Below are 136,275 nucleotides of genomic sequence, written 5' to 3'. Positions count from 1 at the left end.
CTAGTGGGTTTTTCCTCCTTGAAAGAGGAGTGCCTGGAACTGAGCGTCCCGTCCCCGCTGAAGGCGTAGAGCTGGACCACAAGCAGCTGATTACACGCTTGTTAGATGTGCCTCCTGGGGAACAAGCCACGTTTCATGTTGTACCAGTAACGTCCCGCATGATTTACGGCTCCCGACCCGCCGGGCGTGTTGCGAAACAGCAGCTGGAAGCCGAGCGCGCAGCCCGCACCCCCCAGTTCTGACCACAGCTTGGGAATGCAAAGGAGGGGTTTGTTTGAGAGCGGAGGCCAGAACGCATCTTGTGCTCCGGACCTGGCTGTGTGCGACTGGCAGGAAGGCAGTGCTGTCGAACCAGCCCCCGCTGAAAGGACCCTTCCCTTCCCAGCATGGAAACGCAAGGGGATTTTTGGTGATTCAAATTATAAATCCAAAGTGCTGGGCTGCTTGTGCCAACCAAATCATTCCTTGTTTCTCACCCTGCCGGCAGTGTGTGTTAAATCTCGCCCCCCACCCCCCCCGGGTCACACATGGCAGTTGGCATGACAAGAACATAGGACGGCCACACTGGGTCAGACCAATGGTCTGTTTAGTCCAACGTCCTGTCTTCCCACAGTGGCCAATGCCAGGTGCCCCAGAAGGAATGAACAGAACAGGGCAGTTATCGAGTGATCCATCCCATCACCCAGTCCCAGCTGCTGACTGCCAGAGGTTTAGGATACCCAGAGCATGGGGTTGCATCCCTGACCATCCAGGCTAAGAGCCATTGATTGACCTGTCCTCCATGAACTTATCTAGTTCTTTTTTGTACCCAGTTATACTTTTGGCCTCCCAACATCCCCTGGCAAGGAGTTCCACAGGTTGACTGTGCATTGTGTGAAGAAATGCTTCCTTCTGTTTGTTTTAAACCGGCTGCCTATTAATTTCATTGGGTGACGCCTGGTCCGTGTGTTATATGAAGGGGTAAATAACAGTTCCCTAGTCACTGTTTCCACACCAGTCATGATTAAGGCTATGTTTTAGTCACAGGTATTTTTAGTAAAAGTTATGGACAGGTCACAGGCAGTAAACAAAAATTCATGGCCCGTGACCTGTCCATGACTTTTACTATATACCCCAAACTAAAACTTGGGCAGGGGCCATGGAAGCTCGGGGGGTGGTGGTCCAGGGGTGCCGTGGGTGCTGGGGGAGGTGGCCCGGGACTCCACTGGTGTTGGGGGGAGCCAGGCTGTGGTATGCAGGTGCTGAGGGCTGGAGGGTTGGCAGGGCTGGCAGGGGCTCCCTACCCGGCTCCGTGTCTCCCTGTAGCTCCTAGGCAGTGGAGGGGCCAGGGGGCTCTGTGCGCTGCTCCCACCACAAGCCCCGGCTGCGCGGCTGCCATTGGCCGGGAGCAGGCAGCGCGTGGAGCTCCCTGGCCCCTCCGCCATCTAGGAGCTGCAGGGCCATGCCAGTAGGAGCCAGGGAGCCCCCCACCCTGAGATTAGCACACATACGCACCCCCACACCCTCTCCAACCCCCTGCCCCTAGCCCTGAGCCCCCTCCCACACCCAAACTGCAGCCCCTGGGCCAGCACCGGCCACTGCAGAGGTCACGGAGCGTCACAGAATCCGTGGCGGTCTCGCGGCCTTAGTCCTGATTGTAGAGACCTCGGCCATCTCCCCCATGGGCGGCTCTTTTCCGAGCTGCGGTCCTTTCACTCCCTCCTCACACGGCAGCCGCTCTAGAGCCCTCAGCGTTTCTGTTCCCCTTCTCTAGACCCTTTCTGGTTCTAACGTCTCTTTCCTGAGCTGGGGCGCCCACATCTGGGCCCAGCACTCAAGCTGTGGGCGCCCCATGGGTTTGTGCAGGGGCGCTGTGGTATTTTCTGCCTTGTTCTCTGTCCCTTTCCTGTGATCCCCAACATTCAGGTCACTGGTTTAACAGCCGCTGTGCGCTGGGACATGCAGCCGATGCAGTGGGCTGTCGCTCACCAGCGCTTCTGCTCTCGTAAATTGCTCAGTCTCTAAGGTGCCACAAGTCCTCCTCTTCTTTTTGCACTTTGAGAGGATGTTTTCAGCACAGGTCTAGTTCAGTGGTCCCCAAACTTTTTTGCTCATGCTCCCCCCGCCCTTACCTGGTCTGTGCCCCCGCAGGAGCTGCGGTTGGGAGCTGGGGCCGGGAGCAGGGACGTGGTGGAGAGCTGGGGCCGGGAGCAGGGACGTGGCTGGGAACTGGGAGTGGGGCCACAGTTGGGGCTGGGGCCAGCGCTGTAGCCGCAGTAGGGGCCGGGACTGGGGCCAGGAGTGGAGCTGGGAGCAGAGCGGTGTTGGGGGCGCTCCCTCCCCAACCCCCTGTGTGGGTTGGCCCGGGCCCTGCTGTGCCCCCCTGACCATTTCTCCATGCCCCCCGAGGGGGGCGCTCCCTAGAGTTTGGGGACTGCTGGTGTAGTTTGACTTCTATATTTGGGGGGAGCTCCAATTAGGCCAATGGGGCTGAATGTGGGGGGGGGCAAATTCCACACCTGCCTGAGGCCTGCAGTTTTGTGGGCAATGCCCCCCTCTCCCGCCGCAGATTATGGCTGTAGTTTTCAGAGAACTATCCACAGTGACTCCCAGATCCCTCTCTCAAGTGGTGAGAGCTAATTCAGACCCCATCACTGTATATTTATAGCTGCGATGATGTTTTCCAATGTGCATCACTTTGCATTTATCAACACTGAATTTCATGTGTTATTTTGTAGCCCAGTCACCCAGTTTTGGGAGGTTCCTTTTGTAGCTCTTCCAGTCTGCCTGGGACTCACCTATCTTGAGTAGTTTCGTATCCTCTGCAAGTTTTGCCACCTCCCTGTTCACCCCTTTCCCAGATCGTTTATGAATATGGTGAACAGCACACGCACCAGGATGGATGGATGGATGGGTGGATGGATGGATAAGGTCTTGTTTTGTTAACAAAGCTGATCAAAAATGGACCATTCCACAGAAGTGTCCATAGGCAGGGACAGGGGGAAGCATTTTGGCCCCATTCTGACTCATAACATGTGTTTCCGTCGTGGTTCCAGTCCCCTGCAGAATGAATTTCATAAATGGGGGGTTTTAGTGATGACTTTGGAGTCGTTCACAATCAGCACATTCAAATGGGACTCAGCCAATCCAGCGAAAGTCAGACAGAAGCAAACTGCAGAGCGATACAGAAACATGACAGAGCCACCCGGCAGGTTGGAACTGTTTGTGTTTCTATCAGAAATTTGTGAAAAAAAGAGAAATTTTGACAAGAAATCTGAAATGTTTTAATGAAAAATTCTGGTTGCGGGAAAAACTATTAATTTGAAAACATCCCGGCCAGCTGTTTGGGGTAAGAAGCCCCCACGTCTGTGGAGTTGCTCCATAGGCTTCTAGAGGACTTAGGATCTAAATCAGATGCACCCAATGCAGGCTTTCCTCTGTTCCAGTGCCCATCACCTGAGCGTCTGGGCACCTCACCTGGCATACACTGCCAGGCGCTGCCGCACGGTAAAGGCCTTTTTCCCCATGAGCTGAGAAGATGTTACTTCAGAGCAGTCAGGGACACCGGAGTCCAGTTGAGGGCTGCCGTGTTGGTGACCTCTAAAGACCCCCTTTCTGGTGAGGGGGAGGGAGGAGAGATGGGAGACAAGCCGCAGTCCCATGGGGAAGGCTGCCCTTCTCCCTCTAGGGGAAGCAGCCCCACTGAGGGGCTGTGTGGGGAAGGGCTGGCCCCCGGGAGGCACCCCAGGGACGGGGCTGGGAGAGGGATTCCCTGTTTTGTTTGGCGGAAAAGTGGCACTGGGGCCTACCCTGGGGCCTGCCTTAGAAATAGGGCAGAATAAAAACCCAAAGTGAGGGACGAAAACTCTCCTGCCTGGGTCTGATTTAGCTCAACCCCCGCCCCCCACCGGAGGGGACAATGCTGTGCCCGGCGAGGCGAGGGAGATGCATTGTGGGAGGGTGCATTGTGCCCACGTGGCACGCGCGGTGGCTGGCCCCCAAAGGGGGCATAGCTCCGCAGTCCTGACGCCCGTCACTGGGTGCTAGGGGCTGGCCCAGTTTAAGGTGCCCATGGCTCCAACCTGGACAGCGTGAGCTGGTCAGCACGTAACCCAGGGCCCTCCCCATACCCGTGTGTGCATCACCCTGCTGCCTGGATGGAGAGCGAGCGTCGTCCGTGCACCGTCTAACCATGAGCCTCCCGCTCAGACCCAGAACGGCTCCCCCCAGCCACACGCTGAGGCCGGCTCAGCACATGATGCCTCGGCATCTGGAGGCCCCCCGAGGCCCCTGGTAAAAATCTACAGAATCATCATTTCAGGAGTGTCCCCCACTGCGGTGGGGCTGGGGGACTGCGTGAGTGGATGCTGAGGGGCTTGGTTCAGCTGGGTTCAGGGAGGCATGTTGTTTGTGGCCTCCTTCATGGAGCAGCCTTGACACAGGGATGCTCAGGTTTGGGGGCCTTGGTTTTCCTCGGCTCCACGGCCACCCTCAGAAGCATTCATTCGACCGCGTGTTGGCCAAACAAGTGAAAGAACATAATGTTAGAACAAGCAGTGTCGTCTGGGAGCATGTGCGGTTCGAGGGGTAAGTCAGGGACGGAAAAGTAAGGGAGGTGTCTACAGAAGCTACAGAATCGTAATTTCAAAGGAGTCTCCCGCCGCGGCGTGGCAGGAGAACCCCCGGCTCCCCTCTCCAGGTCCGCCAGGTGGTGGACATGTTGATAATACGTCGGCGATGGGTCGGGTTGGGCGTCATCCAGAAGCCCTTCCTCCCACAGACACAAGGGTACCAAGCACGACAAGCCTAGCCCAGCTCCATTCCAGAAAATGTTTAAAACTCCTGTGTTTTTTTAAATGATACATGAATCGGGGCGTGTCAGAGATGCAGCCCTCCCAGAGTGGCCCTCGACTGAGTGCGGTGTGATGGGTTAATGCTCAGCGCATGACACCGGATACATTTTTTGCATGTTACAGATCGCTCTAAATGGAAGGAGGGCTTCGGGCTGATTTGCCGTCATCGGCAAAAAAGAAGCAGTTCGGTGGGATTGATTAGCAGCTAACTAAAGAGCTGTAATGAGGCTCTAAAACTATCCGTGTGGAGCCAGACACGACTGGGATCCACCTGTAAAGTTACAGACCGTACGTGCGTTCGAAGTCATTCCCACAGGGTACAGGGCCTGCGAGACCAGTTCCACACATCGTCCCGTCTCGGTGACCTGTTACGCACGAGGGAGGGCTGCAGGACCACAGACTGGACCAAGTGATTCGATGAGGCTGAATTGGCGACAAAGCCAGCTTCCGGGCTGGTGCGGCGATCCATGGCAAGGGTGGCATTGCTGACGGCCTCTATTCGACCTGCCGGGACTGCTCATGGGCCTGTGCTCCTGGCAGCGCGGGAGGACATCATGAAACGCTTTTTGCTTTCCATTTAACCAGCTCTTGTGCGGCGGTTGCCTGGAACCTCGCTGAGCTCAGAGGGGTAGAAAAGTCCCACCCTGACGGACGGGAGGAATTTCGACAAGGAAATTGGGTTGTTCAAAGGTCACCAGTTCCCTTCTGGGCTCTTGGTTCAGACGAAGCCCAAGGCCATGAGAACAGAGCAACGAACGTCATTGTGGGGTTGGTGGGCGTAACACAGCGTCCAAATGTTCTCGCCCGGCTTCTCCTGACCCCACCCCCCAGAACTCCATCCAATTTCAAATTTAACACATGCCTGGGAGGCCTTCCCCAGAAGTAACCGAGCCCCTTCTGGACTCATTAGGACAGGGGCACCCAAACTTTTGAGGGTGCGCCCCCATTACGCCTGTCTGCACCCCATTGCCCCCATGCTGGAGCTGGGGCCAGGAGCAGGGCATGGCTCCAAGGGGGGGATGTGGTCAGGGGTAAGGGGCCAAGGCTGGGGCCGCAGCTGAAAGTGGGTCTGGGGCCAGGGGTGAGGCCATGGCCAGGGGCTGAGGCTGGGGCCGGGAGCGGAGCTGTGCCAGGGCTGGGGATGGAGCCAGGGACGGATCCAGGGATGCAGCTGAGGGTGGGACTGGAGCAGAGCTGGAGTCAGGGAGGGGCTGGGTGGCGCTCTCTCCCCGCCCCCTGTGGGGACTGGCCCGGCCCTGCCTCACCCCCCGGATGTTCCTCCATGCTCCCCTATGGGAGCGCACCCCACAGTTTGGGCACCTCTGCATGAGGGGCTGGTAAAGGCCAAGAAAGGGCAACTGTAAAGCCCTTACTCGCACACACAGGCAACCCGGTCACGTCTGACGGCCCAGAGCTCATTCGTATCATGATGAAAGCAGCCTTCGGTGATGAGCTAGCCAGAGATATCAGCTGAATGGATACTTTGCGTCATGACTTGCATGAAGCCTTCAAAACCCAAAGACTCATAGACTCACAGAACTGGAAGGGACCTCGAGAGGTCATCTAGTCTGGTCCCCTGCACTCATGGCAGGACTCAATATTATCTAGAGCAGAGGTCTTCAATCTGTGGGGTGCGCCCCCCCAGGGGGGTGTGGAGTAACGCTCGGGGGGGCGCGGCTGCTGCCCAGACTAGCCCCCACAGGGGGCGGGGAGGGACCGCTGCCCAGCTCCACTCCTGGCCCCAGCCCCAGCTGCTGGCCCCGCTGCTGGGGATCCACACCCGGAGTCCTGGCTACCTGCCCCGTACCCAGGGATCTGTCCTGCTCCTAGTCATGGCTGCCGGTCCCGCGCCTGGGGTCCCAGCTCCTGGCCCCATGCCCAGGGATTGGCTCCCGGTCACCAGCCCCGTGTCCAGGGTCCTGGCTGCCTGCCCCACCCACACCCAGGGCTCCGCTCCCGGCTGCAGCTGCAGATCTCAGCCCCCCACCAACAGTCCACTCCCACCCCCAGCTGTGGCCCCAACCTCAGCCCCCTTATGCCTGTCCGCGTCCCCACTCCCAAGGGTCATGGACATGGGGGGGAGGAGACAAGGTAAAAAGTTAGGGGACTACTGATCTAGACCATCCCTGACAGGTGTTTGTTTAACCAGCTTTTAAAAATCTCCAGTAATGGATATTCCACAACCTTTCTGGGCAATTTATTCCAGGGCTTAACCACCCTGACAGTTGGGACGTTTTTCCTAATGTCCAACTTAAACCGTCCTTGCTGCAATTTACGCCCATTGCTTCTTGTCCTGTCCTCAGAGGTTAAATGAGAACCATTTTCCTCCCTCCTCCTTGTAACAACCTTTTATGTACTTGAAAACTGTTCTCATCTCCCCGCTCCGTCTTCTCTTCTCCAGACTGAACAAACCCAGATTTTTCAATCTGCCCTCAGAGCTCATGTTTTCTAGCCCTTTCATCATTGTTGTTCTCTGGACTTTCTCCAATTTGTCCCCATATTTCCTGAAATGTGGACCCCAGAACTGGGCACAATGCTCCAGCTGAGGCCATATCAGTGCGGAGCAGAGCGGAAGAATTACTTCTCGTGTTGAAGTTAAATTTCTGCACATGCCCCTGTCAATATCTATATACTTAACTGTCCTAGGTCTGTCACCACTGTGTTTGTGGGAGAAGGGGCTTTCGAATGATACCCAACTTGACCCGTTTCCGATGCCATTGTATTATCAACATTTCTACCAATCAGGGGCCCTGGAGCTGGGAGCTGGGGGTGGGTGGGACAGTGCAGCCCCCCCCCCCACCACAATGGGTGACACTGTTGAAATGATGATTCTGTAGATTTTTATGAATCAAAGGACATGTGCCTTCCCTTTCTCTCCGTCCCTTGCCAACAGAATGAGATTTGACTACCTTATGCCCCAGACTATTTGTACTGAAACTGGAATTAGTGATTCTGCAAAACAAATGTAATTAAAACTATTCAAGTCTCTTTCCTTTTGGAGGAAACTATCAGAGTCTCTTTTGTTTAAGCAACAACCTTCCTTTGACAAAAAGGAAAGGGTGAATTTAATGTCTGTCTTAAGGTGTGATGGGTATTCATGTCTCCAGGTGGAGATCAGATTGGATGGGAAAGGTGGCGGGGACAGGGCTTTTGTTGATGTCTTGGGAACACTGGTTGGCTGGTCAGTCATGAATGGACACTTTGGCTGGCAGGTTGATTACAGCACCTGGTGCTTGGACCCTGGTTCACCTTCCCCTCGAGGACATCCTTTGGTTGGGTCTTTTCTCCATAGACGGGTCAGGGTTGTGGTCGCCGTACTGATGTAGTGCCGTGGATTTCTGGATTTGGTGAAAAGCCAAGAGAGAGAGAGAGGAGAGGAAAGACGGTGGGGTGAGGGGCGGGGCTGAAAGGTCCGCCCCCACGCAGGGGTTGAGGCCTGGATGTCAAGACGATATGATGATTATCAGTGAAAGAGAAAGTTCCTCCTGCCCAGGAAGGATGTCTTCCAGCCTGGTCAGCTCCTTCTGTCTGGGGGCCCAGGGAGGGAGAGCAGACGGGAGGAGCTGGGGTGAAAGTTGGGATGGGAGAGGAGATTCTTTTTTCAAAATCTCTTTGTAAGGGGCCCGAGAAGGGAAAACGTGGCCGGCACAGTTCAGACCTTTGTTATTTTGTCCACCAACGAAGCCACCACACCAATTTTGGTGCATTCATTTCTGGCTCCACATCTTCTGTTTTGACCGAGTGTGATTTCCCGTGTGAACCAGATCAGCGGGGCCTTTTGCGGGGGCAAAGCCAGTTTCTCTGTGTGGTTCCCTGGCACTTCTTCATAAGATTCATTGCTGAAAGTAACTTGACCTATTTCCCATGGTTCATTTTCACGCCGGAAAAAGGTCCATGGTCAGTGTGATGTTGTTGTGAACTCGCACGTCCTTTTTACACTTCGTGACCCAGGAATCCCACAGGGAGAGGAGGAGGGGTCGCCTCAGCAATGCTTCCAATACACTGTCCGCTGCAGCTTCTCTCTTCACCTGGTTTGTTCCTGGAGATGTCACTGACGACCAGTCGCAATGTCGCTGCAGCGCCTTGCGGGTCTCTGGCCCTCCGTCTGATTTCCAAGCCAAGTTCAGTGTCATTAGGAGAATCAGCTGCTGTGACATGTGGTACCAAAGGCTTTCCCAAAATCCTAATGTGACACCGACCTCTCCCCCGCCCACCTGCTGAGTTTGCAGTTGTATGGAAGAAGGGAAAACAGCCCAGTTTCTGACAGCTGGTGCTCTTGGCAGCCTCGCCCCCAACACAGGCTGCTTAGTGGGCATGGCCCCACAATCAGCGGCTCATTTCCTCTCAAGACTTGTTCTGTTATTTTCCTGGGGAAAGAAATTAGCCTTCTAGGCACTACTGCAGTCGAGGTGATGCTGAATTACGGACCTGTTGGGCAGCAATGGTCAGCATCCCTCTTCTGCGCCGGATGTGAAAACTGACACTACGCCCCTCTTCTGCCTTTGGGACCTCGCCGCTTTTCCAGGACTTGTCAACCAATAACTGTCAGCAGTGCAGTGAGTTTGGCCAATAGAAGTTTTCATAAGAACATAAGCGTGGCCAGACTGGGTCAGAGCAAAGGTCCATCTCACCCAGTATCCGGTCTACCGACAGTGGCCAGTGCCGGGTGCCCCAGCGGGAAGGAACAGAACAGGTATTCCCTTCCTTGATGTCTATCGCTGTGAGGCCAGCCTCCCCTCCTGGCTAGCTACATTTATCTTTACTCTTTCTCATACTGAAGGTGGGTTCACTGAAGGGGTTCAGGGTTGTGATGGGATATACAAACCCCACGCTGGCCGGGAAAGGATTAGTGAGCTGCCCGCTGTGAGCTCAGTCAACAAAGAGAAGATGTGGGGAACAAACCTTTGCTAACAGGCTCCTCAGTCTGCGGAGATAAGTCCCATGGGATCCAATGGCTGGAAGTTGAAGCAAGACAAATCCAGACTGGAAGTCAGATGTAACCTTTTAACATGGAGCCTGTTGGACCAACTTCCCAAGGGTGCGGTGGATTCTCCCTCGTGGGCAATCTACATCAGGCTTGGCTGGTTTTCTAGCAGCTCTGCTCTAGTTCAAACAGGATTAATTCAGGGAAATCCTAATGTGACGTGTGCGCCACAGGAAAGCCTAGATTCCAAGGCCAGAAGAGACCGCTGTGATCATCTAGTCCAGTGGTCCCCAACCTTTCTTGTTCCCAGAAGACTCTGGTGGGCGCCGGACACCCCGTGGAACCAGCCGCCGAAATGCTGTGCTCGCGGCGGCATTTCGGTGGCGGGGTGTCCTGCGGGCGCCCAAAAACCCCCAGCGGCACCGCGTTGGGGACCACTGATCTAGTCTGACCTCCTGCACAGCACAGACCATGCGGTACCCAGTCAAACACTTTACAGCAGTCTAAGGCTGTTACAACCACACCATTCCCTTTATCAGCCACGCACGCCATCTCATCAAAAAACGCTATGAAGTTAGTCTGACAGGCTCTATTTTCCATAAACCCATGCTGATTTGCATTAATTACATTACCCTTCTTTAATTCTTTATAATCAAGTCCCATATCAGCTGCTCCGTTATCTTGCCCAGGATCAATGTCAGACTTTAATTACCTGGGTCATCCCATTTACCCTTTTTTAATATTGGCACAAAGTAGTTTTCTTCCAGTGTTCTGGAACTTCCCCAGTGCTCCAAGACTTATTAAAAGCATCATTAATGGTCCAGTGAGCTCCTCAGCCAGCTCTTTTAAAACTCCTGGATGCAACTCATCTGGACCTGCTGATTTAAAAATGTCTGACTTTAGTAGCTGCTATTTAACATCCTCCTGAGATACCAGTGGAATGGAAAGAGTGTTATCACCACCACATGATGAGACTATATCATCCGTTCCGAATACAGAACAGAAATATTTATTGAACACTTCTGCCTTTTCTGCATTATTATTGATAATTCTGCCATTTCCTTCTGGTAATGGCCCAATACCGTGGTCAGGATTCTTTTTGTGCCTAACGTACTTCAGAAACTCCTTAGTGTCCTTAAGTCCCTGGCCAGCAAAGCTAAGGACAATAAGTCCGACTAGGTGATCACAGAGGTCCCGTCTGACCTTTTAGACTCTGAATCAGCCCTGCCCCCTACACCTGCAGTAGGTGTCAGGCTTGGAGGGAGAGGCCCGAAGGGGAGAACATACCAGAGTAAGCCTGCTACAGGTGCCCTGCCTGAAGGGGGCAACCACCGAATAAAAGGCCTTTTGTTTCCTTACGCCCACCCGGGAAACCCAGCAGTGGTTCGTCTCAAGCCCAGAAATGACCCAGTCACAAGTGTCTCAGATGCCTGGCCTTTGTCATACGTGCTTTTCACAGGGCTAATCTAGCAGGGAGGGAGGGAGAAGTCTGGGGGAAAGGGGTTGATGGTTTTTGCAGCCCTAAACATTCTGGGGAGGACGCTGAGGTGCAGTTACATGGGCACAAATAAACGTGCCTCACTTGGATGTGCAAATCACACCTTGGCACGCACAAAGCGGCTAACAACAGAATACGGGGTTTCGGTGAATGCCTGATCTGCACCCAGCCAGGTGCACATCCATTCCCAAACCAGGCCCTCTCTGCATCTGTGGCTTACTGAAAAAATTCTTTTCGTTTCAAGGCGCAAGAAAACTCCTTTAATCCCTGCAGAGGTCAATGAGGGCTGGCCGGCAGTGCCAGAATCATGTGAGGGAGTTTTAAAAGAGAGTCAAGAGAGGCGGAAATGGAAAAGGGCAGATAATTAGAAACAAAGCAAGGGATTCAAACCCTCGTGGTCATCATGGCCAATTAACTGTGTCGAATTCCCCACTGACACATGACTGGGCCATGTCACGTGCACCCAGAACATGCCTCTTGGCCGCTGCACTATGTCCCTGGGGGTTGCTGTGGTCATTGTGGGCTAGGGCAGCACCTGCCCGTCTCCTAAGGAGCCCGAAGACCCAGCCAGCAGCCCGAGCAAAGGGGACCTAGGCAAGGGAGACCGAGCCTGTATCCAGCTTAGCATTGTGCGGTTGCAGTAGGATTGGCTAGACCAGATCAGCCCAACGGGATCCTCGAGCTGGTTATAGCTCATCTCCGGCCGTAGTTCTAGCCCAGTGTCCAGCTGTACTGTGTCATACAAGGGTCATTCTAGTTTGGCATCTGCTCTCCAGCACTGGTATGGGTTTGACGTCCACCAGCTGTTCTCTGCGAAGGGAGAGCTGGGCCTAGCCATGGAGCGGATCGGCAGCATTCAAGCAATTCATTGCCAGATCCAATGGAAAAATAAAGGGTTAGAAATTCCTCCAATCCCATCGTAAGGCCTGTGTGGGTATGTCTATACTACAAAAAACTCCCCATGGCAGCCAGTCTCAGAGCCTGGGTCAACTCGCTCACGCTACGGCACTGCAAATAGCCATGCAGACATACCCCTCGGGTTGGAGCTTGGGCTGCAGGACACACACCCCTCGCCAGATTTCAGACACCGCCCTCCGCGCCCTCCCCCTCTAGTCTGAGTAGACGCGTCTCTGCAGCTATTTTTAGTGCTGCAGCACAAGCCCTGTTAGCCTGTAGACCCAGGCTCCGGTGTGTTTTTGTAGTGTAGACGTGCCCCAAGAGGCTCCTAGACCTGGTGTGGAAGGAGAAGACCCAGCACAGAATGGACTCTCCTGGCTTTGACATGACTCAATCATAGCTACACAGCAAGAGGGGAATTCCCAGGCTTTCTGAACGCTCCAACTGGCCATTTTCTTGTCCGATTTTGTTCTCCTTTAAACCTTGCTGGTTCCTTTCCCCTGCAGAAAAACCTGAGAGTCTCTGGATTAAGTTTATAAGTGTGAGCAACAAGGGTGATGTGGTGGTGGGAGTCTGCTATAGACCACCGGACCAGGGGGATGAGGTGGACGAGGCTTTCTTGCAGCAACTCACGGAAGTTACTAGATCGCAGGCCCTGGTTCTCATGGGAGACTTCAATCACCCTGATATCTGCTGGGAGAGCAATACAGCGGTGCACAGACAATCCAGAAAGTTTCTGGAAAGCGTAGGGGACAATTTCCTGGTGCAAGTGCTGGAGGAACCAACTAGGGGCAGAGCTCTTCTTGACCTGCTGCTCACAAACCGGGAAGAATTAGTAGGGGAAGCAAAAGTGGATGGAAACCTGGGAGGCAGTGACCATGAGATGGTCGAGTTCAGGATCCGACACAAGGAAGAAAGGAGAGCAGCAGAATACGGACCCTGGACTTCAGAAAAGCAGACTTTGACAACCTCAGGGGAACTGATGGGCAGGATCCCCTGGGAGAATAACATATGGGGAAAGGAGTCCAGGAGAGCTGGCTGTATTTTAAAGAATCCTTATTGAGGTTACAGGGACAAACCATCCCAATGTGTAGAAAGAATAGTAAATATGGCAGGCGACCAGCTTGGCTTAACAGTGAAATCCTTGCTGCTCTTAAATACAAAAAAGAAGCTTACAAGAAGTGGAAGATTGGACAAATGACTAGGGATGAGTTTAAAAATATTGCTCGGGCATGCAGGAGTAGAATCAGGAAGACCAAATCACACCTGGAGTTGCAGCTAGCAAGAGATGTTAAGAGTACCAAGAAGGGTTTCTTCAGGTATGTTGGCAACAAGAAGAAAGCCAAGGAAAGTGTGGGCCCCTTACTGAATGAGGGAGGCAACCTAGTGACAGAGGATGTGGAAAAAGCTAATGTGCTCAATGCTTTTTTTGCCTCTGTCTTCACTAACAAGGACAGCTCCCAGACTCCTGCGCTGGACATCACAACATGGGGAGTAGATGACCAGCCCTCTGTGGAGAAAGAGGTGGTTAGGGACTATTTAGAAAAGCTAGACGTGCACAAGTCCATGGGGCCGGACGAGTTGCATCCGAGAGTGCTAAAGGAATTCGCGGATGTGATTGCAGAGCCATTGGCCATTATCTTTGAAAACTCCTGGCAAATGTGGGAGGTCCCGGGCGACTGGAAAAAGGCTAATGTAGTGCTCATCTTTAAAAAAGGGAAGAAGGAGGATCCTGCGAACTACAGGCCAGTCAGCTTCACCTCAGTCCCTGGAAAAATCCTGGAGCAGGTCCTCAAGGAATCAATTCTGAAGCACTTAGAGGAGAGGAAAATGATCAGGAACAATCAGCATGGATTCACCAAGGGCAAGTCATGCCTGACTAATCTAATTGCCTTCTATGACGAGATAACTGGCTCTGTGGATGAGGGGAAAGCAGTGGACGTGTTGTTCCTTGACTTTAGCAAAGCTTTTGACATGGTCTCCCACAGTATTCTTGTCAGCAAGTTAAAGAAGTATGGGCTGGATGAATGGACTATAAGGTGCATAGAAAGCTGGCTAGATTGTCGGGCTCAACGGGTAGTGATCAATGGCTCCATGTCTAGTTGGCAGCCGGTGTCAAGCGGAGTGCCCCAGGGGTCGGTCCTGGGGCCGGTTTTGTTCAATATCTTCATAAATGATCTGGAGGATGGCGTGGATTGCATCCTCAGCAAGTTTGCAGATGACACTAACCTGGGAGGAAAGGTAGATACGCTGGAGGGTAGGGATAGGATACAGAGGGACCTAGACAAATTAGAGGATTGGGCCAAAAGAAATCTGATGAGGTTCAATAAGGATAAGTGCAGGGTCCTGCACTTAGGACGGAAGAATCCAATGCACCGCTACAGACTAGGGACTGAATGGCTCGGCAGCAGTTCTGCAGAAAAGGACCTAGGGGTTACAGTGGACGAGAACCTGGATATGAGTCGACAGCGTGCCCTTGAGGGCCAGTGGCATTTGGGGCTATATAAGTAGGAACATTGCCAGCAGATCGAGGGACGTGATCGTTCCCCTCGATTCGACATTGGTGAGATCTCATCTGGAGTACGGTGTCCAGTTTTGGGCCCCACATTACAAGATGGATGTGGAAAAATTGGAAAACGTCCAGCGGAGGGCAACAAAAATGATTAGGGGACTGGAACACATGACTTATGAGGAGAGGCTGAGGGAACTGGGATTGTTTAGTCTGCGGAAGAGAAGAATGAGGGGGGATTTGATAGCTGCTTTCAACTACCTGAAAGGGGGTTCCAAAGAGGATGGCTCTAGACTGTTCTCAGTGGTAGCAGATGACAGAACAAGGAGTAATGGTCTCAAGTTGCAGTGGGGGAGGTTTAGGTTGGATATTAGGAAAAAAATTTTCACTAGGACGGTGGTGAAGCACTGGAATGCGTTACCTAGGGAGGTGGTGGAATCTCCTTCCTTAGAAGTTTTTAAGGTCAGGCTTGACAAAGCCCTGGCTGTGCTGATTTAGTTGGGGTTGGTCCTGCTTCGAGCAGGGGGTTGAACTAGATGACCTCCTGAGGTCCCTTCCAACCCTGATATTCTATGATTCTATGATAACGAGCTCCATCTTCCCCAGCGGGCTGGGCTGGGAATTCCCTGCCATTTCAGTTTCCAAGGAAATGCCCAGTCCCTCTGGCACACAAAACTTTGTATTCTCCACCAAGCATGTGAACTGCATTGGGGCTAGACCACAGGGGTGTGGAGAGCCAAACCTGCCAACCAGCACTGCTTTCAGATGGAGCCAGCGTTGCCACTGCCAATCTTGGTTCAGTTATGGCCCCTGTGAAGTCTGCATGCCTCCACAAACCTGACTACGTAGACAAGGCCTGTGGACCCCTAGGTTCCTTAATGCCAGGAGGTTTGGCTAAAGAAGGGGCCATTGCGGAGCTGGGGTCTCAGCAGGTATGAGTCCACTAACCCAGACTGGGGGGGCTGGAAGAGGTGGAACTTGGGGAGAGGTTTCCTTGCTCCAATCCTAGTCGAGTCTAGCAGTTCCTAAGCACCACGGGCTTTGTGCAGGGCTTGGAAACATAGACCCACAGGGTTAGAAGTGATCACAAGGGTCAGCTAGGCTAACCCCCTGCCAAGATGCAGGATCTGTTGTGTCTAACCCACCCAGGACAGATGGCTCCAGCCTCCTTTGGAAAACCTCCACGGAAGGAGCTTCCCCGACCTCCTGTCAGGGTTCCCTCCCCATTCTGAACTCTGGGGTGCAGATGTGGGGACCCGCATGAAAGACCCCCTAAGCTTATTTCTACCAGCTTAGGTTAAAAACTTCCCCAAGGCACAAATCCTTCCTTGTCCTTGGATGGTATCGCTGCCACCACCAAGTGATTTAGACAAAGATTCAGGAAAAGGACCACTTGGAGTGCCTGTTTCCCAAAATATCCCCCCAAGCCCCTTCACTCCCTTTCCTGGGGAGGCTTGAGAGTAATATACCAACCAATTAGGTAAACAAGGTGAGCACAGACCAGACCCTTGGGGTTTTACGACAGTAAAAAACAATCAGGTTCTTAAAAGCAGAACTTTATTATAAAGAAAAAAGTAAAAGAAGCACCTCTGTAAAATCAGGATGGAAGGTAATTTTACAAGGTAATAAGATTTAAAATACAGAGGATTCCCCTCTAGGTAAAACTTTAAGGTTACAAAAAACAGGAATAAACCTCCCTCTTAGCATAGGGAAAATTCACAAGCTAAAACAAAAGATAATCTAACGCATTTCCTTGCTTTACATACAATTTTTGTAATCTTAGATGCTCATTTCAGGTAGGGTTTTAGGAGAGGTTTTTTCCTGCCTGGTCCCGCTCTCTGTCCGGAGACAGCACAAACAAAACCTCCCCCCATAGATTTGAAAGGATCTTTTTCCCTTATTGGTCCTTTTGGTCAGGTGCCAACCAGGTTATTTGAGCTTCTTAACCCCTTACAGGTAAAGGAGGGATCTTATGTCACCCTTAGCTGTAAATTTATGACACCTCCCAATAGAACACTGTCCTACTTTTCTTACAGTTAAGAAGTCTTTCCTGAGATTTAATCTAAATCTTCTCTGCTGTAGTTTGAACCCATCACCCCTTGTCCTGCCCTCTGTGGCAAGAGAAAACAACTTTTCTCCTTCTTTTTATGGCAGCATTTCAAGTATCTGAAGACCACTATCATAGAATCATAGAGTATCAGGGTTGGAAGGGAGGTCATCAAGTCCAACCCCGCGCTCAAAGCAGGACCGATCCCCAATTAAATCATCCCAGCCAGGGCTTTGTCAAGCCTGACCTTAAAAACTTCTAAGGAAGGAGATTCCACCACCTCCCTAGGTAACGCATTCCAGTGTTTCACCACCCTCCGAGTGAAAAAGTTTTTCCTAATATCCAACCTAAACCTCCCCCACTGCAACTTGAGACCATTACTCCTTGTTCTGTCATCTGCTACCACTGAGAACAGTCTAGAGCCATCCTCTTTGGAACCCCCTTTCAGGTAGTTGAAAGCAGCTATCAAATTCCCCCTCATTCTTCTCTTCCGCAGACTAAACAATCCCAGCTCCCTCAGCCTCTCCTCATAAGTCATGTGTTCTAGCCCCCTAATCATTTTTGTTGCCCTCCGCTGGGCGTTTTCCAACTCTTCCACATCCTTCTTGTAGTGTGGGGCCCAAAACTGGGCACAGTACTCCAGATGAGGCCTTACCAGTGTCGAATAGAGGGGAACGATCACGTCCCTCAATCTGCTGGCAATGGCCCTACTTATACATCCCAAAATGCCACTGGCCTTCCTGGCAACAAGGGCACACTGCTGACTCATATCCAGGTTCTCGTCCACTGTAACCCCTAGGTCCTTTTCTGCAGAACTGCTGCCTAGCCATTCGGTCCCCATCCTGTAGCGGTGCATGGGATTCTTCCGTCAGAAGTGCAGGACTCTGCACTTGTCCTTGTTGAACCTCATCAGATTTATTTTGGCCCAATCCTCTAATGGGTCTAGGTCCCTCTGTATCCTATCCCTACCCTCCAGCATATCTACCTCTCCTCCCAGTTTAGCGTCATCTGCAAACTTGCCGAGGGTGTAATCCACACCACCCTCCAGATCATTTATGAAGATATAGAACAAAACCAGCCCCAGAACCGACCCTTGGGGCCCTCCTCTTGATACCAGCTGCCAACTAGATATGGAGCCATTGATCACTACCCGTTGAGCCCGACAATCTAGCCAACTTTCTATCCACCTTATAGTCCATTCATCCAGCCCATACTTCTTTCACTTGTGGGCAAGACTACCATGGGAGACGGTGTCAAATGTTTTGCTAAAGTCAAGGAACAACACGTCCACTGTTTTCCCCTCATCCATAGAGCCAGTTATCTCATCATAGAAGGCAATTAGATTAGTCAGGCGTGACTTGCCCTTGGTGAATCCATGCTGACTGTTCCTGATCACTTTCCTCTCCTCTAAGTGCTTCAGACTTGATTCCTTGAGGACCTGCTAAAGGATATTTCCAGGGACTGAAGTGAGGCTGACTGGCCTGGAGTTCCCAGGATCCTCCCCTCCCGTTCACCTCTTTTCCAAACTAAATATACCCCATTCCTTCAGCCTTTGCACGTATGGCTGGTGTTCCATCTCTCTGATCATCTTTGTTGCTCGCCTCTGGGTCCTTTCCCATTTCTCTACATCCTTTCTAGACATTGGTGACCAAAACTGGACACCGTCCTCTAGCTGAGGCTTCACCAGCGCTGAGCAGAGCAGTACTATCGCCTCCCGTGACTTGCAAGCTGGGCCTCGGTTAATGTAACCTGAAATTGCATTTGCTTTTTTGCCACAGCATCATGTTGCTGACTCGTGCTGAGGTTGTGATCCACCCCGACTCCCAGATCCTGCTCAGCCGTGCTGCTGCCAAGCCAGTTATCCAGTTATCTGTATCTGTGCATTTCCTTCCCTAAGGGTGGCATCTTACATTTGTCTTGGTTGAATTTCATTGTGTTGTCTCAAGCCCAGTTCTCCAGTTTATCAAGATCCCTCTGAATTTTAGCTCTACCCTCCAAAGTGTTTGCAACACCCCCAGCTTTGTGTCATCTGCAAATCTGATCGGTTTGCTCGCTAGTCCTACATCGAGGTCATTGATAAAGATGTGAACCAGCACCGGCCCCAGAACAGATGCGTGGGGAACCCCACCTGAGACCTCCCTCCAATCCGTCATCAGTCCACTGATAGTTACTCTTTGTTTGCGGTTGTTTAACCAATTATGTATCCATTTAACAGTAGTTCCGCCAAGCCCCCATTTCTCCAGCTTTCTTACGAGAATGTGATTTTGTGGGGGCCCCTCCCCACCCCTTCCGCCTGCAGTCCTCCCCCATGTGTCCCCTTGGCACTCCTGCCAGGCAGCAGGGTCAGAGGCTTGCCCCCACACCCTGACCCTGCTCCCTGACAGGAGCACTGGGTGGGCGGAGCGGGTTGGGACATGGGGGGCCCATTTTTCTGGGCCCCCCAGGCACAGGCCCCATCGGCCCAGGGTCTAATCCACCACTGGTCATGCGGGACTGTGTCAAGAGCCTTGCTGAAGTCCAGGTATATCGTGTCTAATGCATTCCCCCATCCACCAAACCAGTTACCCTGTCAAAGAAGGAAATCAAGCTGGTTTGGCAGGGTTTGTTCTTGGTAAATCCATGCTGGCTGCTGGTGACCACTCCTTCATCCTCCAGGTATTCGCAATGATTCACACTGTGCACAGGTTCCCCTCCCCTTCCAGAATCGCCCCCCGAGCTCTTTTAGGGCTGGCGGGTTCAGGTGTGCATGGGGAGGGTTGGGTCTGGGTACGTGCTGCGGCTTTGGTAGTTTCTGGGTTGTTCCTGAGCCTTAGAAAGGAACAACTCCAAACCCAAGTACACTATCCTCTCTGCGCCAGACCTGCGCCACGAGGGGCCTGCTCCGAAGCCCACTGAAGTCAATGCTCAGGAAAGCTTATGCTCAAATAAATTTGTTAGTCTCTAAGGTGCCACAAGGCCTCCTTTTCTTTTTTCAGTGGAGGCTGGCTCAGGTCTGAAACCTGAGCAGGGACTTGGGCAGTGACAAAGCAGCAGAAGGCGTGGGTTCAGATGCGGTTGCCGACATGGCCAGGGCCGTGCAGACAGCACCGTGTCCCGGCAGAGCGGTTCCGGCCCAGCGCAGCGGGCACGGAGGCGGAAAGGGCAGGGATGCTAGGGAGAGGTCGGGACTGCCGGGTGTGACAAAGTGGGACTATTCTTAATGTTTCCTCTGAATATTGTGGGGGTGCCTCAGTTTCCCCTAGGCAGTTCTTAAGTATCTAGGTGGTGGGCTAAGGGTGTATGATCATTGCAGAGCCCTAGAGGGCAGGTGTGTGCAGGGGTCTGGACACAGAGGATGGCCGACACCCTGTTTCCTGGCAACTGATGGCCTGGGCCCTTCCCCCCTGCAAGGTGAGATCTAAGGGGTTGGAGAACAAAGGAATCCGGTGACCTCCTGGCCCGGGAAGGGGACAAAGCCCAGAGGAGGAGGGGCTGGAGGGAGTTTTCAGTTTGGGGCTGGCTGGGACATGGAGTGAAGTGCAGACGTGGTTGTCTGGCTCACTGCCCCCCCAAAATGGACCCAGCTGAGGGGTCCTGTTCTCTGCACTTACAAGCTCTGTGTTAGACCATGTTCCTGTTGTCTAATAAACCTTCTGTTTTACTGCCTGGCTGAGAGTCACGTCTAACTGCGGAGTTGGGGTGCAGGACCTCTGGCTTCCCCAGGACCCCGCCTGGGTTTACTCGCTGGGGGAAGCACACGGAGGGGCAGAGGATGCTGAATGCTCCGAGGTCAGACCCAAGAAGGTGGAAGCTGTGTGAGCTGTGTGTCCTGCAGACAGGCTGCTCACAGAAAGGAGACTTCCCAGAGTCCTGCCTGGCTTCATGGGGAGCAGTTCCAGAGCATCGCCCAGGGACTCCATGACAACTGATGTCAGCGGTGGGATATACTGCACCCCGTGAACGGCGCTTTCTGCAGTAAGTGACTGGGGAGCAGTAAAACGAAGGGGAATTGACGGGGACCAGGCGTGCTGAAGATTCAGAGAGAGACGGTTTCAGGGGGTGGTTAACCCCTGGGAGTGTGTGACCAGAGAGAAGGACTTTTGCAGTAACAGGGTCCCCCGGGGGATTGCAGCGAGCGGTCCCAGGGGTGGAGGAGTCTGCAGCTCGACCCTGGCAAAGAGGTGGTGACCTCGAGAAGGGCTGGTACACTAGGGGTTCTCCCTGGAAACTGTGGGGAGCTGAGAGCGCACAGGCCTGTGAGTCCACAACAACTTGGGAAGAGCGGAGTGACGGCCTGTCACCGTCTCCTTAAGAAGGACGTTGTAACCCTGTGCAGAAAGAGAGGGTTGAGCATTGGAAAGTTCACCAAAGCGCAGTTAATCGTGCAGCTGGAGGAGGATGACCGCTCGAAGGAACAGATTCCTGACCCCAAATGGGGCTATAGCAGGATCTGGGAGCAGCTGGAGTAGTAGCCAGGCACCCCCAAGACTCCTGTCCTCGACCAGACGAGGGTCTTCACGATCGGGTTCCCCATCCGGGGATCGGAGACGGACGGGATTGGAGCTGAGTCCGACGGAGCCAGAGGACTGTGAGAGACAGCGAGAGCCTGAGAAAGAGCTGCAGAAGCAGCGGCAGCATGAACTGGCGGTGGGGGAGCGGAGAGGCCTAGGGGACCCCCCAGGTGTGAGTGGGGATAGACCCCGGAGGGCCAGTTGCACAGGGAACCTCGAGACTAAATTGCTCCTGGTTAAGAGGGGGGGATGTGGATGCCCACCTCACTGCCTTTGAGCAGGCTGGCAATTTGAACGAGGGGGACCCTGCGGAAAAGCCCCGGTGTCTAGCTCCCTTGTGGGGTCCCAAGGCCATAGACTCCGTCAGCCAGATGGGTGGGAAGGTGGACAGGCTCCCACTCCTGACCCCAGCCTATATGTCTGTGTGGAGTCTCCTGGGGCCAGGCCCCTCGAACCCCCAGTGGGAGCGGAAGGTGATGGTCAATGGGGAGACATTCCTGGGGTGGCGAGATCCTGGGACAGAGAACTGTTGTCAGGCCCTGCGTGGTGCAGCCTCACCAGATGCTGAGGGGCTGTGTGAGCTGGGTGAGGGTCCCAGGGACGAAGCCCCTCGCCCTGCCTATGGCCCAGATCCCTGTGCAGACACAGGAGGGGTGGAGCTGGCTGGTCGTTGGGGTTCTCCAGGACACCAGCTGCGAGACCCTGTTGTGGGGCGACTGTGTCTCTTTGGGGCAGGATCCAGGCCCTGTTCCAGTAATTGCCGAGGGTTTGAATTTGAATCCAGGGAACCAATCGGTGGAGAGGGAAATGGTCAGTGAAAATGCAGATGACCTGGCTGGCAGCAGGGAGGAGCTGCTAGGCTCAGGCTACCTGCCTGCCTGTGACCAGACTCCTGGGGCTCCCCGCCCCCCTTGCACTCCGGAGAGGGGGCTCACGCTGGCTCTGATGCAGTGAGGAAAGCAGGGAGCTCGCTGCCTACCCCCACTGGGACAGCAAGGGCAGCGCTGAGCACAGTGGGAGCTGAGACCCCAGCTGAGTGGGGGGAGACACAGGCAGGGCAGGGGATCTGTGGGGAGTGGCAAGGTGCTTGGTAAGGAAAGTCTGGATGAGCCTAGGCAGCCTTGTGAGCTGATGGCTGTGTCTAGTCAGCAGGGTGGGAAGGCGAGGAGAGTGGAAGATGAGTGTCCCTGGACCTTACCTGTTAGCTGGCTGGAGAAGTGGGACAGGGAAGGAAATGTGCCTGTGTCTGTCAGGGGTATTGACTTGCCTATGGAGGGAGCTACCCTGATCTCCAAGCAGTTGTCTGTGACCAGCCTTGTGTGCTGGGACAAGGGGAATGAGATCCCAAGCTGTGTGTCTGGGGAAGGAGAAAGTGTGTCCGGCTCTTCTTTGTCTGTGGAGCAGACAGAAGTGGCCTTTCAGCCTGTGATGGTTGAGGGTTGTGCAGTTGTCTCAGAGTTCGTTCTGGATTCAGCTAAAGCCCAGGAAGGGAAGGGTCCTAAGTTTGTGTCTGCTCGGGAGAATGGCCCTCTAACTAGGTCGCATCCAGTTAGTGTCTATGTAAAATCCCAGAGACCAGACAATTCTGGTGCTTGTATTTTGCCTGTTGCTAGTGTGTTGTTGGGAAAGGGTGTCACAACTCTGTCTAATCAGGGTGAGATCCTAGCCAGGGCACAAGGAGAGCATGAAGGTGATGTGATTGTGTTACCGACTGAGGGTGTGGAAACCTGCAGCAAGAAGGAAAAGATTCCTGAACTTGTGTGTGGCAAAGGGAAGGAGAATGCTTCTGACCTTTTATCTAGGAAGTCTGTCAGTTTGCTTGGAAGGGGATTGTGTAGGAATCCGCCGGATGGGCCAGAGGTAATTCTGGATGTAAGGGAGACCCAGAAAGAGTCTGTTGTTGCTCAGGAAAGTGTTCCTCTAAAGCAAGCCCTAGGTAAAGAGGGTAAGAGCAGAATTTCTGGGAGGGGTGAATTGTTGCATAGAAAAGCCCTAGGGAAAGGAATCCTCATGGAGTCTTTGCAAGCAGTTTACTGCAACTGAAGGGTGTGAAAGTGATTTAATCAAGAAAGCTTCAGTTCCTAACAGCCAGAAATTTTCTGTTGTGAATGGATCCACTGACTGTCCTGTTGAAAGATCCAGTGTGGACAGCGTTGAGAAGGTCTCAGATGGAGTGAAAGCTGTTAAGAAAGTTAAACAGTCCTACAGGACAGGCCTAACAAAGAAAATAAGAGAATGCCACTAGCCGTCACCTTCAGCCCCCAACTAAAACCTCTCCAGCGCATCATCAAGGATCTACAACCGATCCTGAAGGACAACCCATCACTCTCACAGATCTTGGGAGACAGGCCAGTCCTTGCTTACAGACAGCCCCCAACCTGAAGCGAATACTCACCAGCAACCACACACCACACAACAGAACCACTAACCCAGGAACCTGTCCTTGCAACAAAGCCCGTTGCCAACTGTGTCCACATGTCTATTCAGGGGACCCCATCATAGGGCCTAATCACATCAGCCACACGATCAGAGGCTCGTTCACCTGCACATCCACCAATGTGATATATGCCATCACGTGCCAGCAATGCCCCTCTGCCATGTACATTGGTCAAACTGGACAGTCTCTACATAAAAGAATAAATGGACACAAATCAGATGTCAAGAATTATAACGACAGGTTTCAGAGTAGCAGCCGTGTTAGTCTGTATTCACAAAAAGAAAAGGAGTACTTGTGGCACCTTAGAGACTAACCAATTTATTTGAGCATGAGCTTTCGTGAGCTACATTTCACTTCATCGGATGCATCTGTAGCTCACGAAAGCTCATGCTCAAATAAATTGGTTAGTCTCTAAGGTGCCACAAGTACTCCTTTTCTTCCTATAACCAAGTGGCTGTGTTTGGCCAGCTTGTTGGGGAGAAGACCCAATCCCAGCTTGACCCCCTGGGGTTTTGGGGGTGGCCAAAGGGCACGGGCCTCATAAACCTTCCCACATGCGGCCTGTGAGCGCTATCGACCACCCCTGACCTAAGGGAGGGCGTGAAACTGGAAGGGCCTGGTGTAACTCCCACCAAGGAATGGGACAGATGCTGGGGCACCCATGGGAACGTTGGTGGCTTCGAATTCCCCAGGTCACTGGCTAAAGTGAACCAGTTGTCATGGAGTCCCTGGGCAATGCTCTGGAACTGCGCGCTACGAAGCCAGTCAGGACTCTGGGGAAGTCTCCTTCCTGGGAGCACCCTGTCTGCAGGACACACACCTCACCCGGCTTCCACCTTCCTGGGTCTGACCTCGGAGCATTCAGCATCCTCTGCCCCTCCGTGCGCTTCCCACAGCGAGTCCGCCCAGGCGGAGTCCAGGGGAAGCCAGAGGGTCCTGCCCCCCAACTCCGCAGTCAGACGGGACTCTCAGCCAGGCAGTAAAACAGAAGGTTTATTAGACAAAAGGAACATGGTCTAACACAGAGCTTGTAGGTGCAGAAAACAGGACCCCTCAGCTGGGTCCATTCTGGGGGGCAGTGAGCCAGACATCCCCGTCTGCCCTTGACTCCACGTCCCAGCCAGCCCCAAACTGAAACTCCCTCCAGCCCCTCCTCCTCTGGGCTTTGTCCCTTTCCCGGGCCAGGAGGTCACCGGATTCCTTTGTTCTCCAACCCTTTAGCTCTCACCTTGCAGGGGGGAAGGGCCCAGGCCATCAGTTGCCAGGAAACAGGGTGTTGGCCAGTCTCTGTGTCCAGACCCCTGCACACACCTGCCCTCTAGGGCTCTGCAACCATCATACACCCTTACCCCACCCCCTAGATACTTAAGAACTGCCTAGGGGAAACTGAGGCACCCCCACCCTATTCAGAGGAAACATTAAGAACAGTCCCACTTCGTCAAACCGGGTGCACTGGGCAGGCGGCCGGCGCATTGCAGGACGTCCCAGGCCCTGGGCTTACCGGCGCAGGTTAGGGAGGCGAGCCCAGGTGTGGCCCCTGCGCATTGCCCGGACGAGGCCTGGCCAAATGCAGCGTTTGGAGCCGCAGGGCCGCTCGGGGCTGGGTAAGGAGCGGGCTCGGGCCGGCTGCCGCTGGCCTCTCCATCCTGCGTGCCCACGGCGGCCCCAGCACACAGGGGCAGGCCTGGCTCCCCTCCTTGGCCGCCTGCCAGCGTGGGCCGGGCTGGTGCCTTCTCCTCCCCCGGCCCTTCCTCCAGCCGCTTCTCCCTCCCGGGCCAGCCGCGTGGAGGGCGCCCGAGCAGCCTGCAGGCAGCGGCGGCCGCGGAGGAGCCCCGGGCCGGGCCATGGGCGAGGGGGAGCCCGCGAGGTACCGGCTCGGGCGCGCCAGGGAGCAGGAGGGTCGGGGGGCGCTGGGCGGCGCCCGCTGCTGTCGGCCCGTCCGCAGCCCCCAGCACGCGGCCAAGCCCGGCCCGGCTCCCCGGGCGCTGCACGGGGCCGGGCCCCGCTGCCGGGTCTCCGCGGGCGGAGCGCGGGGCGCCGCGGGCCGGGCACGGTGCGGGATCCGCCAGCGCGGGCGGGGCGGGGTCCGTGCGCTGCGCCCTGCGCCCTGCGCCTCCCCCACGGGGCGGGCCCGGCCCTGCGTGTGCGCCGGGAGCAGCCGCCGAGCCGCGGGCCCGCCCTGCGCTCCGGCCCGGCGGGTCCCGGGCCTGCCCGCTGCGGGCTCCGCGCTTCCCCCGCCGCCAAGGTGCGTGCGCCCCCGGCTGCAGCCCTGGCGCGGGGCCGGGGCGGGGCGCAGGGGCTGGGGCGCGCGGGTCCCGCCCCGGGGGTCGGAGCTGGGGCGCGCGGGTCCCCCCCTTGGGGGTCGGAGCTGGGGCGCGGGGCCGGGGAGGGGCGCAGGGGCTGGGGCGCGCGGGTCCCTCCCCGGGGGTCGGAGCTGGGGCGCAGGGTTCCCTGCAGGCCGCCTGGGGCTCCCTCCCTGCAGCCCGCCGGGCCGGGTGTGGCCCTACCCCCACCCCGGGGGCGCGGCTCCCCACCCTGGCAGTGCCCCCGGGCGGTACCCAGCCCATGCCCGTAGGAGCCAGCCTCCCTGGGCCTGGCCCCCTGGTCCCCCAGGCTTGTGGCACTGAGACACGCTCGGTGCCCCCGGGGCTGCGGGCGGGTGCCATGCCCCTGCTAACGGTTCTGCCCCTCTCCCTGCAGCATGGCTGACTACCTGATCAGCGGGGGCACGGGCTACGTCCCTGAGGATGGCCTCACGGCCCAGCAGCTCTTTGCCATCGCCGACGGCCTCACCTACAAGTAAGTGGCTGCAGCCTCTCTCGGCGGGCGGGCGGGGGGCTGGGCACACGCTCCCCTGCGGGCAGGCCCTGGGCAGCTGGCGGCGCTGGGGCTGCTGCTGTCCAGCTTGCTCCAGGGCAGCCAGGGTGGCTCGCACACGCGGTCAGCATGTCGGACAGCTGCTGTGTGTCACAGCACGGCGCCCGCTCCCCTGCTGAGCCTTGGCCCTGCTGCAGGCTGCTCGAGCCCACTGCGAAAGGCTCCCTACGGCAGCCAAGGCCGGTATGTGCCTCTCCTTTCTCCCCGGCTGTCTGCCACCACCCCGCAGTGATTCCTAGGCTGGCTGCTGCCCTGCCAACAGGCCGGCTGCTCCAGCAGTCCCTTGGTCTCCGTGGTTCTGATCCCTTCTGATGCGTTTCAGCACCAGACACAAGTGAATTTTTGTCACATCACAGAAGGAAAGACCTCTTGTGTACCGGAACATTTCTATGACTGTCGGATGTCATAACATCTTTGCTTTATTTGAAACGTACCTACATGCTGGGCCTGACCTGTCCCTGTAGGCTTGTATTCGTGATCTGAACAGACAGGTGCAGAGAGAGGTGCATGCACCCTCTTTTGGGATGTGTACATGTGCATACCCAGGCTCCAGATGTGTGTGTAAAAGCAGATATCAAATATATTGGTATAAATGATCTAATGGACACTTAGCATACAATTGATGGTGCTCTGTCAATATTTATTTATATATAAATATTTATACAAATCCTGATGTTCATAGAAATGTTTTTAAAATAAAGGAGGGTTTTGTCTAAAGCTTCTGTGCAATATCTGCCTCTCCAACCTCATTAAGGCAACTGGAAAGTGAAACTGACTGTAAATAAACCTGAGACTGACCGGTCTAGTTCCTGTCGTGGCAAAAAGGCCAGGTGGTGTTCACAGTGAAAATTCAATTGGGTCTTTAAAAAATGTGCTGGAAACACCCCCAGAGGTGCTGGGAATTGAGCCTGCAAATACACGGTGGCTTTTAACCCAGGAGGTTCTGGAACCGGGGCCCAGGTTCTGTAGAGCGGGGGGCGCGACTGCCGTTCTGCAGCACAGGCTGGTGGGCTGGGCACGGGGATCAAGGAGAGAGGGCCTCGGGCCGGGCTGGGCTGGATGATCAGACCGGTCCCTTCAGGCCTGAACGTCCATGAGCCCGACCGTGGCCCTTCGCCAGGCCGAGGTTCAGCCTATCGCTGGGTCCTCGCGGCTGGGTTAGTGCCGGCGTGTGGGCGCTGATCCTGCGGGCGGGTCTGCGTGGAGGCCCTTGCAGGGCCACGCCCTTGGTGCCTTCCGCCTTTGGCCAGGCGGGTCAGTGGCTTTGTCCTGTGGGGCGTGGGCCAGAGCGACTGTGTCGCCACCCCCCTTTGGGTGTGAGAGCTGCGGGGCAGGGGCTGGCTCCCAGCAGCGCCACGCACAGCGCGGGGCGGATCTCGGGGCCTTGGCCTGAGGCAAGGAGCTGAGGCGCGACGGGGTTGCTGATTCTTCAGAGAAGCGAAGTGTTAACTTTAGAAACCGAGGGCGCTGTTGCCGTGGAAACTCCGCGCTAACAGCGCCGGCTAATCCAGTGACAGGCGCTTGGCGGTGGGAAAGGGCAGCGTTTAAACCGCGGGCATCGGTCCCCGGCATTCCTCTGCAGCCTGGCTGTCCCAGTGGGCCCCGATCCTGTGATGGGAGCCGTGGGAGCAGATCCATGGGCCGGTGTGGCTCCGATTGCAGGATCGGGCCTGGGGGGGGTCGTTCAGGTCTTCAGCCCGTGGACGGAGATGGTTTGGGGGTGTCGCTTTGGCTCCTTTCTGAGCAGGGGCTCCTGGAGGGAAATGTTCCTTGGCAGGGCAGTGCCTGCCTGGGGGGACTTGGCCTTGGGGGCAAGCGTGTCCCCTTTCACTAGCACTAAGCCCCCCCCGTCCCGCCCCAAGCAGAGTCTGTGCAGTGACGGGGGCGAGGGGGGGCAGAATGGGACACAGGGCTCCCTGGCTGTGCCGTGAGGCCCGCCTCTCTCTGATCGATGGCGATTATTTTGCCAACTCATCCTTGTTGGCCAGGAGGCTCTGAACCCCGGGGAGGGATGGGAGGCCTGGGGTACCTTCCAGGGCAGGTAGCTGTCAATCACGTCTCCTTGTCCGACAGCCTCTCTGTGATACTGGGCGTCTCTGGTGTCACAGGACCCCCTGCCCCTGATCCCTGGGGTAGATGTGACCTGGGGGGGGGGGTGGCCTATACCTGCTAGCAGCCCCTGTGCTAAGGAGGGAGATAAATGGGGTGCAGGCAGCCAGCGTGCGGGAGGGGGGCATTCCTGTGGGACACCCTGCGACCTGTCCTCATGGCAGCACCGTGCTTACGGCCATCTCTGTTTGCTTGCACCATGCTTGCCCTCCTCCAGCCTTCCCCCTGCAAACCAGCCCCCTGAGAGTGACGCCCGCCCCCCGACAGTGACAGGCTGGGTCTGGTGCTGAGCCAGCCTGCTCCGGGAAGGGTTCGGAGCCCTCTTCTCACGGGCTGAACAGCGCCATCGGCGAAAGCGGGCTGGACGCGGGCGTGGGCTCAGTCAGCCAAGGGCGGGCCCCGGCTCCCTGTTCCAAGGGTCTCCCATGGGCCGAGCGGAGCCAGTCGCCCCCATGCTGTGAGGGTACCGGCTGGCAGCCTCTCTGTGAGGGGCGTGTGTACCTGGGGTACGGTAGTACTGATCCCGTGCACAGCCCTGGAATCCGACTGGGCCCTGCAGCTGCCCCCTGTGGTGGGTTAGCCACTGGGCCGATGGGGCCCATGCCCAGGGACTCCAGCCAGTTGGGGGGCCCTGGAAAAATGGACATTCTCCAACCCTGCTCCCCGGCTGGAGTGCCAGGTGGGGCGGAAGGGGCTGCAGGCGGAAGGGGTGGAGAGGGGTCCCCACTTGCTCTGGCCCAGGGCCCCACAAACCCCTAATCTGCCCCTGTCTCCCCCCTGGGGTGGGTAGGGGCTGCAGATGTCTGGGTGAGGGGCAGGGCTCTGCGGGGGTTGGTGGGGGCAGCGGGTTGCTCTGTGGCCTTGAGGCCATAAGCCCTGAACACCTGGCCAGGTTTGTGCAGTGGTGAGGGTCCCTAGTGCGAAACAGTGGGGGTGTGAGTCCTCCAGGAGCACATGCCTGCCTGGACAGCGGCTGGCGGAAATAGCCAGTCCTCGTCTCCCAGGGGCAGGCACTTCGCAGGCCGCGCTGCAGGGGCAGACCCCACAGGGACGTCACAGATCTCGGGAGAAGGGATCGTGTGCAGCGAGCTGGGGGCCCGCTGGCTGCTGTCCTCCCGCACTCCCGGGTGGCTGCGCTTCAGTGTGGGAGGGGTGGGTGGCAAGCCCTGGAGAAAGGTGCTGTCTGGGGAAGTGGCCGTTCTGGAGGAGAGCCCGGGTCAGCGTCTCCCTCGGCGGCAGGCTGAGCAGCCGTGGTGCTCGCCCACCGGGTGACATCCTGCCCAGCAGGAGCTGAGTCGCTTCCCGCCGCCTTGCCAGCAGCATCAGCAAACAGGGGTTAGTCCCTGGCACCAGGCGCCCGGTCTCGATTCACCACTGCAGGGCCACGGCGCTGCCAAGTCAAGGCAAAGCTGCGGAGTGAAGGGTTCCTTCCTCTGCATGGAGACAGGGCTGGGGAGGGGGTTGGTCCCAGCCCTTCGCCTGCCCTTCCCCCTCTGCTGCAGCAAAGGGGCGCAGCCTGGGGAGGACCCTGGCCCGCCGGGGCTGTGACAGGCCGGGGTGATGCGCCACCGTGGCTCTAACAGGCATGGAAGCAGGATGCGAAATGCCGGGGGGAAGCGAGTCCTTCATCTGTATGGGGGGGTCGCTATGCGGGGCAGCCTCAGGATTTCATCTCTGCATGATTGTCTCCCGCCTCCTCCTCTTTAAGCACAGGCTCTGCCCCCACCCGCCCAGTGCCCCATGGACACAGCTGTAGCTCGAGGTGGGGCTGAGGGGACCCTGCTGTGGAACGGGGCCGTTTAGGGGCTCTGACTCTCGCTCTGCGTCAGGCCGACAGCGCCCGCAGGAGGTGGTGGGGTGCGAGGGTTCCCAGCACACTCCTGGCAGCTGCTCCCGGCGTATCCGTATCCGCGCTGGAGCTGCTGGCGTCCGTGATACGAAGCCTCTTTGGCCCTACAGGAGGTGGCAGGCAGGATTGCCCCCTTGGCGGGGGACCCCCATGGTCCAGTCAGAGTGGAGCTGCTGATGTGAAAGCCAGACTAGCCCCCAGCTGGCTGCTCATGTGTCTGCTGCCAGGACCAGCCCCGGGGCTCGACTGCCGCATGGAGCTGGCAGGGGAACGCTGGCTTCCCTGCCTGTGACTTGGCTTTAGCGCTGGGTCTCAAATAACCGAGCGCTGGTCCCGACAGCACTTTCCGGGGGCCGTGCGTGAGGCTCCTGGCTCTGTTCCACCGGTCAGTGTCCTGTCGGTAGCGCTGTGTTTGCAGCATCCCTGTCGGTACCCAGCATGGGGAGACGCGGCATTGCTGGGGGAGGACCCTAGAGATCTGGAAGAGGCAGGGTGCAGCCTGCTGCCCATGGCTGGGATCCTCCTGCTCTGGCCTGTGGGGGCAGGTTCTCCCAGAGAGGGAGACACAGGTAGCTTAGATTTGCCTGGTGCAGGCTCCGGCTGGCTGCCCAGGTGTGAGGAGGAACCCAGTGGGGGCTGGGAGGGGGGCGTGACGAGGTGCGGGGTTTATGGCATTGTCCGCTGAGGGGTTGCACCTTCCTCTGAGCAGCCTCACTGGCCCCTGTTGGCCGGGCAGATCCTGCCGTGTGTGTTGGAGAACAGCACATGGGCAGCCCCCCGGAAGTGTCACAGGGACCATGCTCAATCATGCATTGTTCTTGGGCGGGGAGGTTTGGAAGCTGGGGCTGTGTGGTGGGTTTGTCTCGGCCGTGGTCAGGGGCCTCCGCTGGGCCTGGCTCGGAGGAAGAAGTGGGCTGCCCTGCCGCATCCCTGTGGGGAAGCTGGGGAGGAGACCGGCTGTTTCGGAGGCGCTGAGGCCCGTCTGCGTGGCAGCTCCCTGCAGCCCAGACAGCCTGTTCCCTTCCTGCCAGGCTGCAGTTGTGAATGAAGCTGCTGTGACTGCACCATGCTGGGCGAAGGTCGATGGGCAGCTGCCTCTCTGACCCAAACCACAGCCCCGCGCTGCTGGAACGGCTGCTGTCAGCCAGGCAGCCGGCTGGGGCCGTGGAGCGGCGCTGCCTGCTGCTAGGGGGCCTTGGGGGTCATGGGGAGTGTCACGGAGTCCCCGGGCGATGCTCTGGAACTGCTCCCTACGAAGCCGGGACTCGGGTGAAGTCTCCTCTCTAGGAGCTGCCTGTCTGCAGGACACACAGCTCACCCAGCTTCCACCTTCCTGGGTCTGACCTCGGAGCATTCAGCCTCCTCTGCCCCTCCCTGCGCTTCCCACAGCGAGTCCGCCCAGGCGGGGTCCTGGGGAAGCCAGAGGGTCCTGCCCCCCAACTCCGCAGTCAGACGGGAATCTCAGCCAGCCAGTAAAACAGAGGTTTATTCAACGACAGGAACGTAGTCTAAAACAGAGGTTGTAGGTGCAGAGAACAGGACCCCTCAGTCGGGTCCATTTTGGGGGGCAGTGAGCCAGACAACCACGTCTGCCCTTGACTCCATGTCCCCAGGCAGCCCCAAACTGAAACTCCCTCCAGCCCCTCCTCCCCTGGGCTTTGTCCCTTTCTCGGGCCAGGAGGTCACCGGATTCCTTTGTTCTCCAACCCTTTAGCTCTCACCTTGCAGGGGGGAAGGGCCCAGGCCATCAGTTGCCAGGAGACAGAGTGTTGGCCATTTATGTACCCTGGCCCTTTGCTCTGCAACAATTACACCCCCTTATGCCACCCCCTAGAGACTTAAGGAATGCCTAGGGGAAACCAAGGCACCCCTACAGTATTCAGAGGAAACATTAAGAACAGTCCCACTTTGTCACAGGGAGAAAGACCCGAGCAGGTCCGGCAGGATTCCTGTGCATGCATAAAGCCAGCCTGGCCTAGCCCCCCCGTCCTCCCGGCCCTGCTGGGCCTGCCCAGCCTCCTGCCCCCCCAGAGGGCTCTCTGCTGGGAGAGGCTGAGCCCATCCGTCCCCAGGTGCTCTCCGGTGGGGGAGGCAGCATGGTGCAATAGGCAGAGTCCAGGGCTGGCATGCAGGAGACTGGGTTTAATTGCTGGTTCCGGGCGAGTCGCCGAATTGCTCTGGGCCTTGGGTCGCAGCTGTGAACTGGGGGCGAATGCTTCCATTTCCCTGCCCGTTGTCTGGCTCTCGGGCCGGGAGGTGTCCACGAGGGCTTGTCCGCACTACGGCTGCTGTGCCGGCAGAGCCCCCTAGTGGAGACGCAGTGTGAGCTACCCACCTCCCCGACCGAGGGTTACGTCTACACTGGGGGTTTAGCCAGCATAGCGACGTCGGCCGGGGGGCCGGATTCACGCTCCTAGCCGGCAGCTGTGCCGACGGAACGGTGTAGTGTAGACGCAGCGTCACTTAGGCCTTGTCTGCGTCTAAAGGGTGCACGGCTGGAGCTGTCCTGCTGGAGTGACACCAGTGCAGTCGGCTGCACCCGTATCAAAGTGCCGGCACCAGGACAGCTGGTCCAGTGTGGAAGGGGCGTAAGTGCTCCCGTTAGAGGGCTATGGAGCTGCATCCACGGCAGGGCTTTGGCCGATCAGAATCGCGCCCCTTCCCGAGCTGTTATCCCAGGACCCTGGCGCGTGGCTGGGCCCTCGCTCGCTGCGTGTGGCCCTCGGTGCAGCGGAGCCCTGTCCGGGAGCTGTTTGCCACTCCCAGGGCGCTAGGGCAGGGGCGTCCGCTCCCTTCGCCGGGTTGCAGGCTGACTCCTTGTGGCAGGTGTTTCAGAGCTTTTCCCCTAAGCTCTAAATCCCTGGTAATGGGAGATTTGTGGTTGATCCACAGAAGCCCTTCAGCCGCGAGGGCTCTGCCAGGTTGCCCCTCCGAAGGCTGGGTTCAAAGTGGGGCATGGTGGGAATTAATTGCAGGAAACGACTGATTTCCTAGGCCCTGAACCTGTGGGCACTAATGGGTCGGGGGGGGGGGGGGGGGCGGCTGGTCTCTGTGCTTGTTCGGGGGGCATCCCATGGTATAAATACGTGTGGGAACTGAGAGCTCTATGGTCCTGCACACGCCATGGGGTGGGCGAGTAGGGCACGCGCTGGGGGCGGAGTTAGGGGCGTGCATGCCTGGTCGCATGCAGGTTTCGGGGGTGGAGTTTCCTGCCCTCCGCGAAGGACAGGAAGGAAGTGAAGGAAGCACCATGGCACAACCATGCAAGGAGCGGGCAGGGGCACAGCGGCACCAGCCGTCAAGCATCCAGTTCTGGGGCTGTGGGGACCGTAACATGTGAGTGGCTGGGTGTTGGGCATCCCCGTTCTCCGCCGGAAGCTTTGCCTTGCTGCTGGCTCCGCGGACCCTGTTACAGGCGGAGGAGACGGGTGGCTCTCCCTGGCGTTTGGCATCTCAAGATCTTGCTGTCCAGGAGCACATCCCCGAACCTGGGGCCGTGGGGCAGCCAGGCAGCTGCAGTTCTGGGCAGCCAGGCAGCTGCGGTTCTGGGCGGAGGAAGACAGAATCTCGACAGCGAAGTCCAGCGTCTGGGATTCAGCAGTCTGTGGGCTGAGCTCCCCTGGTCTGTAGGGAGGTACAGACTGGGACATGGGGGTGGGGAGCGGAAGGCACAGCCCCTGTTGGAGCTCCCAGAGCAGATGGGCATGACCCACCTGCTGGGGTGGGAAGCGCCCGGGATAGCCACGTGGGGCCGTGGCAATGTGTCACTAATTGGACCCGTATTTGCATTTTACACATAGCCCTGACCCAGGGAGCTGCCTTTCCCTTGGCCGGTTCCAGTCCCACCCAGAACTCTTCCTGCCCCAGCTGGCTGAGTGGCTATTCAACAGCTGCTGCGTTCCTCCCCAGAGGTGGCTGCATTTCAATGGTGGGTGAAGGAGGCCCCTGTGCGTGTGTGAATGAACAAGCTGCTCCATGTGTGGGACTCTGCTGAGCTCAGTGGGGCTCGTTGTGGGTGCAGCGGGCTACTGGATACCTGGGCAGAGCAGCTTGCAGGGTGGGTTGGGGGTTCCTCAAACCCCAGAGAGTGAGTCTGAAGGGCAGAGATACAGGAGAAATCACCTGTTCCCTACCCTGCCCCGGGGCCATATTGCCTCCTCCGTGGCTTGGCTCTGCCCGCTCGGCCACTGTGCTCCAGCCTTGGTGCCCATTGACGTGAGTGGCCTATGGATGGACGGGCTGGCCCTCTGGATCCTAGTCGGGCTCTGGCTGGCTCTGTGCGGCGGGGGAAGGCCCTGGCCTGCTCTGGGCGGCTGGGGTGTGCACAGTGTAACTCCTCTGCAAGCCCCTCGGGGTCGGGGGACGGACAGTCGCTTTGCTGGTTTCAGGGTAGGACCAAGCCAGTCTCTTTCCTGGGCTGCACCTGGCCCGGGGCTGCTCCAGGCACTCAGCAGTGACCCCGCCGTGGTGTCAGCGGGGTCCAGGGGGTGGCTGCTGCAGTGCGCCCGGTGTGACGGGGCCGTGTGCAGCGCGGGGGGGACGGGTCCTCGGGAGACTGTGGAGCAGAGCATATTCCCACACGGCCGCTGGGGCTGGGCTGTGGGTTTGGGGGGAGGGCGTGTGGGCGGGGGGCCGCTCATGGCACAGATGTCCCCATTTACTGGAGTGGGGGCCAGTCACTCTGAGCGGGGGTGGGGGGCAAAGTCTCCCCACCCCAACCTGCGCCCTTGCTGGGGTCCCTGCTTGGGCGTCGTGTGCGTGGGCAGACCCAGGTGGGCTGCGGCATGGCGTGGGGCTGGGCAACCCTCTGGAATGACTCGGCGGGAGTGACGTGCAGCTCGGCCGGGGGGGGGGCCCTTCTCCGTAGCCCCCTCGCTCAGGACCAGAGGGTTATTGTACCTCTGGCGTGATTGCAGCTGGAGCCCTGGGGCCCACAAGTCCAGGAGGAGGCAGGTGGAGCGGAGAGAACGTAAGAACATAAGAACGGCCAGACTGAGTCAGACCAAAGGTCCATCCAGCCCGGTATCCTGTCTACTGACAGTGGCCAATGCCAGGTGCCCCAGAGGGAGGGAACCTAACAGGTAATGATCTAGTGATCTCTCTCCTGCCATCCATCTCCACCCTCTGACAAACAGAGGCTAGGGACACCATTCCTTACCCATCCTGGCTAATAGCCATTAATGGACTTAGCCTCCATGAATTTATCCAGTTCTCTTTTAAACCCCGTTATAGTCCTAGCCTTCACAACCTCCTCAGGCAAGGAGTTCCACAGGTTGACTGTGCGCTGAGTGAAGAAGAACTTCCTTTTATTTGTTTTAAACCTGCTGCCCATTAATTTCATTTGGAGGCCCCTAGTTCTTACATTATGGGAACAAGTAAATAACTTTCCCTTATTCACTTTCTCCACACGACTCATGATTTTATAGATCTCTATCCTATCCCCCCTTAGTCTCCTTTTTTCCAAGCTGAGAAGTCCTAGCCTCTTTAATCTCTCCTCAGAAGGGACCTGTTCCAAACCCCTAATCATTTTAGTTGCCCTTCTCTGAACCTTTTCTGATGCCAGTCTATCTTTTTGGGAATGAGGGACCCCATCTGTATGCAGTATTCAAGATGTGGGTGTACCATAGATTTATATAAGGGCAATGAGATATTCTCCGTCTTATTCTCTATCCCTTTTTTAATGATTCCTAACATCCCGTTTGCTTTTTTGACTGCCGCTGCACACTGCGTGGACGTCTTCAGAGAACTATCCACGATGACTCCAAGATCTTTCTCCTGATTAGTTGTGGCTAAATTAGCCCCCCGTCATATTGTATGTACAGTTGGGGTTATTTTTCCCAATGTGCATGACTTTACATTTATCCACATTAAATTTCATTTGCCATTTTGTTGCCCAATCACTTAGTTTTGTGAGATCTTTTTGAAGTTTTTTACAATCTGCTTTGGTCTTAATTATCTTGAGCAGTTTAGTATCATCTGCAAACTTTGCCACCTCACTGTTTACCCCTTTCTCCAGATCATTTATGAATAGGTTGAATAGGATTAGTCCTAGGACTGACCCTTGGGGAACACCACTAGTTACCCCTCTCCATTCTGAAAATTTACCATTTATTCCTACCCTTTGTTCCCTGTCTTTTAACCAGGTCTCAGTCCATGAAAGGATCTTCTCTCTTATCCCATGACAACTTAATTTACATAAGAGCCTTTGGTGAGGGACCTTGTCAAAGACTTTCTGGAAATCTAAGTACACTGTGTCCACTGGATCCACCTTGTCCACATGTTTGTTGACCCCCCCCCCCCCCCAAAGAACTCTAATAGATTAGTAAGACATGATCTCCCTTTACAGAAACCATGTTGACTTTTGTGCAACAATTTATGTTCTTCTAGGTGTCTGACAATTTTATTCTTTACTATTGTTTCAACTAATTTGCCCAGTACTGACGTTAGACTTACCGGTCTGTAGTTGCCGGGATCACCTCTAGAGCCCTTCTTAAATATCGGCGTTACGTTCGCTATCTTCCGTGGTCAGTGTGGATGAGCTATTGCCAGCAGGAGAGTGAGTTTATGTGTGTGGTTTTTGGAGGGGGGTGTTGGGGGGGGGGGTGAGAAAACCTGGATTAGTGCTGGAAATGACCCACCTTGATTATCATGCGCATTATAAAGAGAGGTTTCAAAGAGGGATGGGCTATTACCAGCAGGAGAGTGAGTTTGTATGTGTGTGTGGGGGGGGGGGGGAAGGGTGAGAAAACCTGGATTTGTGCTGGAAATGGCCCTACTTGATGATCACTTTAGATAAGCTGTTACCAGCAGGAGAGTGGGGTGGGAGGAAGTTTTGTTTCATGGTCTCTGTGTGTATATAATGTCTTCTGCAGTTTCCACGATATGCTATGCATCCGATGAAGTGAGCTGTAGCTCACGAAAGCTCATGCTCAAATAAACTGGTTAGTCTCTAAGGTGCCACAAGTCCTCCTTTTCTTTTTACGAATACAGACTAACACGGCTGTTACTCTGAAACCTGATTCCAGTCACTGGGTACAGAAGCTGATTTAAAGGACAGATTACAAACCGTAGTTAATAGTTCTACAATTTCACATTTGAGTTCTTTCAGAGCTCTTGGGCGAATGCCATCTGGGCCCGGTGACTCGTTACTGTTCAGTTTCTCAATTAATTCCAACACCTCCTCTAGTGACACTTCAATCTGTGACAATGCCTCCGATTTCTCACCTACAAAAGCCGGCTCAGGTTTGGGAATCTCCCTAACATCCTCAGCGGTGAAGACTGAAGGAAAGAATTCATTTAGTTTCTCTGCGATGACTTTATCGTCTTCAAGTGCTCCTTTTGTACCTCAATCGTCCAGGGGCCCCACTGGTTGTTTAGCAGGCTTCCTGCTTCTGGGGTACTTAAAAAACATTTTGTTATTACTGTCATGGAGTTCCCAGGCAATGCTTTGGAACTGCTTCCTATGAAGCCAGTCAGGACTTTGGGGAAGTTTCCTTTCTGTGAGCAGACTGTTTTTAGGACACACAGCTCACACAACTTTTACCTTTCTGGGTTTGACCTTGGAGCATTTAGCATCCTCTGCCCCTTCGTGTGCTTCCCACAGCGACTCCACCCAAGCGGGGTCCTGGGGAAGCCAGAGGGTCCTGTCCCCCAACTTCACAGTTAGATGTGACTTTCAGCCAGCCAGTAAAACAGAAGGTTTATTAGACGACAGGAACATGGTTTAAAACAGAGCTTGTAGGTGCAGAGAACAGGACCCCTCAGCCGGGTCCATTTTGGGGAGCAGTGAGCCAACCAGCCAGCCCCAAACTGAAACTCCCTCCACCCCTCCTCCTCTGGGCTTTCCCCTTTTCCGGACCAGGAGGTCACCGGATTCCTTTGTTCTCCAACCCTTTAGCTCTCACCTCGCAGGGGGGAAGGGCCCAGGCCATCAGTTGCCAGGAAACAGGGTGTCGGCCATTGTCTGTGTCCAGACCCCTGCACACACCTGCCCTCTAGGGCTCTGCAACGATCATACACCCTTATCCCACCCTCTAGATACTTAAGAACTGCCTAGGGGAAACTGAGGCATCCCTGCACTATTCAGAGGAAACATTAAGAACAGTCCCGCTTCGTCACAATTACCTTTTGAGTTTTTTGGCTAGCTGTTCTTCAAACTCCTTTTTGGCTTTCTCTTACGACATTTTTACATTTAATTTGGCAGTGTTTATGCGCCTTTCTATTTACCTCACTAGGATTTGACTTCCACTTTTTAAAAGATGCCTTTTTATCTCTCACTGCTTCTTCTACATGGTTGTTAAGCCACGGTGGCTCTTCTTTAGTTCTTTTACTGTGTTTTTTAATCTGGGGGATACGTTTAAGTTGGGCCTCTATGTTGGTGTCTTTGAAAAGTGTCCATGCGGCGTGCAGGGAATTCACTCTAGTCACGGTACCTTTTAATTTCTGTTTAACTAACACTCCTCCTTTTTGCATAGTTCCCCTTTCTGAAATGCAGTGCCACGGTGCTGGGCTGCTGCGGTGTTCTCCCCCCACAGGGATGTTAAATGTTGTTATATTATGGTCACTATTTCCAAGCGGTCCTGTTCTAGTTACCTCTTGGCCCAGATCCTGCGCTCCACTCCGGGCGAGATCGAGAGTTGCCCACCCTCCATTCCCCCAACATGCGAGAGAAGCTCCACGGCCCACATGCCAAAACAGCTGCTTTTCTGCATACAGAAGCCAGGGCCGGCGTTGCGGGGCAGGAAGCAGGGCAGTCACCTGGGGCCCCCCCACCACAGAGGCCCCCCCAAAGCTACATTGCTCAGGCTTCGGCTTCGGCCCCGGGCAATGCGGCTTCTGCTTTCTGCCCTGGACCCCTGCAAGTCTAATTCTGGCCCCGCTTGGTGGACCCCCTGAAACCTGCTCACGGCCCCCGAGGGGCCCCGGACCCCTGGTTGAGAACCACTGGACTAGACAATCCCCGTCTGGTCCGGGCTCCGGGAATCTCCCAGGGGAGGGGGAGGGCTGCCGCGCCTCTGCCCTGCCAGGACCCAGTGGCACGGCCTGCCTGGCGGGATCCCCCACTGCACCCTCACCCACGTGGAGAGATCCCCGCGCCCCCGGGGACCCCTGTGCACTGGGGTGGGAGCAGGGTGCTGGGCTCTGGCGCTGGCCCCTGGGTGGGTTCTGGGTGGCTAGAGCAGTGCCGGGTCCTAGTTTTCGGGGGGCTGGGGAGGTGTGGGCTCCCCCGGCTCTGCCCAGGCCTTGCTGTTTGCAGCAGCTGCTGCTGCCTCCCCTACTGCTGCGTCTGAGCGGGAGCCAGGCAAGCGGGGAGGAGCAGGTGCCTTCCTGTAGCCGGGGAAGGAGGAATTCAAGGGGGCTGGATGGAGCCCTGCTCCCCCCCAGGTCCCTGCCTCTAGGCTCCGCACCCTGTTGACCTCCAAAGGGGCTGGGGGGGGCATGCCCAGGTCCTCTCCCCCCTAGCCAATGTGGGGGCCTCTGCTCCCTCCAAGCCGTGGGGTGGCATGTCCCTGACAGAGCTTCATCCATTCTGGACAGGCTGCAGACAGGGGACCTGCCCCCTCCCCGAGCTCGTATGCCCAGTGGGCCGGCTGGCGGCCCCGTGTGTGTTGTGGTGCCCGCCCCGTCGCCCCTGCTCCCTCCCCACCCAGCACCCCAATGGGCCCCTCGGTGTCCCCCCCGATGGCCCTTGCGTCCCTGCCCCGTGGCTGGCGCCCATGAATGCAGCTCGCCGTAGCGGTGAGGGCTCCAGGCCGTGCCCCCCCAGGCTTGTTCATGCAGCCCTGCGGGGATGCTTGACCCCGGCTCGGAGAGGCCCCCTGCAGGGAGCTAGCCCAGCAGGTGTTCGCACTGGCCCCTTGCCCTCTCCAAGCAGCTGTGGGAGCCGGGCGCCGAGCCCCACCCGGTTCACAAATAGCTCAGGATTAGCAGCTCAGCCGGGCCTGTAATCCCGCCTGCTTGCAGCCGTCCTGCTGTGCCAGCCCAGGGCTTCCTAGCCCGGCTGGCTGGCTTCCCAGGGGCCCGGCCCCTCTTATGCCCTGTCTTTGTGCCGGCCTTGGGCTGGCCTGAAAGGGGGCAGGGTCCTGGTACCAGCCCGGCCCACGCAGTCACCCCCTCGCCGGCCCCGCTCTCTTCTCTGGCCTTTCCTAGGATTTGTCTTCCAGTAACCCTAGGCGTTGGGGCAGGCGGGGGCCGGCTCAGACCCGGCGGGGGGGGGGGGGGGGCGCCGGCTCTGATGGGGGGTTGGGCCACGCATGGCGCCGGCTCTAACAGGAGCAGGCAGACATGGGATGGGAGCTTTTCCCTGCCCACCAGTCCCCTGCCCTCCTGCAAAGCCACCTGGGGCCAGGCCATGATGACTGCCACGGCCCCGTGCCACGGGGGGGGGCTTGCGGGGAGCCCAGCCTGCCCTCTCTGCGCAGCTGTGGCCGTGCGTGCGCCGGGCTCCAGGGGCGGGGGGTCCCTGTGGGGCACAGGGCTGCCCTCATGTAATGCTCTCCCCCTCTCTTTCTGCAGCGACTTCCTGATCCTCCCAGGCTTCATCGATTTCACGGCGGACGAAGTGGTGAGTCCAGCCCCTGGGGTGCTCGCCGGGGTGTCCCCTGGGCCCGGCGCTGCCAGCCCCTTGCACCCTGGGGTGGGCAGTGCCGTGCTGCCAGGCACGGGGCCAGGGCAGCACCAGAGCTGGGGGGTGTTAACACTGAGCCACCGTCCCCCATTGGCAGGCCCCTCTGCCGTCCGCTCACGCTCCCTCTAGGTCTAGGGTGTCCCATTGGGGGTGGGACAGTGGGCTGGAGTGCAGCCCCCCCAACCCCCTGTCTGCCTGGGAGCAGCATCCCCGGGGCCCATCAGGGATGGTGTGGGGTTGAGCTGCAGGAGGGGAGACCGGGGAAGTGGTGTCCCCACCATGGGGCCTGCAGGACAGCCTTGGGGCCCGGGACGAGCCCGTTGGGGTTCCCTACACAGCCGTGGGTCTGGGCTCTGCGCTGCATGGGTGATGCATTTGCCCCGTCCTCCAGCTTGCAGGCCCCTTGCCTGCCTGGCCCAGTGCCTCGGGGAGAGGTGTTATCCAGCACCCCGGCCGGCATCTCCCTGACCCCGGAAACGTGCACAACCTGCAGTGCCGGTGCCTGGGGATTGCAGAGGCTGGGGGGACGAGCAGATGCTGTGCCAGCTCGCGGCACTCCCTGGCAGGGAGCTGCGCTGAAATGGGGCCGGTGCCCTGTGTGGGGAGCTGGCCTGGGGCTGGGATCTGAGCAGGGAGCGACGCTGAAATGGGGCCGGTGCCCTGTGTGGGGAGCTGGCCCGGGGCTGGGATCTGAGCAGGGAGCGGCGCTGAAATGGGGCCGGTGCCCTGTGTGGGGAGCTGGCCCGGGGCTGGGATCTGAGCAGGGAGCGGCGCTGAAATGGGGCCGGTGCCCTGTGTGGGGAGCTGGCCCGGGGCTGGGATCTGAGCAGGGAGCGGCGCTGAAATGGGGCCGGTGCCCTGTGTGGGAAGCTGGCTCGGGGCTGGGATCTGAGCAGGGAGCGGCGCTGAAATGGGGCCGGTGCCCTGTGTGGGGAGCTGGCCCGGGGCTGGGATCTGAGCAGGGAGCTGTGCTGAAATGGGGCCGGTGCCCTGTGTGGGGAGCTGGGATCTGAGCAGGGAGCGGCGGTGAAATGGGGCCGGTGCCCTGTGTGGGGAGCTGGCCCGGGGCTGGGATCTGAGCAGGGAGCGGCGGTGAAATGGGGCCGGTGCCCTGTGTGGGGAGCTGGCCCGGGGCTGGGATCTGAGCAGGGAGCGGCGGTGAAATGGGGCCGGTGCCCTGTGTGGGGAGCTGGGATCTGAGCAGGGAGTGGCGGTGAAATGGGGCCGGTGCCCTGTGTGGGGAGCTGGCCCGGGGCTGGGATCTGAGCAGGGAGCGGCGCTGAAATGGGGCCGGTGCCCAGTGTGGGGAGCTGGCCCGGGGCTGGGATCTGAGCAGGGAGCGGCACTGAAATGGGGCCAGTGCCCTGTGTGGGGAGCTGGCCCGGGGGTGGGATCTGAGCAGGGAGCGGCGCTGAAATGGGGCCAGTGCCCTGTGTGGGGAGCTGGCCCGGGGGTGGGATCTGAGCAGGGAGCGGCGCTGAAATGGGGCCAGTGCCCTGTGTGGGGAGCTGGCCCGGGGGTGGGATCTGAGCAGGGAGCTGTGCTGAAATGGGGCCGGTGCCCTGTGTGGGGAGCTGGGATCTGAGCAGGGAGCTGTGCTGAAGCCTGGCACAGGTGCGGGGAAGCTCCCGGCCCTGCACGGTCTGGGCCTGGCCTGAGCATTGCTAGGGCTCCCCGGAGCCCTGGGGCCTATGGCTCCGCCGTGCTTGGGGTGGGGGCGCTGCGCTCCGGCGCAGCCAGTAACGGCTCTAACCACCTGCCTGCGCCGGCAGCCTCTCTGGCTTCCCGCGCTCGGGGCTGGCCATGCTAGGCTGTCCTCGTGTCCCCCGGGCAGGCCCCTCCCTCACCCAGCTGCAGTGGAATTAGCGAGCGGGTAGCTGGTGAAGCAGATGGGTCAGTTATGGGCCTGCCCTTCCCATGCTGTGCCCGCGAGCTCGGGGACTCAGCTGGAGATCCAGAGCCTTGGGGAGCCACGTCTGTTCTGAATCCGATTGGGAGGGAGGGGGGTGTAGTGGTTAGAGCAGGGGCCTGGGAGCCAGGACTCCTGGGTTCTACCCTGGCCCTGTCACAGACTCCCTGTGTGTCTCGGAGCGAGTCCCTTCCTCCATCTAGGCTGCCATGCCCCCCGACAGTGGTGACCCCCCCTGGGCTGATGTGACGCCTGGCTGGCAGTAGCCCCTCGGCTGGCAGCCGTGCAGAGTCGAACTGCGGAGCCCTGTGTGGGGAGCCCTAGAAGGGGCGAGTCCAGGACCCTTAACCCCAGAGCGCAGAGTCAGGTCTCTGCAGCCTACGGCTCGAGCCCTGTGACCAGTGACTGCTCCTAGCTAGCTTTCCAGGGCCACCAGGGCTGGACCATAGCCTGGTCCCCTTGTCAGTCTGACCATAATCCCCCCCAATACACGCGGGGTGGGGAGTGGCAGGCACCCCTCTTCCCGCACAGGCCGCTGCCATGCAGGCAAACCCATGGTGCAGCCACAGGCCAGGTGCTGGGACCCAGTTAGCATGCAGCTCGGCCAGGCAGCGTCCACCCGGTGCAGATCCCAAGCTTCCCCCCTCGCCCCTCCGCCCATGCAGGGTGTTTCCGGGCAGCTCGTGGGGCAAGTGGGGGGGCTATGTCTGATGGCCCCCGTCCCGTAGCAAGCTGCAGCGTTGCGTGCTGGGATCTGGAGTCCCTGCAGGTGACACGTGGGCCTGTGACGAAGTGGGAGTGTTCTTAATGTTTCCTCTGAATAGTGTGGGGGTGCCTTAGTTTCCCCTGTGCAGTTCTTAAGTATCTAGGTGGTGGGGTAAGGGTGTATGATCATTGCAGAGCCCTAGAGGGCAGGTGTGGGCAGGGGTCTGGACACAGACAATGGCCGACACCCTGTTTCCTGGCATCTGATGGCCTGGCCCTTCCCCCCCTGCAAGGTGAGAGCTAAAGGGTTGGAGGACAAAAGAATCAGGAGCCCTCCTGGCCCGGGAAAGGGACAAAGCCCGGGGGGGGGGGCTGGAGGGAGTTTCAGTTTGGGGCTGGCTGGGACATGGAGTGAAGGGCAGACGTGGTTGTCTGGCTCACTGCCCCCCAAAATGGACCCAGCTGAGGGGTCCCGTTCTCTGCACCTACAAGCTCTGTGTTAGACCATGTTCCTGTCGTCTAATAAACCTTCTGTTTTACTGGCTGGCTGAGAGTCCCGTCTGACTGCGGAGTTGGGGGGCAGGACCCTCTGGCTTCCCCAGGAGCCCCGCCTGGGCGGACTCGCTGTGGGAAGCGCACGGAGGGGCAGAGGAGGCTGAATGCTCCGAGGTCAGACCCAGGAAGGTGGAGCCGGGTGAGCTGTGTGTCCTGCAGACAGGCTGCTCACAGAAAGGCGACTGCCCCAGAGCCCTGCCTGGCTTCATGGGGAGCAGTTTCAGAGCATCGCCCAGGGACTCCGTGACAGGGCCCCATTGGTCTGGCTGGCTGGGGTGAGCCCCCTGAGCTGGGTCCCCCTGGGTGTGTCCGAGCCTGGCTGGGCCCCATGCCCCATTTCTTCTGCAGAGCCAGGCCGCAGCTCCCAGCCGGGAATCTAGCTCTGCAGAGAGCAAGATTTCAGGGCTAATCAGGTTCCCGGCTGGGCTGGGCTCTGGTGAAGGTTAGGCCTGGGGGCTGGGAGTGGAGCAAACATGCCCAGGTTCGGAGCAGGGATGGTGGGGAGGGAAGGCCAGCTGGGGCGGGGGACAGCCAGCCACCATGAGCTCTCCTGGCACGGGACGTGGGGCGGCTGGCAGATGCCCCATCTGAGCTCCCCCAGGGCAGGGCTTGGGGCCCAGTGCGCTCTGAGCTCTCCTGGGGTGGGGGTCAGGGCCCAGCGCGCTCTGAGCTCTCCTGGCTTGGGGGGTAGAGTTGAGTCCCAGCACACTCTGAGCTCTAGGGCCAGGACCCCGTGCACATGGGACATGCTTGTATGAGCCACCAGGCTGCATGGGCCCCTCCAGCAGCCTCCCTCATGGCTGGCAGACTGGAGCAGCTGGGTTCCCTTGTGGCTCGGGCAGTGGGGTGGGACCCAGGAGCTCTGGGGTCTAGTCCTGGCACTGCCCCCGTGTTGTCTGTGCCATGTCCCCTCAGCCTGCGTGCTGCGGTGTGCCCACAGGGAAGGGCCGGCTTGGCACAGTGCCCGTGGTGGGCACTGCCCAGTTCCGCAGCTGGCACCTCCGCACCTCCGTGGGCTGCATGACAGGGTTGGGCGTGGCCGCCAGTCCCATGTGCCCTCGGGTGCTGTGTCCATCACAGGCCCCTGCCGTGATGCCACTCCCCAGCCAGCTCCCTGCGGCGTCGCCCGGGGCCGTGGGCTGGCACAGGGCGGCCGACGCTGAGTAGTACCCAGTGCCTGGGTGGGAGGAGGCATGGAAAGGCCCTTCACTGGGGAGCTCAGCACTGGGGGCTCCGGTTGTAGGGCAGGGCTTGAGCTGTCCCTGGGCCGCTCAGCCTGAGAGGGATGGGCTGTGGGGGGCCGGGAGTCCCGCCGAGCCAGCCGGGTGAGCCCGGGGGTAGTGAAGAAATACAGCAGCTGGCCCCGTGGGGGGAACGTGAGTGGCCGCATGCTGGAGCCTGCAGAGAAGGAGCCATGGGGTGGGTGGGCGTGTGGCCTCCTGAGTATGTGGGGCAGGAGCTGGAGGAGGGCTGGGACCCCCTGTGGGGTTGAGCACGGAGCCCCTGGGCAGGGGCAGGCTTGGGGCAGGTCTGCATCCTAAGGGAGCCCTGTGTGAGCAGTGTCTGGCCCCCCCAGCACCGTGGCTCTGATGTTGGCCAGCGCTGGGCAATTCCTTGGCAGCCGGGACCCCCGTAATCCGCGGGCGAGGGGGTCCTGCCCTCTGACAGTATAGCTCCAGGCACCTGTCGGGCCCTATCTAGGTGATAACGCTTGGCGAGCCACGGGCACTAGGGTGGGGGCATCTCCCCTGTCCTACGCCCTGCTGCCCCGGCCGGGGAGGAAGCACCTGGCCCAGCCAAGCCTTGCCTAGGGCATCTCCTGGCATCGGGCATGGCTGCTGGGCAGCCCTGGGCTAGGGTTGGTGCTGGGTTCACGGGTCTGTGCTCCCCTCCACCCCCGGAGGGTTAATGCCGGGGGGGGCTGAGGGGCTCACGGCTCTGTACCCCCAGGACCTGACCTCGGCGCTGACCCGCAAGATCACCCTGAAGACGCCGCTCATCTCGTCGCCCATGGACACCGTCACCGAGTCAGACATGGCGATCGCCATGGCGGTAAGAGTGGGGCGGGAGGGGTCCAGCCTGTCCGGGGCAGGGGCTCCACAGCTCTGATGTTCCCGTCCCCAAGCCTCTCGCTGGAGACCGGCCCCAGCCCTGAGCGTCGGGCAGCTGGGCTGGGCGCCTCGTGAGCACCTTTCCCCTGCGCTGCCCCGGAGAGGCCGTGCCCGGCCCCCACCACGGGGCACCCCCGTTGCTCCATGGGGCCGGCAGAGGCTGACCCGTTCTCTCCCCGCAGCTGATGGGCGGCATCGGGATCATCCACCACAATTGCACCCCGGAGTTCCAGGCCAACGAGGTGCGCAAGGTCAAGGCAAGTACCAGCCGCGCCCTGGGGCAACCCTGGCACCAGGAGACTGGCTTGGGTCAGACATGGGGGGGCCAGTCTGCTCTGCCCCTCCTCAGCCATCATCTCTCAGGACCCTGGTCCTTTGCGGCTCCACCCCCCCTAGTGTCCGCGGCATGGTGCTCCCACGGAGCCGTTCCCGGCAGACGCCTGTGCCGGGCCTTGGCATACGGCTCTGACGGGCTTCCCAGCCCCATGTAGGTTAACACCCTGAGAGGGGATCTGAGCCGCGTGGAGACACCCGGTGCTGCCCCCCTTGGGCCTGCCAGGCGGTTCCCAGAGCCCCAGGGCGTCTGGGTGGCTGTGGAGGGAGAGATTTGCCCCGTCTGCTCAGTGTCCTGGTACCAGCAGGGCTGGGGATGGAGCCGCGAGCTCCTGGCACCCCGCTGCCGGTGTGCACGCCGTGGGGAGCACCAGGCTGAGTCAGGGGTGAGGTGTCACCCCCCAGGGATCGTGGGGCAGTACCAAGGCCAGTGCGCATGTGCACACACGCACCCCTTGGGGAGCGTGGGGTCAGGGTGGGGCGCTGTGGGGTCGGGTCTCTGGAGAGCAGGGCTGTGGGGATCAGTGGGGAGATTGGTGTCCCTGGGGAGCGTGGGGGAGGGTGGGGCACTGTGGGGAGAGGGGCGCCCCCCGGGGAGTGTGGGGCAGAGTGGGGCACTGTGGGGGTCAGTGGGGAGAGGGGCGCTCCCCGGGGAGTGTGGGGCAGAGTGGGGCACTGTGGGGGTCAGTGGGGAGAGGGGCGCCCCCCGGGGAGTGTGGGGCAGAGTAGGGCACTGTGGGGGTCAGTGGGGAGAGGGGACACCCCCCGGGGAATGTGGGGCAGAGTGGGGCACTGTGGGGGTCAGTGGGGAGAGGGGCGCCCCCTGGGGAGTGTGGGGCAGAGTAGGGCACTGTGGGGGTCAGTGGGGAGAGGGGCGCTCCCCGGGGAGTGTGGGGCAGAGTGGGGCACTGTGGGGGTCAGTGGGGAGAGGGGCGCCCCCTGGGGAGTGTGGGGCACTGTGGGGGTCAGTGGGGAGAGGGGCGCTCCCCGGGGAGTGTGGGGCAGAGTGGGGCGCTGTGGGGGTCAGTGGGGAGAGGGGCGCCCCCTGGGGAGTGTGGGGCAGAGTGGGGCGTGTGGGGGTCAGTGGGGAGAGGGGCGCCCCCCGGGGAGTGTGGGGCGCTGTGGGGGTCAGTGGGGAGTGTGGGGCAGGCTGGGGCGGGCGCTTGCGGGAGGCTAACCCCGCTCTGTGCTGCAGGCGCCCGGCTGGTGACTCCCCCTCTCCCTCCCCTGCAGAAATTTGAGCAGGGCTTCATCACGGACCCGGTGGTGATGAGCCCCACACACAGCGTGGGGGACGTCTTCGAGGCCAAGCTGCGCCACGGCTTCTCGGGCATCCCCGTCACCGAGACGGGCAAGATGGGCAGCAAGCTGGTGGGCATTGTCACCTCGCGGGACATCGACTTCCTCACCGAGAAGGACTACGCCACCTACCTCAGCGAGGTACCGCCCGCCCGCCCGCCCGCGGGACCTGCCCCGACACAGCCGCCCCTGCGGTCCGGGCTGCGTCTCGCGCCAGCCTGCCCCCCTCCAGCGCGGCGGGGGTGGAATTCGCTGCCCTCTGGTAGCTCATCCCCCTGGACATGGCGGCTGCGGTGCCAGGCACCCAGTTCTGTGGGTTGGGAGGCGCACAGGCACGGGTGCGCGCAGGGGCAATGGGGCAGGGCTTTTGGGGAGAGGGGGCAGGGCACCAGGGTGGAGGGATGGGGCTGTTGGGGGAGGGGCATGGCACTGGGACCCATCTGGTTGCGCTCCCATGTGCCGTTTGGCCCCGCAGGTGATGACGAAGCGCAATGACCTGGTGGTGGCGCCCGCCGGGGTCACCCTGAAGGAGGCCAATGAGATCCTGCAGCGCAGCAAGAAAGGTACCAGGGGCCTCACGCTGCCCGCCCTGCCCTGGGCACGGGAGAGAACTGGCCCGCAGCCCCTGCTAGCCCGGCCCTGGGCTCCCCGCACACCCCGCTGTGCCAGTGCCCCTCGCTCCCCACCCGCAGCCCCCTGCTAGCCCCGCCTTGGGCTCTGTGAGCTGTCTGGGGGGAAAGCAGAGGAGAGACTGAGACGCTTCCAAGCCCATTACAGGTTCTTTGCTGCCCCAGGGCTGGTGCCCTCTGTGCCCGGGCAGGAGGCCAAGTGTCACCCCCCCATGCCTGACTAGTCTAATCGCCTTCTATGATGAGATTACTGGTTCTGTGGATGAAGGGAAAGCAATGGATGTATTGTTTCTTGACTTTAGCAAAGCTTTTGACACGGTCTCCCACAGTATTCTTGTCAGCAAGTTAAAGTAGTATGGGCTGGATGAATGCACTGTAAGGTGGGTAGAAAGTTGGCTAGATTGTCGGGCTCAACGGGTAGTGATCAATGGCTCCATGTCTGGTTGGCAGCCGGTGTCAAGTGGAGTGCCCCAAGGGTCAGTCCTGGGGCCGCTTTTGTTCAATATCTTCATAAATGATCTGGAGAATGGTGTGGATTGCACTCTCAGCAAATTTGCGGATTATACTAAACTAGGAGGAGTGGTAGATACAGTGGCAGGTAGGGATAGGATACAGAGGGACCTAGACAAATTGGAGGATTGGGCCAAAAGAAATCTGATGAGGTTCAACAAGGATAAGTGCAAGAATCCAATGCACCGCTACAGACTAGGGACCGAGTGGCTCGGCAGCAGTTCTGCGGAAAAGGACCTAGGGGTGACAGTGGACGAGAAGCTGGATATGAGTCAGCAGTGTGCCCTTGTTGCCAAGAAGGCCAATGGCATTTTGGGATGTATAAGTAGGGGCATAGCGAGCAGATCGAGGGACGTGATCGTTCCCCTCTATTCCACATTGGTGAGGCCTCATCTGGAGTAGTGTCCAGTTTTGGGCCCCACACTACAAGAAGGACGTGGATAAATTGGAGAGAGTCCAGCGAAGGGCAACAAAAATGATTAGGGGTCTGGAACACATGACTTATGAGGAGAGGCTGAGGGAACTGGGATTGTTTGGCCTGCAGAAGAGAAGAATGAGGGGGGATTTGATAGCTGCTTTCAACTACCTGAGAGGTGGTTCCAGAGAGGATGGATCTAGACTGTTCTCAGTGGTGGCAGATGACAGGACAAGGAGTAATGGTCTCAAGTTGCAGTGGGGGAGGTTTCGGTTGGATATTAGGAAAAACTTTTTCACTAGGAGGGTGGTGAAACACTGGAATGTGTTACCTAGGGCGGTGGTGGAATCTCCTTCCTTAGAAGTTTTTAAGGTCAGGCTTGACAAAGCCCTGGCTGGGATGCTTTAGTTGGGGTTTGTCCTGCTTTGAGCAGGGGGTTGGACTAGATGACTCCCGAGGTCCCTTCCAACCCTGATATTCTATGATTCTGTGATCCCCCCATGCTCTTTAAACGGGGCTCCCTCCCCTTGCTGACTCTGCGGATAGTTCTCCGGGGCTTGGAGTAGAGGGAGCCGTGATGGTGGTGCCAGAGCCTGGGCGCTGGAGTGGACTGGGGCGTGTGGGACAGCCCGTGCTCGTAGGGGGCCAGCCCCACGTGCTCAGAGCGGCTTGGTGGGCAGGGCGGTGTGGCCGAGGTTGCAGCGTCACTAGCAGCTGATGTTCGAGGAGGGGGCTGCCGGGGCGGGGCGCTGAGCTGGGCTGCGGGCACTGGCTTGTCTCTGGGCAGTTCTCAGGTGGGCTGAGCTGGGGAATGGGGCTGGGGACAGCGGGGCCATTGGCCATGGCCCCACGGTGGAGCTGGCCCCACTGCGCGTGCAGCTGTGGTTTTGGGGCTCTGCCGGGTGCCCCCCTCACTGCTGTGCCCTCCCCGCGCCAGGGAAGCTGCCCATCGTGAACGACAGCGACGAGCTGGTGGCTATCATCGCCCGCACGGACCTGAAGAAGAACCGCGACTACCCGCTGGCCTCCAAGGACTCGCGCAAGCAGCTGCTGTGTGGGGCGGCCATCGGCACCCGCGAGGACGACAAGTACCGGCTCGACCTGCTCACGCAGGCCGGCGTCGACGTGGTGGTGCTGGTGGGTACCGGGCTCGGGGGGCTCCCTGCTGCCCCCGGCCCAGCAGCCTCCCTGACCCCCGGCACAGCAAGGGTTAAGGCCCTGAGACCCTTGCCCAGCCAAGCCAGACGCTTGGCACCTCCCCACCGGGGTCGGATGACCCCCACCCCGCCCCAGATTGGATCATCTGGTGGGCCTGGTGTCTGCCACCCTGGGTGAGATGCTCCCTCCTGTCAGACCTCTTAAACTCCCTGTCTGCCGCCCCAGCCAGAGCAGGGCGGCTGGTCCTTGGAGCAGGGTGCGTGCGGGGATCTCGAACGTGGGGCCAGCCTCCAAGCCTGAGGAGCTGGATCAGTCCTGCACCATTGCAGGCACATGCTCGCCGGGATACCAGTGCCACGGGGTCCCCGGGCGATGCTCTGGAACTGCTCCCCATGAAGCCAGGCAGGACTCTGGGGAAGTCTCCTTTCTGTGAGCAGCCTGTCTGCAGGACACACAGCTCACCCGGCTCCACCTTCCTGGGTCTGACCTCGGAGCATTCAGCCTCCTCTGCCCCTCCCTGCGCTTCCCACAGCCAGTCCGCCCAGGCGGGGTCCTGAGGAAGCCAGAGGGTCCTGCCCCCCAACTCCGCAGTCAGACGTGACTCTCAGCCAGCCAGTAAAACAGAAGGTTTCTTAGACGACAGGAACATGGTCTAACACAGAGCTTGTAGGTGCAGAGAACAGGACCCCTCAGCTGGGTCCATTTTGGGGGGCAGTGAGCCAGACAACCACGTCTGCCCTTCACTCCATGCCCCAGCCAGCCCCAAACTGAAACTCCCTCCAGCCCCTCCTCCTCTGGGCTTTGTTCCTTTCCCGGGCCAGGAGGGCACCTGATTCCTTTGTTCTCCAACCCTTTAGCTCTCACCTTGCAGGGGGGAAGGGCCCAGGCCATCAGTTGCCAGGAGACATCGTGTCAGCCATTTATGTACCCTGGCCCTTTGCTCTGCAACAATTACACCCCCTTACCCGGTTTCAGGTAGCAGCCGTGTTAGTCTGTATCCGCAAAAAGAAAAAGAGGACTTGTGGCACCTTAGAGACTAACAAATTTATTTGAGCATAAGCTTTCGTGAGCTACAGCTCACTTCATCGGATGCATTCAGTGGAAACCTAGAGACTTACGAAATGCCTAGGGGAAACTGAGGCACCCCTACACTATTCAGAGGAAACATTAAGAACAGTCTCATTTCGTCACAGCCTGCTCCCCGGAGAGCTGCCAGGCCAGTGTGTGCTGGAGGGCAGGGAAGGAGCCAGGATCCCCCGGGGCGGAGCAGGGTCTGGGGATCTCCCTTCCTAGGGCCCTTCCAGCTGGGCCCATCTGCAGTCAGCGGTGGGGGTCAGTGTGGGGCGGGGCCGGAGCTGTCTCTCCTGTTCCCTTCCTGCTCTGACTGTGGTCTCGTCCCCCCCACAGGACTCCTCCCAGGGCAATTCCGTGTATCAGATCAGCATGATCCATTACATCAAGCAGAAATACCCCGAGCTGCAGGTGATCGGTGGGAATGGTGAGTCTCTGGGGGCCGCAGCCCTGGCCGGCGGGTGCAGGGCGGGGCGCTCGGGGGCCGTGGCTCTGATGGGCACAGCACTGAACACCCGGGTGGTACCTCTATGACCTTGCTCCAGCAAGGGCCGTATGGCGCTGCCGAAACACCCCACGCGGCACGTCTGGGCCCGGGGCTCTGCTGGCTCCCCAGCACGGCTCCGGCGCCCCGCACGGCGTGTCTGGGCCCGGGGCTCTGCTGGCTCCCCGGCACGGCTCCGGCGCCCCGCGCGGCGTGTCTGGGCCCAGGGCTCTGCTGGCTCCCCGGCACGGCTCCGGCGCCCCGCGCGGCGTGTCTGGGCCCGGGGCTCTGCTGGCTCCCCGGCACGGCTCCGGCGCCCCGCGCGGCGTGTCTGGGCCCAGGGCTCTGCTGGCTCCCCGGCACGGCTCCGGCGCCCCGCGCGGCGTGTCTGGGCCCGGGGCTCTGCTGGCTCCCCGGCACGGCTCCGGCGCCCCGCGCGGCGTGTCTGGGCCCGGGGCTCTGCTGGCTCCCCGGCACGGCTCCGGCGCCCCGCGCGGCGTGTCTGGGCCCGGGGCTCTGCTGGCTCCCCGGCACGGCTCCGGCGCCCCGCGCGGCGTGTCTGGGCCCGGGGCTCTGCTGGCTCCCCGGCACGGCTCCGGCGCCCCGCGCGGCGTGTCTGGGTCCCGGGCTCTGCTCGCTCCCCGGCACGGCTCCGGCGCCCCGCACGGCGTGTCTGGGCCCGGGGCTTTGCTCGCTCCCCGGCACGGCTCCGGCGCCCCGCACGGCGTGTCTGGGCCCGGGGCTCTGCTCGCTCCCCGGCACGGCTCCAGCGGCTGGGACAGGGGAATACGTCCGACCACCCTCTCTCGGGACAAGGCTAGTCTGGGAGCAATAGGCTGTGTGGGGCCCATCCCCAGCGGGCTGCACATGTACAAGCCCCACAGGTCATTGGGGCTGATGAAAGCAGGGATCTTCCCCCGCCCCTGCGCCGAGGGCCCCCCCTCAAGCTGAGGGAGCCCCTGCCCCGTTTGTTCTGGGCAGCCGGGTACCACGCTGCTGGGGCAATTGCTGAGCCTAGGCGGAGCTGGAGCGAGTGCTCGCCGTGCCGGGACCGGAGCTGGTTCACTGGGACCGGGAGTCGTAGCAGACCCTGCCTGCCCGGACCCGTTGGAGCAGCCCCGCCCGAGCCAGCAGAGCGTGGCCCGGGGCACTGCCCGCCAACGCCCTCCTGCACCTGCTCTGCCCTGTCCATCCTCCCCGGCCCGAGAGGCCGTGGCAAGTCTCCCAGCCCAAGGCCCCAGTGGGTCCTGCTGCAGGGTGGGGAGAGGGGCTGGGATTCCCGGTCTGAGAGCGGGCCGGGCGGGGCCCTGGACTCTGCCCCGGGCCCGGTGACCAGGTATTTCACGGCTGCCTTTGCTTTTGTCTCCTGTTGGATCCACAGTGGTGACAGCGGCGCAGGCCAAGCACCTGACGGACGCGGGGGTGGATGGTCTGCGCGTGGGCATGGGCTGCGGCTCCATCTGCATCACGCAGGAAGGTAGGGGTGAGCTCCGGGCATCGCGGGCCCTCGCAGCCCCAGGGGGGTCAGCAGCTCCCGGCGGGGCACGAAGGGCCCGGACCAGTGTCGCGCTGGGCAGAGACGTAGCTGAGGCTGGGTGGGGGCTGCTCCGCCCCACCCTCCCCTTCCCCCCCCACCCTGCTGGAGGCCTCCGGGCCCCTGCTCGGGCCAGGCTGGCGCTGCAGGGAACGGCTTCTCCTGTGCGCACGGCTCCTGGCCTTTGTTAGCGGGGTGACGCCCGCGGCTGGCAGAGGAACCCAGCCCCGTGCGGTGCCCGGCACGTCAGTGGCCTTTGTCAGCGGGGCTGACGCCCGCGGCTGGCAGAGGAACCCAGCCCCATGCGGTGCCCGGCACGTCAGTGGCCTTTGTCAGCGGGGCTGACGCCCGCGGCTGGCAGAGGAACCCAGCCCCGTGCAGTGCCCGGCGTGTCCCCCGGTGCTGACGCTCCTGTCCCTGGCTGCAGTGATGGCGTGCGGCAGGCCCCAGGGCACGGCCGTGTACAAGGTGGCGGAGTACGCCCGCAGGTTCGGCGTGCCTGTGATCGCGGATGGCGGCATCCAGACGGTGGGGCATGTGGTGAAGGCGCTGTCTCTAGGAGCCTCTACGGGTGAGTGAGGCTGTCGCCGTGGGGCCAGCCTGCCTGCCCCCCGTGGTGCAGGGATCCGCCGGGGTGCTCTCCCCGTGCGGTCAGTGCCCCGGGTGGCACATGGGGATGCTGTCCTGAGGGAATGGGGCAGGGGCTCAGCAGGGGGCGATCTCCCCTCCCGGGCGGCGCTGGTTGCGGCGTGCCACGGCTGGGTGCATGAAATACCACGTGCCTTGGGTTGTTGGATTCCACAGGCGAATTCCCTCCACGCTGGGGGTGCTGGCCCCCGAGTCTTCAGGCAGACGCCCAATACGTGGCGGCCCCTGCGCCCCCAGACAGCCCCGTTCGGCCCTGACGTGGCGATTACTGCAGGCACGGGGACGGGGGGCTTGGGAGCTGGGCAGCCGGGCACCCGTTGTGCACTCTGGGGGCTGCGGTCGTGCCCAGGCGTGCTCCGGGGGGGGGGAGGGGGCGGTCTCTGCTGTGGCACTAATGTCCCCCGTTCTCCACCCCTCTCCCCGGCGCCCGGGCAGTGATGATGGGCTCCCTGCTGGCGGCCACCACGGAGGCCCCGGGCGAGTATTTCTTCTCCGACGGCGTGAGGCTGAAGAAGTACCGGGGGATGGGCTCGCTCGACGCCATGGAGAAGAACAGCAGCAGCCAGAAGCGATACTTCAGGTATGGGGCAGGGCCCCTCTGTCCAGCCTGGGGTGGGGGCCGGGAACGCAGCCTGCCCGGCAGGCGCTGCCACAGCTCGGGGTGGGGCCCGGGGGCAGTAGGGCAGCTGGGGGGCGGGGGCGGGCAGGCTGGAGGCAGGATCCCGTTGGGGAGCAGAGGCTGGCGCGGGGCCCCCCATAACAGCCGCCGTGTTCTCCCCCCAGCGAAGGGGATAAGGTGAAGGTGGCGCAGGGCGTCTCCGGCTCCATCCAGGACAAGGGCTCCATCCAGAAGTTCGTCCCATACCTGATTGCGGGCATTCAGCACGGCTGCCAGGACATCGGGGCCAGGAGCCTCTCCATCCTCCGGTGAGGGGCCAGGCTGCGGTTCTCACTCAGCCCTAGGCAGGCTGTCCTGGGAGGGGCCTGCCTGGGGCCGCCCTGGGGCTGGGGCCTCTGAGAAATCAGCCCCGCCTGGCCCCAGCAAGATCCTGAGCTGTCCCCTCCCAGGGAGGGGGAGACAGGTGGCATCTGAGGGGTGGGGAGCCAAGCTGGGGGAAGCAGCTGAGCTCCCCGCCCCAGTGCTCATCCCCCCAGACCGCGCTGAGGGCGTCTCACACGGACGGCGGCCTCAGCGCCCGGGGGTGCCACGGGATGGGAGAGGCCAAGGGGCGGCTGACACGTGGCTGACAGGCCCTGTGACACGTGGGGGCTGCTCCGGGGCCCCGTTAGCTGGGCAGTTACGTCACTGAGTCCCGGGGCTCTGGTAGCAGGGCCCTGGGTGGGGTTAGATCCCTGTGACGGGTCGCAGTTACTGCCTGGGGCCAGGGCACCGTGGCGGGGCCAACGCAGCTGGGCAGCCTTGTCGTGGCACCTGTGTGGGCTGGCCTGGGCCAGGTTGCCGTGGGGGGGATGGCGCAGCCTGGGCCAAGCCAGGTTGCCATGGGCGCCGGCATGGGGCCTGGCGGGTTGCTCTGGCAGACTCGCTCTTGTGCGCGCTCTGCCCTGTCCCCCGCGTGCCCCCCGGGCCGGTCGCAGGTGTCTCTGCCTCACTCCTAGCCGCGCTGTCTCTGCTTGCCAGCTCCATGATGTACTCGGGCGAGCTGAAGTTTGAGAAGAGAACCATGTCGGCCCAGATCGAAGGCGGCGTCCACGGCCTCCACTCGTAAGTGCCCTGCTGCTTCCCTGCCCCTGCCCCTGCCCCGGCTGCTGCTTGGCAGCCTGCGGTTACCCAGGATGCGGTGCACTGCCTGGGGGGCGTCCCTGCATTTCCTGACTGGCTGGGGGGCTGGGTGCAGGCAGGGGCCCTCCTGTGACCCTGCAGCCCCTCGGGCAGCCAGCTCAGTGCCCCCCGTCAGTGCCCGGCTCCCCACCGTGCACAGGCAGCCGCGACCGTCCCAAAGGTTCCTCTGCCCCCTTCGCCATGTGCCGACCAGGATCCTTCTCCTCCCACCCTGTCCTGCCCCTACGCTCACTGCCGTGGCAATCTGGCATTGGGTGCGCTGTGGCAGCGCCGAGGTGCCCTACTCATGGATCAGCCCCCTGGGCGCTAGGTGCTCCACAAACCCGCGTTGGGAGGGTGCTCCAAGTCCCAAGGAGCTCAGCGTCTCCGTGTGAGACGAGACACCCGGTGGAAACAGGCAGAGTGGAAAGGGTGGGTCAGCCGGATGGCCGGTGGTTGAACAGCTGCCTGGAGCCGGGTTCCCTGCTAGGAATCCCAAATGTTCTCCTCCCTTTCGGAGGGCAGCCGAGGATTTCTCTGGGGGTGGGGAGGGCCAGGGTGGATCTGTGGAGCGCCCTGTGCCCGCTCCCCGCTCTGGGTGGGCAGCAGGATTGTCACTGGGGCAGGCAGGGACCCTCCTCGGAGAGCCACTGCCACTCTGCGCTCGCTCCACGTGGTGCGCTGGGAATGCGGCTAGCCTGGTGGAGAAGGGCTGCCTGCAGCCTCGCTCCACGAGGCCCGGGGAGCCGAGGACTCCCAGCCTGGCCCCAGATCCCTACTCAGCGCTGGGGACGGCCTTGCCCGGCGTGGGGGGGCAGCCAGCGGAAGATGGAGAGCGCCGCACGTCCGGTATTCCGGCGCCGAGCCCCTCCGGTGACACAGCTCGGGGATGGCAGCCAGTCGCTGTGTCACAACAGGGCTGTGCCTGCCACCCCGTGCCCCTGCTGGCCTGCCACCCCTTGCCAGCTGGGCGCGACCCTGGCGTCATCAGTCTCCAGCCCCTGTCCCCACTGGGCACCCGCTCTGCTGGCAGCGGGTGACTCTCCGCGCTGGGGTCTGTTCTGACAGGCGAGAGAGGTGAGGGCAGAGGCTGGCAGCAGTGTCCTGCTGGCAAGGAGGAGTTGTTACCGGAGCGAGAGAGCTTCTCCGCACGTCACTGACCCCACAGACACCCCCAGAGGCCAGGCCTGGCCCGTGCTGGGGCTGGGCGAACAGCCGCTCCCGTGGAGTGCTGGGCATTGTTGCGGGCGGTGTGTGTCTGACAGCCCCCTGCGCTGTCCGCAAGGGAGCGGATCCCAAATGCTCACCTGTTCTCCCCTTCACAGCAGGGCGACGTTTGGCTCCCTGCTCCTGCATCTGCCCCAGGGTGTGGTCTCTCTCTGAGCACCGGTGGGACCCCAGGGGGTTGGGTTAGCAGCCCTCTGCCAAGGGACTGTGTATCGTAGGTAGGACGCTTGGAGCCGTCACGGCATCGCCTGTTATTACTCGTGTTTATTCCAGTAGTGCCTAAGGACCAGCTGAGCTCAGGCCCCCTTGTGCTGGGCGCTCCACGAACCCGGGGTAGCAGAGGGTCTCTGCCCGAAAGAGTTTAGTCTAAATTGACCAGATGGCTTTGGCGGGTGAGAGCCACTTGCCAGAGCCATCGTGAGCGGCCTGTGGCCATCCACCCTGAATACAGAGGGAGCAGCCTGCAGTTCCCGGCAGGCAGAGCTCTGCCTTGAGCCGGCCCCTGAGGGCAGCGCCCGGGCACTCAGGCTCTGGAGGCCATTTCTGACCCAGAGGCTGCGTGTGGTCACGTGCCAGCCCGCCCCGGTTAACGTGCTGCCAACGGACGGCTCCCAGGCCAGGCCGCACGGAGTGAGCACCACAGAGACCCTGACTGTGCTCGGCCTGCGAGGCCAGCCGTGTGATCTCAGCCCCGCACCGAGTGCTCCTGGGGCGCGGGGGGCGAATCGGCAGCGAATCCGGGAGATACGGGCCATGGCCTGGAAACGCCAGCGTCTTTCATCTGTTGGCCCGTGGGAAGGTGCGGCCTTCGATTCCTTCTGGGCAGGAGGAGCGTTTAGTTTCACTTGGTAAGGTCTGCGTGGGCACAGCTGGGACGTGGGGGGAGCAGCAGCGGGACCCACGGCTGGGGGTCTGGGTGTGAGTCCAGTCTAGCGTCCAGGCGGGGTCTGTGGGAGGAGCAATGTCCCATTGCCAAAGCCGACACTGCTCGCTTTGTCGGAGGGATCTTCAGATGCAGGCTGAGCCCTAGGCAGAAGGCTGCACTGAGGAGTGTAAATGTCTGTTCAGGAGACCGGCCCTTCAGCGAACGCTGCGGCTTCCCAGACGCGCACTCAGCCTGGCCGGCGCCTGGCCGGCTGATTAGGAGATTTTCCCTTCGCTTTCCAGGCTCTCTCTCAGCTGGGAGCTCCGTTTTCCTCTCCCACGTTCTCCCTTCGGTAACTCAGGCTTGTAACCACGCCAGCGGCACCCGGGCCTGAGAGCGGAGGCTGAGGGGTGGGAGACGGGCTGGATTCGTGGCCCAGACTAGCCCTCGAGCCCAGCGTGTGGACAGGCTAGCGCTGTGATGGAGCAGGGTAGAGAATCCACTCGGGTCTGTTGCACCCGGACGACTGTGGGAGCGTCCCCAGATAACCAGGGACATGCCCCTGGCCGGGCTGTCAGCAGCTTCCAGCCTTCGGGGGCGGGGGGGGTTACACCTCAGGGCAGCTGAGCCCGTCTCCCCAGGCCCCTCCCAGCAGGGAGGTACCAGGATGCCCCTGCCCGGAGCATGGCACCCGCACGTTTGCCCATACTCCCTAGTGCCGCAGAGCATCATCTTGTGCTTGGGTGGGGCGGGGCTTGTGCTGTAGTGGAGCTAACCGTGCTGGTTGGCTGGCTGGCCTGTCTGTCTCCTCGCTCATGGGCTGAGACTCGAATTCAGCCCCTGCCCTGCCTGGGGGGATTAGAGTGGATGGCACCGGCTCAACCCTCCCCTGCCTCTGCTGGCGTTAACCCCTCTGCGCCGTCCCCCCTCTTCCCGGGCAGACTGCAGGCTTGCTGGGCGGGCTCCCTGCCTGGGGGCGGCTGGGGGAACGCTGCGCGGGTCCCATTGTCTGCGCGGGTCCCGTTTCCGGCGCCTCGGGCACAAATCAGGATCTTGGGCTGGCAGGGCCCATGGGGCTGCTCCTGCATCCTGTCCTCATCCTCCCCTCCCGAGGGCAGAGCAGCCCTGGCCGTCCCTCATCCCCCTCTGACCCTCCATGGCAGCGAGATGGCGCCCTGCGGCGCCTGCCCACCCCCCTTGGCGCCCTGCAGCCGTGTCCACTGGTCAGCCGCACAGGCGTGACCAGACGAAGGGCGTTGGTGGCGAAGGAGAGATGCTGGTCTCTCCCAGCGAGCAGCCAGGTACCCAGGGTGCACTTTCAGCCTTGAATGATTCCTCCCGGCACTTCCGCCCCGGGCCTGCTGTCCCCTGGAGAGGTTTCTGCCCTCCCCGGTCAGTGGCTAGTAGAGGCTCTGCTGTAATTGCCAGGGGGGGTTAGCTGAGGAACACTTTGCTGCCAGCTCCTTTACTTGTTTCATTTCCTTCCCCTGATGATTCCTGGTGCCGAAGGCACCTTCCGACCTAGTGGCCAAGCCAATCTCTCCGGCTTCCCGCCATGCGATGACCTCACTCCATTGCATGTTGGGCCCAGCCGGGATCTCTTCCTCTGGGTGGGAGCCATGTCCTAGGCTGCTGGTCCTTCTCCGCCAGAACCCGCCCGTCCGGGGATGCTCATCTAACACTCTCCCTGCTGGAGTGAGCTGTGAGGGGAGCGTCCAGTTGGAAAGAGATTCTCTCGCCCCCCAAAGGGGCCCTCCTCCTTGAGCTCCCACTCCTCCCGCGCCCTGTAAGTAGGGACTCTTTGCTGGAGGCTCCTATTACTGGTACCCAGAAAGTGTCTGCAGCCCCTTCAGCCAGCCGTCCGTGGCCCTCCAAACAGTTTGGCACCAGCTGGGAGCTTGGCACTGGAGCCCAGGACCGGCTGCACCCCACTGTAAGGGCAACCCAGGGTGCAGCTCCTCTTTCCCAGAACGGAGAGACCAAAGAAACTGAGTCATGACTGATCATGGGATGGCAGGTTGCCCCGTTGGTCTTGCCCGGCCCACAGAAAGCACAGAGGCTCGGGCCCAGATGAACACGCCCGTGATCGGACAGAAAAACGCTGTCTCGGAGTGTTGGGTCACGTGGCACCAAGCACTCTGCTTGCCAGAGGTCACCCTGCTCTCTCTCCAGGGTGGCTGAGCATCTTGTGGACACTCCCCATCTGGGCCTGACAGCTGGCCGAACCTCCAGGCAGTCTGCAGAGGGAAGCAGGCACTCCTCCGAAGGGGCGTGATTGCAGATGCCCAGAAAGAGTCCTGACCCCCAGGTCAACGGGCTGGAATTCGGCGTGATTGCCCTGGCTGCAGAGCATTCCTACAGTGCTGAAAGGAACCACGGTGCAGATGCAGATGGCCACGCTCGGTCAGCCGCTGCATGGACTAAATGGCACGGCTCTCCTCCTTCCAGGAGTACATCACAATCTGGGCAGACAGCACTGAGCCAAACGTGTGCGATCACTGAAGGACTCCATTCTCAGACCTGCGTTCGACAGACGGGGCGATAGACCTTCTCACCCCCAACAGGAACAACAGATGCCCTAGAGCACCAGCCCAGGGTCCCTCCAGGAAGCCTGCCCCATGCCCTCTGTGCCTCCCCACCCCAGTAAGGAAGACGAGGCAGGATGCAGTTGCATCCATAGCCCCTTACTGGGCCAGCCAGCGTCAGCTAACAGACCCCCTGCAGCTGCGTCCATCTATACAGACGCTGACCTGTGGCCAGTCCCTCAGAACCGGGGCAAATCCCTCATCCAGACCCAACGATGGTACAGCGGATGGCGTGGAAGCTGGCTGAGCACTGCAGCCGGGGATGGCTCTAGAGAGCCTGTCACGGAGTCACCGGGCGATGCTCTGGAACTGCTCCATACGAAGCCAGGCAGGGCTCTGGGGAAGCCTCCTCTCCCCAGGGCAAAAAGCTTACACAACTTCGGCCTTCCTGGGGTTGACCTTGGGGCATTCAGCATCCCTGTCCACACTGTGTGCTTCCCACAGCCAGTCCGCCCAGGCGGGGTCCTGGGGAAGCCAGAGGGTCCTGCCCCCCAACTCCGCAGTCAGATGGGACTCTCAGCCAGCCAGTAAAACAGAAGGTTTATTAGACGACAGGAACATGGTCTAAAACAGAGCTTGCAGGTACAGAGAACAGGACCCCTCAGTCAGGTCCATCTTGGGAGTCAGACCCCCATCTGAGCCTCTCCCCGTTTCCCCAGCCAGCTCCAAACAAACTCTCCAGCCCCTCCCCTGGCCTTTGTCTCTTTCCGGGGCCAGGAGGCCACCTGATTCCTTTGTTCTCCAACACCTTCAGTTGGCACCTTTGTAGAGGAGCAGCCCAGGCCATCAGGAGACAGGGTGTCGGCCATTCTCTGAGCAGACACCATCACACTGGCCCCCTAGGGCTCTGCCACAATCACGCACCCTTATCTCACCACCTGGATACTTAAGAACTGCATAGGGGAAACTGAGGCACCCACACAGTATTCAGAGAAAACATTAAGAACAGTCCCACTTTGTCACAGAGCCATACAAGACATCCACACACAGGACTGGAGGCCCCCTGCGAGATCAAAGTGGCAAAGATTTTGCATCTGGGCTTGACAGCCTGGTTTCACCCATCAGGACCCCTCCCATCCCCGCCTTCCCAAGATTTCACACGCCATCCTTCAACTCCAGTTATCCAGCCTCACCGTGGAGTCCGCTTTGCTGCTGACAACCTCCCACCATCCAGTGCGGTCCCATACAGCGTTCCCCGAGCCCACTGGCTCAGACTCTCTGAAAGGACTGGCCCAGGCTTGGTCCTCGATTTGTGAGCCCTGTTCTCCTTGGGCCTTGTGGAACCTCCCCTCTGAGCCCTTAGCCAAGTGCTCTCTTCACCATCCCAGTCGGTAAAACACCTTCCCGGTGGCTATTGCCTGCACCAGCCGTTACGGGGTCCCAGCACACGCTGCCGTCTCGGGGGTAAGGGGGGGCCGAGACCTCACCCAGGAGGTCTTTTCATTGGAACTGAGTGATTGACCTTGTAACGGGGTCAAGACTCACCACCGCAGCGCCTCCTGCTGGTTGCTCCGGGAATTAGCTCATTCCAGCCTTGGCGTGCCTCCTGCTGGCTGGTGTCTCGCTCATTGTCTGTTTATCTGTGTTGTCTCCACCACCGGGACACGCGTCGCTCTCTGGACCGCGGTGTCCTCTTCAGGACACTGCCCTCCGGCAGTGCCCATTACTCCATTCTCCCCCCTTCCGGGGGTATATCCGCAGTCCTAGTCCACACCTGCCTTCATGGCCACCTGCCAACCTAAAGTCTAGTTCCTTGCCTCAGGGACAAGGTGCAGTCCATTGGCCATGCTCTCTTGTGGCAAGATGCAGTGCAAGGGGGGGGACCCAGCCCCACCCACTACTCTGGGCCCCAGCCCAGGAACCCTTGAGCGGCAGCTGCTGGCTGCTTTCCTCCACTCCCCATCGCTGCCTGCCTTCCCTGGGCCACTTCCCCGTAGCCCTAGCACCCACTCAGCCCTTGTTTCAAAGCCTGCAGTCTGGCAGGGTCAGCCAGAGCTCCCACTGCCCTCTACCCTGCCCAGCACTGCGCGGTCCAGGATGCCGCTCCTTCTCCCAGGAGCCAGCCAGCCCTCCTCCCCTGCTGGTCAGGGGGAGACTGCCCTCTCCACGCTGCTGCAGCCTTTATATAGTGCTCAGCCTGGCCCTGATTGGCTGCCCACAGACCCTTTCTGATTGGCTGCCCATCTGCGCAGCCTCTCTGGCCTACTTTAACCTATTTTCTCCTGGAGTGGGGCAGAAGCAGCCAGGGAGGCTGTGGAAACCTGTAGCTAATTAGGGCGAGGCTTGTTAGGAGCCAGACCGGAGACGGCCCAGATCTAAGGAGTGGCCCAGCCGAGCGGAGGGGAGTCTCTCCCTGACAAGCAGGGAGGACAGCGGGCTCCCAGGGGTAACACTGGGGGCAGAGCAGTGCTGGGCAGGCTCAGGGGGGTGTAGGGAGAGCTGTCACGGAGTCCCCGGGCAATGCTCTGGAACTGCTCCCCACGAAGCCAGGCAGGACTCTGGGGAAGTCTCCTCTCGGGGAGCAGCCTGTCTGCAGGACACACAGCTCACCCAGCTTCCACCTTCCTGGGTCTGACCTCGGAGCATCCAGCATCCTCTGCCCCTCCCTGCGCTTCCCACAGCGAGTCCGCCCAGGCGGGGTCCTGGGGAAGCCAGAGGGTCCTGCCCCCCAACTCCGCAGTCAGACGGGACTCTCAGCCAGCCAGTAAAACAGGAGGTTTATTAGACGACAGGAACATGGTCTAACACAGAGCTTGTAGGTACAGAGAACAGGACCCCTCAGCTGGGTCCATTTTGGGGGGGCAGTGAGCCAGACAACCACGTCTGTACTTCACTCCATGTCCCAGCCAGCCCCAAACTGAAACTCCCCCCAGCCCCTCCTCCTCTGGGCTTTGTCCCTTTCCTGGGCCAGGAGGTCACTGGATTCCTTTGTTCTCCAACCCTTTAGCTCTCACCTTGCAGGGGGGAAGGGCCCAGGCCATCAGTGGCCAGGAAACAGGGTGTCGGCCCTTCTCTGTGTCCAGACCCCTGCACACACCTGCCCTCTAGGGCTCTGCAGTGATCATACACCCTTACCCCACCCCCTAGATACTTAAGAACTGCCTAGGGGAAACTGAGGCACCCCCCCACTATTCAGAGGAAACATTAAGAACAGTCCCACTTCGTCACAGGAGCTCTGGCCTGTTACCTGCTAGGCTGCAGACCCCTGCCAGAGAGGGCCAAGAAGATGCAAGGGCCAAGGGGAAGTGGCCCAGGGATGATAGGCAGACAAGGAGAGGGAAGGAGGGCAGAGAAGCTGCCACTAGAGGGTCCCTGTGTCAGGACCCAAAGTAGCAGGCGGGCCTGGGTCCCCCCCCTTGCACTGCACCTGGCCGCGGAGGAGAGTGGCTGATACAGACTGCAACTTGCCCCTGAAGTGAGGGGCCAGACTTTGGGTTGTGGTGGGCCCCTGCGGCGGGTGCAAGGCACAGGACTGCCGTGACCCCCAGAAGGGGGGTGAGAAAGAAGTAGTGGGCGCTGCCGGAGGGCAGTGTCCTGAAGAGGACACCGCCGAGCCAGGGGAGCAACGCGGGTCCGAAACAGCAGAGTAGGGCAGACAACGGGCAAGACGCCACCCTCAGGGGGCGCGCCGGAGCTGCACTGAGCTAATTCCCGGAGCAACCAGCAGGAGGCGCCCGCGGCGGTGAGTCCGCGCCGTTACACCTCCCCAAACCAAGCTGCACGCGCCGCGGGGTTTGCAGAGCCCTTGTTAGTCACTCAGGCCAAAGCCGTTCCGGAAATGGCCCCATTCCTTTGCGGCACGGGGGGCGGCTGTGAAAAGGGCCGGCGCCCCTGCCCGGAGGCAGCCGGGTGGATCACTCTGTGCCGCGCTGTTCGTTACCAGCGCGCAGGGGTCGCCTTCCCCGCAGCGTCAGGGCTCGCGCCGCCAGGGGCCAGGCAGCCTCGGCAGGCTTGAGATCCCTGCGCGGGGCGGGGCAGGGCAGCCACGCGGCACGTGCCTTTCCCAGGCCCTGCGCGCCGGCTGCGGGGGTCAGGTGCCACTTTCAGGAGGGCTGCTGGGACCTGCCGGCTGGTCAGCGTCATGGGGTCCAGGTGGGCAGGCGTGACGAGAACAGTGACTGTGGTTCTCCGAGACGTGCTGTCCCTGCGGACCCCGGCTTCCAGTCCCTCTCTGCTGGGACGGGGATCAGGGGGGGACCGCGGGGCGCTCTAGGCTGCTCTGGCTGCATGGCGGTGGCCGGGGAGGGTATGCAGGGCGCTTACATGGCCCCAGGGGACCTCGTGCGCGAAGCAAGCGTCCCCCGTGAGTGGGATCCGCATGGACAAGGGCTCACGGGCCCCCAGTGACTGGGAGACAGGGACCCATTCGGGGCTGGGCTGGCTGGTTGAGGTGCTGGGTGCTTAGCGGCAGAGCCCGTTCGGCTTGCTAGGGCCACGCTGCTGGGGCCGGGGGGCCCGTTGGGCCGGGTGGGGCCGCGCTGCTGGGGCCGGGGGGCCCGTTGGGCCGGGTAGGGCCGCCCTGGTGGGGCCGGGGGGCCCGTTGGGCCGGGTAGGGCCGCCCTGGTGGGGCCGGGGGGCCCGTTGGGCCGGGTAGGGCCGCCCTGGTGGGGCCGGGGGCCCCGTTGGGCCGGGTAGGGCCGCGCTGGTGGGGCCGGGGGCCCGTAGGGCCGCGCTGGTGGGGCCGGGGGCCCGTTGGGCCGGGTCGGGCCGCCCGTAGGGCCGCGCTGGTGGGGCCGGGGGCCCGTTGGGCCGGGTAGGGCCGCGCTGGTGGGGCCGGAGGCCCGTTGGGCCGGGTAGGGCCGCCCTGGTGGGGCCGGGGGGCCCGTTGGGCCGGATAGGGCCGCCCTGGTGGGGCCGGGGGGCCCGTTGGGCCGGGTAGGGCCGCCCTGGTGAGGCCGGGGGGCCCGTTGGGCCGGGTAGGGCCGCGCCGGCGAGGCCGGGGGGCCCGTTGGGCCGGGTAGGGCCGCGCCGGCGGGGCCGGGGGCCCGTTGGGCCGGGTAGGGCCGCGCCGGCGGGGCCGGGGGCCCGTTGGGCCGGGTAGGGCCGCGCCGGCGAGGCCGGGGGGCCCGTTGGGCCGGGTAGGGCCGCGCCGGCGGGGCCGGGGGCCCGTTGGGCCGGGTAGGGCCGCGCTCGGGGGGCCCGTGGGGCCGGGTAGGGCCGCGCTGGTGAGGCCGGGGGCCCGTGGGGCCGGGTAGGGCCGCGCTCGGGGGGCCCGTGGGGCCAGGTAGGGCCGCGCCGGTGAGGCCGGGGGCCCGTGGGGCCGGGTAGGGCCGCGCCGGCGGGGCCGGGGGCCCGTGGGGCCGGGTAGGGCCGCGCCGGCGGGGCCGGGGGCCCGTGGGGCCGGGTAGGGCCGCGCCGGCGGGGGCCGGGCGCCCGTTGGGCCGGGTAGGGCCGCGCCGGCGGGGGCCGGGGGCCCGTTGGGCCGGGTAGGGCCGCGCCGGCGGGGGCCCGTGGGGCCAGGGGCCCGTGGGGCCGGGTACGGCTGCGCTGGTGGTGCTGGTGGGAGGGCGGCCAGCCAGGCCGTCCTCCCGGCGGTGTTGGGATCTCGGCAGCTGCGGTGCCCAGCAGTGGGGGGAAGGGGTGGCTCCCTGCTGGCCGGGGGGCGGGCAGGGGGTCCCATCTCACTGGAACACGTTGTAACCTTCTCTCTCTTTCCTGCCCATGCCTCCGCCCGTAGCTTTACGTTTCTGCCATGTAAGTAACCAGCTCCTTTCCTTTCCGTAGTTATTGTAGAGCAATGATTGGGGTGGGGGGCTGAGTCCGGGGGGGCCCCTCTCTGGGTCTGGTGTCCAAGCTCCCACAATCCAATTCCCCTGCTAGCGGAGGGCTGTTCCTCACCGGGGGGCTGCAGGGGAAAGGGGGACGCCGTGACCCCCAGCTACAAACACTCCCATCCAGAGAAGGGGCCGAAGCGTCTGCAGGCCCCCGGGGTTGGGCCAGAGCAGGCTCTTCCCCTCTCTCACTGCCGCGCCAGGAGCAGGACGAGCCAGGGGTTTAACGCCTCTGGATGGGCCGAGGACCCCGGGGGAGATGGGGTTCCTGCCTCTGCCTGTTGGGCCACAGGCTGCGTTGGCCCTGCCATGAAATCCCACCCAGCCTGCCCCAGGAATGGGGGAGAACCCCAGCCCCCCACCCATCAGGACCCCAGTGTCCTGGGCTCCCTGCAGAGGGGCCTGTATCCCAGCCGAGGAGAGCGCACAGACCCTATTGAGGGGAGAGAGGCTGGTGGGGGGGAGCTGAGCCCTGCCTGGGGGCGGGGGTCAGTGGTTGGAAGGGGGCTGCCTGGGCATTGCTGGTCTGGGCAGGAGTCGATGGCCTGTGGGGATGGCGCTCGGCTCTGCCGGGGGTCTGGGGACAGGGTTTGGGGGAGGGGAGGCTAATGGACTGAAAGGCTACTGGGGTCTGTGCACCATAGGGCTCCGGGGCTGGGATCCACAGGGCGTGTGGTGCCCGCTCTGTGGGGCGGGCATGTGCCAGTGGGGGAAGGGTCAGGCCCGAGGGCTCGGTGGCGGCTGGGGGTGCTGGACAGGACGGCCCTGCCCTGGGGGTGTGCTGTGAGGGACTGGGGCCGTGTGGGGCCTGGAGGGGTTGGGGTTCTGAGCCGTTAGCCCCTGTGCAACGGCAGGGCCTGGACAGGGGGGCCAGGTGAGGGGCTCTGACCGGTGGCGGAGGGGCCTGGGCCGAGGGATGTCAGGGCCCTGCAGCTGCGGGTGCAGCTGTACTTGGGGGGCGCCCTGCGTGGTGGGGGCAGCCTGTGCCCGCTGTCTGGGAGTGGGAGTTGGGCACTGCTGGCGTTCGCAGTAGTTTGTATCAGGTGCGAGCTGAGGCTCCCGCGGCCCCATCTCCTTCGCGTGTCCCTGGACCCAGGGGGGCCGTGCACCGGGCACGCTGACTGGCTTTCTCCTCGGCTCGCTGCTGCCGGGGCTGGACGGCCCTGCCGCTGGGCGGGCGGATGCCTCGGCAGAAGCGTGGTCCAGCGTGCGCATCTGTTAGAAACAAAACCATCAGCATCGCCAGCCCCACAGCGGGCAAGCGGGGCACAGAGAGCTTGCAAGGGCAAACCCCAAGAGGGCAATGGGGCCAGCGCCCCATGCTCGAGCCGACAAAGGGAAGGCCAGCTGTCCAGTAGCCGTGGAGCGTGATGCTCTGAAACCTAGCAGGCAGAGGGGAATGATGAGCCAGGACTCCTGGGTTCTTTTCCCAGCTGAGTCCCTGGGTGAGCCCCATAACGTCAGCAGTGGTTCTGTGAGGGGTGGGATCCTTTCATTCGCACTGGGGGGGGGGCCGTTTGGGGAGCTGGCTGGGCTCTGAACTCCTCTGCTGGGTGTCAGGCCAGGCCTTGCTGGCTTTTTGCACCTGGCCTCCCTGCGGGCTGGAGGAGCTGGTAATGTGGCTTAGGACGGCGCTGTTATCCCTCAAGGGAGTGGGGGGGTGGGGAGGGTCTGTCTCAGTGCTCTCTTCTCCCAGCTGCTGGTCAGAGGTTGGAATGAGGCCTGGGTCTAAGCTGTACATAAATATCACTCCCGCCCCCCAGGCGTGTGGGGGGGCCATTCTCTGACTGCTTCCCCATCCTCTAGGACAGACTAGGCAGGACCCGAACGTGGGACGGGAGGGGCGAGCAGGGCTGTGTGAGGCGGGGGAGCACTCGCTTGGGGGAAGGTTACTGCAGGGCTTGGGGGAAACTGGTTGGTTTTACACCATTAGGTGGTCAAAATCTTGCCCCCTCATGATGGTTAGCCAGCTGTCCACCTCTCCGTAGAGCAAAAAGAAAAGGAGGACTTGTGGCACCTTAGAGACTAACCAATTTATTTGAGCATAAGCTTTTGTGAGCTACAGCTCACTTCATCGGATGCAGCGTGACCCTTGCGGTTCTGGTCCTGGGCCCCCCGCCAACTTCAACTGGGGATGGGCGTCTCCTTCACTTTCTCCTAAGTGGCTGTGCAGGGTTGCTGTGAGCTGTCAGCCAGCTGCCCTGGCCCACCCCAGAGGTGGCTGCCTATCCATGGTGGATGAAGTGAGTCCTAGGCCAAATTATCTGCTGCTAACTCCAGCGAGCCCAGCGGAGCTGCAGCAGCAGAAGGTTTGACCCGCTGCGTTGAGCTCGTGTGCGCCCGTGTCTGGAAAGCGCTTTTGGATCCTTCGTGACATGAGGCCGCTTCGTGTGAGCCTGGCGTGGGGCTGCTCGGCTCTGGGCATTGCCCATGCGAGGCGGCCAGCCCGTCACCACCACGTGCCCTGCGGGTGCCAGCCCCAGGCCAGGCCAGGCCGTGAGCGCTCCCTGCTGGGAAGCCGGGGCTCTGCAGGCTTTTGCCATCCCTCAGCGTGGGGCTCAGCCCGCCAGCATCAGCCACTCCCTCCTGGGCCAGAGAGGGGGCAGGGAGCAACCAACCAGCGAGGTCTGGTTCAGGGTCCTGGCTGTTCGTCCCAGGCTGGTGCCATGCGGGAGTGCGCCAGAGAGCTGGGAGGCGGAGGTGCCGCAGCAGGCCCAGCTTCGGGTAGGGCACCAGCTGGTGTCGGCATGGTCTGTGGAGGGGCTGGCCTGGCCCCAGAGTCCTGCCAGCAGCTGTTCCCCTCGCCCTCTCAGCCAGGCAGCTCAGCCCCTGCCCCTCCCGGCTCCGGCTCCGGGGTGATGCCAGGCCAGGGGCTACTGAATGTGGGCGAGTTCACTGAGCCCTGCCCGGGGGGCGGGCGCTGCCGGCCCTGCGCTAACCCTGCCTCCCCCTCTCCCCGCCAGTTACGAGAAGCGGCTATACTGAAGACGGGCTCCGAAGCAGCAGCCAGCGCGTAGCTCCCAACGTCCCTGCCCCGGTCGCCGCCCGCCGCGTGTAGCCCAGCCCTCCGCTCCGACCGCTCCTCACAGGGATGGATTTGCACTACGGCCGAGAGAGAGCGTCTCGCCTGCCCGGAGCCGCCTTTGGCCAGGACCTGGCCCTGACTGGACGGCAGCCAGATCTCCCCCACGCCTGGTGCAAGGCCCCAGGAACCAGCCCCCCTGGGCTGGGCAGGAGAACAGAGAGCAGGTGCTGGAAAGAGCTGCGGGGGGCGGGGGGGGCACCTCCCCTGCCGGCTGGGCAGGAGCGATTCAGCATTTAGCACTGGGCCATCCGCCACAGGAGCGCTGAGCAGGGCCCCCAGCTCCCCCCCACTGCCGCTGCATCGTCCCGGGCAGCCGCGGCCTGGCTGGAGCCCGCATTCCCCCCACGCCACCTCCCATCCACGCCTCCGGCTCCGCCAGCCTCCGCGGCATGTCCCCCCACCGGTGCTAGTGCTGCCCGGGGGCCGCTGGGGGCTCCAGCACTTCCCTTTCCCCGCAGTGGGGCAGTGACATGAGACCCAGGGATCTTGCTGGCAGCCCGGGCCTGGCTCTGGCTCTGGCCCAGTCGCCCCTGGGCTTCAAGGGATTTTGTAAACTTGTACAGGAGCCCGAGCCTTGCCTATTAACCCTCCGCTGCCCAGGGGCTGTCTTACCCTGCCCCCCAAGGCTGTTTGTTAGCAGGGTCTCTCCAACCTGGACCAAACACCATGGACCAGCCACCTCCCCTCCGATCCTGGCCAGAAGCTGCCCGGACTTTTCCGTCGTTGTCGCTCTCTACAGAGCCCTGGGACATCATCCCGCTGCACGCCTGGCAGCTGCTGCTGGGGTCCCTGCAGCCTGCCCAGCCCCAGGGTGACCTCCCTCTGGGGCAGCTCTGGGGTTAGGCAGGGTGACCCCCAAAGCTGGAATGGGGCCCGGCCACCCCTCTGCAAGCTGTGCTGTTGGCCTGGCTGCAGCGCCCTCGGCCGTGCAGCCCGGTACTGCCACACGCTGCAGGCTCTGGGCATCCGTTTCCTCCGCTGTTCCTGCCAGATGAGTTTAAATCTCCTTTTTCTGTCACTGCAGCTACTGGCAAGTCCCGGCCTCTCCCCTGCAGCACCGACCCCCCCCACTCGTTAGAAGGCTTTAACTTTGCACATTTGGGGTCCAGTGTTTGTAACTGTGTATTGAAGAATAATAATAAAGTAATGCAGCATCAGGGCCTGGCAGGGGCTGGTGTGGTGGAGCACGCTGAGGTAGACTCCAGCTCAACTCGCTATGGCAAACCACCAGCTCACGGGGGCAGGGGCTGCAACCCCCCTCCTCCCCCGGCCCCGCCCTGAGGACTGGGCCTAGGGCATGTGGCTGCAGGACGAGTGGCAGCTGCACTGTAGAACCGCGGCAGGGCAGGGTCCTGTGGCCGGGGGGATTTCAAACTAATTTACAGAGGGAGTTAAAAAAATTATGTTGAAACTAGCCTGAAATGGGGCACAGAGCCCCCATCCAGCCTGCTCCCCCCATCCCTGCTCAGCCTGGCCATTCCCCCAGGCCCTGCGAGGGGCTTTTGCTCTGTGCAGGGACAGGGCAGGTGCAGAGAGGCAGCTGGGCTCCTGGCGGGAGGTGGAGCCGCTGAATTGTGACAGTCAGCCAGCCACCAGCAGCCTGTCCCCCTACAGCCCAGGGCAGAGGTGAAACGAGGGGAGGGGAGGGCTGCACCAGCTGCCCTCCCCCCTCATCCACCCACCTGGGCGAAATGTGCCTCCCCCCTTGCCATAGCCCCATGGGGCGAGAGCAGGCAGGTGTCCATCATGCCTCGCTGGGCTGCCCCTCCCCTGGCCGGGGTGTCCATGCTGCAGCAGTTGTTCCCGTGCTCTGTGCCCGAGGCCTGTGGTCTGGCCTGCCCGGCAGGGCCGGCTGCGGAAGGGGAATGGCACTGCTTGCGGCTGGATGTTGTGTGACGGCAGGAGCTCCGTGCCTGCCAGGGAGGAGCAGGGCTCTGGCTGCAGGAGCAGCTGCATGTCCCCCTGCCCATGTCAGAGGGGCTCTTGGGGCAACCCAGCCCCAGCTGCTAGAGTCTGGCTTGGAGCAGGGCCGTGTCCAGCTGCTTCAGGAATCCCAGCAGGGCCTCCTGGTACTCCTGGGGGTGCTGGCGCAGATGGGCTGCATGGCGCGAGTCCTGCCAGGCCTGGGCCTGCACCGGGATCCCTGCCCGCCTCCAGCTCTCCAGCAGCTCCTGCACCAGGGCAGGGTCGCTCAGGGGGTCGTTGCAGCAGTGGAAGACCAGGACAGGGCAGCGAAGCGGCGGCCGGAAGAACACGCCCTGTGCCGCTTTGTAGTAGCGCACGGTGCAGCAGTGCAAGAGGCTGAAGTAAAGCCTGGTGCCTCCCCTGATGAGGGGCCGGAAGGCCGCGGAGCTGCTCATCTGAGCCACGCCTGCACAGGGCGAGAAGGGGGTTAGCGGGCAGGGGAGCCGCCAGGCCAGACGCAGACCCTCCCTGGGGGCTCCACCCTGCTGCGGCTTCCGCCCGTTCCCTCGGCCCTCGCAGTCCTGAGACTGCTGGGCCGTGACTCCCTGCCTGCTGCTCCCCATGGCCCCTGGCTGTCCCTCTGTCAGCCCCGGGGCTCGTGCTGGCTGGCCACACGGGGAAAGGCCCAGCCCCGGCCAAGACCCTGCCCCATCCACACCTCTGCTCTAACCGTGGGGGCTGGGCAATGGCAGCGTCTGCCAGGACTCCCGGCTCTCACAGATGCCACCCTCCCAGGGCTGTGTGAGCAGCTCCTCTCCTTGCCCACCCTCCTTGCCAAACCCAACCTGCATCCCGTGTGGCAGGAGGGGTGGCAGCGGGAGCCTGGGAGGAAAGGACCCAAACTGCAGATGGAGCTGGGGCAGCATCTGCAGAGGGGACAGCCCACCCAGCCAGTGCATCGCCCCCCGTCCCAACGGACAGACGCTGAGAACAAACAGGTTAGGCCTGCTCGCCTGTGTCACGCACGGCCAGGGCATGCTGGGAAGGCCAAAGTACAACCGGGTTCAAAAAGGAACAGGTCCAGCAATGGCTATTAGTCAAGATGGGTAGGGACACATTCCTGTGCTCTGGATGTCCCTAAACCTCCGCCTGCCAGCAGCTGGGCCTGGGTGACAGGATGGATCACTGATAATTGCCCTGTTCCGCTCATTCCCTCCGAGGCACCTGGCACCAGCCCCTGTCAGAGATGGACCATTGGTCTGACCCAGGGTGGCCGTTCTTACGCCCCGCATCCTGCTGCAGATCCTGGTGGTCTCCCGGCTGGACAGGGCTCCAGAACAGCTGAGGCTGGAGGGGACAGTGCAAGATCTGTCCTCTGCCTCGCTCCTCTCCCCAGGGGCTAGTGCCTGGAGAGGGGGTTTGCCCCACAGGACCTGCCCAGACCCCACTCACCCAGCGCCATGTCCCCCAGGCTGCCTGTCACCAGGCTGTCGTAGACCAGGCCCCGGATCCTCTCTGCCAGCTGCTGGTGCCGCTGTGGCTCCCGGCTCATGTGCACCATCATCTGGGCGAAGGTGTAGCCGCCGATGGAGAAGGCGTGGACGAGCAGCGGGCGGGAGCAGAAGGGCTGGCTGTCCCGGAGCAGGCCCAGCACGCAGGCCGCGTAGGCCAGCCCATGCCGGGGCCATAGGAAGTGGCTCAGATCACTCTCCACCACCAGCACGTCCAGGCCGCGTGGCAGGTAAAGCTCCAGGTACCTCGCCATGGAGCGGGGCCGGGCACCAAACCAGGGCAGCAGCACCACCAGGGGCCTGGAGGGGGCGCTGCCCCCAGGCGCAGGGCTGCTGTACAGGCGGATGGTCCTGGAAAAGGCTGTCACCCTTGCTGCCCCGCCAGGGGCAATGGAGAGCTCTGCAGGCTGCCCCGCCCGCCGTGGGGGCGGCTCTGGGCCCCCAGGCTGCACTGGGGGGGCAGCCCTGGTGTCTCCAGCCGGCTCCATCTGCATCCAGGCTGCTGTGGCCACGCTGCGTCTGGCGTCCAGGCATGGGAGCCCTGCAAGACACACGCGGGCAGGCTGGTGCCGCTGGAACCAGCGTGGGGTATCGCATTGGCAGCACAATGCCCGGCAGCAGGGAGTACTGTCCCCCCACGGGCTGTGGGGAGTTGGGGGAGGTAAACTGAGGCACGGGGAGTGGACTGTCCTACCCCAGGTCACACAGTGAGCCAGTAGCAGAGCAGGGAATAGAACCCAGGGGTCCTTGGGTCTCAGTCCCCACTGCTCTAACGACTACACCCCTCTGCTCCCAGAGCAAGAACCCAGGAGTCCTGCCTCCCAGCCCTGCCCTGCCACGACAAACCCATCCCCATTCGCCAGCTCCAGAAAGTCTTCTTTCCAGGGGGTGGATTTGCAAAAGGGCCTCAGCCCCACTGGACTAGAGCATTTGTCCCTAGCAAAGGGACAAGAGACCCTCATGTGTCTGCCCAACTGGGGCCCCGCTTCTGTGATCAGGCCTGTGGGCTCTGGCCCTGCCCGGCAAACAGCCCTCTAACAAGTCCCGGCAACTGCCAGGCAGGGCCGGATGGTCACACTGCTTTGGCCAGCAGGGCCCCCCACCAGCATGGGCATACACCTGCCCCATTTCGCTTGGGGTGTCAGACCCAGGGGTTAGGACCCAGACCCAGGATCGAAGGGGACTCGGCCCCAGCGCTGCCCAGTTCTGGGCCCTCAGTGTTAAGCATGAAGCCTAGATTTTTGCATAGCCCCTGACCAGTAGCTGGGTATAGTGCCAGGGCCCGGCTTCTGGCAGGAGGGCTGGGCTCCAAGTTCACCCATTCCCCATGCCATGGGACCACCCAGAATTCATCCCTCGAGCCGAGCTTCAGGCAAACATCCAGCCTGGACTGAAAAATGGCCAGTGATGGACAATCCCCCATGGCCAGTGGCTCCAATGGTTCCTTCCTCTCACGGCCAAGCATTTGCACCTTGGCTCCAGGCTGAGTCTGGCTAGCGGCCGCTTCCAGCCATCGGACCCAACAGACAGGTGGCCTGGCCGGCAGCCACGGGCATGGAAGACGGACAGTGACCGGCCATCACAGGGACAAAGTGGCCAACCGGGGCATTAGAGCCAAAGACCCTGCAGCGCCATGCTTTCCCTGCCACCGGGGGGCGCTAGGACCGTGGGCAGAACCACTCACCCAATTCAAACACCTCACGGGAGGCCACGGATGGAAGCAGGAGACCGGGCTAAAGGGACCTCAGGGCTGCCCAGCCTGGCCACTGCCCTCAGGGAAAGGTGCCCAGTGGGTGTGCGAGGGCATGCACTACCCTGGCAACAAGCTGTGCCACAAACGGCAGCCTGCCAGGGCAGCTTGTCCAGTGTGCACGGCTCCTGCCTTTGTGTGCGCAGCCACCAGGGCCCTGCCAGCCGTTTGCTGTGATGCCCGCAGGGGAGACAATTCCCTGGGCTTCGGGCCCCAAACTCCTGCGTGCTGATCTGGGGAGGGGACCATATTTCACACCCCTCTGCTCTCTGGGTCTTTGTGCGCAGGGCAAACTGGGCTGTCGCTCTGTTCCCTGCTTCTCTGGCATTTTAACCCTCAGCACTTAGCTTGAGCCTCTAGATAGGCCCCACCGCTGCCCCCGCCCTCAGCCCACGCTGGGCACCCACCTGCTGCACCCTGCGCAGGGCTCCCCCCATGCCTGCGAGCGACGAGGTGGAGGACAGCCTGCCAGCCCAGCATGCTTTTCACAGGAAATGGAGTATTCGGGGATGGCCCAGCCCTGGCTACGTAACAGATTACACAAGGCAGGCCTGGCGCCGCGCCCACTCTCAGCCCAGGGCAGGAGGGAGATGCCATGCCACGTGCGACTAGGGAAGGGGCCTCCTGCCTCCCCCCGCTGGCCACCAGTCAAACGAACAGCCTGTTCCCTTGCTCCCTGGGGAGGGCTCGATCTCCCTCATGCTGAGTCCCTCCTGACGCCTGCCCCTCTCTCCCTGGCCTCCCACACACACCCCCGCAGCGCCTGGGCGCCTCAAACCCACCGGCACCAGCCCCACACGCGGCCCCCTCCCTCCTGGCACTGATGCAGTGCCGTTAAATCTGAAAGAGCTCTGAAAAAGGTAACATTATTCATTGAAATCAGTGCAGTGTTAACTCTGGAAGCTAAAGACGACAATTTGTTAATATAAAAACAACATGCTCCCCACGGACACCACCTGCTCCGAACAGCCCCCTGGACACTGGGCTTCTACTGGGGAGCCCCTTGTACTTTTGACCCAGCTTCCAGACGGAGGCCAGGCACTGCCCTGCCAGCCGCCTCCCGCCCAATCGAATCCTGCTCCGTGGGTCTTCCCACTGCACTCCCCACCAGCGTACCTGGGCGCCTCCCCGTCCTGCACTATGCACCTGTCAGCTGGGCTCGGCCTTCGCCCAGAGGGAGACGCAGGCAGGTGGAGCGTCTCACCTGGGCTAGGAGGGGGGATATAGCCCAGGGGCTCTGTGTTCACATGGGAGACGGCAGCTCAGATTGACCTGCCCTGCACCTGGAGAATGGTGCTGTCTGGGCCAGCCCTTAGCTCCTGTTCACCTCCAGCTGGGCCAGGTACCCAGGCCCACCCCCCTGGAGACCGGGGCCCATGGGCACCGCACAGACACTCCTTGCCCCAGCCCCCGCTGACTCCCACCTAGCAGCCGGAGCAGTGAGGACTCCCCGCTCATCTCTCTACCAGGGCCCGAGGGATAATCCCCCCCCGATCTTGTCTGGGGGGGCTGCTGCCCCCAGCGAGGGACCCTGCTGCACCCCAGTACCAGGACAGGAGGGGGACAAGGTCTCTTCTGGGGGTACCCCATGTGCCCAGAGCTGCAGGAGCACGTGGCACTGGTAACTGGGGGGCTGGGCTGCAATCTTGTATAATCCTATGAATTAGCCAGTCATGGGCCCTGCCAGTGACCCCCTGCAGCTCCCTGGTCCCCACTAGCCGTGGAGCTGGGACCCCTCGCCTGGAATTGCCCTGCTCAGCCCCTCACCTTGCCCTCCCCATGCACAGGCCTGCGGGGAGCGAACCCCAGCTGGGTCAGGGCCCAGCACGCGGTGCCAGGGTGCCATGGCCACACTAAGCATCCAGATAAAGGCATGGGCCGCGTGCCAGGCAGCGAGCATGGCAGGCTCAGCCCTGGGGACCCTGTCTGAGACATTGGCACACCTCCCCCAGCAATGGGCAGCAAGTGGCACCCCAGGGGAGAGGCCTTGAACATGCCACAGACTGGCAGCCCCCCCCCCCCCCGCCTCAGGAACAGGCCCCCCCTTCACTGGCCAAGGCTGGGCGGCCACTGGCGCAGTCCTTCCCCTCCCCAGATTTCACCCAGGCAGGGCTGAGCCCCCGGCCCCACCCACGGGGGACACCATGGCCAGGCTGCAGACACTGTGGCTGCCTAGGGTCCCCAACATGCCCGGAGCTCTCTGGCTATGGACCCGGCCCTGGGGACGTGAGGTCAGCCCGCGCCCCGCCAGCGGCCTGGGGCTGCCCTGGCAGAGTTCATCGCCTGGCACTGGACGGACCCTTGCAGGCTGTCGGCAGAGGGGGCAGTGAGCAGCACAGCTCCAGGCAGCACTTCCCCCGCCACGGCTGGCCCCAGCCCCTGGGGCCCCACAAGTGCAGCCAGCTCTGGGGTGGAGCCAGGCTGCCACACAGCGCCCTAGATACACAGAGCAGAGCAGACAGGGCCTTGGGTTCTTCTAAGGGCTCATGCACCCCCCACCCTGGTGCTCCCTACCTGGGGCACCTGCGCCCCGCTGCTCCCTCCCCCTGCACCCCCCACCTCCGCGCTGCTCCCTCCCCCCCACAGGCGCCCCCCGCTGCTTCCTACCCCCCCGCGCCCCCACCTCCCCGCTGCTGCCTACCCCCCCCCGCACGCGCCCCTCACTGCTTCCTACCCCCCCGAACCCCCACCTCCCCGCTGCTCCCAAGCCCCCCAAAGGCGCCCCCCACTGCTTCCTACCCCCCCGCGCCCCCACCTCCCCACTGCTCCCTCCCCTCCCCCACTGCTCCCTACCCCCCCACACACACAGGCGCCGCCCCACCTCCCCGCTGCTCCCAAGCCCCCCAAAGGCGCCCCCCACTGCTTCCTACCCCCCCGCGCCCCCACCTCCCCGCTGCTCCCAACCCCCCCAAAGGCGCCCCCCACTGCTTCCTACCCCCCCGCGCCCCCACCTCCCCACTGCTCCCTCCCCTCCCCCACTGCTCCCTACCCCCCCACACACACAGGCGCCCCCCCACCTCCCCGCTGCTCCCCACCCAGTCCCTTAGCCCCTGGTGCCGGCCCGGTGCCCGCGGGCGCCGCTCACCCTGGCGGTGCCGCGTCCCAGCGCGCTCTGCCCGGCCCGGCCCGGCCCGGCCCCGCACGGGACGCAGCCCCCGGTCGCCCCGCCTCCCTCCAGCTGGCCCAGCCTGCGCTCCCGGCCCCGCCCCCGCGGCACAGGCCCCGCCCCCTCTGGGACCGTCTACAAATCACCAGCTAGCTGGGGGGGGCATGAAGTGCCAGGGAACTGCCCCCCTCCGGGGCAGTTCCGTGCCACGGGGCAGCTCCCGTCCCCCCGCACGGGTCAGATCCACCCCAGCCGAGCAGAAGGGAGTGGGCAGGGGAGTCAGTGCGCCCTGGGGGGGATCGGGATCGGGACCGGGATCGGGATTGGGACCGGGACCGGCTGCTGTCCTGAGGGGCGGGGGCAGGTCGGTGCAGCCTGCGCCCATCGCGGCGGCTCCTTGCAGCGCTGGTTACGGGGGCAGCCCCAGCCCAAGAAAGGCCCTGGCCAGGCGGAGGAGAAAGTCTGGGAGCAGGGGCCCAGGGCACCGGGCAGACTCCGGGCTGCGGCTGGTGGTGGGGAAGCCCCATGGCTCCGTCCCTCGCAGGGCTCTTGCGGGACCCCAGCGCCTTGGCCCAGCCGCTGCCCAGCGCAGACAGCGACAGAAACCCGCACTGAGCGCCAGGCCGGGGGTTGGCCCTGCAGTGCCAGGCAGGGCTGGCAGCAGGAATGGGCAGCCGGGGTGGGGGAAGCCGCTGCATACGGCTTTGCAGAAGCGGCTCAAGACAATCTCCCTCTGTAGGGAGCGGATCAGTGCACAGCCCCCCTCTGCCCCCATTACAAGCTGCAGAGTGTGGCTTTAATCGAAGAGAGAGGAAATGACCATAAAACGCCTACCAGGGGCCTGACACAATAGTGTCTAGGGATGCAAAGATTTCTACAGGTTGCATCAAGTTAAAATCAAAATGCTCTAAAGCACCCCAGGGCTTCCAAGACCGTCAGCTGGCTCATAGCATCCTAGACTCATAGAAGATTAGGGTTGGAAAAGCCCTCAGAAGGGGGAGGGGTAGCTCAGTGGTTTGAGCGTTGGCCTGCTAAACCAGGCTTGTGAGTTCAATTCTTAAGGGGGCCATTTGGGCTCTGGCCCAAAAATTGGGGATTGGTCCTACTTTGAGCGGGGGGTTGGACTCGATGACCTCCTGAGGTCCCTTCTAGCCCTGATAGTCTATGGTTTTAGGATCTAGTCCAACCCCCTGCTCAGAGCAGGACCAATCCCCAACTCAATTATCCCAGCCAGGGCTTTGTCAAGCCTGACCTTAAAAACCTCAAAGGAAGGAGAATCCACCACCTCCCTAGGTAACGCATTCCAGTGCTTCACCACCCTCCGAGTGAAAAAGTTTTTCTTAATATCCAACCTAAACCTCCCCCACTGCAACGTGAGACCATTACTCCTTGTCCTGTCACCTGCTACCACTGAGAATAGCCTAGAACCATCCTCTTTGGAACCCCCTTTCAGGTAGTTGAAAGCAGCTATCAAATCCCCCCTCATTCTTCTCTTCTGCAGACTAAATAACCCCAGACTAAATATCCTCAGCCTCTCCTTGTAAGTCATGTGCTCCAGTGCCCTGATCATTTTCGCCCTCTGCTGGACTCTCTCCAATTTGTCCACATCCCTTCTGTAGTGGAGGGACCAAAACTGGACACAATACTCCAGGTGTGGCCTCACCAGTGCCGAACAGAGGGGAATAATCACGTCCCCAATTCTGCTGGCAGTGCTCCTACTAATGCAGCCCAATATGGCATTCGCCTTCCTGGGGCTTGGCTACACTTGCGGGTTAGAGCGCATTAAAGCAGCCCCGGGCGCACTCCTCACTCCCTGTCCACACTGGCAAGGCACGTAGAGCGCTCTGACCCCGCGGCTACAGCGCTCCCGGAGCTCCACCTCGGCGAGGGGAATAACGTTTGCTGCACCCCCGCTAGAGCGCCGCGGCGCCAGTGTGGACGCCCTGGTCTGTTAGTGCGCTCTGATCGGCCTCCAGACGTGTCCCACAATGCCTGTGCTAGCCCCTCTGGTCATCACTTTGAACTCTACTGCCCTGCCCTCAGGTGACCACCTGTGTGACGATGTGACACAGCAGGGAGGGGGGAGTGTTGACATGGGAATGTGCCCTGGGGATGGGAGACCTGAGAGCCTGTCACCTGAGCCAGGAGGGGGAGGGGGAGGTAGCACCTCTGCCCAGGAAACTGGACAGAGGCTGCAGGAGGGACCCTGCTGGAGGGGGGTTTAGTTTCAGTTTGGGGCTGGGTGGAGGAACGCAGGGTACCCCAGGGCTGGGGTCTAAGCTCCCTGCTCCCCCAGAAGGACTTCACTGAGGGGTCCTGGGTGTCCCCACAAGCTCTGTTTTGGACTGTGTTCCTGTTGTCCAATAAACCTTCTGTTTTACTGGCTGGCTGAGAGTCTCAGTGAATCCCAGGAAGAGGGGTGCAGGGCCTGGACTCCCCCACACTCCGTGACAACTGGTGGCAGCGGTGGGATCTACTGCACCCCGTGAACGGCGCTTCCTGCAGTAAGTGACTGGGGAACAGTAAAACGAAGGGGGATTGACGGGGACCAGGTGTGCTGAAGATTCAGAGAGAGACGGTTTCAGGGGGCGGTTAACCCCTGGGAGTGTGTGACCAGAGAGAAGGACTTTTGCAGTAACAGGGTCCCCCGGGGGATTGCAGCGAGCGGTCCCAGGGGCGGAGGAGTCTGCAGCTCGACCCTGGCAAAGAGGTGGTGACCTCAAGAAGGATTGGCACACTAGGGGCTTTTCCTGGAAACCGTGGAAAGCTGCCCGGCCTGCGAGTGGCCAGCTGGGAGATGTACGCTAAACGCCTTAAGAGCGACCTGGTGGAGCTGTGCAGGCAGAGGGGGCTGCGCATCGGGAGGTCCACCAAGGAACAGCTGATTGCCCAGTTGGAGGAGAGGGATCGCTTGGATGACCCGATCCCTGTCCCTGAGGGAAGCCGCCCGGCGGACGCAGCGTGGGCCCTGAGGCCTGACCGGGCTGGGAGGGGTCAGACTGCTGCCGAGGACACCCCGAGACCCTTCCTACCTAGGCCTGGGGGAGGGGTTGGGGGAAGCCCAGCGAATACCGAAGGCACCCTGACCCCGGCAGCCAGCAGGGGATCCTCCCGGCGGAGCTCCCCGTCCCTGGAGCGGATGCGGCTGGAATAGGAGAGGGAGAGGAAAATGAGGGAGCTGGAGGATCATGAAAAACAACGTCAACATGAGCAGGAGGAGAAGGAGCAGGAAATTCAGGAGACGGAGAGGCAACGTAGGCATGAGCAGGAGGAGAAGGAGAAACAAAGACAGCATGAACTGGAGCTGGCGAGGCTGAGGAGCAGTGGTGCCCCGGCTGCGGTGAGTGAGGGGGGACCCAAGACTGCAAGGAGTTTTGATAAGTGCTTCCTGGCCCAGCGGAAGGAGGGGGAGGACATAGATAGCTTCCTGACGGCCTTTGAGAATGCCTGCGAGATGCACAGGGTTGACCCTGCAGACAGGCTCCAGTTCCTCACCCCCTTACTGGACCCCAAAGCCGTGGAGGTCTACAGCCGGATGACAGGGGCAGAGGCAGGGGACTACGAACTGTTCAAACAGGCCCTGCTCCATGAGTTTGGGCTGACCCCCGAGATGTATCGGAGAAGGTTCCGGAGTCAGCGTAAAACGCCTGAGGTCACCTACCTACAACTGGTCAACCGAATGCAGGGATATGCCCGCAAGTGGGCAGCTGGGGCCCAAGCTAAAGAGGACCTGCTTGAACTAACTGCATAGGGGAAACTGAGGCACCCCCACACTATTCAGAGGAAACATTAAGAACAGTCCCACTTCGTCACACTGACAGTGGCCAATGCCAGGTGCCCCAGAGGGAATGAACAAAACAGGGAATCATCAAGTGATCTATCCCCTGTCGCTCATTCCCAGCTTCTGGCAAACAGAGGCTAGGGACACCATCCCTGCCCATCCTGGCTAACAGCCATTGATGGACCTATCCTCCATGAACTTATCTAGTTCTTTTTTGAACCCTGTTATGGTCTTGGCCTTCACAACATCCTCTGGCAAGGAGTTCCACAGATTGACTGTGCGTTGTGTGAAAAAATGCTTCCTTTGTTGGTGTTAAACCTGCTGCCTGTTAATTTCATCGGGTGACCCCTAGTTCTTGTGTTATGAGGAGTAAATAACACTTCCTTATTTACTTTTATTTATTCTCCACAACAGTCATGATTTTATAGACCTCTATCATATCCCCCCTTAGTCTTTTTTCCAAGCTGAAAAGTCCCAGTTTTATTACTCTCTCCTCATACGGAAGCCGTTCCAGACCCCTCATCATTTTTGTTGCCCTTTTATGTACTTTTTCCAGTTCCAATGTATCTTTTTTGAGATGGGGCGACTGCATCCGCATGCAGTATTCAAGATGTGGGCGTCCCATGGATTTCTAAACATGATATTTTCTGTCTTATTATCGATCCCTTTCCTAATGATTCCCAACATTCTGTTGGCTTTTTTGGCTGCCGCTGCACATTGAGTGGCTGTTTTCAGGGAACTCTCCACAGTGATGCCAAGATCTTTCTTGAGAGGTAACAGCTAATTTAGACCCCATCATTGTATATGTACAGTGGGGATGATGTTTTCCAATATGCATTACTTTGCATTTATTTACAATGCTGAGCTCGTAGCTAGCCAAGGCAGCCACCCATCTCTGCCCTGGAGCATCCAGCTTGGCACTTGTTAACACGTAAGTCAGTGGACTTCTGTGACTTTTTGTTTCTTGCCTGCGACCTGTCCCTGAGTTTTACTAAGAATACCCAGGACAGAATCTCAGCCTTAGTGAAGAACTGATACCCTTAGCTCCCAGGCTTGTAGCAGGTTCCCTTTGGGGAGAACTCATGCAGTTGGTATCATCTGGAGTGTGATTTGCCAGCATGACAAATTCTCAGCTGGCAGGGTGAGCTCTCCCTGACAGCTAGTGATGAGCTGGGGAGGGGAAGGCTGAAGGACCAGACTGTATTTACATGACCACACCCACTCCAGCAGCCACAGCTGGGTTGCCCAAAGTGATCAGCTTTGGCTGGCGTTGGGTTCCCATCACTCTCGTATTGAGTGCAGGTTGGTATCCCGTACGAGTAAAGGGCAGCCGAACTGTACCCAGCCGACCCTGTCTGAGGGGTCACTCCCCACTGACCTGCACGCGCTAAGCTGGGGGGCGGGACAAGGGGGCCGGGGACAGGTGTTTTTTATATGTTTCTAAGAGTCCTAGTCCTGGTCTGCATGACAGAGTGAGGGTGGCACAAGGCAGCTTCCATCCACCTAACTCTGCAAGTGCCGGCTCGACAGCAGCGCTCTGGCCCCTAGAACTCGGCCCCGGCCATGCTGCGGTGGCCGCGCAGCAATCGAGGCTGGTGGAGCGAGCAGCGGTGCAGGGGACAGCGAGGCAGAGAGGACGGCCAGCAGCACCGGGGGAGGTGAACTCATGTGAACCGGCTGGGATGATTTAGTTGGGGTTGGTCCTGCTTTGAGCAGGGGGTGGGACTAGATGACCTCCTGAGGTCCCTTCCAACCCGGATAGTCTCTGATTCTATGATTCTGTGAACTCACCTCTGAACTCTGGGTCTCGGCTGGCCAGGGGCAGCAGCTGGGAGTGGGGTGCCGTGGCAGGAGGGGCAGTAGTGTGTTACAGGGACATTTGGTTGTTGGACGGCAGCGCCGCAAGAGGAGAAACTGAGGCCAAGGACACTGCCTGACGGGCTCTGGGGCGGGTGTTTTGCTCATGTGCACAATGCTTCCGAATCACAGCTGTGATGTTTTCCCAAATTAAGGCCGGGTCCCTTTCCCCTTTTATTAAACGTTTTCTGTGCTACCGCTCCGACTCAGGGCGTGTGGGAGAGGGAGCGGTGCCTCACAGGGGCACGCAGGGCTGATGTGGAACTGCCCCAGCTTACTGGGTGGGGGCTGAAGCCAGCTCTGGGTTGCTTTGTGAAGAGGAACCCCTGGATATTGAACCCGGCCTTTGTGGCTGCTGACATCCCGCCCCCTGTCCCCCGTCCCTGCCGGCAGTAGGGTCCTGCACAGCGAGGAAGCCACCTGCATCTCGAGTGGTCTCTGAGGAGTTTTGAAAAGAGCCCCAAGGCACAGCACCAGCTGGGACATGCCACCTCAACAGTCCTAGAGTCACCACGAAACTGGGAGCCAGGACTCCTGGGTTCTGTGCCCAGCTCCCATCCCAGGTCCGGGCCTGTCCCCCCGCCCCTTTTGTCTCTCTTCTAGTCTGTTCAGCCAGGCAGGGCCCGTCTCCCAGTGTCCGTGCAGCGCCTGGCACAGCGAGGCCCGGAGCCTGGCTGGGGGGCTCTGGGCGTTCACAGTAACAGAGCTCACCCTGGCGGGCGGTGAGGTGCCCAGGGGGCCAGCCAGCTGGAGACGCATGGAGCTGGACAGGCTGGATTTCATGCCCCATCATGAAAAACGTATTTCCACATGATTTCCCCCTTTGACTGGCTGCTGACAGGCCCAGCCCGAATGAACCCACGTTCCCTGCTTGCCTTTCCCACCCAGGTGGGGACCCAAAGAGGCCACGATGCTCCTTGGCCACTTGGTGGCACCAACGCTCAGACACGGGAACGGACGGCCCCTTGTGCGGCTTTGGGGACGGGGACCGAGGTCCCTGGCAAAGGCTCTGGGCTGCTAGGAGCCAGGGGTGCTAAGCCCCCCTCCCTGGATCTGTAGAACGGGCTCACCTCTGACCTCTGACCTAGGGGGCACGGGGCTCTGGGCATTCATAATGCATCTGCTCCCAGAGTCTGAACCAGGCTACCGGGCAGCCTGCACATTGTGCGTTTGGTGGGTGTGTGCGTTTTGCGTGGGTGTGCACGTGCGGGTGTGCACACGTGTATGGGGCGTTTGCACGTGCCCCTGCAGCTGGGCACGAGGGAGAGGCCGGCTCTCCGGGTGTGAGCGCAGCCGCAGGCGAGGGGGAGCAGATGTGCCTGGTGATGGGTCTGACCCAAGTGCGGAGCATCTTGCCCAGAGCGCCTGAGTGCCACATGCTAAAAGCTAGCGTCCAGCCACCAGCTGGCGCCGCTCAGAGCCACCTGCCGACGGGCCAGAGCGGAAACCCGGCCACAAAGGGGCCCTTCTCTGGTGGGCGTGAGAGGGGACTGAGATGGGCAAGGCCAGGCCAACCCAACCCCATTGGCCTGGCAGCCAAGGTCACCAGCTCCAGCCCCCAGCTTCAGTGAGTCTAGGGAGTGAGCGTGGGCAGGGCCCCATGTCACCGCCAGGCTGGGCTGCAGGGCAGGATGGGGAAGAGCCATGGTACCGATGCCAAGGCCCTGCAGTGGGGGCCCAGTGAAGGGCATGCCCACCCAGCCATGCCTGCCCAGGCTCCCGTCCCAAAGGCAGCTCCTCCTGCCCTTTGCTCTGCGGCGCTCCGCTTTGGCTGGCAGGCCCCAGGGGCATGGTCCCCGCCCGAGCAGGAGTCCTGGCATGGGGCGCGGGCTGGGCCCCTCCCCCAGAGGGCTGGGCAGTGATCGGTGCCGGAGGGCGGCAGCTGCAAAGGGCCGCGTTCTGCAGGGAATGATAATGATGGCACAGCCGCCGGCCCCCCCTTCCCCGGCTCTGTGGGCAGCTGCTGCCAACCCTGCCCGTGGGCCTGTCCTTCCCTGCCCCAGCGCTATAAATTACCCCGGAGACTAAGACCCCCCAGCGCGACTGGTGTCCCGTTCTCGCCATGGGAATCCCTGCAGAGCGGAGCTAATGCGCCATGAGTTACTGTCCCGGCAAGGAGAAGGGCGAGCCCCACTCCCCCAGCCTGGCAGGCGGGAGGCAGCGTCACCATGTGTGTGTGTGAGGGGGGCAACGGGGGGGGGGATTCAGGGCGGAGACACGGTGGGGGTGGGGCATGAGAGTAGTGTAACCATGAGAGTGGGAGGTGGGGGGGCAGGATCAGTGGGGGCAGGTGATGGAGTCACTGTGGGGGGTGGCAGCTGGGGGGTGGCCCTGCTGAGCTACCTCCGCATTGTGCCCCACTCCACAGCTCCCCCGTCCTGCAGCGTCACAGGTCCCCTGCTCCCCATCTCTCCTTGTTCCCCCCACCCTGCAGCTTCACAGGCCCTCTGCCCCCCACAACCTCTCCTTGCATCTTGCTCCCTGGCCCCTCCCTGCCCTGCATGGTCACGCTTGCCCCTTCTACACTCCATGCAGCAGAAGTGGGCGTCCACATGCCCACAGCCCTTCACTTCCCGAGTGCCCGCTGCCGTCTGAGCAGGCCAGCACGGCTCCATAGCGTGCAGCTTGCTCGCCCAGCCCCCAGGTGCACCGAGCAGGTTGTCGGCTGGCCAGCAGGGGGCAGACACAGCCCCGCCCGTCTGCGGGAGCTCCCTGAGCCGTCTGGGCACGTGGGCCCCAGGCCGGCCGCACGCCATGCCTGCGTGACTGGCTCACCCCTCCGCGCTCTGGCTCAGCAGGGTCACTCTCAAAGGCAGCCGGGCGGATAAATTTCAGAGGCGAAGGGAAGCAGAAAGTCTGGCGGCTGGCAGCTGTGGGAGCCCTTTGCCGGGGCTGACGTCACCGTGCCGGCAGCCGCTGGCCCTGGCCGTCGGCGGGGCGGGTGGGCTGCCAGGCTGCAGGGTCGTGGTGCACGGAGGGGTTAATCTGTCACCTGGGAGCCCGTCAACGCTGGGCTCGCCAGCTGAAGCCTCTGGAGACCCATCTCCAGTGTCGCCCTCGGGGCCAGACTCTGCTCTGTGACACCGGGCTCAAGCCACAGGGTTTCTCCTGAGCGGTGCCGCTGTGGATGGGAGCAGGCGCCAGGCCTGTGCCGTGGGAGCCAGGACAGGGCGCAGTGGTGACCAGGCGAGCGCTCGCTGCTGCTCAGCAGCTGGGTGTGGCAGGCGGGTGCGCGCCGAAGGGCTCAGGAATGGGGCTGCCAGAGGCCTGCTGGCCAGTGGGGCGAGGGAGTGGGTGGCATGGCCCTGGCGCATGGACCCGCACACGGCGCCCAGCGCTCCGGGGCCCCTGCACCATGCCGTGCTTTGGAGTCCCCGTCTCCGCGGCGCACTGCCCCCAGCACACTCACTGCACGGCCCGGGCGGCCCTCGCACCAGCATGGTGTAACACGGAGCCCCGTGCGGCGCCGGCTCCCAGCCGTTGTGAGAGATGTGGGGCAGGAGATGCCGGGCCGCAGCCTGCAGAAGTGGGGGCTGAGCCGCCCTGGGCTGGGGGAGCAGGCGTGGGGAGGCCTCTTTTCACGAGTGTTGGGGGGTGGGATAACACCAGCTGTTCCAGCCACCCCCCCATTCCCACCCTGTCCCCACAGTCTGGCGTCGGCCTGGCCCCTCGCTACGGCCCGAGCTGCTGGCTCAGATGCTGTGTGAGCCGCTCTTAGCAAAGCCCTTGGGACAAGGGAGGCAGGGGCCTCCCCTAAAGCGCGTACCCAGGGCAGGCGGGGGCCAGATGTTGACAGCACTGTGGGAGATGTCACCCCCCCGTTGGAGGAAACCAGAGGCCTCAGGTCATCGGCGCCTGACAGCTGGCACCAGCTGGAGAGGTGCCCGCGGCTGGGGTGAGACAAGTTGGCAGGTCTCAGCCATGGTGGCTCCATGTCACACCTGGGCTTCCCCAGGGAGCCGCCTGCAGAGGGGGTGCCCTGCTGCAGCGTGTTCCCACCCTGACACCTCCGCCCCCACCGCCCCGAGGGGAGCTGCTCCGCTACCGTTCCCGCCTAGGAACATCTCCCCACTCCCCAGGGGCCTCCATTCGGACGTCTCCTTGGACAGCAGGTGGGGCGCTGGCTGCCCGCAGGAGCTGCCCTGTGCCGTGGGGTGAGGCGCTCCCAGCCCCGCCAGTGCCCCTGTTAAGCGCTGTCAGCCCGAGGGGCATCCACCTGGGAGACTCCAAGCAGCCGCATCCTTCCAGCATGTTGAGGGGCGCGGCTCTGGCCTGGATACAGCTCATCAGCGAGTTCAGAAGCACTGGCCTAGTTCCCCGCATCCCGCAGCGCCAGCGCGCTCCCAAATCAATGCACATCGACCCTGTGCTCAGAGCCTGAGGGGTCGCTCGCGCTGGCCTGCCGAGAGATGCTCAATCCACACACCGGGCCAGAGTCCTGGGCACCCGCACAGCTCCCTGCCGGGCCGTGGAGCCACCCTGCGTGACTGCCGAGGAAGGAGTACCGCGGGAAGGGGCCAGAGGGGATCACAAGCTAATTCTGATCTAACTAATCTAATTCTGATCTGCTAACGCTGTTGCAAAGAAAGGGAACATCCTTCTGGGCTGTATTAGCAGGAGTGTCGTAAGCCAGACGCGAGAAGTAATTCTCCCGCTCTGCTCCGTGCTGATTAGACCTCAGCTGGAGCATTGTGTCCAGTTCTGGGGGCCACATTTCAGGAAAGATGGGGACAAATTGGAGAAAGTCCAGAGAACAGCAACAAATATGATGAAAGGGCTAGAAAACACGGCTTATGAGGAGAGATTATAAAAATTGGGTGTGTTTAGTCTGGAGAAGAGAAGACGGAGCGGGGACATGAGAATAGTTTTCAAGTACATAAAAGGTTGTTACAAGGAGGAGGGAGGAAAATGGTTCTCGTTTAACCTCTGAGGGCGGGACAAGAAGCAATGGGCCTAAATTACAGCAAGGGAGGTTTAGATTGGACATGAGGAAAAACGTCCCAACTGTCAGGGTGGAATAAATTGTCCAGGGAGTTGTGGAATCTCCCTCACTGGGGATTTTTAAGAGCAGGTTGGACAAACACCTGTCAGGGACGGTCTAGCTAATACTCAGTCCTGCCAGGAGGGCAGGGGACTGGGCTAGAGACCTCTCGAGGGCCTTTCCAGTCCTACGATTCTCTTGAGAAGCACCCCTGCACCCCCGCCCCATCTGGAGCTCTGCCAGGGCTCAGAATTCAGGCCCAGGCCCTGTGCAGTCCGAGCTGCCAGGGTGGGGGTGCATGTGTGACCCGGTAACAGCCCAGGGGAACAGCACCCAGTCCTGACCATGACAGCACTTGTCTCCTCCAGATCCCTGGGGGCCTGTTTGCCCCCACCCAGCAGCTGGGGCCTGAGTCCGCATACCCCCCCACCCAAGCTAGGGACTTCAAACCAGTGGGGTTAACGGTGCCGAGCCCAGTGTGGACACGTGTGGTTCAACACCTGAAGCCACGCAGGGCAAGTTTGAATCGAATTCAGGGTGTCTACACAGGGGTTTGCTACAACAGTTTTAAAACTGATTTAAAGCTAAACCGGTTCTGCCTTTTCCTGTCCTAAACTGCTGTGTGGTTTTGTGTCCATTGCCACAGGATCACGTCAGTCCCATGCCTCACGGACACGGCGTCCCCCGCCCCCTGCATGTCAATCCCGATTTACACCGGGGCGAGTGAGAGGAGCCGGCCATGTGGGGTTACACCCGATTTACACCAGGGTGAGAGAGAGGATCCAGTCCCTTAGAGTTACTCCCAGTTTACACCAGGATGAGTGAGAGGATCCCCCCTGTGGGGTTACACCCGATTTACACCAGGGGTGAGTGAAAGAAGCCTGCCCCATGGGGTTGCACATGATTTACACCAGGGTGAGCGAGAGGAGCTGGGCCCCATGGGGTTACTCCCGATTTACACCGGGGCTGAGCAAGGCATCTGGCTCCGTAGGGTTACACCTGATTTAGGCCAGGGCTGAGCGAGGCGTCCGGCTCCATGGGGTTACTCCCAATTTATGCCAGGGACGAGTGAGGCGTCCGGCTCCATGGGGTTACTCCCCATTTATGCCGGGGCTGAGCAAGGAGTCCAGCTCCATGGGGTTACTCCCGATTTATGCTGGGGCCGAGCGTGGCATCCGGATCCGTGGGGTTACTCCCAATTTACGCCGGGGCTGAGCAAGGTGTCCGGCTCCATGGGGTTACTCCCCATTTACACTGGGCCGAGCGAGGTGTCCAGCTCCGTGGGGTTACTCCAGATTTATACTGGGCCGAGCGAGGCGTCCGGCCCCGTCGGGTTACTCCCGATTTACACTGGGCCGAGCGAGGCGTCCGGCCCCGTGGGGTTACTCCCGATTTACACTGGGCCGAGCGAGGCGTCCGGCCCCGTGGGGTTACTCCCGATTTACACTGGGCCGAGCGAGGCGTCCGGCCCCGTGGGGTTACTCCCGATTTACACGGGGCCGAGCGAGGCGTCCGGCCCCGTGGGGTTACTCCCGATTTACACGGGGCCGAGCGAGGCGTCCGGCCCCGTGGGGTTACTCCCGATTTACACTGGGCCGAGCGAGGCGTCCGGCCCCGTGGGGTTACTCCCGATTTACACTGGGCCGAGCGAGGCGTCCGGCCCCGTGGGGTTACTCCCGATTTACACAGGGCCGAGCGAGGCGTCCGGCCCCCAGGCGAAGGGTCTGTTCCACAGTGCAGACCCCCTGGAATGCACTGGGGACATGGGGCTCCCCTCGCAGAGCCGTGGCCGAGCGGCTGACTGAGCCCATTGCCTTTCCCCCGTGGCCCCTCCCCGCGCGGGGTGCAGCGAGGAGAGAAGGGGCGTCGGGGTGAGTGGAACTCTGGTGCTCCCAGGCTGCCTCTACCCCTCAGCCGGCAGGGGCCGAGGTGCTGGGCCCGTGTTCCCGGCCCCCCTCTGCCTGTCCGGCCCTCGGGAGGGGGGGCGCCTGCCCCCCAGGCTGACGTGGTTGTGGCTCTTGGGTGGATCCCCAAGGACCCTGCTGCCGTGGCCCCTTGGGGGAGCTGATTTAGCCCCCGCTAGCCCCGCTCAGGCTCTGGTGGGGGCTGTGGCCGGGTTGCGGGGCCTGTGGCTCCGGCCTGGCAGCAGGCCCGAAGCGAAGCAGCATCTGGCCGTTGCTGCCTCTGGCCCTCGGCTGGCATTGGCTGGGAGCGGCCGTCAACCCCCCGGCTGCATTTCCCTCTGCCCCTAGCCGCTCCCTGCGCTTCCCCCCAGCGTGTCTTGAGCCCCAGTGGCCTCAGGAGCGTGTCCGGGGGCCCTCTGGGGAGCCCTTCCCCACGAGCTCAGCACTGCTTGGGTCTGGTGCCTCAACTCTCCGCCCCCTCAAGCCACGCTGTGTCCTGAGTCCACGGGGCTCCAGGGTCCTGGCCCAGTTGTTTCCAGCCACAAGGACTTTCAGCCTCTGACAGCCTTTAGGCTCGAGTCAGGAAACACAAGAAAGAACCGAAGTAAAGTCCCCAAGAGAGAGCACGGTGCATCGCCTTGCTCTGTCAACCAACGGGCTGCCGCCCAGTGCCTGGGCAGGGTCCTGGTCCAGGTAGAGGAGTGGCGCACAGCAGAAAAAAGGCATCCCAGGTTCGCTGGTGTCAAATATAAAATCTCTCTGCGCCCCAGGAATTCTCACCCTGGGGTCTGCGTCCCCCGCACGGCCGCGCTGGCTGCTTGCGCTGCACAGAACAGTGTGTGGGGGGCAAGTCAGAGCAGAGCCCAACGCCCCAGCGTGGCAGGAGGGGCGCGGTGCTGCAGAGAGCCAGCTGGGGGGCTCAGGAGGGGGCGCTCTCCCCTCTGACGCCAGTGCCCCAGCTCGGATGAGATGGACAGGCTTGGTCCTGACCCTGGTGGCCACGAATGATCTCCTGGCACGATCTGCAGGCGTCTCTGTGAATTCCCTGACACCCTAGCCCAGTTCCAGCTCCTGCTGCCTCTCCATGTGCCCTGGCGGTTTCCTACTCACACTGTGCCGTGCCACGCCCCAGCCGGGGCTGCACGCAGCGGGAGGGAGCCCGGCACACACGGGGCCAGGGGAAAGAGCCCGTCCTTGGTGCGGGTCCGCTCCTGCCTGCTTGGGCCCGGGGGTCGGGGGTCGGCTGACTAGCCTGGCCCCTGGCCGGAGGAGAGGCCTGGCTAGCAGGTGGGGATGCCCTGGGTTAACTCTTTCCATTCCAGGGCCCATGGAGACACCCCTGGTGGTTGTGGCTGAGCAGCCAGTCTGCCAGGGGCCTGTGAGTGTGATCCAGGCGCGGGCTCGGTCCCCTCCCACCAGGGCCAGGGATTCCTTTGCCAGGAGCAGGTAAATCCCTCCCGGCTGCTGCTGCACTAAACAGAGGCCAGTTCCCTGCTAGATAAGCAGGGAGCTGGGTTAACCCCTCGCAGCCCAGCCCTCCCCAAGCACCCTTGGCGTATGTGTGCCTACGCTAGAAGGAAGGGTGTGGGGCACCCGGGAGGAGGGGGTGTGCGTGTGTGTGTGTGCAGGTGTGCGTACGTGTGCGGTGTGCAGTAGGAAAAGAGTGTGAGCTGGGGGGTGTGTATGCACAGGGCAGAGTGTGGGGGGGTGCAGTGTGTGGGACAGCGGGCAGTGTGTGTAGTGTGTGGGGGGCAAGGTGTGCAAGTGCAAAGGGTAGGGTTTGCAGTGGGTATGGCGTGGGAGACTGTGTGCAGGGTGTGTGCGGTGTGTGGGACAGCGGGCAGTGTGTGTGTGTGTATGTGTGCAGGGCAGTGTGTGTGGCAGTGTGTGAGTATGTGGGTGTGTGGGGCAAGGTGTGCATGTGCAAAGGGTGGGGTTTGCGGTGGGTGTGGGTGTGGTGTAGGAGTGTGTGTGCAGGGTGTGCGTGGGGAGAGGCTGTGCATGTGGGAGAGCCACAGTGTGGAGTGTGCGCGGTGTGTGTGCACACGTGTGGAGGGTGTGCAGGGCAGTGTGTGGGGTGCAGTGGGTGCATGTGGTGGGGTGTACGTGGTTTAAGGGTAGGATATGTGGTGTGCAGTCTCTGTGAGGGGCAGCGTATGCAGTGTGCATGTGTGCACAGGGCTGTATGCGGTGCATGCTTGGAGATGTGTGCACTGTGTGTGTCCTGGGCAGGGCAAGGAGGGATGTGCAGTGTGTGTGCACAGGGCAAGGTGTGTGCAGTGTGTGCACAGGGAGGAGGGTTTGTACAGGACAGTGTGTACTAGTGGGTGTATGGGGCTGGGGATGTGCAGTGTGTGTGTGTACAGGGCTCTGTGTGCACAGGGGTGTGCAGTGTATGCACAGGGCTGTGAGGGGTGTGTATGCCCGGGGTCGGGGGGTGTGTGTGCACAGGGCTGGGTGTGCACAGAGCTGTGTGGGGTGTGTGTGCACAGTGTCGGAGTGTGTTCAGTGTGTGTGCGCACAGGGCTGTGTGTGCCCAGTGTTGGGGGCTGTGCAGGGTGTGTGTGCCCGGGGTTGGGGTGTGTGCTGTGTGTGCGTGCACAAGGCTGGGTGTGCACAGGGCTGCGCGGGGGGTGCGTGCCCGGGCTCGGGGTGTGTGTGTGTGCACAGGGCTGTGCGGGGGTGTGTGCACAGGGCTGGGTGTGCACAGGGGCTGGGCGGGGGGTGCGTGCCCGGGGTCGGGGGTGTGTGTGTGCGCAGGGCTGAGCAGGGGGGTGTGTGTGTACAGGGCTGGGTGCACGCAGGGCTGGGCGGGGGGTGCGTGCCCGGGCTCGGGGAGGGTGTGTGCACAGGGCTGGGTGTGCACAGGGCTGCGCGGGGGTGTGTGTGCCCGGGGTCGGGGGTGTGTGCACAGGGCTGGGTGTGCGCAGGGCTGCGCAGGGGGTGCGTGCCCGGGCTCGGGGAGGGTGTGTGCACAGGGCTGGGGCTGGGTGTGCACGGGGCTGCGCGGGGGGGGGTGTGCTCGGGGTCGGGGGAGTGTGCACAAGGCTGGGTGTGCGCAGGGCTGCGCGGGGGGTGCGTGCCCGGGCTCGGGGAGGGTGTGTGTGCGCAGGGCTGAGCGGACGGGGTGTGTGTACAGGGCTGGGTGTGCGCAGGGCTGCGCAGGGGTGTGTGTGCTCGGGGTCGGGGGGGTGTGCACAAGGCTGGGTGTGCGCAGGGCTGCCCGGGGCATGTGCACAGGGCTGGGTGTGCGCAGGGCTGCGCAGGGGGTGCGTGCCCGGGGGGTGTGCACGGGGCTGGGTGTGCGCAGGGCTGCGCGGGGGGTGCGTGCCCGGGCTCGGGGGCTGCGCGGGGGGTGCGGGGCGGCGCGGGGCGGGGCGCGGGCCGAGCCGAGGCGGCCGCGCGGGGCCGGGGCGCTCGGCGGCCAGTCGCAGGCACCGGCGGGGAGCGAGCGGCGGCGGCGGCGCGGGGGGCGGAGGCTGGGGCTGCTCCGCGCCGGCACAGGCCGGGGTCGCTGCGGGCGGAGGGTCCCTCCCGGGGCCCCGGCACACGGTGAGCGCGCGCTGGGACCGGGCTCCGCGCGGGGGGGCGGGGGGCGATCGAGTGACCCCCCAGGACGGGAGGGCGATTCCTCCCCCCATCTTCGGGGCAGGGGCCGGCCGGGGCTCGGCTCGGGGCTCGGGGGCGGCCGGGGCCGGGGGGCGGCCGGGGCTCGGGGGAACCCACAGCCCCTTCTTGGTATTTCCTGCACGTTCAAGACAGTCATTGCAAAGGGGCGGGGGGGGGGGCGTGTGTGAGGGTGAATGTGCACGCGAGTGTGCGTGTGTGTGCACAAGTGTGTGTGTGAGTGCACAAGCAAGCGTCTGCGTGAGCCGGTATGTGCAGGTGATACTAGGAGAGGGACAGCAGCCGGGGGGGAGAGAGGAGAGGGTGAGAAAACCAACCCACAGCCACACACACGCTCAGTGTCACACAGCCACGCTCACAGCCACCGACACACACGGCCAGTCGCACACACACAGAGTCAGCGTCACACACACACACACACACACACACACACACAGCCGGGCACCTCAGGACCGTGGGGAGCCGAGGGGACCTTCTGCACAGAGCCAGCCTGGAGCCTTGGATGGACTCAGAGCTCTGACCTGACCCCCATCCTCCATCCTGGGGTGGGGGCCAGGGCTGCCCCTGGGGCAGGTGTTCCCAGGCCTGCCCCTTTGCCGAGGGATGTGGGTCTGGGTGCTCCCAGCTGGCCAGTTCCAGGAGCTCAGGATCATCTCCCACCTCCCGTGGTTTTGGACCTCGCCCGCGGCAGCGCTGAGCTGAGCGGGGTCCGCGTTAGCTCCAGCCCTGGGGTCCCCCTTGCAGGGGAGGGGAGCAGGGAAAGGGCTGGCCGGGCGCCACTGTCCACACACCTTGGGAAAGTGTGTGACCCTGTGTGTGGGAGAGTGACCCTGTGTGTGGGAGGGGCGACATGATGCTCTCTATGTATGTGTGTGACACTGTGTGTGGGGAGGTGTGACACGGTGTGGGTGTGATGCTGTGTGGTGTCACCACCGCCTTGTGACTGGGGGTGCTTTGCTGTGTGTGTGTTATGGGGGGTGCGCTCCGCGTGTGTATGTTATGGGGCGGGTGTGACTGGGGGGGTGTTACGCTGAGGTGTGTGTGTCACGGGGGTGCGCTGTGTGTGGGGTTTACGGTGTGTGTGTGTGTGTGTTATGGGGTGGGTGTGGCTGGGGGGTGTTACGCTGAGGTGTGTGTGTCACGGGGGTGCGCTGTGTGTGGGGTTTATAGTGTGTGTGTGTGTGTTATGGGGTGGGTGTGACTGGCGGGTGTTACGCTGAGGTGTGTGTGTCACGGGGGTGCGCTGTGTGTGGGGTTTACAGTGTGGGTGTGACTGGGGGGTGTTACGCTGAGGTGTGTGTGTCACGGGGGTGCGCTGTGTGTGGGGTTTACAGTGTGTGTGTGTGTGTTATGGGGCGGGTGTGACTGGGGGGTGTTATGCTGAGGTGTGTGTGTCATGGGGGTGCGCTGTGTGTGGGGTTTACAGTGTGTGTTATGGGGTGGGTGTGACTGGGGGGGCGTTAAGCTGTGGTGTGTGAGTTACGGGGGTGCGCTGTGTGGGGGGTTTACGGTGTGTGTGTGTGTGTGTGTTATGGGGCGGGTGTGACTGGGGGGCGTTATGCTGAGGTGTGTGTATCACGGGGGTGCGCTGTGTGGGGGGTTTATTGTGTGTGTTATGGGGTGGGTGTGACTGGGGGGTGTTACGCTGAGGTGTGTGTGTCACGGGGGTGCGCTGTGTGTGGGGTTTACTGTGTGTGTTATGGGGTGGGTGTGACTGGGGGGGCGTTAAGCTGTGATGTGTGAGTTACAGGGGTGCGCTGTGTGGGGGGTTTGCAGTGTGTGTGTGTGTGTGTTATGGGGCGGGTGTGACTGAGGGGGTGTTATGTTGTGTGTGTCACGGGGGCTGCACTGTGTGTGTGGTTTACGGGGTGTGTGCGTGTGTGTTATGGGGCGGGTGTGACTGAGGGGATGTTAAGCTGTGGTGTGTGAGTTACGGGGGTGCGCTGTGTGGGGGGTTTACGGTGTGTGTGTGTGTTATGGGGCGGGTGTGACTGAGGGGGTGTTATGTTGTATGTGTCACGGGGGCTGCACTGTGTGTGTGGTTTGCGGGGTGTGTGCGTGTGTGTTATGGGGCGGGTGTGACGGGGGTGTTACGCTGAGGTGTGTGTGTCACGGGGGTGCGCTGTGTGTGGGGTTTACAGTGTGTGTTACGGGGTGGGTGTGACTGAGGGGATGTTAAGCTGTGAAGTGTGAGTTACAGGGGTGTGCTGTGTGTGGGGTTTACAGTGTGTGTGTGTGTTATGGGGCGGGTGTGACTGGGGGGTGTTACGCTGAGGTGTGTGTGTCACGGGGGTGCGCTGTGTGGGGGGTTTACAGTGTGTGTGTGTGTGTGTGTGTTATGGGGCGGGTGTGACTGAGGGGGTGTTATGTTGTGTGTATGTCACGGGGGCTGCACTGTGTGTGTGGTTTGCGGGGTGTGTGTGTGTGTGTTATGGGGTGGGTGTGACTGGGGGGTGTTACGCTGAGGTGTGTGTGTCACGGGGGTGCGCTGTGTGTGGGGTTTACAGTGTGTGTGTGTGTGTGTGTTATGGGGCGGGTGTGACTGAGGGGGTGTTATGTTGTGTGTGTCACGGGGGCTGCACTGTGTGTGTGGTTTGCGGGGTGTGTGCGTGTGTGTTATGGGGCGGGTGTGACGGGGGTGTGCGCACGGGGTGAGAGTGCTTGTGTGCCAGCATGTGCAGGTGCGCAGCACGGTGTGGTGTCAGGCGCGGGGTGTGTGTAAATGCCCCCGTCTTGGTGGCTCGGTGCCCGGGACAGGCAGGGGGCCTGCAGGGCAGGGGCTGGCAGACGCTCCCGGCTCTTCCCCAGCCGCTGCTGGGCCCTGACTCCAGGGCCGGGGCAGGGAGAAGCAGGGGGCCCGGCGCCCGGCAGGAGGGGCACGGGCTGGGCCGGAGGGGGTATCAGTGGCACTGCCCTGCGCACTGCGGGGAGCCTGCACGGCTCGTTCGTGGCTTCCTGCCGGGGCGTCGCTGCCCGACCGTGGACCAGCTGGGCCGCCGCGAGCCAGTGATGGTCTCTTGCGGCTCAGGCGGGTGGGGCCAGCCCCCTCCACGCTGCAGTTGGCGTGGGAGCCCCTGGGTCCCGGGTCCATTTGCTGTCGCGGTCCTGTCCCCCGCCGCTCCCTGGTGTCTGGGTCCCGTCTCTGGCTCTGCTTTGCGTCCCGCTCTCTGGGCTCAGGCATGGCGGGGGGCTTTGTGCCCCGAGGTCCCCCCTGGTTTGGGCGGCTGCTGCTGTCTGGTTGTGCAGGGCTGCAGTGGGGATGGCTGCAGGCAGGGATGTGTCTGATTTCCTGCGCCCGGAGGCTGGTCCGTTGAGGCTTTAGGGGCTGCTCCCCGAGCACCGCTGGGCTCGGATTTCCTGCTCCGCTGGTTGGGGTGCGGACGCCGGGTGGAGTCCTGCGGCTCGGGGCCTGGCTGTTGGAGTCGATGCCAAAGGGCCGGGGCCTAGGGGTGTGGCCCTGACGTCTTGCACGTCTGCCCCGACCTCCAGCCCAACACAGAGACGGGGCCAAAGGCGGGTGTGACGGGCACCTGTGCCCATATCTCCAGGTGTGCCCCCCAGCCCCCTGCTGGCTCCTGCTTCTCCCTGTGGGCCCCACCTGGTTTCCCAGCAGCCCCTGGGGTTCTCACCGGAGCATCAGACGCGGCTTCTCGCGGCCCTATTGGCAGTGACTGCCCCCATCCTCGGCATGGAGTCGGCAGGCCAGGGCGCGGGGGCAGCGGGCGGCCCGGGCTGGGCTAGTCTGGGGAGGAGGGAGGGAGCCAGAGGGTCTGTCTGTGTCCCGCAGCCTCCGTGAGGCGTCTCCCCTGCATGTCACACAGTGGCACCCCCGAACTCGGCCAGTTCCCAGGGCCGAGCCACGGAATCAGCCCAGGCACTGCCCTGGAAGGACCAGGCCACACCGGCTGAGCTCACGGGGAGCCTGGGGTCCCCACAGCAGAGCATGCTTTGTTCCTGGCCTGCTGCTTCTTGTTCCTGGCCCACTGAGGCCTCCCCCCCACCCCACGAGGGGTCACTAGCATGCACGCCTGTTGCACGTCTGTCGCACACTCTGCCTGCGCACAATGGTGCATCGAGCACGCCGTGTAACCGGCAGCGTGTCACAGGGGACCATCGATCAGGCCTTGGGGGATTTGGCCGCAGCAGGTGGACCCTGCCCCCTGCCTCTGACCTACCACACCCCCACCAAGCATTCCCTCTGCTCCCCACTGTGTCCCCAGCGTCCTCTCCCCGCGGTGCCCTGCCGCAGCTGGGGAGCCGGGCAGTGCGCTGTGGCAAGCCCTGGGCTGACAGGGCGCCAGGTGCCAGAACCGAGTGGGCTGCTCGCGTGTCGCAGGGCAGAGCTGGACCCGACCCGGCTGGGCTGGCAGGACTGCACAAGGCCCCGAACGACAGTGCCAGCCCCAGAGCTGTGGACAAGGCCACGGCCAGTGCGGGCAGGACTGGTGTGCGGGCCTGGCTGCCAGGCCAGTCTCCCTGTCCCTCTGCTCATCTGATGCCACTCACTGGCTGTAGCACAAGGAGGGGCAGGGATGGGGGGAGTCCCATAGGGCAGCCGAGAGGGGCTGGGGCTTGGGAGGAGTCTGTGCAGTACAGGGGGGCTGAGGTTTGGGGGGGGGTCCTGAGGGGCATAGGGAATGGCTGGCATTTGGGGGAATTTGTGGGGCATGAGGGGGGTTGGAGCTTGGGGGGGGTCTGTGGAGCACTGGGGGCTGGGTCTCCTCCCGCGCTGTCCAGTGTCCGGACTCCGGTTCCTGCCCGTGGGCTCCCGTCACTCTGTGGCCCTATCCTGACTGCGGGGCAGCGTCTCGCAGGGCTGCGTCTGTGCCCGCGCCCCCCCAGGTGGGTTGCAGCCCAGCCTAGTGTCCCAGCGTGCTGTGTGCCCGGTGGGTCCCTGCGGCCGGCCGGGATGGCAGGCTGACCGTCCCCGCTGCGCTGCACCCCGAGTCGCCGCCCGTAGAGGGGACAGGCTGCGCTGGGCCCTGTCATGTCCCATCTGTCCACGCCGAGGCGCCGGGAGGCAGCTGCCGTCTGACTGCTCATGATGGGACGCCGCTGAGACAGGGCCTGTCACAAAGATTGGGGCCGCACCCCTGCATGCTGATCCCGTCGGAGCGGAGGGCAGCAGCCTGGGCGCGGTGCCAGGAGCGAACATATCCCGCCGTGGGGAGAGGCACCTGCTGACCCGCAGCCTGGCGGGCCCTAGACTTGGGAGAGCGAGGCAAACGGGCACCTCGTGGCTCTGTCCGGGGCAGGTCTGCCCCCGCCCCCCCAGATGGGGTCGCACATCGCGTTGAGGGTTGAACCCCGGGCACCGTTCTCCCTCTCGCTGCCGCTGTGTCTGGGGAGAGCCTGGCTCGGCTGGGCAGGGTCATGGGGGGAGGTCTCTGCGGGCGCCATCGCTCCGCGCAGAGGCCTGGAGCCGCCCGCGGGTGGCTGTTGCTGATTTCTCTTCCTCCGCGCCCCCTGGCTGCGGGGTCGCTTGGCCACCGGCTCGAGCACGGCTGGGGCTGGGGGAGGCACCGGCTGTGTCGGCGGGGAGGCCGGTTTTGGGGGACAGACAGCAGCCCCAAGGGGTCTGGTGCACCTGGCTCACCCTGCACTGGGCGTCACAGGCATCAGAACGTGGAGACCCCAGGACTGCTGGGGCTGCAGCCCCCCTCTGAGTGCTGGGGGCCCCTCGCAAGGTCAGCCTCGCTTGCCACCACCCCATTCGCTCTCTGCAGAGGATGCCGGGCTGGAGGAGCCCAGAGCGGCAGGGCTGGGTTCCACCCTGGGCGGTCGGCTCCAGGCAGGGAGGGAGGCTCGGCTCCATGGAGTTTCAGTGAGACCCACCAGCGGGGGGTGGGTGCAGGGGGAGGGCGTCCACTGCAAGCAGGAGGCTAAGAGGGCTGGGTGAATGTAAGGCAGACACGCGGGTGCATACACCATGTACCCACGCAGACATGCCCATCGTGTGCACGCACCCACACAGACACGCCCACCACATGCACTCACACACCCACACAGACACGCCCACCACATGCACTCACACACGCAGACGCCCACCATGTGGACATGCCCGCCACATGCACTCACACACCCACACAGACACGCCCACCACACGCACTCACACACACAGACACTCCCACCGTGTGCACGCACCCACACAGACATGCAGACACACCCACCACATGCACACACACACAGGCACACCCACTGTGTGCACACACACACGCATGCACTTGTAAGGGGACTGTTGCCCCCTTACTAACATTCAGTGGGGGTGCTTTAGTTGCTAGCTCCCAGTACTCAAAGGGGAAGGGTCGATGGGGAATCAGGACGCTGAGACTGATAGTCCCAAGGAACAATGGGGAGAGGCCAATGCTCCAGGTCAGCCTGAATGACAGGGTGTGACGAAGTGGGACTGTTCTTAATGTTTTCTCTGAATAGTGTGGGGGTGCCTCAGTTTCCCCTAGGCAGTTCTTAAGTATCTGGGGGTGGGGTAAGGGTGTATGATCGTTGCAGAGCCCTGGAGGGCAGGTGTGTGCAGGTGTCTAGACGCAGAGAATGGCCAACACCCTGTTTCTTGGCCACTGATGGCCTGGGCCCATCCCCCCTGCAAGGTGAGAGCTAAAGGGTTGGAGAACAAAGGAATCAGGTGACCTCCTGGCCCGGGAAAGGGACAAAGCCCAGAGGAGGAGGGGCTGGAGGGAGTTTCAGTTTGGGGCTGGCTGGGGACATGGGGTGATGTGCAGACGTGGTTGTCTGGCTCACTGCCCCCCAAAATGGACCCCGCTGAGGGGTCCGGTTCTCTGCACCTACAAGGTCTGCATGTGGTGGGTGTGTCTGCATGTCTATGTGGGTGCGTGCACACAGTGGGAGTGTCTGTGTGTGTGAGTGCGTGTGGTGGGCGTGTCTGTGTGGGTGTGTGAGTGCATGTGGCGGACATGTCCACATGGTGGGTGTGTCTGCGTGTGTGAGTGCATGTGGTGGGCGTGTCTGCGTGGGTGTGTGAGTGCATGTGGCGGACATGTCCACATGGTGGGTGTGTCTGCGTGTGTGAGTGCATGTGGTGGGCGTGTCTGCGTGTCTACAGTGGGCGTGTCTGTGTGTGTGTCTGTCATCTAATAAACCTTCTGTTTTACTGGCTGGCTGAGAGTCCCGTCTGACTGCGGAGTTGGGGGGCAGGACCCTCTGGCTTCCCCAGGACCCCGCCTGGGTGGACTCGCTGTGGGAAGCGCACAGAGGGGCAGAGGATACTGAATGCTCCGAGGTCAGACCCAGGAAGGTGGAAGCTGTGTGAGCTGTGTGTCCTGCAGACAGGCTGCTCCCAGAAAGGAGACTGCCCCAGAGTCCTGACTGGCTTCAGGGGGAGCCGTTCCAGAGCGTCGCCCGGGGACTCCGTGACACAGGGCGGGCAGGCTAATCAGGGAGTCAGGAGGCCGGGGGGGGAGAGAGTCCCCTCCTCTGTGTGAGCTGGAACTGCCTGAGTCAGACAGAGTGGGGCTAAGCTAAGGAGAAAGCAGGGGCCTGAGCTGAGCTGGGGAGCAGAGCTGCAGCCCCAAAGCCAGAGGCACAGCCCAGAGAGAGCAGACCTGTCCTGGGAGCAGAGCTGCAGCACCCAGAGCCAGAGGGGCCAGCGAAGCAGCGCAGGGAGCGGGAGGCAGAGCAGCAGCCGTGCAGAGACCGAGTGGGGCTGGGGCTGGGGCTGGAGCCGTCCGGAGCTGGGTGCGGTGAGCAGCTGGAGAGAGTGAGGGGGACCCTGGGCAGTGGGCCCAGCACAGGGGGATGCCTCAGCCAAGGGGCTCTGCAGGCCAGGCTTGGATCGTAACCCCGACAGGGCGGGGGTGACGCTGGGAAGAAGAGTCCTACCACTTAGAGCCTGAGAGCTTGTGGCCACCACCAGAGCAAGTGTCCGACCCACAGCATCCCTGCAGCACAGCCAGGGCCGGAGCAGGGGGCCTGGGACTTACAGGGAACAGACTGTGAACGGCCCTGACGTTCCAGAGACACTGTTTGTGACGTTCCCTGCCACAAGCGGGCTGATGTGTTTCCTTTCACCTTTCCCATTTTCCCTTACTCTTTTTAAAATTAATTGTTGATTAAATAACTTGCATTTGCTTTAACTTGTATGTAATAATCAGTGGGTCAGAGAAGTGCCCAGTGCAGAGAGAGTACCTCGGAGTGGGGACACCCTAGCCCCTGTCCTAGGTGACCGCAGCAGGGTTGGGGGTCGAGCCCCCAGGAATCCTGGGCCCAGCCTTGTTGGGGTTACGAGGACTCTGCCAGACGGGAGAGTGGAAGGGGAGTCCTCAAGGGCAGGGAGGCCACTGGGTAAAGGAAGAGGGAGCGAGGACTCAGATCCTTTCGCTAGCCCACTTCACTGGGGTAGGTCAGAAGCCAGGAAAGTTCCCCACAAGAGCGGGACCATTCCCCCGCTTACATAACTGGTGTCACGAACAGGATCCTTTCCACAGGGTCCACCCCACTGGTTTACTGGTTGAGTTCTGGTAGCGCTGTCCGGGCCTGGTCCAGACCCTACCATGGCTGGAATTGAAGAACGACGGGCCCAGTTTGCTGAACTTCAGCGCGGATTGTCAGACCAAGCTGAGGCTTTACAACAAGCTAGAACGGAACAGAGAGACGCCTTATCACGGGCGAAGGGGTTAATAGACCGACAGGCGGCAGGAGCTAACAAACCCCCTACACGCACACAGCGTGAGCCGGCTCTGCTCAGAGGTGCAGAGATCGTGCTGGGCTGGGCTTGGTTTCGACCCCTCTCTGTCTGCTGAGGTGACCTGTCACATCCCCCTGCATCAAGAGTGAGTTCAGGGCGCCCTGAGGGGGAGTCGCTGTTCTAGGCCTTGTCACAAACTTGTCAACACACTTGGATCCGGACTTGCAGCTTCCCTGCTATTCCTGTCCCTCCCCACGGCACTCCGCTACCCCCAATCCCCATCAATACCCCCACCGCCCAGCTATCGCAGCCCTGAGCTCCCCACCCAGCTCTGCCAGTGCCCCTCACACCCCACCTGCAGCCCCCTGCACCCTGTCACGGAGTCCCCGGGCGATGCTCTGGAACTGCTCCCCACGAAGCCTGGCAGGACTCTGGGGAAGTCTCCTCTCTGGGAGCAGCCTGTCTGCAGGACACGCAGCTCACCCGGCTTCCACCTTCCTGGGTCTGACCTCGGAGCATTCAGCCTCCTCTGCCCCTCCGTGCGCTTCCCACAGCGAGTCCGCTCAGGCGGGGTCCTGGGGAAGCCAGAGGGTCCTGCCCCCCAACTCCGCAGTCAGACGGGACTCTCAGCCAGCCAGTAAAACAGAGGTTGATTAGACGACAGGAACAGAGCTTGCAGGTGCAGAGAACCGGACCCCTCAGCTGGGTCCATTTTGGGGGGCAGTGAGCCAGACAACCTGTCTGCACTTCATTCCATGTCCCAGCCAGCCCCAAACTGAAACTCTCTCCAGCCCCTCCTCCTCTGGGTTTTGTTCCTTTCCCGGGCCAGGAGGTCACCTGATTCCTTTGTTCTCCAACCCTTTAGCTCTCACCTTGCAGGGGGGAAGGGCCAGGCCATTAGTTGCCAGGAAACAGGGTGTCGGCCATTCTCTGTGTCCAGACCCCTGCACACACCTAGGGCTCTGCAATGATCATACACCCTTATCCCACCCCCTAGAGACTTAAGAACTGCCTAGGGGAAACTGAGGCACCCCCACACTATTCAGAGGAAACATTAAGAACAGTCCCACTTCGTCACACACCCCACCAATGCACTTCATTGTTCTGCCTTTCCCTTGAGCCACGCTGGTTCTAGGGTCACCACCTGGCCGGTATTTGCCCGGCCTGGCCGTTTTTTTTTATGGATTTGCCAGTTGCCTGAAAAAAAAAATTAATCCGCCAGATTTTTTTCCCATGGGTCTAAAGATTTGCGTTATGCTCACGATACACTGGGGCCGCGAACGGTGAAAGTTTCGTGCCCGGCGAAAGATGCTGTGATGTTGCCATTAAGAGTAAGAACTGGCTGGAAAGGGCAAAATCAAACGGCAGCTACGAATTCAGGAACTAGACTCCGTGGATTTTCTTTGGGAGCATTTTGGAACTTTCTACGTATTCACGTCTCTAGTTAAAAGAAAAGGAGTACTTGTGGCACCTTAGAGACTAACCAATTTATTTGAGCATAAGCTTTCGTGAGCTACAGCTCACTTCATCGGATGCATACTGTGGAAAGTGTAGAAGATTTTTTTATATACACACAAAGCATGAAAAAATACCTCCTCCCATCTCACTCTCCTGCTGGTAATAGCTTATCTAAAGTGATCACTCTCCTTACAATGTGTATGATAATCAAGTTGGGCCATTTCCAGCACAATGCTTTGTGTGTATATAAAAAGATCTTCTACACTTTCCACTGAATGCATCCGATGAAGTGAGCTGTAGCTCACGAAAGCTTATGCTCAAATAAATTGGTTAGTCTCTAAGGTGCCACAGTACTCCTTTTCTTTTTGCGAACACAGACTAACACGGCTGCTACTCTGAAACCTGTCTCTAGTTAAAACACAGAGTTAGTGCAGGTTGGGAAAAGAGACTTTCTGTGCAGACGGACACAAACAAAGCTGCTTGGAGAGGCACCCAAGGTAAGAGAATGGCGTTATCGATCATATCTGTGTATTTCCGTGTGCTCTCTCCCGAGACTCGAGAAGTGGCTGTTGAAGGGGGGGAGGCCTGAAGAGTTGCCTTGTGGCTGGGGTTGTGGTGGGCTCGCCTGGGCGGGGGTGCTGGTTTATTTGCATTTCAAAGGTGATAACTCTTGCTGGCTCTAGTTCCTTTGGCTTCCCCCAGTGTGGGGGCTGCCACAGAGGGGTACAGACCCTGGCTGGTGCTGGCAGGGTGCCCTCACCCCACACCCATAGCTCGGCTGGAGACGCAGCTTCCTCTGTGCCAAGAACAGCACCTTGGTTTGCGTTTATTTCCCTGTGATTCTGCGCTATCCCGTGATAAACAATGGTGGAGCACAGGGGGAGTGAACGCTGCTCCCTGGGAATGAGGGCACAGAGCCTCCGGGCCCACCTGTTGCCCACCATCCCAGCCGCTGGGCGCCCTGGGGCTGGCCTAGTTGGAGAGGCCAGGGTGGGGGTCCTGCTGTGTTCGAGCTGCCTGATTCCTCTGGGCTGACCCATCCTGAGCGGGACTGTCCCACTCAGGGCTGTTCTCCCAGGATGGCCGGAGGACACAAGCTTCCCCACCCCCCAGAAACCCAGTGAATGCTGAACGCCCCAGCACGCGGCTTGCAGGCCGGGGGGCCCAGGGCTCTAGCACCATTGCAGCCTGACTCAGCTGCACCGGGGTCTCTCCCACACTGGGGCTGGGCTCCGCGCCCCCAGCTCCTGCTGTTCCATGGAGAGCCTCGCAATGTTTCGTCTCCCATAAACCCCAGTTCCCCGAGGCAGGGCATTTGTGAGACTCTCGGCTCTCAGTCTGGGAGATAAGCTGGAAAACGGGACCCCAGTCCCAGCATTTCAGGGTCTGGGGCAAAGGGGAGACTCAGCGTTGCCCCTGGTTTCTGGGTATGGGGGGCTGGCAAGGCAGAGATTCATTAAAGTCAACCTTGGAATTTAGGGCTTGAACCTGGGGGACTGGCAGGTGCCCTGGAAATCAGGGCATGTCCAGAGTTGCTCAGAGCTGCTGCAGTGCAACAAGCTCAGGGGGTTCTTCATCCCAGCACCCCCCTCTCTGGAGACCTGCAAGGGGCTGGGGGGAGCCCAGGAGTCAGTGTCCAGCGCCTGGCACATGAGACTGCTGGGATAATCCCCACGCCCCCAGTGCCAGGGTGAGTGCGCTACCAGAGGCTGACCTTTGATGGGCTTCCGTGCAACGAAATGGGCTGGCGTGGGTGTGGGTGTGCACACATGCCCACACGCCCACCCTGCTGCCCTCAGCTGGGTGGAACAGCCCCAGAGCTGTTCAGGGCTGCCCCCGCCTGCTGTTAGGGAAAATGGGACTCTTCATGGGGCCAGCCTGTGCCCCCCTGTGCGAGCCCAACCTCCCTGCTGCCTGCCTGCACACGGGGCCAGCCTGAGGCCCCCTCTACGCCCCCCCACTGGCCGCGCATGGCTGTCCCAGCCCAAGCCACTCTCCCTAGCCCTCCCTCCCACGCAGGGCAGATGTTGTCGCTTGCCCCCCTCCCCGGCACGTTCCAGTGAGGGTTTTTTTGGCAAAACTGATGATCAGCTGGCAAGAGAAAACGGGACAAATGCCCAGCTTTGCCAAAAAAACGTCTGGACGCCCTGGACAGGGTTTAGAAAAGGGACTATCCCAGCCAAAACGGCGCGTATGGTCACCCTACCCGCTGCGCTTTGCACCCGTTCGCAGGAGCCAGCCCCTTTCTCTGCTGAAGCAGCTGCTGTCGCTCCCTGGCCCTGCACCCCAGTGCCAGGGGCTGGTTGCCTGGTGGCCAGGCTCTGTTGCCCGCCCGTGGCTGTGGGCACAGATGCTTGGGGGAACAGCAGTGGGCTGTCATGTGTGGGGGGGTCACAGACCTGCAGGGCAGGGAGGCTGCATTCCTGGATGCTGTCCCCCCTGCTGTCTGTGTGTGGGGAGGGCCAGGCCATGGGGCAGGATCGGGGAAGGGAGGCAGGCAGGTTCCCTGCTGCTGGAAGGGTCTCTCTGCTGCGGGAGTGACCAAGACAGAGGGAAGGGGGGGTCACGCTGGCCCCCTGCGGGGCCTTGGCTTCCCCTTAGCTCCTGCCCTGGGTGAGCTCATGTGACAGCCGCTGTCCCCTCCCCAGGGACTCAGGAATGGCCCAGCGCTTGCCAGCCTTCCCCTCGGGCACCGCAGCCCTGCTGCAGAGACCGGGCACCGCCTCGGGGCAGGAAGGGTGGCAGCTGCAGCGCTTGGGGGCAGGGAAAGCTGTGGGCACGGGCCATGTGCCGTGGGGTAGCCCTGCCGGTCCCCGGATCGAGAGAGACAAGGTGGGGGAGGTGATGGCTAATGAGCGAGAGGAGGCTGGGAGCTGCACAGCGCTGCCCTTCGGGTCTGGGCTCTTCTCAGCAGAAGGGGTGAGCACTTCCGCAGGGCGCTGCTCTCTGCGGCCACGCACACGGACGGACACACAGCGACACACGGGCGGACAGGGGCACACACGGATGGACACACACTCTGGGAAGGACTCTGTCATCATCTGTCTCTAGCTGCGAAATGGAGCGGCTCTGGTTTGGGTGCCTGGCAGCAGCCCAGCCCCCGCAGGCTTGGAGCCGCTTGGCAGAGCTGGGTGAATGCCGGGCTCAGGGTGGCATGATGATGGGCAGCACTTGCGGAGCTGCTAAGGAGGTGGCGGAGGGGTGCAGGAGGCAGATCCTGGGGTTAGACAGAGGGGCGGGGGATAGGCTGCGAGGCCTGGAGCTGCGGGCTAGTGACACTTGCAGCTGTGTTTCTGTTGAAAGCTGAATTTTTTATGTTCTGTAACATCCGCCTGTGTCCTCTGATCAGCCTGAAAATCTGTGGAGCAGCTCAGGGGCTGCCGGGGAGCTTGTGGTGAAAATTTGGGGTCGTTTGGTAAAGGAATTCCTAAGATGCAGCCCCCACAAGTGAAAATCTCCAACTTGACTATAATGCTTTGTTCGTAGATTCACAGCGGTTAAGGCCAGAAGGGAGCTGTCACAGAGTCCCTGGGCCATGCTCTGGAACTGCTCCCCACGAAGCCAGACAGGACTCTGGGGAAGTCTCCTTTCTGGGAGCAGCCTGTCTGCAGGACACACAGCTCACCCGGCTTCCACCTTCCTGGGTCTGACCTCGGAGCATTCAGCCTCCTCTGCCCCTCCGTGCGCTTCCCACAGCGAGTCCGCCCAGGCGGGGTCCTGGGGAAGCCAGAGGGTCCTGCCCCCCAACTCCGCAGTCAGACGTGACTCTCAGCCAGCCAGTAAAACAGAAAGTTTATTAGACAACAGGAACATGGTCTAACACAGAGCTTGTAGGTGCAGAGAACAGGACCCCTCAGCTGGGTCCATTTTGGGGGGCAGTGAGCCAGACAACCCCGTCTGCCCTTCACTCCATGTCCCGGCCAGCCCCTCCCCCTCTGGGCTTTGTTCCTTTCCCCGGGCCAGGAGGTCACCGGATTCCTTTGTTCTCCAACCCTTAAGCTCTCACCTTGCAGGGGGGAAGGGCCAGGCCATCAGTTGCCAGGAAACAGGGTGTTGGCCATTCTCTGTGTCCAGACCCCTGCACACACCTGCCCTCTAGGGCTCTGCAATGATCATACACCCTTACCCCACCCCCTAGATACTTAAGAACTGCCTAGGGGAAACTGAGGCACCCCCACATGATTCAGAGGAACCATTAAGAACAGTCCCACTTCGTCACAGGAGCATTGGATCCCCTAGTCTGATTTGCATGTCACAGGCCATCCCGTTCCATCCTGGTAGCCCTGCGTTGAGCCTAACCGTTCGTGTTGGGCTAACGCACCGTCCGAAAGGCACGGTTTGGATTTGAAGGACTGAGGGGATGGAGACGCCACCTCTTCTGAACTTGTCTGGCTTCAGCTTCCAGCTGCTGGTTCTTGTTCGGCCCTTCTCCGCTAGCTTACAGAGCCCGCTGGGGCTGGGCATCTTCTCCCTGGGGAGAGACTCACGCACCACGTCGTCAGTTTGCCTCTCAATCCCTTTTGTATTGACCTCTGTCGGTCTCGCCCTGTCTGGCTTTTTCTCCAGCCCGCAGCTCGTTATTGTGGCTCTTTTCTGCACCCTTTGCAATTATCCTCTAAAAATGTCCTGCTCCCCAGAACCAGACGCAGGATCCTGCCGCGGCTTCACCAGGGCCGCGTAGAGAGAGATCGCCTGCCTGCTCCTCCTCACCGCTCCCGGGTACAGGCGTCCTCGGGCCACGTTAGCCCTTTCTGCCACTGCTTTGCTCTGCGGGCTCACGCTGAATTGTCTGTCTGCTGTGACCCCTAAATCCTCTTCAGAGTCTCTGCTCTCCACCACACAGCCCCCATGCCGTGGGTGTGGCCGGCAGCCCTGGGTCCTAGACGTAAGAGTTTGCATTTGGCTGTATGAAAACCCATTTTGTTTGAATGGGGCCAGCCTATCAAGTGATCCAGACTACTCTGTGTGACTGCCCAGGCCTTCTCATTTACACTCCGTGAATGTCTGGGTTGTCTGCACTTTGTATCAGCAGCGATTCTGTATTTCCTGCCAGATCTCCGATGCAGGTGTTGACCAGTGCCAGAAACACCCCCATTCGCTGGCGAGTCTCCTTTGACAACCACTTTCTGAGATCTGTCAGTTAGCCAGGTCTTCATCCATTTCACATGCGCTCTGTCGATCCTGTGCCATGCTCATGGTGTGATCAGAATGCTGTGCGGGGCTCACCCACACCTCGGTGTGCATTACGGCTACACAGTGCCTTTATCGACCAGACTTGTCAGCTCATCAAAGAATGAGATCAGGTTTGTTTGACAAGACCTGTTTTCCATAACACCCTGCTGAATGGCAGTAAATCGGTTAAGAACACAAGAACGTACGAACAGCCAAGCTGGGGCAGAGCAATGGTCCACCTAGCCCAGTGTCCTGTCTTCTGACAGCAGCCAGGGCCAGGTGCCCCAGAGGGAATGAATGGAACAGGCAAAGTGTTCCTGTTTTTATTCTTTAGTAATTGAATCCTGTATCTGGTTTCCAGGATTTTGCCTGGGATTGCTCGTACTGCCCGTCGGGGTACATCTGCACGGCCATAAAACCCCTGCGGGCGGCTGGCCGGTGCCCGCTGACTCAGGCCTGGGCTCTTCAACTGCAGTGTAGACATTTCGGCTCAGGCTGCAGCCTGGGATCTAGGACCCTGCGCGGTGGGAGGGTCCCAGAGCTCGGGCTGCCACGCAAGCCCAAAAGTCAGCAGTTCAATGGAACATCCCCGCAGCCCGAGCCCCACGAGCCCAAGTCCGCGGGCACGGGCCCGCCGCGGGGGTTTTACTGCAGGGTAGACGTACCCCTAGTTACCCGTTGCTGTTTCTGACTGTTGGCCCCGTATTCGCACACTTTGTTTTGTGGCTGTTCGCCAGGGTTACGAGACGCATGGAAAGTGAACAGCAGCACAGAGTGTGACTCTGGGCAGGGTCCCCGTGAAACGTGTCCCCCAGCTTCTTGTGTCGAGCCAGAGCGAGGGATGTGTTTCCGGAGGGAGGGCTGGAAAGCTGGGAGCACCCGGGACCTGCTGTCTCTCTGGGGGCTGGGAAGACCATTGTGCAGCTGCCGTGTTTGTGCCCCCCAGTAGGTCACAGACACACACCGCTCCTGGCCGCGGCTCTGCGGCGCAGGTGGCCTCAGTCCTGGGGAGGCACGGCCGGGGGCAGGGCCGAGAGCGGGGGCTGGTCAGTGAATGGGGGGGGCGGGCGAGAGAGGGTTAACCTTGCCTGGATTCCCACCCCTGTGTATGGTGGGCACACAGCCGATGTTTGAATGGCTTGGCCCAGAGCCCGCCACGGCCCAGTGCCTCCCTTTAACAGTGGCCAGCACCCGCTGCTCCAGAGGATGGGGCAGGAATTCCCCGCCCCCCAAGCAACGGTGGGACGATCTACCCCAGGGCAGGCTCCTCTTGAGCACTGGGCTTCTGCCGGGGGCAGGCGGCTCTCACCCTCCCTCCCCTGCATGGGGCGCTGGGGTTTTCAGTGCTGTCTATAGAGGTGCCTCGGGATGGCCTTGTTCTCCAGATCGACACCCAGGCCTCTGTGAGTCCTGCCGAGCATCAGCCTCAGGGAGATCTTGTGGCAGGGAGTCCCGCAGGTCAGTCATGGGTTGGGTGGAAGAACATGTCCTTATCTCAATGGGCAATGGGGTGGGGACACAGTGGGTCCATGGTCTGGCCGTCTGCTGTGGGGGGTGGATGCTGTGGGCCCAGGGTCGGGCCAGCTGCCGTGGGGTGGGGATGCGCTGGGCCCGGGGTTGGGCTGGCTGCCATGGGGTGATGCCCGTCTGGGGTCCCTTGGTCCAGGCTCTCTGGCCTTTCCTGGTGTGACACTAACGCTCGACCTGCCACCTCTCCCCAGGCCTGTTCTGACGTCCTTCCTGCTGCCGCTCGCTGACACCGGGGCCATGTGGGCCCTGCTGGCGCTCCTGTGCCTGATGCCACCGGGCTCCTCGGCCCCGGGGGCCCTGGCTGAGATGCGACAGACCCCGCCGCCTGCCGGAGCCAGTGCCAGGGCCCAGCCCCCCTCTGCCGCCCAGGGAGCCCTGCCGAAAGCCCCTCTGACGGCGTCGGAGCTGCCGGCCAGGGGCGCGGACCCCGCGCTCTCCCTCAACCTGGGCCTGAACTTCAAGATCAAGGTGTGGAGCCAGGGCAGCTTCCGGCTGGCAGATCCCAGCGCCGAGCCAGCCCTCGCAGACCTTCTGCCGGCCGACACGGCGGACCCGATCTCCTCCGCCAATTTCCTGCCGCCGGCGAACCGCTTCCTGGCCGAGCTGCCGCCCGGCGAAGCCCTGTCCGGCTCCTCCTCCACGCCCGGCTCGGGGTGGCTCATGACCGGCTCCGCAGACGAGCCGTCGCCAGATGCTTCCCACGGCCCCGGGAGCTGGGGCGAGACCGCTGGCGACTGGGATGGCTCCCCGGTTCCCCAGTTCCGCAGCAGCCCCGGGGGGCGCCCGCCGAGCACCACCCCCGTCGAGTCGGAGTTGCTGGAGCCAGTGCCCACGGCCCGGCTCTCCTTGTTCCGGCCTGTGCTGGGCTCCCAGCCCCACGTGATGCTGCCAGCTGCCAGCCAGCCCACCCCTGCCAGCTCCCGCGGAGGGCGCAGCAAGGGGCTGGAGTTCAAGATCAACATTGACCTGACAGCTGGGCTGGACCAGGAGCTGGGCGCGCCCCCCACCCACGTCCTGCCTGCCAGGGGGGGCAAGGGCCAGGGCACCAGGTGGAAGTACCCGCTGCTCCCCAGCCTGAAAGCAGGGATCTCGGAGATCGCCAGCAAGCTGGGCACTTCCAGTGAGTACAGGGAGGGGCTTGTCTGTCTGCTCTGCTCCCCACGCGGCCCTGGCCTCCCGGTCACCCTAGATATGCGCTCGCACAAGGAGCCCGGGGCACAGTGCTCGCTCCACACAGATTAATGTACCGGCAGTGTCGGGCCATTGTGATCATCTAGTCCGGCCTCCCGGGCACCGCAGGGCCGTGACCCACCCCGAAACCTTTTGTGGAGCGGAGCTTTGAGCAAACCATCGCACCTGGCTTTTAAACCAAGCTGTGGGTGAGGGTCTGCATGTCCGCGAGATTGTGTGTGTGTGTGCGTCTGTGAGATTGTGCCATGTGTGCATCGAAGGGGTGCATGTGAGCTGTGTGGGGGGGTCTGCGTGTGTGCGAGGTTGTGCTGTGTGTGCATCGGGGGTGCGTGTGAGATATATGTGTGGGTCCGCATGTGTGCGAGATTGTGTGTGTGTGCATCGGGGGTGCATGTGAGGTGTGTGTGTGGGTCTGCATATGTGCAAGGTTGTGCTGGGTTTGTATCGGGAGGTGTGTGTGAGGTGTGTGTGTGTCGGTCTGTGTGTGTGTTGTGTAGAGTACGTACACGTGTGTGCACAGATATGATCCGTGCTTCTCATGGGGGAACCGGCTGCAGCCGGCCCTTCCTCTGGGGGTCCAAGCGCAGAAGCCCCTGCCCTGGGGAGGGATTTCATTCCGTCTCTGTGGTGCGGCAGGGGCTGGATTAGCACCTGGGGGACTGACCCCAGAGCAGGCCCCCGTGGCCCAGCCGGGCCCTGTCTGCGGGCAGGGCAGCTCGTCCCCCACGGCCCGTCCAGCCCTCGAAGGAGCCTGTGGCGCCATGAGCACCAGTCATGGGGAGGTTGCGGTGCAGACGCCTGCCCCAGACCCATCTCAAGAAGGGCAACCCCCCCCGGACAGCACACACTGAGCCCCCCTGCTGCATGGCCAGCAGCAGCCCCTGCCCAGAGTCAGGGGCCTGGGCGCGAGTCAGGCTGCCAACTTTCTAATCGCCAAAACGGAACACCCTAGCCCCGCCCCTTCCCGAGGCCCCGCCCCTTCCCTTAGGCCCCACCCCCCCGCTCACTACATTCCCCCTTCCTCAGTGGCTCGCTCTCCCCCACCCTCACTCACTTTCACTGGACTGGGGTGCAGGAGGGGGTGAAGGCTCTAAATGGGGGTGCGGATTCCGGGGTGGGGCCAGAAACGAGGGGTTCAGGGTGCGGGAGGGGGCTCCGGGCTGGGGCAGGGAGTTGGGGTGTGAGAGGGGGTGAGGGCTCTGGTTGGGGGTGTGGGCTCTAGGTGGGGCTGGGGATGAGAGGTTTGGGGTACAGGAGGGGGCTCCAGGCTGGGGAGGGCGGCTGAGGGATTTGGAGTGTGGGAGTGGGCTGTGGGTTGAGGCAGGGGTTTGGGGTGCAGGATGGGGTGAGGGCTCTGGGGTGGGGCCAGGGATGAGGGGTTTAGGGTGTGGGAGGGGCCTCTGGGCTGGGGCGGGGTTTGGGGTGCGGGGGGGTGAGGGCTCTGGGCTGGGGATGTGGGCGGTGGGGTGCAGGAGGGGCTCCAGGTTTGGGGATTGGGGTGCAGGGGGGGTGAGGGCTCTGGATGGGGGTGCGGGTTCTGGGGTGGGGTGGGGATGAAGGGTTTGGAGTGCAGCGGGGGGGTCTCAGGGCTGGGGCAGGAGGTTGGGGCTTGGGGCTGGGGTGGGGGCTTACCTCGGGCAGCTCCCGGTCAGCAGTGCAGAGGGGCTAAGGCAGGCTGCGTGCCTGTCTGTCCTGGCTCCGGGCTGCGCCCCGGAAGCGGCCAGCAGGTCCAGCTCCTGACCTAGGCCTGGGGGGGCAGGAGGCTCCGCGGCCCGCAGGCACCGCCCCCGGCCAATGGGAATGCAGAGCTGGTGCTTGGGGCGGGGCAGCACGCGGAGGAGCCCTGTGGCCTCCCCGCCTAGGAGCCGGACCTGCTGCTGGCCATTTCCGGGGCTCAGCGCGGTGCCAGGGCAGGTAGGGACTAGCCTGCCACAGCATTGCCGACCGGACCTTTAGTGGCCTGGTCGGCAGTGCTGGCTGGAGCCGCCAGGGTCCCTTTTCGACCAAGTGTTCCAGTCAAAAACCGGAGGGCTGGGGTGGGGGTTGGGCCTGTGTGTGTGTGGGGGGACTGGGGCCATTTTCGTCCTTTCCCTGCTGCACGGCCCCATCCCGGAGAAGTGAGCAAGTGAGAGATGCCATGGGCAGCGGCAGGGCCAGGCAGGACCCCCTCTGGGGCTCCTGGAGATCTCAGTGCCTGGCCCCTCTGCAGGGGGCACCGCGTGGGGGGAGGTCTGTGGGCCGTAGCCCCTCTCCCAGACACTGGTCACATACGTCTGGGCTGAATTAGAGCCAGGCCTGGCTGCAACAGACCCCGGAAACCCCCCCCTACCCGCTGGGCACCTGCTGCTGACGGCTCCGTCCCGAGCGGGCCCCGAGCACCCCTGTGTGTGTGTGCGGGGGGGTCTCCAACTCTTGTCAGACTCGAGCTGTCCCCCCTTCCGTGTGCATGTGGGGGGTCCCTGGCCCCCTTGCTGACCAGGCCTGGCCTTTACTGTCTCCCTGCAGGTTTCTTTGGCCCTACGCTGCCCCCAGACTGGCACCAAGAGAGGAGGGGGCCACAGGAGAGGAACAGCACAGACGGCGTCTGGGACCAGCCCCAGGACACCAGCCCCTCCCTACCCCGTGCCACGGAGCCAGGTGAGCCACTGGGCTGACCCAATACACCCCGATACACACACCCTAATGCACCCCAGCCCTGATACGCACCCCAGTGAACTCCAAGACACCCCCGATACACACACACTAATGCACCCCACCTTGATACACACCCCAGTGCACCCCCTGACCCCCCCCAGCACACACTCCCCATGCACCCCTCTGATACCCCTAATGCTGCACTGTTACACACCCCAGCAAACACACACACAGCACACAGACTGGCCAGCATGCTATACCCCCCGGTACACACCCCAGCACTCCCCCAGCGTGCCCCCGATACCTCAATGCCCCGATCCCCCAACACACACACTCCCATGCCCCGATACCCCCGGTACACACTGGCACACATACGGCTCCAGTACAGGTAGCTGGGCCCCAGGGCGTCCCGTGCCCCTGTGCCCCCATGTCCCCCCTCACCCCCTGTGCCCCCATGCTGCCTCATTCACACAGCAGGAAACACGGGGACTGTCAGGTCCAAACAAGGACCCCCCAGCCAGGGCCCGGCCTCCTGCCTGGCTGCAGGACTCCCCCTGGCTCTTGTTGGCTATAGAGCGCCCAGGGCCTTGTCCTTTTGCCTGGGCCCACGGCTCACGCCCTCCTGTGGCTCAGGCCCCTCCCGTGGCAAGGGGGTCTTTGCCTGCTCGCCCTAGTCCCCAGCCCCGGGAGCACAATGCTGAGAGTAGGGGATGCAAAGGGTTAACGCTGCCAGGGCTGGACTCCGCTGGGGGGCTGAGCTGGCCTGGAGCACCCAGCCAGGGCGCGGTGGCAAGTCCCTGAGCCGCTGCGGGGCATGTGCAGGGTCCTGGTGGACTCAGCCATGCCTGGCTTTGCACTGAGCTCGGTGCTATCTCGGCATCTCCCTGACATGGGGGAGGGGAGCTCAGACCTTTGCCCAGGAGCTGGCTCAACAGGTCTGGGGGTGGGGGGCCTGCAGGGGGCCTACAGCCGGTGGGGTGTTGCACAAGGCCCAGGTGCATGTGGGGATGTTTTTACCTGCCCCTGTAGCCTGGGTGGGGTTCCCAGCAGTGCAGGGAGAGGCCGGCGGGGCTGGCCCGGGGAGTGGGGGTGGGGACGAGGCACAGGGGGACTGGCTGGGGCACTGCTCCGGGCTGGGCTGGCACTTGGAACCGGGCGCCCGAACTGCCCTCGCTGGGCAGCCACCTGGTGCATCCTGTCCCAGGCCAGGGGTGCGGAGCCAGTGGCCTGGAGAGAGGAATGCAGCTGGGTCTGCAAACCTGCCTGGCCTTGGAGGGGCCCCACGCTGTGACCAAGGCCTCTTGATAAGCCGGCTCCTTCTGCCAATTGCTGGAGAGGCTGGTCTGACAAGGCCAGAGAGAGAACCCCGGTGTCCTGGCCAGCCTCCCCGCCTAGGGGGCCATGCTGGGCCATTGCTGAGTGCAGAGAAACCCAGCACGTCTCAGAGCAGGGAGAGATTTGTGAGGGTCAAGCCGCCCTTCCAGCCCCCGGGGTGGCTCCCGGCCGCACACCTCTCGCTGCCAGCCCTGGGGGAGCTTTCCGTGACGGGATCTAGCAGCAGCAGGAAAGTCACTGGGCCGGGCTGGGCTGGGCCGGGCCGGGCTGGCTGGAACCGTTCTGCCTCTGGAGGGTTATGCAATGAAGTGTGGTCAGAGCCCACAGAATATGCTCCCCTGCTACCCAGCTCCCAGTCCCGCTGCCCTCAGCCCTCCTAACCCCACTGTCTCCTTCAGCCCACTCCCCGCGTCCCCTCTCCTGTTCCCCACATTGCCTCCTCCGGGGTGCCCCTGCTCTGCCCCAACCCCCTTCCTGCACTCCCCCCAGCCCCGTTAGCCTGCGGCCGGTGGGGCCAGGACAGCGTCTGGCGATAGCCGACGGTGGGCTCTGGTTGGCCCCAGAGAAGCTGCGCCCCTGAAGGTCACTCGGCTCCATGCCGGCTCCCTGCAGAGGGCCGGGGCCGCCTGTCACATCCCGTGGGGAGATGGAGCGAGAGCTGCCATCCCCTGCGTGCCCAGGCTGACGGGTGCCAGGCAGCATTAGCCTCCATCCGGCACGCTCCTTTCCGGGTGCAGGCAGGCGGATGCAGCAGCGCTGCAGGGGCCTGCGGCGCCCCGGGCGCAGCGAGCAGACAAACGCTTGGTGGCAGCCCGTCAGCCCAGCTAAGAGCCGCCTGCATGGAGGTGACAGATGGATCTGGACGGGGTGAGGACAGCAGCTCTGCCGGCGACAGGCCCGTCACCTCTGCAGTCTCGCCGTGTCCCTGGCTCAGCCTGCTGGGAAGGGCAGCGCAGCCGCTCGGGGACGACCTCCCGCTGGTCTGGCATGGCGGGGCAACCGCACTGCCGCTGCTCCTTCCATCGTCCCCTGCCTGGCACCGCCACCCTGATTTCCAGCCCCCGCCGTGGCTGCGTGGTCCCCAACCTGCCTCTTCCCCCACCGGGATCCCCGCTCCAGTGGGCTCGGCTCAGCCAGCCCTCTGCTCGCCGGCCCGGGCCCTGGGAGCAGGCCCAGCGCACCACGGGCCGTACCCTGCGGGAGCCCAGCCACGGGAAGGCAGCCTGTGCCCGCGCACCCGTGGGCGATCCGGGATTGCTGCTCGCTGCAGGGAGCCACGTCCCACCCGCCCCTCCCGTGCTCTGTGATGTCACAGCTACTGCTGGGCAACCCTGGAACCCGGGGCCGGGTTTGGAATCCCGCCGAGGAGTCGCCTGGCGCAGCTGGAGAGAGATGGACGTCGCTGCCAAGCCCCACGTCCCCCCCGCCATGGCCCTGTATGCCGAGAAGCACAGCGTCTTCCAGCTGATGCAAAGCATGGTGGAGGCGCTGCTCATCCACCAGCCCGAGGACCCCATCTCCTTCATGATAGACCACCTGAAGCAGGACAGCGACCACGTGCCCAGGGTGTTTGTGCTGGGCCCCCCGGCCGCCGGGAAAACCACCATTGCCATGTGGCTCTGCAAGCACCTCAGCGCCTCCTACCTCAGCCAGCAGCAGCTGCTGTCCAACAAGACGCTGGTGCTGGCCCAGGAGGCACAGAGCTACCAGCTGCGGCAGGAGCAGATCCCAGACGAGCTCTGGGTCGGCCTGCTCCAGGACCGCCTCTCGGACATGGACTGCGTCAGGGAGGGCTGGGTCCTGGACGGCTTCCCCCAGACCCGCGAGCAGGCCTTGCTGCTGCAGGCCTCCGGCATCGTGCCGCGGCACGTGGTGGTGCTTTACGCGCCGGACACCGTGCTGGTGGAGAGGAACCTAGGCAAGCGCCTGGACCCCGTCAGCACGGAGGTGTACCACACCACCTTTGACTGGCCGGCCGACCCCACTGTGGGGCAGCGCCTGGTGCAGCCCGACGGCTGCTTGGAGCAGGCCACCGCCAGGCGGTTGCTGGAGTATCACCGCAACCTGCAGGGCATCTTCCAGAGCTACCGGGGGAACCTCCGCACCGTCAACGCCGACCAGCCCTGCGCCGACGTCTTCTCCCAGGTGCTGACGTTCGTGGAGAGCCAGCCCCGCTCGGCTGCCCCCTTCACCCCCCGGGTCCTGCTCTGCGGGCCGCCCGGCAGCGGGAAGAGCCTGCAGGCCGCCCTGCTGGCCCAGAAATACGGCCTGGTCAACGTGGGCTGCACGCAGCTGCTGAAGGAGGCCGTGGCGGAGAAGTCGAGGATCGGGGAGCTCATCAAGCCGTATTTCGAGAGCGGGTGCCCGGTGGCGGACAACCTGGTCCTGAAGGTGCTGCGGGAGCGGCTGGGCAAGCCGGACTGCGCGTCCTGCGGCTGGGTGCTGCACGGCTTCCCGCGCGACGCGGACCAGGCCGAGCTGCTGAGCAACACCAGCTTCATCCCCAACCGGGTGGTCTTCCTCACCCTGCCCCTGGACGCCGTCCTGGAGCGGGTCTCCCAGCGGGCCACGGACCCCGTCACCGGCGAGCTCTACCACCACCTGTTCAAGCCGGCCCCGAGTCCGGCGCTGCGGCAGCGCCTGCGGCAGAAGCCCCAGGACGCGGTGGAGCGGCTGGAGCTGCAGGTGGATCTGTACGGCCGGCACGCCGCGGACCTGCAGGAGTTCTACGAGGATGCCGTCTACGTCAACGCCGACCAAGACCCCTACACTGTCTTCGAGTCCATAGAGAGCTGCCTCACCCGGCCTCTGCCCCTCCGCACCGTCTAGCGCCTGCCGGGCAGGGAAATACAGGTTGTTTTCAGAATGGGATTTGGGGTCGTCTTCTTTAACAGCGCCAGGTGTTCCTGGGGGGGCCGGGGGGGCAAGTAACCCCTGCTGGGCTCCCTTCACCCCCACCTCCCCGCCCAGCCCCCAGCCCAGCAAAATAACTGGGGTAAAATATTGAGTGGCTCCCCGGTGGCCAGTGAGGAGCCAGCAGCGCCCAGCCAGCTCTCCAAGCACTTGGCTTGGGACCCTCCGCCACTCAGTCCATCTTTCCGGGCCTTCTTCACTCTTCCCCTTCCCCCCGCCCTCGATTTTGACACCCCTGCAAGTTTGCGGAACCCCGCCCCTCGGCTGCGAGAGCAGGGGGTCCCTGTTGCCTTGGGGGTCTCTGGAGAAGGTGCTGGACCCCAGGGGCGCTCTCGGGGGAAAGCTGCCCGATGGTCTCTTACGAGAATTCTCCCAGATTGTCCGGTGAGAGCTTCCCAGGCTAGGTTCCGCGGCTCCCTGGGGCACGAGGGGACCCTCCGGAGCTTGGAGTAGCTGGGTTGGAGGAATCTCTGCTCATCCCGGGCCAGGCATGGGGAGGGGCCCTTCCCCTCTGCAGGCGGAGGCAGGGGTCTCAGTAGAGTGGATCTGTGCCCGCCGGAGATGCTCGCGCGCTCATCCGCGCTGGGTCTCGGCCCCGTCCTGCTCTCCCAGCCCGCGTGGCTCACAGCCGCGTGTTGGTGTTTGACTTTGAGGAGTCTTTCTCCTCGACCATGTTACAAAGGGCGCGTCTCTGCTGCCCCCCATCCTGCAGGCTGACCCCCTCAGATGCCCCTGGGGTGCCAAGTGGGGACTGGCTGCCGGCTCTGCGCGGCCTTCACCTCCCCAAGGCAGCTGGTCCAGGCAGGTTTGCAGAAGGGCCTTTGATCTCCGAGAATGGGGAGCCCGGCAGGAGAAACGCGGCTCAGCGAGCTGCATGGCAGGACCGCCAGCTCCGGGTGGCAGCGCCAGGGCTGGGTGGAGAAACAGAGGGGCTGTCGCCTCTGGGGCCATCGCCTGAGCACACCTGCGCAGAACCCCGCTCGGCCAGTCCTGCCGCCGGCGCATTGAGGGTGGCGTTCTGTCTCCCTCCGTAACGGAGCCGTTCTCTGGCGCGGCACCCAGCCTGCTGCCACCCTGGCACACACCCAGCGTCCTTCCAGCCCTATTGGTGCATATGTAATGGGGGCCTTGCCCCTGGAGCGCCCCCTGGTGGGGCAGTGCTGCAATTAAGTCCCTGCCTCAGTTTCCCCTAGTGGGCTTTTAATAAGTCCTATGAGGCTTATGTATATTGAACAGTGCCCCTTCCGGGCTCCAGCTTATTTAACCAACACATCACCCAAATCAGCCTCCACAGCAGCCGCCTGGCTGTAGGGGGCAGGGGGTGAGTTGTCTCCAGGTCCCTCAGCAGCCAGGCCCTATTGCCAGCAGTGGGGGAAGGTTTTCTCCTCTAGGGCCAGATCCCCAGAGATCGAACCACGCCGGCCCTTCCTCCAAACGGCGTCTAATTCCTCGGCTCCGGGGCTGCAGCTTCTCCCGCCATCAGGACCAGATTCTGCGGAGCCTGAGCGTTGGCAGCTCCTCCCTGCCCCAGCACCTGCCCCCTCGCTGCATCTTCCCTGGGGCGCCCCCTCCCCAGCCCCCCGAGGAGCCCTCCCCAGGAGCCTCTGTTCCGTAGGGGGACCCCCCTGGGAGGAGCTCCGTAGCCAGCCCTCCCAAGGAGCTCCCCCCGCGTTTCCTCCCTGTGCCGGAGCCCGCATGGCGCTGCCCAGCCCGGGGGGATCTGGCTGGTCACTCTCTTTAGCAGAGTCTGTCGCAGGGCGACTGAGGGCTGAGTGCCCCCGGGACTCCAGAGCAGTAGCTCCATGCAGTGGGATGGGGCTGCCACGCAGCTGGGACCAGTGGGGCCCCGACTGACAATAGTACTGAGCACACTCTGTGCCCCTTGTCCCTACGTCTCAGCGCATTAGGAATGAGGATGGGACCATTCTCATGGACAGAGGGCTGGGGAGGGGCAGGTCCCACCAACTGAGTGGCATGGCCAGGCATAGCCCTCCAGACCCCCAGGCCTGAGCTCTGCCCCCCCAGGCTATGGCGCTGGCCGGGCACGGGCAGGACGATCCTGCGTATAGCAGGGCACACGGCCCTGACAGCAGCACGGCCCAGGGGCCAGACAGCCGGCTCCGTGGCAAATTCCTCTGCGGTGATGCAAACGTGCGGGCGGATTGAGAGATGCCAGAACTAATCCAGCGAAGAGGGGGCTGCAAAGGCACTTGGTGCTGATCCGAACCTGGCTAAAGCCCCGGATTAGACTCAAGAGGGATAAACAAAGCGGGGTGCAGGGCCGGGCCAGGATCCCCTGCGCTGCTGGAGCCCTGCCCCCGAGAGGGGCCGTCGAGGAGGGGGAAGTGGGGCTGGGCTGAGCTCCGGGGGGCACCTCTGGCAGCCCCAGTTCAGGCCGCCCGAGGGAGTCGTGGGGGGAGGAGGCTGTGTCGGCATTGGGGTGATTGCTGATTGGCATCTGTCCTGCTGCTTCCTGCCAGGCCCCATGGAGCCTTTGTGCCCCATTGGGACTGGCCATTGTGTGAGTCGCTGTGTTTGGAGAAGCCCCTGGCTACGCAAACAGCCCGAGAGGCTTCCGAGCCCGCCGGCCTCCCCTCCCCCACGCCAGCGCCCAGGGGGCCGGCCAGCGGGCGCTGGGCTTGCTCCAAAGCAGTTGCAATGCAGAGGCTTTTCTCAGCCCCCACCGGACACGGGGAGGCCCCTAGGATGTGCCCATGAACCAGGCTGGCGCTGCTTGCCCACCCTGTCCATCTCAGCCCACGTGCCCTGGCCCTGGTCACTCCCTGGCCTTGAGCTCCCGGGCAGGTGGCCTCTCCCAGCAGGGAGAAGGGCGCACCCGGCTCTCCTGCTTGGGGAGGGACCCAAGCCAGCTGTCACTGAGGAGCCCTGGTGCACTCTGCTGTTGGAGTGAGCATGGGGGTCCCCGGGGTCCCCCTCCAGCGCCATGTGCATGGTGGGCATCCGTCCCTGCTGTGCTGGCCCAGCGGCATGGGGGGCTCCGCACAGGGCGTCTGCCTGAGCTGACAGTCGGCACCGCCCCACCCCTGAGGTCACAGGGGGCTCAGCCAGCCGGCTCCCCACAAGCAGCCAGCAGCCCGGCACATTCTGCCAGCAGCTCTGCGGCCCCAGGGCCCCCGGATTAGGGGCTGTCTGCTTTCATGTTTTATCTCCAGAACAGAGTCCCTGGCTGTCTGCTTTCCAGCCGCGGGCGCAGATAGTGCAGGGATGTGTGTGTGGCTGTGTGTTCTGCGGCCACGCGGGGGGAGCTCAGGGGACGTGCGCTTGTGCATGGCGGGTGTTTGCACCGCCGGGCCTGAGTGGCTGAATACAGCAGTCACCACGCCCTGATCTGGGGCCTTTTCACTGTAAGGCCTGTGTGTGTTTCAAAGCCCCCCCCTTTGCCCTCCCCCCAGGGGCACAGGGGCACATAGTCAAGTGCAAAATGCACACGCACAAAGTTGTGTCTGCACGTGTGTTTTGTGAGTGTCTCCCAGGTGATGGTATATTAGTATGCGTGTGTGTGTATGCACTGGGACACGTGTGTGCTCTGTGTGTGTGTGCTCACACTGGGGCACGTGGGCGGGGGGGTTGCGTTCTGGGGCCAGCACTTGCTCTGTGTATGTGTGTGTGCAGGCTATGCAGCCAGTTCAGTGCATGCTCTGTGAGTATGCGTGTGCACTCTGGGGCTGGTGCGTGCTCTGAGCGTGTGCGCCCTGGGACCAGCGAATGTTCTGTTTATGTGTGTGCACGTGCTTTTTGGCCAGTGCGTGCTCTGTGTGTGTGTGAGCACGTTCTGGGACTGGTGTGTGCTCTGTGTGTGTGTTTGTGTGTGTATGCGCTCTGTGGCCGGTGCCTGCTATGTGTGTGCGTGCTCTGGAGCCGGCGCATGTTCTGTTTGTGTGGGGGGGGTGCGTGCATTCTGGGGCTGTTGTGCACTCTGGATGGGGGCGGTGTCACGGAGTCCCCGGGCGATGCTCTGGAACTGCTCCCCATGAAGCCAGGCAGGACTCTGGGGAAGTCTCCTTTCTGGGAGCAGCCGGTCTGCAGGACACACAGCTCCCCCGGCTTCCCCCTTCCTGGGTCTGACCTCGGAGCATTCAGCATCCTCTGCCCCTCCCTGCGCTTCCCACAGCGAGTCCGCCCAGGCAGGGTCCTGGGGAAGCCAGAGGGTCCTGCCCCCCAACTTCGCAGGCAGACGTGACTCTCAGCCAGCCAGTAAAACAGAAGGTTTTTTAGACGACAGGAACATGGTCTAAAACAGAGCTTGCAGGTGCAGAGAACAGGACCCCTCAGCTGGGTCCATTTTGGGGGGCAGTGAGCCAGACAACCACGTCTGCACTTCACTCCTCGTCCCCAGCCAGCCCCAAACTGAAACTCCCTCCAGCCCCTGCCCCCTCCTCTGGGCTTTGTCCCTTTCCCGGGCCAGGAGGCCACCTGATTCCTTTGTTCTCCAACCCTTTAGCTCTCACCTTGCAGGGGGGAAGGGCCCAGGCCATCAGTTGCCAGGAAACGGAGCATCGGCCATTTATATACCCTGGCCCTTTGCTCTGCAACAATCACACCCCCTTATCGCACCCCCTAGAGACTTATGAAATGCCTAGGGGAAACTGAGGCACCCCTACAGTATTCAGAGGAAACATTAAGAACAGTCCCACTTTGTCACGGGGGGGAGTGCGCCCCCTGGGGCTGGTGCATGCTCTGTGGGGGGGGGTGCGCGTGCTCTGGGGCTGGTGCGCGCTCTGTGTGTGTGGGGGGGATGTACGCGCACTTGGGGGCTGGTGCATGCTCTGTGGGGGGGTAAGCGCCCTCTGGGGCTGATGTGCGCTCTGTGGGGGGGTAAGCGCCCTCTGGGGCTGGTGCACGCTCTGTGGGTGGCGGAGAAGCAGGGCAGCCTGTTTCCATCACCCCTACCTTGCCCCTGGTGCCCCCCTGGTGGTCCCCACCCCCGGGGCCAGGCCCCAGGTGCTGCCCAGCTCCGTGGGGCACAAGGCTTGTGCGAGTGGTGCGTTTCCCGGCCCCGGAGAGGCAGGAGGGGGTGGGCTTTGTGGGCGTCCCCACGATGATGCCAGGCCACGAAGACCCGCTGGGCCCTAGCGCTGGCTCTGCCTCCGCCCCCTGCTAACGGCCTCTCCGTCTCCTTCATCCCCAGGCCCGGCCCCGGCCCCTGGCCCCTCTCCCGGCAGCGAGGGGGCGCTGGCCGCCTGGCCCAGGTGCACGCCAGAGAAGCCAGAGGAGTGCGGCTCCCCCAGCCCTGAGCCCGAGGCCCCCCCGGCACCACACCTGCTGCCCTCCCGGCCCCTCTTCGTCACGCTGCACGCGGACTGGAACACGGCCATGGCCGACTGGGGCCTGGCCTGGGAAGCCCACGTCTACGGGGCCGGCTCCCTCTTCAGCCTGCTGGCCCTGCTGTCCCTGCTGAGCCTGGCCTGCCTCCCCTTCCGCTGCCCGGCTGGCTGCACCTTCCTGGCCGCCCTCCACCTGCTGCTGCTGCTGGCCGGCGCCGCCCGGGCCTTCCTGCTCTTCTACGACGCCTACGGGCTGCAGGAGCGGCTGCCGGCCCTGGCCTGGCTGCTGCTGCACGACCTGCCCTTCCCTTGCTTCTCCTCCGCGCTGGCCGTCGCCTTCCTGCTGCTCTCCACCCGCTCCCGCGTCCGGCACCCCGGCTGCCTGGCCGCCCTGGTGCTGCTGCACTTCTCCGTGGCCGTGGGCGCCGTCCTGGCCGCCGACCTGCTGCGCCAGTTCCCCTTCCTGCTGCTGGTCTCGCGGGGGGCCTTCGCCCTGCTGGCCGCCCTCCTCTCCCTCGCCTTCCTCGCCTTCTACTGCCTGGGCCGGGCGGGCGCCATGCAGATCTACCACCTCCAGAGCGCCACGCCGCCCACCGAGCGCCTCGGCCACTGCCCCTTCGCCGACGCCGGCGACTGGAGCCGGGCAGCGCGCACCACCCTGCTTGCCGCCTGCTTCGCCCTGCTGAGCGCTGCCCTGCAGGCCTACGCCATCCTCCACGCCCTGGGCTACGGCCTGCCGCCGGGCTTCTTCGGGCCCTGGCCCTGGTGGTCGCTGCAGCTGGGCTGCCGGCTCTGCGAGGTGGGCACCGGGCTGCCCCTGGCCCTGGTGGGCCTGTACCCCGTGTTCTGCTCCCATGAGCCCCCCTGCGTGCACTGCTGGGGCGCGCTCTTCCGCGGCCCCGTGAAGGCCCCCATCCTGCCCAACAACTTCCAGTGGGCCGTGGCGCAGCACGAGAAGCTGGTGATGTGTGACACCATCACCCGCAGCGACTCCGAGTTCCTGCCGCTCTACGCCCTGGCCGGGAGCCGCCCGAGTGCGGACGGGGCTGCGGGCTACGGCGGCGCCCACGGTCTGGGGGCTGCCAGGACCTCGGAGACGGGCCTCGAGGGCGGCTACAGCTCGAAGGCCTCCTCCGTCATCAGCGTGGCCATGGACAGCGACCCCACCGCCGGCTTCCGGCCCCCGTCGCCCATCAACCTGCGGCGCAGCATCGACGAGGCCCTGTTCAGCGAGGCCCTCATCCCCGCCAGCCTCTTCCAGCCCGCCAGCGCCCCAGCCCGGTCCAGCCCCCTGGCACTCAGCCTCCAGAGCCCCGGCCTGCGGGAGCGCCAGGGGCTCCGGGAGACGCCGGCCAGCCGCGGCCTGTACCGGACGGCCTCCGGCGTGGAGATGGAGGCGGCCTTGCCCCAGGGAGGGGATGGGGAGGCGTCCCCAGAGGCGGGCGCGCCTGATGCCGCCCTCTGCTCCCCGGGCAGGTGGAGGGGCAGCAGCTGCTGCTCCAGCTCCCCCTACGGACTCTCCCTGGACGGCTCCTCCCTGGTCCTGTGCCCCAGCCCGGAGCCAACCACCCACGCGTCTTCCTTTGCCTACGAGCCGAAGCTGCCCCGGGGCCAGGGCGAGAGCAGCCCCCGCCGGTCCCCCCCGCCGCCCGGGGGGCCGTACCTGCCCCTGGGCCAGCCCTCCCAGGAGTCCTTGGACTCTCTGGTCCCGCAGCCGCCGGCGGGCGACGCGGATCTGCTGCAGGAGGAGTTCCTGGACGTGTGCCGGCAGATCGACGCGCTCAGCGTCAGCAGCGACACCATCGACCTGTAGGGAGAGGGGCCGCCCCGGCCCGTGCGGCCACCTTCCCCGTGGGTCCGGCCTCGCAGGAGGAGCCAGGGCGGCCCTGAAACCCACATCTCCCCCCATGGTGCTAGGCGGGACGGGCCCTTCCCGCCTCTGGAGGGGGGTCCCGTCTGGTCAGAGCCAAGGCGTGGCCCATGCACCCCAGCAGTGGGCGCTCACACCACAGCAATGTCCCGGGGGTCCCGGGGCGGGGCAGATTCGCAGTGTCGTCCCCCCGGGCGCCCAGTGCCCACACTGCATTGCCCGTGTCCTCCCCCACGCCGGAGAGGGGGCCGGGGGAGCCAGTGGCCGGCCATAGGGGCCTGCAGCTCTATGACGAGGAGAGGGCGCTCCCTGCTGGGTGCGAGAAGGGACTGCGGGCTCCCAACAGCCAGGGCCCACAGCTGCTTGGGAAGGGGGCCCAGGGGCCCGGCTCTCGCCCTGGCCCCTGGAAGTGGCTCAGTAGAGATGCCCCATGCCCGCCCCCCCCATACATCTGCTGCCTAACACCCTCCTCCCCCGCTTCCTCCCAGCCCCGGGTGGGCCCGGGCCCAGACTTTGACCCCTGTATTAGCAATGAGGTAGGTTCGTGGTTTGTACTCCAGACTCCAAAGCCCCCAGCGGCAGTGACAGGCCCCTGGGCGCGGGGGCCGGAAACTCCTCCCCCCTTTGCATTAATAAAGTATTTTATCAACAGGAGCAGCTGGGTCCTCGTCGGGCAGGAGCCGGGGGCGTTACATGGGTAAACCTGCAAAGCCCCAGCCCCGTCCAGTTCCGAGTGCCTGCGTGAGACACGAGTGCCGCCAGGGAGAAAGGGCGCCCCTGGGGTTCATTATTAGGCAATCGTCGGGCGCTGTCCTGCTGCCCAGCACCAGAGCGCCCAATGCAGCCCCACGGTGCGCGGTGCTGGGCGGGCAGGGAACGGAGCTGGCCCAGGGACCCCGTCTGAATGCCGTGGGCTGGGGACTGGCACAGGGGAGGGACGCTGGCACAATGCCTCGGGCCGAGCAGTGGAGGACGGGCCCATAGCGACTCTTCGGCCAGCCCCAGCAGGGCCCGGCCAGCCCTGCACCGCCCAGCAGGACGTGCGTCTTGGGCAACCTTTGGAGCAGGAATCAGTGTGTTTCCTGGGCGGTGGGTGGGGGGAACAATGTGGAGACACTGCAGCCCCCTACTCGTCCGCCCCCCATGCTCCCCTGGGCTGCCAGCAGGAAGTGGGGGGCCTCCCCAGGCCCCCAAAGCACCCAGCTGTGCCAAGTCACCCCCCTCCCACTCAGGGGCCCTCTCTGCAGGGAAGGCAGGGCCAGCACCTGTGATGGGGGCTCCTGGGGCCAAGGCTGGGCTTTAGCGGAGGGGCTGTGAGAGGCAGGGTGCAGTAGCCCCGGGTGGCAGCTGTGGGCAAATGCCTGCTGCCTTTGGAGATCCAGGGGCGACACTGGGGGGCAGGGTGCCCCGGGAGCTGCCCAGCGCTTGGCCCTCCTGCATGAGTCACGCTGGCTAGCCAGGCCCGTCGCTGGCACAGCCGAGTGTCCCCATCGGCGCCACGAGGGGCAGGCTGAGGGTCTGTGGGAGGAGAGGAACACGCAGGGCGAGTGTGTCCACCCCACCCACCGCTGCTGGCAGACAGGACGCTGGGCTAGCTGGGCCAGCCTGGCCGCTCTCATGTTCTCAAACTGCACAGAGGGGTTTTCCCGCAGCAAACGCAGGCTGTGGGGGAGAGAGATGAGCCCCCGGCAGGCCCCAGGACAGGCCGGTGGCCAGCACGGCTGTGCCATTGAGAAGGGATCAGCCCCGGCCCATACGCTGGGTGCAGAGCCCTGCGCTGAGCAGGGTAAAAGCCCTTCGCTCCTTGCACGGGGTGGGGGAGGGCGGGGGATTTGCAGCTGTGCCTCCAGGCTGAGCGACGCTGCTGGGACTAACGAGGAAGCATGGCAATTAGAAATGAAATGAGCAAACTAGGTCTGTGCTGCGGGGAAGGTCAGCAGTAAATTGCCTGGCAGGGCGTTCATATTCATGGCCTGGAAATTCTCCTGCACTTTCCCTTTCGGCCTGGGACCCAGGGACTCGCTTGTGCTCCCAGTGACAAGCCAAGGGGCCTCAACTGGATCCCGACCGACCTGCATCACAGGCCTGCCAATGCACCCTGCTGCTGCTTTCATTAACCTGACAGCACCGTGATGGGCTCCCAATGCCCAGCCCCACAGCAAAGCACCCGGTGCACTGCCCAGCCCTGGCTAAGAGAGACAAGCAGCCCTCAAACATCACTGTGACACCCTGTGGTCCCTGGGTCTCCATCCAGGGACACACCCAGCCAAAAGCCCTGCTTGACTCCAGAGCCAGCCTGTGATTCTGGAGCCAGGCCAGCAGAGACAGCCTGGGGCAGCCCACTACCCGGCTGCTCCAACAGCAGGCTCACCCGGGCACAGCACTGAGCCAAGACCCTAAAGAGTGAGACACCCGAGAGATGGCACCAAAATCTCCTCCCCCGCCCCATCCCGGGATAGAGGCTGAAATCAGCTACCAGTAGGGGGAGCCACATGCTGCCAGTTTGCAGGGTCCAGCATTTCGAAATCAAGGAAATGGGCACAGAGAGACGATGGAACGGGTGTGGGGATGGAAGGAGGGGTGGTGGGGGTTTATGGGATGGATGGAGGGACGTGTGTCTATGGGGAGGGATGCTGGGTGTGTATTGGATGGATGGTGGGTGTGGTTGGGGGTGGAGGGAGGGACGCTGGGTGTCTATGGGGAGGGATGGAGGGACGCTGGGATGGGTGGATGCTGGCTATGGCTGGAGGAGGTTGGAGGGATGGTCCGTGGGGATGCAGGGACTATGGGGATGGAGGGAGGGACGCTGGGTGTCTATGGGGAGGGAGGGAGGGACGCTGGGTGCATATGGGATGGTGGGTGTGTACGGGCTGGGAGGAACAATGGGGCAGGATGGAGGGACGCTGGGATGGATGGATGCTGGCTGTGGATGGAGGAGGTTGGAGGGATGGTCTGTGGGGATGGAGGGAGGGAGGACGGACGGCAGGGCTCACTACAAGGAAGCCAGGGAGGGTGCTGTGAAGTCATTTCCCCTCCCCCCATCTACTGAAGTGGGAAACAGCATTTCTGCTGCCCTTCCTTCCCGGGCTCCGGCCCAGCCTCCCTGCGCAGCCTGCCCAGGCACCCAGGGTGGGGGCAGCTCGCTGCGACCTGCCCTTCGCACCAGGGAGCCATGTCTGGGCCTGCCAGGGGTCAGCCCGCACGCCGCCAGCCACCGGCAACGCAAGCTCTCCTCTCCCAGCCAGCGCAGCCCCCTGTCCCTTTGCAGGTCGTGCCGGGCACACTCCATTCCCGGGGCCGCCGAGCGCACCCCCAAGTGTCCCAGGCTCAGGGAGAAAATCCATCCAAGGGCTGACAGGGCGCGATGGGACAGCCGGCCAGGGAGGGGGGCGACGGGGCTGGGGAGAATCGGGGAGGAGGCCAGATAAATGGCCTCTGAGTCCCAGAGAGCGGTGCCAGGACTTCTCTGCGATCTGGAGCCAGGACCTAGGTCTGCAGGTGGAAGGGCCTGTGGCCTCCCCTGGGAGGGGCGGGGAGGCAGGTGTACGAGCCCCTCATCCCGTGCCCACGAGCTCCACAAACTCACCCGGGGCCAGGATGCCCTGCTGGGAGCTGGCTCTGTCCCAGTGCCAAGGCCCCGGAGCTGCTGGGACTTTCTGCCATCAGGGTCGGGGTGGGGACTTTGGTTCCCCTTCCAACCCAATGACGCTTCAGGGCAACGAGTTTGCTGGGTCTCAGCTCAGCAGGTGTCACATCCACTGGCCCCCAAGAGAGGCCGAGGAAGGAGTCCCTCAGGCTGAGGCCAGTTCTTTCCCCCCTCTGACCCCTGGCGGGTGGATGAACCCTGGGCTGGCCCGGGATCCCCCCGTTCCAACTGGCCACCGTGCGCTGGGTCAGGACTCTACATCTGGGGCTGGGATTTGCCTGGGCTGGTGCCGAGAGGCCCGGGGGGGCTAGCGACAGCTTGTGGGGGCAGCTGCTTCCAGGGTGCAAAGGGCTATGGGTGCTCTGCTCCCTCCTACAGCTGCAGACCCCTGGCTGGGGCCGTGCTGCCCTCTACCGGGCACAGCAGCCATTGCTTCAGCGACCAGGGGAGCACCCTCCCTCCGTCCAGACAGGGCAGCTCCGCTTTCTGCTGCCGGCAGGTCTGGGCAGCGGGTCTCTGCTCCCAGGGTCTCCGAGCCTTGTCCCCAGAGGGGAGGTAGAGATCAGCGGCTGGGCCAGCAACACCCCCTGCGCAGCCCCAACCCCACCACGAGGGGCCCCAGCCCGGGAGCTGCATGTGTCCTGGGCCACATCACGGGAGCAGGCAGGGCCTGTGACCCTGGCAGATCTGGCCCTCCTGGCCCGCTGGGAACCCTAGGACAAAAACCGCCTCCGGAAGACAGAACCCCCAAAGGAGCCCGCTGCCCCCTCGCAAGGACAGAAGACAAAGCCCATGTTCCGGCTCTTGCCAGCTATGGGTTTGGGGCTGACAAGCTGGAAAAAGAAGCCAAGGGACAACACGGGCCATTGGATCAGGAGCCACTTTGTCCCCAGGGCGAGAGGGGAGATGCTGAAAGGAGAGGACCCGTCCTCCCACCCTGGAACTGGGCACTGCCATGGAGTGGTGCTTCCTCGGGGTCCCGGAGAGAACGTGCTCTAGCCTGCGGGGCAGCAGCAGCTTCCCCATCCAGGGCAGCCCGAGCCAGGCGCTCAGCCGGGGGCCGGGGGCGGGGGATCAGGCTGGAGCGAGGGTCTCATATCGGGCCTGCACGCTGGGCGCTTTGAGGTGTGGGGGCCTCACTTCAGGCACCGGGGGCCTGGTTTCCAGCTGACGTCCCTGGGAATGTGTGTGTTCTTGGCCTGTCAAAATCAGGCTCTGGGGGTCTCCCGGTCGGCCCCCAAACTGGAGTCACTCCAAATTAGAGGCCGCATTGTATAAATCCCAGCTCAGCCAGCACCTTGGCAAAGGGGGTGGGGAGGGCAGCACCCGGCAGAGCCCCAGTCCTGCAAACACCTGGGCACGACGGCCCTCTCTCCCCAGCCAGGGGGCTGTTCACATCCCCTGGGGGTCTTCTCCCAGCCCTGCCCCTTTCCGCTCCACCCGCTGCTGCTGGCCTGGGCCCCAGCCCCCTCACCCCCTCCTGCGCTCCCGGCCCCGTGCCCAGGGGTCCCCAGCCCCAGCCCCCCTCCTGTGCCCCCCTGGCCCCGTGCCCAGGGGTCCCCAGCCCCCCTCCCGCGCCCCCTGGTGCCAGGGGTCCCCAGCCCCCTCACCCCCTCCCGCGCCCCCAGCCCCGTGCCCAGGGGTCCCCAGCCCCCTTGCCCCCCCGTGCCCAGGGGTCCCCAGCCCCCTCACCCCCTCCCGCGCCCCTGGCCCCATGCCCAGGGGTCCCCAGCCCCAGCCCCCCTCCTGCGCCCCCCCGGCCCCTTGTCCAGGGGTCCCCAGCCCCTCCTGCACGCCCAGGGGTCCCCTCGATGGGCTTTAAAGTCACGAGATCGTTACCATTAACTAATGGGTAACGGGGGGGGCCAGTATTTTGGGTCCAACCTGTTTTGGGGCCCTTTCAGGGAAGCCCCCCCCCCTTATGGGAGGTCAGGGTCAAAGTTCACCAGTAAATTCACACACCGAAAGGCAGGGCTGCCCCGCCCCCGCGCTGGGCCCCGCCCCCGGCCCCGCCCCCTCCCCGGGCCCCGCCCCCGGCCCGGAACCCCGCGGCGGCCCCGCGTTCCCGGCCGGAGCCGTGTCGCGGCCGCACTCGGCCAAGATGGCGGCGCCCAGCGGGCGGCACGTGCGGGGCGGGCGCTGAGCGGCGCGGAGCCCGGGCCATGGCCGGCCTGACCCTGCTGGTGCGCGGCCTGCCCGCCTCGGCCCGCGGCCCCGGCCTGGAGCAGCTCTTCGGCCAGCTCGGCCCGCTCAAGCGCTGCTTCGTCGTGACCCACAAAGGTGGGACGGGGGGGGCAAGAGCCCTGGGGCAGGCGCGGGGGGGCCTGGATCGGGGGGGGCAGGAGCCATGGGGCAGGCGCGGGGGGGCCTGGATCGGGGGGGGCAGGAGCCATGGGGCAGGCGCGAGGAAGCCTGGAGTGGGGGGGTGGGGAGCAGGAACCATGGGGGGGCTGGAGGAGCGGGGGGGGGGAGCAGGAACCATGGGGGGGAGCAGGAGCCATGGGGGGGGGCCTGGAGCAGCGGGGGGGGGAGCAGGAGCCATGTTGGGGGGGGAGTCCGGAGGGGGCAGGAGCCACGGCAGGGAGGGGTCTGGAGGAGCGGGAGGGAGGAGCAGGAGCAGGGAGGGAGGGTGCCGGGGAGTCTGGATGGGGGGGAGTCATGGGGAGGGGGGTCTGGAGGAGCGGGGGGGGGCAGCTGGAGCTATGGTCTGGGGGCGGGGGGAGCAGGCTGGGGGGAAGCAGGAGCCATGTGTCCCCTGGGGGTGGGATGGGCGAGGGAACAGGCTGAGCTCGGGGCAGGGAGAGCTGGGGTCCCCAGGGAGCAAGGCAGGGGACCGGGTCTTGGGGCCCCCAGTTGTGGCAGGGAAAGAGCCCAGTTCTCCTGATGGGGAAGTGGGAAATCTGGCCTGGGGGGGCGAGCGGGGGAGGCCTGGAGTTGCGGGGGGTGCAGGGGGCTGCACCTGGAAGACCTCAGGGGAGGGGGGGAGAAGGCGAGTCTCTAGATCTCCTCACCTGGAGTCTCTGGGAGTTGTTTCGGGCAGGGAGGGGAGGGGAGTGGATCCTTGGCCCTGGGGAGACCCTGTCGCAGCCCCCACACCCCATACCTTCTCTCTTGTTCCTCTGTGGCTGCTAGGCAGCATGCCATGGCCAACCCTAAGGGTCGGGGCTGGGGGGTTCAGGAAGAAGCTTGGACACGTCCTAGCAGAAAAGGGCTTTCAGCAGCTTTCCTGCTAAGGGGTCTCCGCACTGCGAAGCCTGGTGCCCTGGAACACCCAGAGCCCCCCGCCCGCCCCCAGGGGCCCTTGGCAGAGCCTGGTCGGGTGCTGGTCACGCTGCTCTTCTCTTGCAGGCAGTGAGACCTGCCGTGGGTTTGGCTACGTCACGTTCTCCCTGCTGGAGGATGCCCAGCGAGCCCTCAGGGAGGTCACCACCTTCGAGGGCCATGAGATCAAGGTGGATGTTGCGAAAAAGAAGCTGAGAGAGAAGAAGAAGCGGCAGCCAGGTGAGTCGGGAACAGCCTGGCTCTGTCGTTGTGATGGCAGCGCGGACCCTGGCGTTGCAAAGCAAACTGCTGTCTGGAAGCTTGGCACCTGTTGGCGTGGGTGCTGGCTCCACGGTGCTGGAGACAGACTCTTCTCTCTGCCCACGGTGTGGGGGCGCTGCTGGCGGTGTCTGTGCGAGCCCCCCACACTATGTGTCTCAGCTCTGCCCTGGAGGGGGACGGAGCTCAGCCCCCACACCGGGCCAGTTAGTCCCCATTGTGCTGGTGTCCTTTGTGACGTGGGCACCTGTCTGCCGAGAGCTCCTCCCCAGCTCCCACGGCGTGCAGGCCAGCCAAGGGCGGCCTGAGTGTCCTAGGGCAGCTGGGGAAGAAACCCCTCATCCCATGGTTGCTGTGTCATTCGTTGTGATCTCTGACCGGTCCGTGGCTGGGTTGTCCAGGGCCCCTAGGCTGGGGGGAAGAGTGGGGTGGATGTTGATCAGGGCACAGGGTTCTCCCCCTGCTATGTCCAGAGACTGCCCTGGGTTCTGTAACTCGTGTCTGCAGATACACGTGGTTGAAGGGAGCTGCGTGAGAACGCAGCCCCGTAGCAGGCAGGCCCTGCACTACCGTGCTCACTTGCGCCGCTCTCTGTTCATTAGACGCCTCGGAGATCCCTCCAGAAGAGCAGAAGCCGAAAAAGCCGAAAGGGGCCCCCAAGAAAGCCAGGCTGATCATCCGCAACCTGAGCTTTAAGGTAGGAGCAGTGAGCAGGGTCACTGGCCCTACAGCATGCCAGGGGACTCTGCGAGGCGAGATCGCAGCCCAGGGCTCGGACATGCGGCATCTCTAATGCTGTCTGTGTCTGGCACATAACTACAGCAGAGCAATGAAATGAGGCGGGAGGTAGCACGTGCTGGGAGTTGCTTCTGGAGGGTTCTGGGGTTTATAACCTGGCACTGTCGCTGCCTTTCTACTGGCGTGGGGTGGAACTGGCTTCAGAGCCCAGCCGAGCCGTTCATGGATAATCCCTGTCACGGAGTCCCCGGGCTGGCCCTGGAACTGCTCCCTACGAAGCCAGGCAGGACTCTGGGGAAGTCTCATCTCTGTGAGCAGCCTGTCTGCAGGACACACAGCTCACACAGCTTCCACCTTCCTGGGTCTGACCTCGGAGCATTCAGCATCCTCTGCCCCTCCGTGCGCTTCCCACAGTGAGTCCGCCTAGGCAGGGTCCTGGGGAAGCCAGAGGGTCGTGCCCCCCAGTTCCGCAGTCAGACGTGACTCTCAGCCAGCCAGTAAAATGGAGGTTTGTTAGATGACACAAACACGGTCTAACACAGAGCTTGTAGGTACAGAGAATAGGACCCCTCAGCCGGGTCCATTCTGGGGGGCAGTGAGCCAGACAACCACGTCTGCACTTCACTCCACATCTCCAGCTAGCCCCAAACTGACTCACCCTCCACCCCCTCCTCCTCTGGGCTTTGTCCCTGTCCCTGGCCAGGAGGGCACCTCATTTCTTAGTACTCCAACCCTTTAGCTCTCACCTTGCAGCGGGGAAGGGCCAGGCCATCAGTTGCCAGGAGACAGAGCATCGGCCATTTATGTACACTGGCCCTTTGCTCTGCGACAATTACACCCCCTTATCCCACCCCCTAGAGACTTAAGAAATGTCTAGGGGAAACTGAGGCACTCCTACAGTATTCAGAGGAAACATTAAGAACAGTCTCACTTTGTCACACCCCCAGTGGGCACGAAGGGCACTGTCCCTTCCTAGGGGGCTGCCCACAGTGCTGCTTGGCCCTCATAGCCCATCACCCCATGGAGTGAGGCTCAAAGCTGGCAGAGCAGAGCACTACACTGGCCTCTGTTCATGGTGAGCTCAGAAGTTTTATTTACCTGGCAGGAGGAGGCTTTTAACCCTCCTCGCTCAGCCCAGCTGCCCGTGTTTGGGGTGAGGCCTCCAGCTGCGTTGCTCCTGCTTCCTCATCGGTCTGACCCCTCCTTGTTCTCCCCAGTGCTCAGATGATGACCTGAAGGCTCTGTTCTCTCCCTTTGGAGCTGTGCTGGAGGTTAACATTCCCAGGAAAGCAGGTAGGGCTTAGCCGGCTGCCAGCGACAGGGGAGCCTATGTGCTCCACGTGGGGAAAGTCAGAGCCATCGGCCAAGCTGCCTTTGCTGGGGGCCTCTGGGGGCTCAGGTCGCTCGTTTGGGTGCCAAACGTCAGAGCCGGCATGTGATCATCCCTGCCATTGGTATCTTAGACGCCAGGCCTGTTGGTAAAGCCCTTTCCAAGTGAGACCCCATGTTACAGATGGGGAGCGCCTTGCTCCAGGGCACTGCAAGGTAGCAGGAAGAGACCCCAGCTCTCGGATTCCCAGCGCAGCAGCCTGGCTGCTTGATCGCGCTGCCTTCTTGTTAGCTCCTGTGTCATCCACGGCTTGGTGAGGGCTGTTCCCCGGGGCTTGTGTCTGTGTCCCAGGCAGCAGTGTTTCTACCACAGGATCCTTGCACATGCTAAACAAGAAGCAGGAATAGGGGGGAGGGGGGCTGGGGCATGCCAGGTTGGGGGCTGCTAGGCTGGACTCTGTCCGTGCCCTCCCAGCACCCCTGGGGTTTAGTCCTGGAGTAGACCGAGCTTCTGGGGCACCCCCTGAGCGTGTCCTGGAGGGGATAGCTGAGCCCTGGGTTCCCCGCCCTCCTGGGCCTGGTGCACTCTGAGCCTCAGAATCACAGAATCTCAGGGCTGGAAGGGACCTCAGGAGTCATCTCGTCCCACCCCCTGCTCAATGCCGGACCGATCCCCTTGGTCTCTTGCAGACGGGAAGATGCGGGGCTTTGCCTTTGTTCAGTTCAAGAACATCCTGCAAGCGGGGAAGGCCCTGAAAGGGATGAACATGAAGGAGATCAAAG

General features: G+C 62.4%; 5 protein-coding genes across 15 annotated transcripts in view; 4 read left to right on the top strand and 1 right to left on the bottom strand.

Moving 5' to 3' along the window:
* The first annotated feature begins 25,338 nt into the window (after positions 1-25,338).
* On the top strand, positions 25,339-70,929 carry IMPDH1 (inosine monophosphate dehydrogenase 1). Of its 10 annotated transcripts, none has more exons than XM_043521950.1 (16): positions 25,339-25,501; positions 26,335-26,433; positions 34,270-34,397; positions 40,985-41,033; positions 46,216-46,317; positions 46,559-46,633; positions 47,905-48,149; positions 48,484-48,571; positions 50,500-50,699; positions 52,128-52,218; positions 53,657-53,752; positions 54,237-54,380; positions 54,893-55,037; positions 55,241-55,384; positions 56,097-56,180; positions 69,649-70,929. In XM_043521950.1, exons 2-16 carry the CDS (start codon positions 26,382-26,384, stop codon positions 69,668-69,670), a joined length of 1,665 nt encoding a protein of 554 aa, XP_043377885.1. In that variant the 5' UTR covers positions 25,339-25,501; positions 26,335-26,381; the 3' UTR covers positions 69,671-70,929. The 10 variants fall into 10 exon arrangements, with proteins under 10 accessions (XP_043377885.1, XP_043377880.1, XP_043377868.1 ...); XM_043521945.1 differs by having other exon boundaries at positions 53,648-53,752; XM_043521933.1 differs by having other exon boundaries at positions 53,645-53,752.
* Positions 70,875-78,136, bottom strand: LOC114022319 (transmembrane protein 53-A). 2 transcript variants are annotated; one of them, XM_037889505.2, is made up of 3 exons: positions 78,022-78,136; positions 73,128-73,727; positions 70,875-72,141 (listed from the first exon to the last, which is right to left on the bottom strand). In XM_037889505.2, the coding sequence occupies exons 2-3, from the start codon at positions 73,678-73,680 to the stop codon at positions 71,777-71,779; spliced, it is 918 nt and encodes a 305-aa protein (XP_037745433.1). In that variant the 5' UTR covers positions 73,681-73,727; positions 78,022-78,136; the 3' UTR covers positions 70,875-71,776. The 2 variants fall into 2 exon arrangements, with proteins under 2 accessions (XP_037745433.1, XP_043377904.1); XM_043521969.1 differs by lacking the exon at positions 78,022-78,136 and adding an exon at positions 75,344-77,456.
* A 15,862-nt stretch (positions 78,137-93,998) lies between these two features.
* Positions 93,999-127,573, top strand: PRRT4 (proline rich transmembrane protein 4). The gene is made up of 4 exons (XM_037889497.2): positions 93,999-94,117; positions 111,203-112,131; positions 114,708-114,839; positions 124,234-127,573. Exons 2-4 carry the CDS (start codon positions 111,249-111,251, stop codon positions 126,180-126,182), a joined length of 2,964 nt encoding a protein of 987 aa, XP_037745425.1. The 5' UTR covers positions 93,999-94,117; positions 111,203-111,248; the 3' UTR covers positions 126,183-127,573.
* On the top strand, positions 117,515-119,000 carry LOC102931811 (adenylate kinase 8-like). Its single transcript, XM_037889504.2, has one exon. It carries the CDS (start codon positions 117,564-117,566, stop codon positions 118,998-119,000), a length of 1,437 nt encoding a protein of 478 aa, XP_037745432.1. The 5' UTR covers positions 117,515-117,563.
* Positions 127,574-131,954: 4,381 nt separating the features above from the next.
* RBM28 (RNA binding motif protein 28) overlaps positions 131,955-136,275 on the top strand; it is an 18,081-nt gene continuing 13,760 nt past the window's right edge. The window contains exons 1-5 of the mRNA XM_037889496.2: positions 131,955-132,165; positions 133,234-133,386; positions 134,028-134,122; positions 135,381-135,456; positions 136,183-136,275. Coding sequence (XP_037745424.1) covers positions 132,048-132,165; positions 133,234-133,386; positions 134,028-134,122; positions 135,381-135,456; positions 136,183-136,275 — 535 coding nt within the window. The 5' untranslated portion in view covers positions 131,955-132,047. The remainder of the gene's footprint in view (positions 132,166-133,233; positions 133,387-134,027; positions 134,123-135,380; positions 135,457-136,182) is intronic.

Source organism: Chelonia mydas, chromosome 1, assembly GCF_015237465.2.
Source record: "Chelonia mydas isolate rCheMyd1 chromosome 1, rCheMyd1.pri.v2, whole genome shotgun sequence".
Classification (NCBI taxonomy): domain Eukaryota; kingdom Metazoa; phylum Chordata; order Testudines; family Cheloniidae; genus Chelonia; species Chelonia mydas.
The sequence above is the reverse complement of the archived record's forward strand: the minus strand, read 5'-3'. Positions and strand labels throughout refer to the sequence as shown.

Excerpts from the sequence above, each read along its gene's own strand:
- PRRT4 (XM_037889497.2), top strand. The coding sequence starts at position 111,249 with ATGTGGGCCCTGCTGGCGCTCCTGTGCCTGATGCCACCGGGCTCCTCG. Across the intron at positions 112,132-114,707 it reads CAGCAAGCTGGGCACTTCCA|GTTTCTTTGGCCCTACGCTG; the intron begins GTGAGTACAGGG and ends GTCTCCCTGCAG. Across the intron at positions 114,840-124,233 it reads ACCCCGTGCCACGGAGCCAG|GCCCGGCCCCGGCCCCTGGC; the intron begins GTGAGCCACTGG and ends CTTCATCCCCAG.
- IMPDH1 (XM_043521933.1), top strand. The coding sequence starts at position 26,382 with ATGGCCTCACGGCCCAGCAGCTCTTTGCCATCGCCGACGGCCTCACCT. Across the intron at positions 26,434-34,269 it reads GCCGACGGCCTCACCTACAA|CCCTGACCCAGGGAGCTGCC; the intron begins GTAAGTGGCTGC and ends TTTTACACATAG. Across the intron at positions 34,398-40,984 it reads GAGGTGGCTGCATTTCAATG|CGACTTCCTGATCCTCCCAG; the intron begins GTGGGTGAAGGA and ends CTCTTTCTGCAG.
- LOC114022319 (XM_043521969.1), bottom strand. The coding sequence starts at position 75,533 with ATGGCATCTCCCTCCTGCCCTGGGCTGAGAGTGGGCGCGGCGCCAGGC. Across the intron at positions 73,728-75,343 it reads CCCTGCGCAGGGTGCAGCAG|GGCTCCCATGCCTGGACGCC; the intron begins GTGGGTGCCCAG and ends TGTGTCTTGCAG. Across the intron at positions 72,142-73,127 it reads CCTGGGGGACATGGCGCTGG|GCGTGGCTCAGATGAGCAGC; the intron begins GTGAGTGGGGTC and ends CGCCCTGTGCAG.
- LOC102931811 (XM_037889504.2), top strand. The coding sequence starts at position 117,564 with ATGGACGTCGCTGCCAAGCCCCACGTCCCCCCCGCCATGGCCCTGTAT.